The sequence below is a fragment of the Aulonocara stuartgranti genome, assembly GCF_965226115.1.
Source record: "Aulonocara stuartgranti genome assembly, chromosome: 12".
NCBI lineage: Eukaryota > Metazoa > Chordata > Actinopteri > Cichliformes > Cichlidae > Aulonocara > Aulonocara stuartgranti.
In genome coordinates this window covers 217,183-352,500 of record NC_138948.1, presented here as the reverse complement: position 1 = coordinate 352,500, position 135,318 = coordinate 217,183, and the positions used below count along the sequence as shown (strand labels likewise).

The window sequence follows — 135,318 nt, the reverse complement described above, 5'->3', positions numbered from 1 at the left end:
TCAGAGTAGCCCAGTAAAAAGTCAGACTAAGTGTGGACGACGGGTGGATAAGCAGAGACTCAGACTTACAGTGTTTGATCAGCTAAAAACAAAGATGGCTGCCTCTCCTACTCTTTGAGGTTCTCTGACAGATTCACATGCAGAGTTTATGTTTATGGAAATAAATATTATCCTGTAATAAATCAGGCGTTCTGCTGTCGGGCTGAACTGTAACTGCGCTGCTGTCGGCACATTGTGGAAGTGACTTCCTGTCCTGGAGCTCAGTGTTCCAGTGATCAATCGTTCATCCGTCTTCGTTTGGTCAGCCTGTTCTCTTCTGTCTGCAGTCCATGAGGCCAGAGGGCTGATGGGACAATCCCAGAGATCATGTGACTCCTATGTGAAGGTGAGGATGTGATGTCAGTAAGTTGATCAGCTGCTACTGCGACAGTCGAATATCAAAGACCTGTTTGTGCATGTGTTCACAGCTGGCCCTGACCTATGACCTGCAACGCAGCATCAGGATTAAAACTGACACGGTCTACAACAACAAGAACCCAAAATACGAGCGCCGCTTTAAGCTGTGAGTCACACAAAGGTTTCTAATTGCACACTTATAGAGACGGCGCTGGGACTCAGGACACCTTCGACTGTGCTATGAGAGTTTGCTGCAGGAGTTCCAGTCTGGGGTCAGACTGGAAATGAACTTTCACTGAAAGATCCTGGATCACGCCATTTCCTGTCCTGAGTTCTTACCTACAGTCTGATCCAGTGTGGAGGTTTCAAAGAAGGCTTCCCGCAGCCAGCAGCTTCAGCTGTACGAACATCACCGTTACCTGCACCAGAGCATGAGCTGTCAGGCAGGCTGGCTCACAGCTCGCGAGCCTCGCCCCCGTACAGTCAGCGCTCCAATATAATAGTTTTAGCTCTTCACAGCTGCAACCATCCAATGAAATTCTTAATAAAAAAGAGTAAAATCAATGAATACAGATATTAAAAATACTGTAGCAACTGTAGTGCAGAGGTAGTGCCACATACATGTACAGTGTGTAATATAAACTGTCCAATATTCCAGCAGCTCAATGTCCTGATGGCTTGTGGGTAGAAACTGTCCCTGCTGCTGTGGGTGTGGACGCTCCTCATGAAGAGCGTGAGGCTGTGGTGGCTGGGACCAGAGAAGATCCTCTGGGCCGTCCTCCTGTAGATGTCCTGGATGGCTGGCAGCTCAGACCTGCTGATGCGCTGTGCTGGTCACAGAGCGTCATAGCTGCTGGTCCTCACTGATGTGATGCCCAGGAGCCCGAAGCATCCGACTCTCTCCACTTGTATTCCCCTCGATGTAAATGCCTCCGCCCCACGAGCTCCTTGGTGTTGCTGATGTTGAGCAGCAGGTTCTTGTCCTGACAACTGATGATGATGCTGTTGGAGCTGGGTGGGGCTGCACAGCCGTGGCCTGCACACACATCCCTGGGGGGCACCGGTGCTGAGCGTCAGTGCAGATCATGTGACACTGCCGATCCTAGTTTACACAATATACTCCTCATGGTGGCGCACAGGTGTCAGTACCTAATAATCATGCACAGCGCTGTGCTCACCCACCTGAGGCTCCCAACATGTCAGCACTGCCAGATGCATTTACGTGTTGCGTCTGAGAGGGGGCGACATTGAGCCTGGTGCACATGTGCATCGTCTGCACATGCATGGATACTACATTGTGGTTATCATGGATTAAGTGGAATCACATACAGCATCAACACTTGTCTGCACTCCTGAATGAAGGAAAATATAACTACTAACCAAGCAGCCAGTTCTAAAACACCCTCCACCCACCTCCATCAGCACCACCATTGAGACAGCAGAATGTGGCTGTGCTCCTGAGGACAGCCGTGGCAGTCGAGGGTCTGTACATGGCAGCTTTGCAGGCTCGAGCTTAGTTTTTCTGAGGGAGATGAGGAGACGGTCAGACGTGCTTTCATCTCCTCGCGTTTGGATGTTTGCGTCCGTGAGTGAGCAGAGTTCAAAGTGCAGACAGAGAGCATGTCCTCCGGCTGCTCTTCATCGCTTACCTGTTCCTTTGTTGCTTAAAGTCGATTCAAACGTTTCGGACTGAAGTCTGGACTCACACTGAAGTGCATCGCTGACCTCTGACCCCAAGCTGCATGGGCACTGTAGCGTGTATCAGAATTGCACACCCTGTTTCTTCTTCCTGTGGAGGGCCGGCTTAAATGAGTGATGCACCTGATTCAAGCCGCGTGCCTCAGGTTGGACACATGTGGTTTACACTGTTTGCATTTCCATTGTGTTTACAGTGTGTGTGTGTGTGTGTCTCAGGTGGATCAGAGGAGAGTTCATGCCGAGCAGGTTGCTGGTTTCAGTGTTCAGACGACCTGCTGACAACAGGTGAGTGATGACATCACTCTGACTCTCACCTGTTGAGCTGCTGATGATTGCAGTTCTCTTCAGGCTGGACATCCACACATGTTGCAGTTCACACTCTGGCCTGATGGTGGCAGTGGGGCTCACGTGGTACACTTTTTTAAACACTTTGAGGTCACATGATGAAAAGTTCAGACTCAGCTTGAATTTGAGGTTTCAACATCCAGACTGGAGGAAGAGTTCAGCTTCAAGGCTGCAGGTACCTGCACAGGTGTGGGTCTTTCCTTTCCATGGTCACAACATCCAGCCAGAGAAGAAGAATCTCCAGGAGGAAGACACCTCATTACCTGAGCATGAAGAGAAGAACCACAAACGCAGGAGGTTCAGAAAGCTTCCAGAAACAGGCCGAGCTGCTCCGTCCTCTGATCCAGAATGATGCGGTCGCTCCAAGACGATCAGAACAAGAACCGACTGAACTTAAATAATACAAAATATAAGAAACAGCTCTAGTACATGCAGAACACCACAGAGATGAAATCTGTATGACTGACTGAGAAAGCTGAGGCTCTGAAGCATGCAAACACAGAGCGCTGATGGGCACGCTCAGTGTGTTTGGCGAGAACATGCCGACCATCCTGAGCTCGGTTATTCAGCGTCACAGGGTTTCAAACCAGAAGCTTCACTTGAACCTGGACAGCGAGGACACAAACCAGCCAAAGGATCCTCGTCCCTGTGACCTTCTTCTGCCGCCGAGCTCTTGAAAACAGGAAATCAAATGTTTTACTTTAAACATTCCAATTAAAGTTCACGGCCTGAATTATCTAAGGTTATGCAGACTATCTGGCCTGAAGGCGGTGCTTTGTCTTACTCATCAGGTGTGTCCATCTCCTCAGGCGCAGTCAGCTGATTGGCTGTATGAGCTTCAGGATTGGCTCTCTCGTCTCATCCTGTGAGGTGAGTTAAAGTAATCGCAGCAGAGAATCTCGCACTGACTGTTTATACACTTTGTAACCTGCTGGCTCCGCCTCCTCTGGAATGACAGCCCCTCAATGGTTGGTTCTACCTCTTGGCGGAGGAGTATGGGTGGAGCAAACACCTGAGAGTGACATCACACAGAAGCAAACCAACAAGAAGCTCTGAAGAGGCGTGTGTGGACATCAGAGGTAAGGATTGGCTCCTCCGTGGTCATGTGACCCCGGTGATTGTGAAGCAACTTTCCGAAAGTCAGTGGAGGAGCTTCACAGTGACCTGTCTGATGATGTCATTCTGTTACAGGTAAGTCAGCTGACAGGTGTTGTGAATCCCATAATTTATTTATATAGCACTAAAAAAACAACATCTAGTGTGAACACTCAAAGCGGCCACAAAAGAAGACGTCACACACGACGTTTAGACCCAGAGCAAACAGTGTTTGACTGTTTCTGACTTTACGTTTCCCAGTTTTCCTTTAAGTTATAAAGTTACTGTGTTATCTACATTTGGCCTAATAATGATCCTTGTTGCTGTTTTAGAGGAGCGGAGCTTCTAGCTGCAGATTTCTGTCAGAATCTGCAGATTATACAGAACAAATGAAATGTTCACGTTTCTCCAACACTGTCTTCCCAGCAGTTGTACTGGACGGACAGGAAGCGTTCGCGATGTCTTCTCCGGCGCTGATAATCGGCGTCTGTCTTGTGTCAGGGACGTAAAAGACGGATTTAATGCGACATGACCATCAAACAGCAGTCGCTTTCTAAAACATCAGATATGTATCGGATTCAGGACCACATATGGAAGTGACCCAGGTCGGATTTGTAAATATTGGATTTGTGCCGTTCACACCGTCACACCATGATCGGATATGAGTTGCAGAGGGTCAGAAAAGTCGGATTTGATGTGCTTTCACCTGCAGTGTCAACGTAGCCTTAGTTTCAGTCGAGATTTGGAGACTGAGTGATCCATGAAGCACCTGGAGAGGAAATAATACTCCAACAGGAAAGGTGTGATGGCCTGCCTGATTGGAGAGGTCAAAGGTCAGCTCAACTGTGGCCGGTCTGCTGTTAAAGTCTGATCTGCGTGTTTGATGTTTGGCGATTGTGGCAGCGTGAAGTCTTCATCTACCGTTATGCTTTAGTTTTATTTATGCAGCGCCAAATCACAGCAGCCATCGCCTCAGGGCGCTTTCTGCTGTGAGGTCGATCCAACAATGACACAGAGTCAGTGAAGACTGTCAGCTACGCTCCACCAGGCGTAGCTAAGGGAGGGTGCAGGGCCACCTGATCCAGCACCAACTGCTTTATCAAGAAGGAACGCTTGAATCCTAAAAGTCGGGCTTCGTGGTGACGGCGCCGTAAGCAGCTGCTTGCCCGTGTGTGGATCCATACATTCGTCTATTTATAGAGGCTGGGGGGTAGGGGGCTGATATAGATTAAAAGTGACTCCTGCTCTCTCACTCATCCCCAGGGGTCCACATGGTTACCATGGTAATGACAAGCAGCCCACTAACCATGTGACCCTCACAATACCTCTGTGCTCATGTCCCTCTCTCTCTCTCTCTCTGACATCATACTGAGGGCTGACTGTGGTTCGCCGGGCTGCACAGAGCGAGCGCGGGACCACAGAAGAAGCAGCTTCGGTCTGCCTGCAGCAGCTGTTTGTTGTTCAGCCCCGTTCTGTGTCACATGATACGTTTTGTTGGTCTCGAGGTCAAATCCTACAGTGTGGCAGCAGCTCTGTGAGCCCGGGCATACCCCTTTACCTGTAGCATACCTGGGTCTCTGCTGGTGTCCTGGGTGTGCTCAGTCTGCTCCGAGGACAGCCGAGATGTTCTGGAAGAATGCGGCGTGGTCGTGGGATGATGCAGCAGGTGATGATGATGATGATGGTGGTTATCTGCTTGCAGCAGACCTTCGGAGGACTCCGGACTCCACCCCTGATTCTGACCTGAACCACATCGTTGATGCGGCTTCCTCCACCGGTGCGTCCACGGCCAGCCTGACAAAGTCCACCTCCACCAGTGCCACCAGCACCAGCGGGCCAAAAGACCTGATCTCCAGCCTCCACTCTGAGGTCACCAGCTACAGCAGCCACGCCTCCACACTGTACACCAACACCAGCCAGCAGTACGCTGGCCGAGACGGCAGCGCTATGCAGCGAATGGAGGTGAGTCAGCGTACACGCACACACGCCGTTAAACATGCACCAGGAGGAGGTGGAGGTGCGATGTTCACAGCGACCATATCTCCTTCTGTTCCTGAACGTAACGCAACAGACAACTAAGAAGTTGGTTGGTCACCAGAGAGTAACTGTAACTTTAGTTTGGTTTATCTGATCGACAGTGTGTGAAGATTGCAGTTCCTCTACCGTCCAGCAGAAGCAGCACTAGTCCCAATCAGTGTTGGTCAAGTTACTTGAGAAAAGTAATTAGTAACTAATTAGTTACTTATTTTCAAAACTAATTAGTTACTTAGTTACATAGTTACTTTTCAAAAACATGATACACAACCTGAATACGTAATAAAGCAACAGACCTTTCAGCCCAATTCTACTTTTTCTCCATAATCATCATATAAATCTGAATCAAATGAAAAACTTTTTATTAGTTTTATTAGTTTTAATCATTTAACTTTATGCATCATGCTTTTTAATGACATCATGTGACCGATAATATGGCTGCTGTCACTGTACTGAGCGCCCCAAGAAGGCGGAGCTTCAGTTTTGGTGAATGAAATTCAAGGATTTCGATACTAATTAACAGTAAGATGCTCTCCACAGTCTAGTACAGTTAGGATTAGCTGATAACAAAGCACTCTGCCCTCTTGTCCAAATATGGTCACTTCCTGAAAGAAGACCTGACATGTCTCTGTTGGGTCTTCAGATGTGACTTCACTAACCGGTGGGTGAAGCGTTACTTACAGTGTAACCAGCTGCTGATGGAGCGCGTCCTGCTCAGAGAGGATGAATAATGCTGATGGAGGTTATTCTGAGCATCGTGGTCCTGTTTGCTCCGATTGCTCGCAGGCTCCTCGTGTTTTACTGTTTTTCTGAGAGGCTCATCAAACATTCATGTGATGAATTATGGAGTGAAGCTGCTTCTGTAACCGTCACAAGCTGCTCTCTGACCCCAGCCTCAGAAACATCCGAAACATGAGGTCCAACACAGTGTGTCCTCTGTTCCTGTGCAGAGCAACCAGAGCTCCAGCTCTCAGGTGTTTGTGGGTGTTTCAGGCAGATTTCAGAGGACTCGCATTCAGATTCAGGAGCTTGGGAAAACATTAATGGTAAATGGCCTGTATTTGTATAGCGCATTTCTAGTCCCTAAGGACCCCAAAGCGCTTTACACAACCTGTCATCCACCCATCCACACACACATTCACACACTGGTGATGGCAGCTACGTTGTAGCCACAGCCACCCTGGGGCGCACTGACAGAGGCGAGGCTGCCGGACACTGGCGCCACCGGGCCCTCTGACCACCACCAGTAGGCAACGGGTGAAGTGTCTCGCCCAAGGACACAACGACCGAGACTGTCCGAGCCGGGGCTCGAACCGGCAACCTTCCGATTACAAGACGAACTCCCAACTCTTGAGCCACGATCGCCCCGGTATGTTTTAATTTTTATGGTTTGGGGAGGAGGGAGGGAAGGAAAATAACGAGGGTGGGATTAGGTGGATTATGTTTTAAGAAGATTGCTAATTCATTCATTCATTTATTTATTCATTTTCAGGCACAACAAATACCTATATTGAACATAAAATACACAAAACAAAAAACAAAACTTGCCTGAAAAAGGAGTGGGACGATGAGTCAAAGCCCTCACAAACACACGTCAGCCCGAGTGTGTGTGCTCAGGAAGTGTGTGCGTGTTATCACAGGGACACATCCACTGTTTTTGTGTGCCTGAGTGTGTGAGTTTCCTGCTATTATTCTGTGTGCTGGTTCCCACACACATACATCCAGTTCACCTCTGAGCCTCTGCTACGCGCTCACACGGGTTTACCTCGATCGGCACGCTGGACTCGGACCTGGTCTGGATCTTCATCCTGGTTTGGTTCAGCTCTGCTGAGGACCACTTGGTGGATCCACAGGATTCGAACTCTGACCTGCTGCCATGCACACCATCCACCGTCTGTGTCGCGTCTGCATCGGACAGAACCTGCCTCAGGTCTAAAGCTATGATTATTGATTCCATCGATCAGTCTTGACCTCTGTGCTTATTGATGATGTTGACTGGGACGTTTCATGCATCACAGCAGCTCTGAGACTAAAAGCTGTTTCAGGTTCTTGGATCCAGGTCAGCACAGTTTTCTTTGTTTCTGTCTGTTTAAAAGAGTGTGACAGATAATCGGTATTCAATACCGCCAATCGCAGGAAGCTCAGTTCGCCACAAAAATGGCAGAAAGCAAACTGCTTTCCTGATTGGCTGTGCAGTTTGATGTCACGCCTGGATGTGTGTCATGTTCCTGGGAAAAGCTCCACAGTGTCCTGTGTTGTGTGTGTGCTGTGTAACCGGAGCGTCTCACGTGCTGGTTTCGGGTCTTACTGAATGAAACAGGAAGTTCGTTCTGTTAGAGCAGGGCGGAGGGCGGAGCTACCAGTGATGGAGAGCTGGACCTCAGACGGTTTGGTCCAAAAGCATCAGATGACATCAGAGAACAAGCAGAGCAGAACCACTAAAGTATAAACTGAAACGATGAGCCCAGACTCAAATTCTTTGTGCTAGTTACTAACTTTACTAGCAATTCCTTTATTTTTGTGACCTCTGACCCCAGAGAATAACTTAGACAAAACAGAATTTTATCTCGGTTCAGTTTCAGCTCGTTGAGAGCAGAATAAATCAGTCGGCTAATACGGAGCAGAGCTGTTACTATAATGTTGGAGACAAAGTGTGATGGTGTGGTTCGGGACTCAGCTGCACGGGAGGGGTGGAGCAGAGGGTTCAGGGGCGTGCATGGCAGCTCCCCCGTGACTGGGAGCAGGTGCACGTGGAACAGGAGTTCTGTGTGATGTGTGCAAAGTCGTGGTGGGTCTGTGAATGCTGGCTTTCCGTGCACCTAAAAAGTGAAGACTGTGAACAAACAGACAAAGAGACGATTCCCCGACCGACACTTTTACTGTTTGCCTGTCCTCGGCCCACATATGGAAAATATCATTGAGAACCAGAGCCGCACAGATCAGGTGAGACAGTTGACCTTTGACACCATCCTCATCCTGGTCCTGAGTTGTAATTAAAGAAATGGTCTGACTGGCTCCAGTTTACAAATCCTTCAGTGGACAGGTAAGGGAGGTCCAACGTGTTGGGGTTTAACTCCGTCCCACGATTTCTCAGGACAGCTCTGAGCACCGGCCCTGCATCCTCAGCCAATTAGAAGTCAGAAAACAATCCCTCTCCTGAGGTCCACCTTTCACAGTTTGAAGGTTTCTCGGTTCTTTGTCACGAGTTCAAACCAGATTGACGTGCGCTTCTGTTGATTCGAGAGCGCCACAGCAGTGGGACGTCTAAAAAGGCCGCTTCACTGCCTCAGAGCATGAATCTAAATGATTATTTGGTATTTAAATGTTCAAACAGCTTCTCTAACCTCCTCTGATCTCCTTTTCCCACTTGGCTCAGCCTGAGGAGGCCGGGGGAAATTGTTGATTTAGACAAATGCAAAGCTGTGTTAAAGGCACGCTCAGCTTCCTATTCCTGGTCATTCCACTTCCTGTTTGGCCTGAAAGCTCTGCAGAGGCAGGAAGATGGCGCAGGAGCGGGATCGTGAGAGCAGGACTGAACCTGCAGACAAATGCTGTTTGCATACCTTCACCCCGACGCTGTTCTTGGTTCCCCTGCAGCAGTTTTAATATCAGCCTGTCAGTCTGAAGTCGGGGACATTAAACTTCTATTGTGGCGAGGAAACTCTCAGGACGAGGCGACCTTTCCTTGCGCCGTCTCTGTTTACACAGCCATGGAAACCACTTGGAGACCCCCACCAAACATGGCCCAATGGGCCTCGGTCAACAGGGCCGTGGAGTAACACACGGTGCGCCCTGCAGGCTGAGAGCATCACAGCAGGAACAAACCTGACCTGACAGCAGCCTTCTGTCCTACACGACAGCTTCTCAGTCATCCTGAGAAGAAACTTTAAGGTGATGAGTCATCAATAACAGAGTGACCACGCCGGTAACTCAGCACAGGACAGCATACATGAGTCAAACGAACAGGTTCACTGCAGGCTCATTTACCCTCACAGTTTATGTTTACATGACACGACCGAACAAACGTTTTAGAACAGCAAGGTGATAATTTGATCCAAAATACTGAAACCAACAGAAGGCTCCATAATCGACTCCTCAGCGGCTCTCTGAGAATAAACGTGTCATTTTAAGAAATCAGCCTTCAAAGAGGCGGGCTGTAAGATTTCAACTGCTTTTATTGGAAAATAAAATCTCCTGGAAAGGAGTAACCCTAACCCTGCGTATCATCACCAAAGCTCCCTGCTGATCTCTCATAAAGAGAAAAATCCTTCGGTGGTTGGCTTTTCCAAATGACCCCAAATCTCTAAACTGACCAGTGCACCAAAGTGTTGTCACCTGTAGGGTCTCACCTTCAGGTGAAACATCGTCAGAGTTTGCTCAGATGTGTGGAGAACAAAAGGAGTTCCTCCAGACTTAATCTGGGCTCTGTGACAGGAAAGCAGACCTGCTACGCCTCGCTGAGAAGGTGGAGTTTTAAACTGACTTCAGGTGTGTTCTGACTGTCCTGCAGGTGAGCATCGCTCGAGGAAAAGATGGATTCGGTTTCACCATCTGCTCTGACTGCCCGGTCAGAGTGCAGGCGGTAGATCCAGGTGAGAAAGACAATTCCACGACCGCTGTACGACATCCCGTTCACTCACAGGTAATAAACACCTGGCTGTCCTCACTGCTCATAGGCGGTCCGGCTCATCAATCTGGACTCCGTCAGGGAGACTCGGTCCTGCAGCTCAATGGGCTTCCTGTAGAGACCTGGAAGTGCGTCGACCTTGCCCATGCCATCAGGTAACCCTGCCCCCTGTCAGAGTGACCCCACCTGTTCAGGTAAATCACAGGGCACATCTGGCCTTTTGTGAATACTAACAGTGGCGCGTCTCCTCAGGAGCTGTCAGTCTCAGATTGTGTTGGTGGTGTGGAGAAGTTTACCTGAGGTCCGGTCAGCATGTGACGCTATGCTCCGCCCACACACACACAGCGCGGTGAGTTTCATGCGTGAGGACCATTTGAACTGCACCTGTGGTCATAATCACAGCTGCAGATAATCAAAGGAGCTCTCATTCAGCTCATTTTAGTTTTACTTATACAACACCAAATCAGCTCGAGGTTTATAGCGTAAGACCTACGATAATACCCCGACAGTCAGACCTGCTAAAGCTAGCACTTGGTAACAGGAAGGAAAAACTCCCTTCTGACAGGAAGAAACCTCTGGCACAACCACCAGTGAGGGCTGGAAGACACCGTGTGGGAGCTTCAGTGCTTCCTTTATTCCTTCCTTTAGCCAAGGAGACACTGTAGCACCATTTGTAAAAGAAGAGGAGATGATGCCATCCCATAATTCATAGCAACACATCACCTGACAATCCAAGAAAACAAGTGCTGAACATTACATGCTAGTTAAGCTCACAGCTGAACATCAGAAGAACATGGGTTGATATAAACTCTGTGTTTTCAGGTTGTGTCTCTGATGTCTGCTCTCATGTTTACTTCACTGTGCTTCTCCTTTTCTGTATCATTGACCTCACAACAGCTCGCCAGACAAATGAGCGCTTATTAACTGATCTTACACTAAGCTAATGTTCCTCTGTCTCCTAGACGACAGGCAGGAAGTTGCTGTCTAACCCCACCCAAAGCAAACAAGACCGCAAATGGGGTCAGGGGTCAGGGGTCCGGGCCAGTTTGGGAGCTCTAGGTTCTCTATGGAGGGATAGAAAGGAGGACAGGGAGGAAGAGGAAGAGGAGGAAGACCAGGAGATGTACACACCTCACACCACCACCCTGAAGGGCACACGTGTGACATCATCAAATGGAGACAATTACATCATCCTGTCACCTGTCAGCACAGAAGGGCAGGTGAGTGTCAGGAGGCGGGGCCTGTATTCAGAAGGAGTAGAACACAGTTTGTCAGTGTTTGGTTCCAGCACTGAGGGTCCTGTGCAGAGACGTCAGAATAATCAGAACTGAAGTTTAGAACATCGACTTACTGCAGCCGTTGAATCTGTGACCGGGACCGACAGCCCCGTGACAACCTGACAGGCCAACGTAAAACGGTCTGAGTGTGAAGCACGAAGAAGACAATGTCTAAAAATGTCAGATGGTTTGAACACGCAGTGAGTTTAATCGATTCACCAAAGAAAGGAAAACCCCAAAGAAGAAGAAAAAACAAGTCGTAATCTGAAAAGCTGCCGTTTCATGAAAAACATTGTAAATACAGTAAGTTGCTGTTTTTATGGGAAATACCCTGACGCTGTACAGTCATCATTCCAGTTAGAGAGTCTCGCTAAACTCAGATATTTGTGTTAAAAGAGCATATTTTAGTCAGTTTGACAGTTTCAGGTGAAACACTTTGACCTTTGGGACTGAGTAAACGCCACATCAAAACCATCATTATTCTGTAAAGCTCTCTTTATGTCTTTGTTTGCATTCATATATTTACCTGCACATCATTTTGTAGTTTGGTTTGCTGATGTTCGTGCACCATCAGAACGATGCTGAAATCAACAGTTTCCAAATAAATGTTCTCTTCCTCTCCAGCTGCTGCAACCAGTTTATCACGACAGGACTGGGTCGATCGGTACGACTTCCACTCTGAATATTATTCATCCATATGCAAAGTGCTCGTAAATATTATGATTATTTAATCGTGTCATTTGTGGTTATCCAGGACATCTGTACCAGACTCGCCCCAGAGGTCCGAACGTCCTCCACGACTCGTGTTTGGGGTCGTTACAGAGACCTTTTACCAGGCAAATCTCCACCCTGCCTCCACCTCTTTCCTCCACATCTTCGGCCCCGCCCAGAAACTATGGCAACTACCAGAATTGCACCATCGTTCAGTCACATGTGCCCTGCTCAGGATATGGAACCTACGTCACCATGGCGCCCAAAACCGTCATCTTCCCTATTTTCGTCCAGGTCAGAACCAATCCAGGTCCGGAGTCTTTAAACTGAACCAAAACAAATCCAGTGCCCAGAGCTCCAGGGTCCTGAACAAACCCAGAAACTCTTAGAGCATCTATCTATCTATCTATCTATCTATCTATCTATCTATCTATCTATCTATCTATCTATCTATCTATCTATCTACTTAGCACTTTTATTTTTATTTTTTTATGTTTATTTAAGTGTTGTCTGACAGTATGTTTGCACTAAGTACCGCAGCAATTTCCTAATGTTGTAAACCTGCTCAACATTTGGCAATAAAACCCCTTCTGATTCTGATCTTTATCCGCCCCATTAAGCTCTAACCCAGAACAGAGTTACAGCCTTTTTTTTATTTTATTTTGTTCATTATAACAGTCATTACAGATCTCTTTATGGAGACTCTACAATGATGAAGAGAAAACCTCTCTCACACAGCATGGCCCAGATGGACCTGTCCTCCCGTGCATACAGGACCCCCTTACTTGATCCAAGCTGAATTCAGGAATGTTTAGAAACAGGAGGAGATGCGGTGACGATAGTATGAAAGGCAGAATAAAGTGTGGCAGAGAGGGCCGGGGAACTTAATTGAAATGGTCTGAAATAAGGAGAACAGGTCTGTCCTGTAACGGGACATTGAGTCTCCATGGGGATTACTTGCATAAACAAAGGTAAATAACAGTAATGAGGAGGGCGACTGACAGTGGGCAACCGTCAGCTACAGAGGAGCAAAACGGTGTTTGTGTTTGTGTGGTGTGCTTTTGTTTACATGTGTGTTGTTGTTGTTTCAGCCTCTCGATCTCTGCAGTCCAGACAGAGCGCTGCTGATGTCTGAAGAGATGATCCTGCACCAAGCCGACCTGCTGCCTGCAAAGGTAACACCCCTGTAAACAGTGTTGGGGAGTAACGGAATACATGTACCGCCGTTACGTATTTAAAATACAAAATATGAGTAACTGTATTCCGTTACAGTTACCGTTTAAAAAGGTGGTATTCAGAATACAGTTACTTTGTTGAAATAAATGGATTACACGGCGGTACTTCCCTGTTTCATGTTGTGGCGGGTCAGGACTGTTTGGGTTTGTTTGACAGCTACGTTCTGTTGTTCCAGGCGGCAGCGTTACAGTTGCCATGGTTACAGGGTGAAGCTCTCTCTCTGCGTGTTTCCTGGGTGAGAGAGCGCCTTTTTGTTGTTGTTGTGCTAAGCTAACAGGCAGAATGCAGCCTGATGAGCAGTGTAGTCCGTGCTGCAGGGAGAATGGACTGCTGTACCCGTTATGTGTCTGTGAGCGAGGAGGGAGAAAAAGGAAAAGTACGAGCTGTCACCGAGCAGAAACGGGAGCTGGAAGCATGTAAATATAATAATAACCACTGCAGCCAAACAGAGAGCCTGATGAGCCCAGCTGTAAGTAAGCTGTTAAGACTCGACTGTACGCTGTGTTCGTGTTTCCTCTGAAACAATAAGCTCCGTTGGAGCAGCCTTTCAACGCCTCTCTCTGTCTCTGGCAAGCAGAGTTGATCCAGACAACAAAGTAAAGCTCGTTTTCAGCTACCAGCCCGACACGAACCCGTATTAGTCCCTTCAGTAATAGTAATAAATCACATTCACGTAGTTGTAAACAGCGTGATAATATCTTAAGTAATCCAAAGTATTCCGAATACGTTACTCTCATTGAGTAACGTATTCGGAATACGTTACAGAATACATTTTAGGGCATGTAATCTGTAATCTGTAATGGAATACATTTTAAAAGTAACCTTCCCAACACTGCCTGTAAATATACTGCACGTATGCAGCCCTGAGTACCACCAACAGTCCTGGAACTCTAACTAAACAGACACCTTTAGAGGCGGTCCTGGGGCGGCTGACACACTATTGATCGAGTAGCCTGCACCCCTACCCACTCGAACTCTGCGTTCCTCCAGTAAGATGCTTTTACTGGTCCCACACTCCCAGTTAAAATCCATAGGTGATGAAGGCTTTCTCCACCGCCGCTCTGAGACTCTGCAACAGTCTTCCCTCCCTCTTATATATATACACATGTATAGACAAGTGTGTCTGTATGTGGATGTTTAATCACGAGATAAATAATTTACCTCATTCATCTTCATTCTTTCTTGTATTTGATTAGATTGTCCCTCTGTTCAGCACTTTGGCCGACACTTGATGTCTTTAAACATGCTATACAAATAAAGCTGACTTGACAGTGGACACGGTGAGTTTGTGTTTGGGAGGCTGAGGCTGAGGTGCACTGGGATGTCGTGCTTGGAGTTTCAGTTCTCAGGTCTCCAAAGGTTTAAACCTGTTACCCACAGCCTGTCACACAATCACCCTGTTTCCATTTCTTTAGCTGAAATGATGAAAAATGCAAAGATAACACAGTTTGACATAAAATAGTATTTTTACTCCAACAAGGTGTTTCCCAAAGAGCTGTTAGCGGTAAACTCTCTGGGCTGTGTGTCCTCGGATATCTGAGGAGACAAATGGAGGACATCTCCTGTTTGCTGAGGACTGATGGGTTTGCTGATGGGAATTGATAAGAATTTAGCGATTAAGCTTCCATTATGGATATCACTTATCGATCCTCACTGGCTGCGCTTCTGGAGCCATTCTAACCTTACGGCTGATAATGCAGTGCTGGTCGTTGTGTTCCCATCGATGTTTCTGAGAAACGTCTGGTTCTGCAGACTGAACCTGATCCTGAAGGACACACCGACCTCAGAGCTGAACCAGGATCAGTTTCCTCCTCCCATCCATTTACACACATCTGGGAATTTGCTGTGTTTTAGTTTCATACTTTCAGTAAAGGTGGAGGTCAGACGTCGCTCTGCCTCCGACTCTCAGTTACATGTGTTAGTGCAGGAAGAGCGTGGCGAAGCCGGCGGTCCATAAACACGACCTGATGATGAGGAAAAGGAAGATGGTTTATAAGCATTTAAACATTGTTACTGAGCAGAATGAACACGGCGGTGATGGTCTGTGAACTCTGAGGACATACCTCAGGGTCAAAGTAGGGCTGTGCGATATATCGAGTTTTTTAAAAATATCGATATATTTTTATACGAGATATAAGATGTGACAATATCGTTTATATCGATATAGTCTATGCTACGTTATAATTATAGTTGTGGAACCACAAGTTTGCCTCTCTTTCGTCCACTTTTGTCTCTACGCAACGTTACTCGGCCTCGCCTCTCCTTCACTGAACACAACTCCCCCTCCTCCCCCATCGCTTCACCTGCAGGCAGCGACAAGATGGACACGGCAAATAAGATAAGATAACCTTTATTAGTCCCACACGTGGGAAATTTGTTAATCTCCATTAACGAGTTACTGCGGATCGCCCCGTGCGTGGGGCTGGACGGCGTCAACATGTTAACGAGCTAACCACGCTAACGCCATGCACGGCCTGAAATCCTTTCATTTTCTCAAAAATCGACTGCACGCCTTATGTATGAATTCTGGTTGTGCTTGATGACCGCGAACCAATTTTCTGTGGAGCACGGCGCTCAGCAATCTGTTAAAAAATGTTTTAGTTCGACTTTGCTACGGAGCTGCAGCAGCTTGATGGATTGTCGGAGCATTACGGCTGCCGAGGAGCCTCGCGGAGTGATACGTACTGTGCTTCAACATAATATTACCGTATTGTTTGTGTATAAGGACCATAAATGGCACCTGTTAAGAGACACGGTTATGAAGCGGATTTCAAACTCCAGGCTGTCAGTCACGAATTGTGAAATCTTTGTTATTATGCTCAGCGTCTTTTCGTTTACATTTTGACTGCACAATTGTGAGCTCTTTGTTATGCACAAAAACAACATCGTTTTCTTTTATTTATGGAGCATTATTATTTAATAAATGCTCATAATTTATGTTTGAGTAGTTTTTTCATGTACATCTGTGCTGTATGTTAATAAAACAGCTTTGACTAAGAACTCTCTTTTTGTTCTTACTTTATGGCTTTAAAAAAATATCGAGATATGAATTTTGGGTCATATCGCCCAGCCCTAGGTCAAAGGTCACAGTGTTGTGTGCAAATGAAGAAACAGGTCGATGAGAAGAAGAACTACAAGTACACATTTTATTGTGCTGACAGTGGTGTGTGTGTGTTTCAGGTGACCGTGTTGATCTACACTGACCTGCTGCTACTTACCAGAGAGGATGAAGCTGGACGCTGTAACGTCCTGCAGAGTCCGGTGTTCCTGAACACATTGAAGCTCAGAGAGGGTAATGCTGCGTTCACTGTCATCTCTGAGCATCGGTTTTTCTCTGTAACCTACAGCTGGCAGGTTTCTGTTTAATGTCAGAACACATTGTTGTAATCCACATTTGATTTTCATTTCCTGGTTCGTTGTCAGCTGATTGACCAAGTAAAGTATCAACAGCACTATAACCTGTTCAATTTAACTTTATTTATACAGCACCAAATCACAACAACAGTCGCCTGAAGGCGCTTTATATTGTAAGGTAGACACTACAATAATACATACAGAGAAAAACCCAACAATCATGAGCAAGCACTGTGGCAACAGTGGGAAGGAAAAACTCCCTTTTAACCAGTGTTGGGTAAGTTACTTTAAATTAGTAACTTAGTTACATTACTAGTTACTTCTATCAAAAAGTAACTCAGTTACTTCAAGTTACTCGTTACTTTCAGAGTAACTAGTTACTAGGGAAAGTAACTTTGGTTTTACTCAGAATTCTCTTGTTAATGTGTTGCTTCCGTAACTGGATACCCAGCCAGTCTTCTAGCTTGCTTACTTGCCACAAGTGCACTGTGCCACCAATAGAAAGGAAAAAATAATGTGCGCATTTCCATGAGAGAAATCCCACACCTGATTCTATCCTAGCCTGCTTTTTACATCCAACACAAAAACTGCAGTCGTGGTGCTTTGATTGCACTCAGAACTCGGAAATTCTGCTTCTGAATAGGAAGATGTAGGTAACAGCAGACTGCAGATGAGCTGCATACAGGGCTGGACTGGGACAGAAAAATTGGCCCGGGCATTTTGACTAGAGACTGGCCGCCATTATAGGAAAAATCATAAAGCCTTTGAATGAAAACAAACACTGTTGTGACAGTGATGTGCACTGTTCTGATGGTATATATGCATCAATCTATCAATCGTTTGTTGTAAGATTCAGATAATTATTTATTAAAAGTGAGATATTTTAAATGAGAATAAGAAAGAAAAGTATTTCTTTGTGCCCCCCTCTCCCTGTTAATGCCCTACCTGCCCCCCTGGCAACACTTTGCTAGATCCGCCCCTGCACAGTTACCAGCTGTCAGCTGCTTAGAAAAGGATCCTGGTGTTATTTGTCTCTCAGAAACAGTTCATAACTTCAACTCATTCATGTCACCTAAAAGGTAAACCTGTTTCTCCATCACAGCTCTGATGATTCAGTAAGGACATCTCCTGGTTTCATCTTCATGTTTCCCTCTCACCACATATCCAAACCATCCTGACCAGCAGCTTTACAGCTGTGGCTCCAGCAAACATCAGCTGATACTAGAAATTAATATTAAATAAATTCTAACAACAGCTGATCAAGCTTAAACGTGCTGCTGTTGTTTAGCGCAACATCCGCTGGTTTCCTCTTTCTGGCGCAAAGTGAGCGATAAACAAACAAGAGAGCCGATCAGCTGATCATTGATCAGTTTCATGATTGAAGTAGAAACAGGAGAGAGAGGGGGAGAACGAGAGAAGAAGAGGCAGCTGTGCAGCGTAAACACAGAATAACTCCAGCTTTGTGACTTTTTCATTGTAGCTGAAGTCCGGGACAAACTGTTCCTTTTCACCTCAATAAGATATTTTCTCTGAATACAAGATGATTCCGTTTTTTACGGGACGGTTGGAAACTCTATTTTGTTCATAAGGTTAATTATTAAAGTTCAACATCAGTAACATAGCACCACCCAGCTGTATAGAAACCCCGTCATGCTAGCTAGCACGCAGTACGAAAAACTCAGCACAACGAAAATAAACTCCACCTAAACCTGGTTCATATCTGACCCAGACAGACTGCAGGTCATAACTTCTTACCTGAACTTCAGTTCACCTGACACTCGGACCAGCAGCCGCTTCGGGTCTCTCCTCCTGCCTCCCTTTTCCTTCATCCACCTGCTGGCCTCCACCACTTAATGTTATTGAATCTGTGGAAGCTCCGCGATAGCCTCCACACGAAGTAACGAATAACGAGCTTATCTAAATCCCAGTAACGAGTAACGCGTTCCCGGTTTTGGCATAATAACTAGTTACCGTGCTCGTTACCACAATAATAACGTAGTTACTCTAACGCGTTACTTAATAACGCGTTAGTCCCAACCCTGCTTTTAACAGGAAGAAACCTCAGGGAGGGGCGGGGCCATCTGCTGCGACCGGTTGGGGTGAGAGAAGGAAGACAGGATAAAGACATGCTGTGGAAGACAGAGAGATTAATAACAGATATGATTCAGTGAAGAGGACTCTCCATTTGACGTTTCTCTGTGTGTGTGTGTGTGGCAGCTCTGTCGGAGCCGCTCCACCTGTACTTCCTGCAGAGCGCTCCGAGCCGCCGCCGCCTCTTCAGCCTGGAGGCGTTCAGCATCGAGCAGAAGGTCCGAGTCAGCCTGTGTCTCCACGATAACATCCAGCTGCAGCTCGTCACCACGGAGGCCACACACACCCAGCAGGTACAACACCTGTCCAGGTAGTCACAGAAAGCAGGAAGAGGGCCAGTTCACACGTGTGTCCAGCAGAGGTCGCCAAACACATGAAATACTCAAAGCTTTTCCCACACAATTTAAGTCCTCTCCTCCTCCTCCTCCTCCTCCCCCCAGCTGTCAGACCTCCCCTCAGACTTTGGCTTCCTCTCTCTCGGGCAGTCTGACCCCCTCTATTGTCCTTCATCTCCTTACTCTTCGCTCTGTGACTCCCTTAGACCTCCCTCCCCATCTTCTTACTCCCCCAGTGCTCCCTTCTCCTCCTCCACTCTTCCTCCTGCTCCCGTCTCCCTTCTCTCTCCCTACTCCTCCTCACCACCTTCCAGGAACATCATCTCCTCAGCTCAGCTCCTCCCTTCACCTCACCGTCCCTCCTCCACTCTAAGGAGTCCTATCTGGAAGGAGAGAGCAGGAGCAGAAGAGGAAGAGGAGAGGAGGAAGAGGAGACGGGAGGAAGAGGAGGTGGAGGAGCGGCAACAGGGGGAGGGGGAGAGTGCCTCAGAGACTTCAGAGAACGCGGGTGGTGTCGGGGGGCGGGGCTTCCTGCTCAGCCCTCACCACTTCAACATGAACCAGGAGAGTGACCGTGACGAGGAGGAAGAGAAGTTTATCTTCAGACCACCAGGTGAGTTCAAGTGCTCTGAAAGAAAGTCAAAAGTCTTGAGTTGGGGGAGTGGAGGATGTGAGGTAAGCAGGATGAAGCTGGTTTAGAGCCGCTGCAGGTGGAAACGTTCCCAGTTTGATGGATTTTCTCCTGTTTCAGTCCTACGTCGCTCGCTCTCCGAGGGTTCTCTGCTGCGAGAACCTCAATCGCCCCACTTCCTGTCCGACAGCACCATCCACCGCCTCACCCGTCCTGTGAACTTTGACCTCAGCCCCAACTCGAGCCCCGCCTCCCGAGCCCCCTCCCCCCACACTCTGAGGAAGCAGCTGACTGGAGAGGGGGGGTCTCTGCACCAAATGCTGATGCTGCTCAACGGGACCAAGGTAGGGACCAGAACCGGCTTTGACCACAGAACTGCGAACCAGCGTCATGTGACTACACAACGCATAGCAGCAGGTTGATCATTGTGCTGCATGTCAGAGTTAGCCCCAGGCAAACGGGGCGACTGCACCAGGACGGCATCTGGTGTCAAATCAGACGTGCAAATCGTTAATAAGACAATCTACAAGCTGATTGGTTGAGGCCCAGGTTAATGACGAGTGTAAAAGGGAGATTTACTGTGGGAGTGGTTTGAACACGTGCAGAGGAAGATCCTGGGGTTAGAGACCGGTACAGCTCGGGTTCTTCGGTTCTAACAAAGTGTTTTTGTTTGTTTTTCAGGCTGGAGAACCCAGAAACCGACAGCTGAAGAAGAAAACTCTGTACGTAAACAAGCACACTGTTGTTTTGTCTGGTGTTGTTTCCTCTCGCTCTGATTGGTCCTCGTTGTCTCCTCAGAGCAGCTGATGTTCGAAGCCGCCTGGCGTTTCTGCGAATGTGGAAAAATGGCGCTGGTGTCCATGGAAGCAGTTTGGAGAAAGCGCTGAAAAATAACAGGTAACTCGGACCTGAACCCGAACTAGACTCACCTGCAGGTCAGGAAAGGCAGCAGATTATCACAGGTCATAACTAATCAGAGTAAAATCTCCAGGTGATCACGGCCAAGCATGTCGGTGTTTCTGCCCTAACAGCAGTGGTGTGGAGGTGACATCACAGTCTGAATGAAGCTCGACTTCAGAGCCTCTGGTGGATGTTAGAGGAAATGCAGGTTTTCCTGAGATGCGTTTGTTTTGTTTTCCAGACCGTCTGCAAAGGAGGTGCTGAGGTGGGCGGAGAGTCTGGAGTCCCTGCTGTCCAATCAGTGTAAGACTTCCTGTTTGTGTTTAACCAATTTAACCAATAAGGGGAGGAGCCAGCATGAGAAACGCCTCTCCACTAGATTAATGTCTTGATGCATGCTCAATCATCCAGGTAAGTAGATTGAGGTTGATTGTGTTCACCTGGACGTTTCAGTGGGAGAAACGTTTCATCGCTCATCAAGTGACGAACCAACAACTATTGATCAAAGACCACTGATCAGTGATTGATCAGTGGTCTCTGATCAATAGTCATGACACTTTGCATATTAATGATCACAAGCTGACCTCCCAGCCCATTGTTCATTCAGTGCTGCTTTTTTCAGTCATTGTGCAAATGTCAAATTTGTATTTGTCACACACACAGCCATACACAGTATGACATGAGGTGAAATGCTTGTAGCTGTGCAATGCCCGACCATTAGATGACAGTGGTTTTACAGTATTTACAATTTACAGGTTATTACAAAATTTACAGATTTAACTTAGAAATTTACAGTAAAAATGTGCAAATAGCAGAAAGAGATTATAAATTATAGGAAGTGTGCATGAAGAAAAACCAGAGTGCGTGTGGTGATGTGATGTGTGGGAGAGTCCAGTCCTACACCTGGTTCAGGGCCGAATAGCCTGGGGGAAGAAGCTCCTCCTCATTCTCTCTGTTTTGGCCTTAAGGGAGCGGAAGCGCTTCCCAGACCTCAACAGTGAGAAGAGTCCTTTGTTGGGATGGTCCATCATGATCTTCCTAGCTTTGGTCTTGCAAATGTCCTGTTTATAAGGTTGAGACCTGCAGTCAGCTGAGACTGAAGACATCCCCTGATGATGATGATGATGATGATGATGATGAAATATTTCTCCCATTGAAACGTCCAGATGGACAGAATAAACCTTTTGGCACCAGATTAATGGCGTGCTTCTCTTTTCTAATTGGTCAGATGGTCTGACGGTGTTCCGTCACTTCCTGAGGTCAGAGTTCAGTGAAGAGAACCTGGACTTCTGGTTGGCTGTGGAGAGGTTTAAAAAGACACGTCCCTCCAACAAGATGGCTGCCAGAGCTGCAAAAATCTACGACCACTTTATTTCTACGACTGCATCGAGACAGGTACCATGTGTCTGAGCTCCGATTGATGTGTGTTTTTTGGTTGTTTTTTTCCTAATATGGTGATGAAGCATTCCTCCAACGATGATGTCGTTACAGTCCAGAGGCTCGGTTAAATTCATACCTGAAACCATCAGGTTGTTTACTTTCATCATCATCATCATCATCATTTATTTATTTATATAGCACTTTAAAAACACACCTGGTAGACCAAAGTGCTGTACAATACTAATATGCACATAGTAATAAAACCAGACATAGCAATAAAGTTAAAAAACAATAAAAAATAAAAATGTCAGTTACCTACAGAGTTAAAAGCCAGGGAATAAAAATAGGTTTTTAATAAAGACTTAAAAACTGGCACTGATGCAGCCTGTCTAATATGGAGAGGAAGGTTATTCCAAAGCATCGGCGCTGCAACAGAGAACGCTCGGTCTCCTCTAAGTTTCAGCCGTGACTTTGGGACCGAAAGCAGCAACTGCTCAGCTGACCGAAGGGAACGAGTGGGGACGTGGGGCTTCAACAAGTCAGACAAATAAGCAGGTGCCAGACCATTTAGAGATTTAAAAGCCAATAAAAGGACTTTAAAACTGATCCTGAATTCAATTGGAAGCCAGTGTAAAGAGGCCAAAATCGGAGTGATGTGATCAAATTTTCTTCTACCAGTTAAAAATCGTGCCGCAGCATTTTGCACTAATTGCAAGCGTGACAAAGTGCCCTGCCCAACCCCTGTTAAAAGAGAATTACAATAATCTAAACGTGAGGTAATAAAGGCATGAATAACGCTTTCCAAGTCACGCTTGGAAAGAAAGGGCTTAACCTTTGATAAACGTCTGAGGTGATAAAATGCTGATTTTACCACCCCGTTTACATGGTCATCAAAGGTGAGTGCAGAATCAATTTTAACTCCGAGATTTGTGATCGAACTCTTTAGTTGGGAAGTCAAAGCTGCAAGATCAACATCCAGAGTATGAGAAGAACGATTTGGGCCAAAGAAAATTGCTTCTGTCTTCCGATCATTAAAATTTAAAACGTTTTTTGCCATCCATGCTTTGACATCAGTAAGGCAGTCAAGCAGAGGTCCAGTTGGGAGACTATCAGAATGACTAAAAGGTAAGTAGAGCTGGCAGTCATCTGCATATAGATGTAATGGCACTTTATGCTTTCGGAAAATCGAAAGCTTTATTGATCGTTGTATTAAAGTAAAGACTTGTAATCAAACATGTTGGTCCACCTGCTCATTTGACACAGCTGCTTTTTTTCAAGGTCAATGTGGACTCTGCCATCAGAGAGGCAACCAATCAGAGCCTGCGCCTTGGCATTAGCTCCGCCTCCTTCCAACTGGCGCAGGAGCAGATTTTCAACCTGATGGAGACGGACAGTTACCCACGATTCCTCAAGTCCCGCCTCTACACCCAGCTGGCCAGTCACAACACAGAGCAGCGGATCCGACCAACCAGAGACGAGGGGTTGATCTGAGCTTCCGACTGGTTGAACAAATCTCTCAGTAGCATTCTGGGAGATGTAGTATTGAGTGTTTTGGGACATTTACCCTTTTCATGTTAAACAACTTGATTCTTACGCTAATCTTCTTTTTTTGCTGATCTTTGTTTATCTAAAAACATTTAACCCGTCCGTGTGAGAAAAACATGGCCTCTGACCTTGAGCTTGAAATGAGATGCCATCTTTAGACTGTTAGGTGTTATCCTTTATGCCTTCTCGTGACCCAGGTGAAGCCTTGCTCACAGGTTAAACATCGGCAGGACTTTCAGCCTCGGCTGCATGTCGTTGATTCCAGAGCAGACTCTGATTCATGTTTTTAGCTAACGGCTAACTGATGTATCTCTGATTAAAGCTGACTGATGTCACATCAGGTGTCAGACCTCCTGTTTCCTCTTCTGTGACTCCCCTCCATCCAGCAGGAAGTCTGACACCGGCAGGCTGCACAGGTGAAGCAGGTTGAGTGACGGATTCATCTGCTGCTGTTTGATTATCACACTGAACAGTTTTAACTGATTCAACAATAACCTGAAAATCTAATAAAACAGACCGAATGACCTTGAAGTTCATTATTTAGTCTTTAAGTCGTGATAACAGAGCGCAGACTTCAGCTGGTGCTTCCTACGGTTCAGGTTCTCAGTGATGGAGACCAGGTGTGTGCAGGTGGAGCAGCACCTGCTGGTATCTGGCTGTCAGAGGTGTTTGAAATCACTTTTTTGTAATGAGTGCTGAGAGTACTGAAGATAATTCCACCAGTCGAGGTGTTGAATCTTCACAGTCCACAGGAAATGAAATGAAGGTGGTGTCTTTACAAACGTGAACTCCACCTTTAATGGATGCAAAGAGTCTGAAAGAGATGCAGCAAACATGCCAAACCATAATTCATGTATATAGCACTTTAAAAACAGCACATGGCTGTACAGCAGAAATATAAAAAGTACAGTAAATACATAACAGTAAAATAACAGTGTTAGTTACCAGAGGTGGGACCAAGTCATTGTTTTGCAAGTCTCAAGTAAGTCTCAAGTCTTTATCCTCAAGTCTCAAGTCAAGTCTCAAGTAATGTCAGGCCAGTCAGAGTCGAGTCTCAAGTCACTGGTGTAAAAGTCCGAGTCAAGTCACAAGTCTGAAACTTTGAATTTCAAGTCCTTTCGAGTCTTTAAAAAAAAAACAATGAAAAAATAATGTTGCAGTTATGCTAAATGTAAATATTAGACCATGTAATTTTTAAATCTGTGTTTTTCTCAACACATACAAAATAGTGAACTTAGAAAATATACACAAATTGTGAAATTGCACCTCTTTAAAATGCAGCTCAATTAAACCTAGCTCCAAGAATAATTTTCACCGACAGTTCTGAGATAAGCTGCATGTTATTCTTGGATGCGGTTGTAGGACCAGCTTTAAAATCGCATGACAAAAATATCATACACATTAAAAAAAACTGTATCACCAACGTAGCCTGGACAACATTTGCTAGTTAGATGAAGTCAGCTATCTCATCTTAGCATATTTATATGCATATTTATAATCATACGGTTCTTGGAGTGAGTGCATACACTCATGAAGTTTAGTAACTTCAGGTCACTGCAACAAGCCCAGGTACAGTTTACCGACGGATGGGTGCAGGACCTTGAAATGCACCGTGTAGAACGAAAGACCATCGTACGTATCATAAGTTTACCAGTCTCACAAATCGTCTTCATAAATACACATTCGTTAACCGTTTATTAATATAACCTTTGAGCTCAACGGTAATTAATTAGTAGTGGAAATAATTTCTGGTAGCATCACAGAAATGTAGCAGTGACAATAATACTGTATGCTGTAATCGTACTGGACAATTAGTGATACAAAAAACCTGTTTTACCCTGTGAATAAAAGTATATGTTTTTGTCAATGTACCATAATAACAGAAGCGAAACACAATATTGTGTCAGGACAATTCACTATTTATGCACAATAAACAAAGGAGCATAGCGCGACAATTTCTGTTCAGCGCCAGACTTGCTTGTAACCTATATCACCAATTATGTTAAGAAAATGACGTATTAACTACAACAGCAGACTGACCTTTGTGTAAATGCTTGGAGCAGACTAACCTGTGAGCTGGAGGGTTCTGGGACGTTATATTTGCTCTTTGAATGGCTGCAATCCAGGCCATCCGTCGTCTTTGTTACTTCGGAAACATGGCTCGAACAATTTCTCTTCAACGACGTAATCCGATAACAACCGATCTCTTTACCCGTCGGCTTCCCGTGGCTGTCATGCGACCGGCTATTGCAGTTAATAATACAACAGCTTCTTGACATTTTTGTGTTTCTTTTTATCGCTGTATAACTGATTTTAATTGAAAGCCTGCGTGCGCTAGTACCACTTGCCACGAGTTCCCAGAATCCTTTGCGGTTCTACCCGTGAATGACGTCACATTTTCAATCTCTATATAATATGCATGTTAAATTTTATATTTGGGGTGAAATATCAAGTCTTTTCAAGTAAACCGGTTCAAGTCCAATTCAAGTCCCAGGTCATTGGTGTAAAAGTCCAAGTCAAGTCACAAGTCTTAGAACATTTTTTCAAGTTAAGTCTAAAGTCATAAAATTAATGACTCGAGTCTGACTCGAGTCCAAGTCATGTGACTCGAGTCCACACCTCTGTTAGTTACACACTGAGTCAAAGGCCAGCCAATAAAAAGGCCTGATCTGAAGAGGAAGATCACCCCAAAGCTTCAGGGCCACAGTAGAGGACGCTCGTCTCTAAGTTTCAGCCACGATTTAGTGACTGAGAGCAACAGCTGCTCAGCTGAGCAACTGAGGGGGACGTGGGGCTAATATACAGGCGCTGGACCATTTCAGGTTTTAAAAACCAGTAAAAGCATTTCAAATGGATCCTAAATTCAATTGGAGGCCAGTGTGGGGAGGCCAGAACCTTTGTCATGATACACCGACACAGATCATCGTAACTACACCTCGTGAACAAACCTTTGAGTCGGTTACTTGTAGTTTTACGTCTTCATTTCTTCCCTTTGTTTGATTTCCTTTTTTGTTTTTGCGTGAAATATTTTAAATGCCCATTTTTGTATTTGTTTGTCTTAATGAGGGTGTTTCTGTGTGTGCGTGGTTGGGTACCTCCCCGTCCAGGTGTTGGTGGCATCCTTCCTCGCTGCTCACTGAGAGAGGAGCTCTGAGGAGGTGATGAGAGGCTCACATCCAGCTGCAACAGGAACACAATCATTGGCGTTTCTGTTGAAGCACCTGTGTGGACACGCCCATCAAGTTTGTGTTTTCATCATTCCCAATAATTAGACGCAGAGCACCATAAAGAGGAGGCCTGAGCAAGTTTTATTTTGGAGGAGCAAAGTGAATCGTAATATCACTGATGACTCAATAAACACATTAATGCAGGACATGGAGAAATGAATGCAGGCAGTGATTTATTCATTTATTGATGATCCTCCATCGATTCATTTATTCACATTGATTCTTACTCTGCTGATCACATCAAACAGAGACACACTGAGAAGACGTTTTATTAGAGACGACAAACTCGCATACATCAGACGCTCCGTCCACCACAGAAGAAGAGGAAGACAAAGTCGCTGTCTGTTTCTACCCGGCCAGAATGTGTTTGACAAACTCGGTGTAGTTGATGTGCCCATTGGCGTCCTCCTGTCCCGCCATCAGACGATCCACCTCGTCCTCAGTCATCCTCTCTCCCAGCGTGGCGAGGACGTGGCGGAGCTCCGCCCCCATCACCGTGCCGTTTCCCTCCTTGTCAAAGACCCTCAGCCCCTCCACAAAGTCCTCGAAGTTGCCCTGCTCTTTGGAGCGGGCCACATGCTGCTGCATGGGCAGGAAGCTGTCAAAGTCCAGCAGCTTGACGTTCAGCTCCTCCGCCTTCGGCCTCCCCAGCAGTTTCAGCACTTCCTCGTTGGTGGGGTTGTGTCCCAGCGCCCGCATAACATCGCCGCACTGAGCGTAGGTGATCTTCATCTCGCCGGCTGGCGTCTCGTCGAACAGAGCGAAGGCGTCTTTGAACTCCTCGATCTGGTCGGGGGTGAACTCCACCACGATGCTCTTCAGGTCCACCTCGGGGGGTTTTGGCTCCGGCTCCGCGGGCTTTGCTGGAGGAGGAGGCTCTTCCTTCTTTGCCTCCACCTTCTTCACCTCTGTCTTTTTCGGTTCCACTTTCTTTGGCGGCATGTTGCTGCAGAGCACTGGCGGTGGAGATGGAAAGTGACTGTCTGGTGTTTTATAGGAGCCAGCGGTGGGCTGAGCGAGCCAGGAGCAAATGGCAGGGAGGAGAGAGGAGGCGACCAAAGATGGAAGAAACCTGGAATGGAAACACTGAGAGGAGATAAGAGCCTGCAGATAAGAAGCTTCCAGAAGCAGCAGAGCCGGTCTGAACCGGAGCCTCTGACCTCTCCTCAGGCCTCCATCAGTGAAAACCACCTCCTCCTTCACATACTCTGGGATCTTTTCTGTTTCCTGCTAATCAATAGTTTTTAGCGCAGTTTCACAGCGCAGCTATCCTCTGCATCAATCTGTGAAGTAATCTCTGCATACCAGGCCCTTAATTTTGAATTACATTCTGGATTTATCTGCAAAGAGAAGCCAATCTAGGAGAAATCTGCTCTCTCTGTCTGCCTTGGATTAACTGCAAATGGAAGAAAGCACATATTTGTTTAATATGTGCATTGAAGGACATGTCCTGGTCAAAAATGACTCCAAGGTTCCTCACAGCGTTACTGGAGGCCAAGGTAATGCCATCCAGAGGAAGAATCTGCTTAGATACCATATTTCTAAGCTTTTCAGGGCCGAGTACAATAACCTCCGTTTGATCTGAATGAAGAAGCAGAAAGTTAGCGGCCATCCAGGTCTTTATGTCTTTAAGACATTCCTGCAGTTTAACTCATTGGTGTGTGTTATCTGGCTTCATGGACAGATAGAGCTGGGTGTCATCTGCATAGCAGTGTAAATGTATGCTATGTCTTCTAATGATGCTGCCTAAATCAGGGGCATCAAACATGAACGAGCTGAGAGCCGCTGCTGTCGTCTCATTGGAGCTACTTTAGTGTTCAAGTACAAAACAAGAAAACAGACACAAATAATTCTGAAAATGTTTTGTTTGTTTTTTTACATTTCAAATCTTGTATAAGACGACTGTGCCTGTTCAACTTACCTCCATCATTAACCTCAGTGCGCAGTACCTGTGATACCTGCAGCTGCTTTAATCGCTCTAATAAGATTTTATGGTCGACAGTATCGAACGCTGCACTGAGGTCTAGCAGGATTACCTGTGACAGGTATAATTTCAGGTGAATCAGCTACACAAACATCACTGTGCTTCATAACAGGAGCAGGGAGTGCTGCAATACTGAGTGAGCACCATCACCACGTGAGAGCGCCACCTAGACAGACACTGAGGAGGAACCAGTTCTCTACATCAGGTTAAACACAGGCTGTAACACCACCTCCCCTCCGTTTTTATCTGCGGCCCTTTCAGTTCAGGTTATTTGTGTCTCGTTATCTCTGAGGTGATGTGGCCTCATGTGTCATTAACATTCCAGCTGTGATAAGAGGCGATGTCCCATGATGCTCTCTGTGTCCTTCAGTCTGGAAATAACTGCGCAGCTGCAGCTTGGCTTCATCTTTCACGCTAAGCTGATCACAGAGGTTTAAAATCCATGAATGAAGCAGATGTTTGATCACAGCAGCACAAACAACGTTGTGTTTTCAAACTATAACTTTAATCTCCAAACACTTTAATGAAACATCCACCAATAATAATAATGGATTGGATTTATATAGCGCTTTTCAAGGCACCCAAAGCGCTTTACAATGCCACTATTCATTCACTCTCACATTCATACACTGGTGGAGGCAAGCTACAGTTGTAGCCACAGCTGCCCTGGGGCAGACTGGCAGAAGCCAGGCTGCCATATCGCACCATCGGCCCCTCTGGCCATCACCAGTAGGGTAAAGTGTCTTGCCCAAGGACACAACGACCAGGACAGAGAGCCCAGGGATCGAACCGGCGACCTTCCGGTTACAGATGCGATTCCCAACCCCCTGAGCCACGGTCATCCTACCAATGAGACATGTAGGATACAGTCATGTGACACACAGCAGGAACCCAGAAGTTCAATGTGATTCACGATCCATGAACATATTGATTCACAGATGAGACATTAAAGAGGGTGGAGTCAGCGCTGCTTCAGTCTGCGACACCATCAGCATCTGACACAGATATCAATCAATCAATGAATTACTGATCAATACCGTCCTCACAGAGATTATTATCAATAAGTATCATTAACCACCTGGTGGATCTTTGAGAAGCCATCTCTCTCTGATGGCTGAGCTCAATAAAAACCCTAAAAATCATACATTTCACAGCGGAGCTTCTCATTGGAGCAAAGCAGCAGCATCACCAGGTCAGGTGAGCAGACCTGTCAGGACGAGAGGGCAGTCTTAACCTTTATTTCTTCAGGTTTGTTCACATTTTTCTGTGAGCTCACCTGAAGATAGAATCACTAAAATGAAACTTTAATGGTTTTACTTTAAAGTTTTGGTCGAGTCCAGTCGAGGAAGATGGCTCCGGTTCAGTAAGAACACCAGTTTCTCTGGCAGCCATCTTCACTGTTGTCCTGCTTTACGATTGGTCTGTACCTGCTCCTGGAAGCTCATAGCCTGATGGACATCTCGGGGGAATCCATCCACAACAAAGCCTCGGACATCCTGCTGACCAATCAGCTGCTGCCTCAGCTCAGAGACGGTGTCCTCCTGCAAGCAGAGACACAGGTGACTTACCTGAAGTAGGCTCAGGGATCAGGTGTGATGGATGCTGGCTCTGACCTGTGGTCCTAGCTCTTCGTGACTCATCACCTCCCACCTCCTGCTGGGAGAGGCATTGCATCGCAGCTGCTGCTTGAGCAGCTCGTCCAATGAGATACCTCAGAATCCAAAGCGGTCGGTTAGCCTCGCCGTCTGACTTCCCTTCCCACTCCCCTGATTTCTAGAATCGATTCGATTCCAATTCACCAGGTCCCGAATCGATTCGATTTGAATCGATTTGAATCGATTTGAATCGGGGAAATTTTGCCTCTATCAAAAATATTATGATTCTGTTCACGTATCAGTACATTTCCATATTTTTATATCTATAAAAAGAAAGCTGACACGTGCGAGACTTTATAAAAGGTGTGAGCATCACAGCAGAGGCCGTTGTGTCAAAGTCACTGAGGATCAAACACAGAAAAACATGAAGGCGACTTTCCTGGCCTGGATTTTACAGCAGATAACCTTAAAATATTCTGCAGTAGAACAAAAACATAAGAAAACCATGAATCAACACATGAACATTACCTGATGCTGCTGAAGTGAAGCAGAGCAAAGTCACAGAGGTTTGATTACAGACACAGCTGAGCGTTTTGCAATTTTGCATAATTTTAAAAAGTATAAATTTGTTCAGTATTGAAGAGCAGAAATGAGGCTTTGTTTTTGGAAGGAAGTACAAGGAAAGAAAACGTCGGCCGACAGCCTGTAAACAACGGTAGACTGGTGCGTAACAAGCAAGCGAATAATGCAGGAAACAGACACAGAGAGAGACAGACAGAGAGAGAGAGAGAGACAGAGAGAGAGACAGAGAGACAGAGAGAGAGACAGAGAGAGAGAGAGAGACAGAGAGAGAGACAGACACAGAGAGAGAGACAGAGAGAGAGAGAGACAGACACAGAGAGAGACAGACAGAGAGAGAGAGAGAGACAGAGAGAGAGACAGAGAGAGAGACAGAGAGACAGAGAGAGAGACAGAGAGAGAGAGAGAGAGAGAGACAGAGAGAGAGACAGAGAGAGAGAGAGACAGAGAGACAGAGAGAGAGAGAGAGAGAGAGAGAGAGACAGAGAGACAGAGACAGAGAGAGAGAGAGAGAGAGAGACAGAGAGAGAGAGACAGAGAGAGAGAGAGACAGAGAGAGAGAGAGAGACAGAGAGAGAGAGAGAGACAGAGAGACAGAGAGAGAGAGAGACAGAGAGAGAGAGAGACAGAGAGAGAGAGAGACAGACAGAGAGAGAGAGAGACAGAGAGAGAGAGAGAGAGAGAGACACAGAGAGAGAGAGACAGAGAGAGAGAGAGACAGAGAAAGAGAGAGACAGAGAGACAGAGACAGAGAGAGAGAGACAGAGAGAGACAGAGAGAGAGACAGAGACAGAGAGATAGAGAGAGAGACAGAGAGACAGAGAGACACAGAGAGCTGTGCATGAAGTGAAATTTTATCCTGGTGGAAGCCAAACAGTAAAAGTCAGAGTGAATTCATGATGATGTTTATGTGAAGCGTAGTTTGAATCTTCTGTTGCTGCTGGGTCGGTCAGTATTGTTTGGAGAGAGATAAACTAACAGCTTTAGACTCGGCGCAAAAAGGGCGTGAACACAAAGCGCTGACCCGCCGACGGATCAGAATCAGCGAGCTGTCGGCTTTCAGCCCCGACCGTGTCCGTGCTGTCGGTGAGAAAGTCACATTTGCATCTGTTTTAGCTGTTTGGTGGTTGTTGAAATTTTGTGAGGTTTAACCTGAGATTCTGGCTTTTTGGGCAAAATAAATTAATATTAAAAAATCAATTCAGGATTTTAATGAATCGGCATCATGTTATCCAAGCCAGAATCGATTTTAATCGATGAATTGATAATCAAAACCCAGCCCTAAATGTTAGCTGCAGCTCTCAAACGCAAACTCTCAGAAAAGTAAAAGTACTTTGATTACTTTGATTGGCTGTACTCTGCAGGTCCCGTTTCAGTAATCCAATCCAATCCAATCCAATTTTATTTATAAAGCACTTTAAAATACCCAGCACAGGAACAAAGTGCTGTACAGAAAATAAGTTAAAACAATAGAATAACAAAAAACAGCAAATTAAATAAATAAAACACATAAGACATAAAATTAAAACAGCCCTATGTTAAAGCAAAAACAAGATAAAACAGCATCGAATCACCTAAAAACAACTAAAATAAAAATAAAAAACCAACATCTCACGTGGTGTCAAAGGCCAAGGTAAAGAGGTGGGTTTTCAAGAGTGACTTAAAAACAGATAAAGAAGTGGCCTGTCTAATCTCTAAAGGAAGCTCGTTCCACCGTTTGGGAGCTGCTACAGCAAAAGCACGATCTCCTCTAAGTTTACGCCCAGTCCTGGGTATCTTCAGGAGCAGCTGATCAGCTGACCTGAGAGAGCGGGTGGGTGTATAAGGCTGTAGCAGCTCAGAGAGATAAGATGGAGCTAGGCCATGGAGAGCTTTAAAAGTAAATAAAAGAATTTTAAAATGAATCCTAAAAGAAATGGGCAGCCAGTGAAGTGAAGCTAAAACAGGGGAAATGTGCTCAAACTTTCGAGTGCCAGTTAAAAGACGAGTTGCGGCATTTTGCACCCTCTGTAGATGACTAATATATAATGCACTGACCCCTATATAAAGTGCATTACAGTAATCCAGCCGAGTGCTAACAAAGGCGTGGATCACTGTCTCAAAGTGCTGCCGTGAAAGAATTGGCTTTATTTTTGCCAGCTGCCTGAGGTGAAAGAAGCTAGATTTTACCACGGCCTTAATTTGATTATCAAACTTTAGATCACAGTCCACTTTGACCCCCAGGTTTGTGACAGTTGGCTTAACATACTGTGCCAGGGAATCTACATACACATTGGGGGTCTCAGTGGGGCTACCAAAAACCATCACCTCTGTCTTTTTATCATTGAATTTTAAAAAGTTAACAGACATCCAAGCCTTAATGTCATCGAGACACTGAAGTAATGGCTGTGTAAGGTATCTGCCTTTTTTCTTTAGAGGGACATAGATCTGACAGTCATCAGCATAAAAGTGGAAAGCAATGCTTTCTCAGTACAGAACCAAGAGGAAGCAGATATAAAGAGAAGAGGAGGGGGGCCTAGAACTGAGCCCTGTGGGACACCACACAAGAGGGGAGCGGAGGACGACGCATAGTCACCAAGGCTGACACAAAAAGTTCGCCCCGTCAAGTAGGACCTGAACCACTCCAGTGCTGTGCCCCTAATGCCCACCCAGTGCTCCAAACGAGAGAATAAAATGGCATGATCCACGGTATCAAACGCAGCTGTCAAATCTAAAAGCACAAGAACAACACAGTCCCCAGCATCAGTCGCTAAAAATATGTCATTAAAAACTTTTAAAAGGGCTGATTCAGTGCTATGAAAGGGTTTAAAACCAGATTGGAAAACCTCTAAAACATTTTGCTTTTCCAGGAAGGCCATTATTTGGCTGTAAACTACCTTTTCAAGAATTTTGGAAAGAAAAGGTAGTTTGGAGATAGGCCTGTAATTTGCAAGAACCATAGGATCAAGAGCAGGTTTTTTAATCAGGGGTTTGACTACTGCATGTTTAAAATCTTTAGGGACAACACCTGACATCAGACTATGGTTTACCAGCTCAAGCACCAAAGGACCAACTGTAGGTAACACCTCTTTTAAAAGTCGAGGAGGGACAGCATCATTTGGAGACCCTGCAGGCTTAAGATGACCAACAGTCTCCTTTAAAAAGGATAGAGTCACAGGCTCAAACCTGTCAAAGACAGCAGAGCAGGAAACAGAGACTGAGAGGTCGTGAGCATGAGGAGAGATTTGAGCCCTTGTGGAGGAGACCTTCTCGATAAAAAAGTGTAAAAAATTTTCACAGGCTTTTGATGAGGGCTCAATACAGTCAGTATATGGTGCATTAAGAACAGAGTTAATAGTTTTAAATAAAACACGTGGGTTGTGGCAGTTTGACAAAATAATGTCAGATAAGTGTTTTCTTTTGGCATCTTTTACAGTTCTTTGATATCGACGCCAACAGTCCTTCAGCATCTGGAATGACACTTGTAGTTTGTCCTTTTTCCACTTGCGCTCAGCTCGACGGCAGTCGCGTCTGACAGCTCGGGTCAAGTCGTTCAGCCAGGGCTCAGATTTAGTTTTAGGCAGTCTGGATTTTAATGGAGCCACAGTGTCCAAAGCAGTCCGACAGGTAGAATAAAACCATGAGCTCAGTTCCTCAGTCTGGCTGCATAAAAAATCCGGGATCTTACAGATCTGGTCAAAGACTGTTGAAAAGTGTTCAGCAGTGGAGGAGTTAAAAACACGACAGCGCTGAGCAGCAGCGCGAGTTTTAACTGAGGCACAGGCAAGAGGAACTTCAAACATCACAGGACTGTGGTCAGAAAACACAGCATCACAAATCTCTATGTTAAAAACAGAAAAACCATGAGATAAAACAAGATCAAGCGTGTGTCCACGTTCATGTGTGGGACCTGTCACACATTGCACCAGATTAAACGAATCAATAAGGTTTAAAAAGCCCTTCGCCATGGGCATGTCAGGACAACACACGTGAATATTAAAATCCCCAGCAATAAGAACACGATCATATTTTGGCATGAATTCAGCCAAGAAGTCAGCAAAGTCACTCACAAAGTCCTTATTGTATTTTGGAGGCCGGTAAACCACCGCACACAACACTGTGTGAGAGCAGCCCAGCTCAAACACAGACAGTTCAAAGCTGGTGAATGACGGGGTTGATAGCTGCTTACATTTAAAATGACTTTTAAAGATCGTAGCTATTCCTCCTCCTCGGCCCAACATACGTGGGGAATTAAAATAGCAGCAATCGCCGGGTAGAAGATCCGAGAAGATGCTGCACTCACCGGCGCTCAGCCACGTCTCGCACACACAAAGAAAATCCAGTCCTCGGGATGTGAAAAAATCCTTCAGGATAAACGTTTTGTTCGCTAGGGACCTAGCATTCACCAGGCCAATCCTGGCGGTAAGCAGCGGATCCCCGTCGCTAGCCGTCCTAGAAGCCCGACACAGAGGCCGCAGGTTCCGCAGATTCACACCACGTCGGCGGGGGCGAGGAGAGCAGGGTTTTCAGGACATCCCATCTAGGCCGATGACAGGTACCAGCCAGGCACAGACAGGTTCCAACGATCGCCGAGAGAAACAGAAGTTTGGCACCACTCCTTGTTTTCTGGACAAGGGCTTAAGAGAATACCTTAAAGAAGCTTTCAGCTTCACCAGGAAGCCAGCCCTTCGACCCCGGCGACGGCACTTTTGCCGGAGTGGTGGATCTGGAACATGGCACAGGTGAGCCGGGATCTCCGATATTAGCGGGGGCAAAGTTTTATGTTCAGCTTGGTTCCACTTTGCCCAGCCTTTGACAGAAGGTCGGAGATCCAGTAGGGTTAGGCGATCATACACCAAGAGAGAGTTGGCATTTATTACAATAGTCAATAAAATCAAAACAAACAAACATAACACTGGCAGTGATAGACGGCAAGCCACACGCACCGGCGCCATCTTGGCTACCTGGATTAGTAAGATGAATATGAAAGTGTCTCACCTCCAGCAGCCTGCTGAGGTGATGCTCAGACAGGACCTTCACCTCTCCTCCACTCATCTTCTTTTCTTGTTCTCACCTTAAGCTTGCTCTTGTCTGTCGTTGCAGCAGGGACGATGCTGTGGACAAAACAGCAGCATCAGGTGGCTGCGTCGGTTACCATGGTAGCGACCTGCTGAGCAATGACAGACTGAGGACAGTGACATCACAGTGACACCTGATGGCAAAACAGAGAATTACACACCTCTCACTGTCTCCTTATGTGGACGCCTCTCAGACATACACGCATCCTCATTTTAGTTCAGTAGAGAAAAAACCTCTAAAGCTGATTTTTCCTGATGTTTCACACATTTTATGAAACATCCTGAAGTTCTCAAATTTTCATACCCACCAAAATCAAAACAATGGAAAAGTCGTGAATTGCAAATGAAAAGTTTGTGGAGATGAGAGTGGACTCCTTCAACCTTCTAAATGATAACTCTTCATCAGATGATAGTTGATGGTTTCCAGCTTTAAGGAAAGGTGAACACGTGCAGCGATGTGGGTCCGTGTTCTTAGCCCGGCTACGGGAAGAGACGAGCTGAGACTCGGGGAGCAGGACATGTGGGGGTGGATCCTCACTTTTAACCCTTTCTGAACTTTGAGATCAGTGATTGTATCGCCTTCTAACAGGAGTCAGTTATACTGCTGATACTGTGTACTAAGTACTGGGCAAAAGGCTTAACCTTAAACTCATTCCTTTATATTTTGCCAGACTTCCTGTATTTTTTGAAGTGCTCTTGAGCAATCGTTTTCTACATAAAAGAAAAACAAAATTTCTAACAGATAAACAGTATCTGAAAATCTGTTCCTTTAGAGACGGGAACAAATCCTCAAAGACGCGACACATGGATTTTTATTAGAGCGGTTAGAACATGCTGTAGGTATTACAGGTACTGTGCTGCAGTGGTTTGTATCATATCTATCTAATAGACTCCAGTTTGTGCATGTAAATGGAGAGTCCTCTTCACACACTGAGGTTAATTATGGAGTTCCACAGGGTTCAGTGCTAGGACCAATTCTGTTTACATTATACATGCTTCCCTTAGGCAGCATCATTAGAAGACATAGCATACATTTACACTGCTATGCAGATGACACCCAGCTCTATCTGTCCATGAAGCCAGATAACACACACCAATGAGTTAAACTGCAGGAATGTCTTAAAGACATAAAGACCTGGATGGCTGCTAACTTCCATCCATCCCTTCTCTTCCTCTTATCCAGTTCAGGGTTTCTGTGGGACTGGGGCTTATCCCAGCTGCCATAGGGTGACAGCGATACCATGGACAGGTTGGGGCTGCTAATTTCCTGCTTCTAATTTCCAGTCTCAGATAAAAGTGAGACTGGAAATGGCCACCCCTTCCTGATCCTCTGCCACAGGTTTTTTTCCTGGGAAGTTTTGAATTGAAGTGAAGTAAACTCAGTTGAATGGATGGATGGATTTTGTACTGGTATCCTCTTTTGATCTTCACAGGAGCTCACTGAGGTGTTTTTGATGTGCGGTTGCCCACCTTCACTGTCTGCTTTTCAGGAAGCCAGTTGCAGGTTGCAGTGTCCACGCCTAGAAACATCAGCTTTTCCACACTCTGCTATGGGATGATTGTGTTAAAAGCTCAGCTCAAGCCTTTCTCTCCAGCTGTTGACAGCTGGAGAGCCCCGCCCGGTGGCAGTGGAACTGTTTGTGCCTGGGTGGTGTTGTAACCTCAAACCGTAGAAAGAAGTTGTTCAGCTCATCTGGTAGAGAGCTGTTGTCCCGGCTCATCATCGGGGGAGGGGGCTTGTAGTCAGCGATGTGTTGAAAGCCCTGCCACAGACACTGTGGATCCTTGCTACACATGAAGTGAGTGTTCAGTTTCAGTCTCTTCGCTTCTCTGATCCCCTGTGACGGGTTCTTCCTTCCTATAAGCTGCAGGATCCACAGATTTAATAGCTTTGCTTCGAGCTCTCAGAAACGCTCGCTGGAGTCTGTCCCAGCTACCATCGGACGAGAGGGGGGCCCGGGAGGAGCTGGGGGACATCCTGGACAGGTCGGGTCTGGACAGGCTAACACACAGAGACCGACAACCATTCGCACTCACACCGTTCATTAACCCAACCCCACTACTTCCATTTGAGAGGAAGCCCAAGTACCTGGAGCGAACCCACACATGAGCAAGCAGGTGACAGTGGGAAGGAAAAACTTTCTGCTGTCTGCTGCCTCAGCTCGCAGCTGCTGCCTGGTGGGGTTCAGGGGAGGAAGACGGGACAAAGACAGACTGTGGAAGAGAGCCAGATAATGATTCAGTGCAGAGAGGTGCATAAACACATAGTGAGTGAAGAAGAAACACCCAGTGCATCATGGGAATCCCCAGCAGCCTTGGATCAGGATTCTGATCTCCTGAGCTGAGGAATCACAGACTTTTGTTTTTAACAGGACATGATGACTGACTGAAGAATGCTGCACACTGATTGGCTAAAGATGTGTCAGTCACATGATGACAGCACTGTCTTTGGGTTCTTTTTACAATTATACTCGTGCATTTTTAATGATGTTTGAGTCTGGGCACAGGTACAGAAGCTTTATCCTGAAACTGTTGGTTCAACTGTGCAAAAGTCTATGCCAACAGTGTTAGATTGTGTGTGTGTGTGTGTGTGTGTGTGTGTGTGTGTGTGTGTGTGTGTGTGTGTGTGTGTGTGTGTGTGTGTGTGTGAGGCCCACTGATGAAGAGCGTCCTCTGAGTTCAGCTGAATGGAGTTTAACAATGCAGGAATGTGTGTGTATGTGTGTGAGGCGGGGGATTTGGACGACTCTCTTTGGTTTCCATAGAAACATGATGTAAGGGCGAGGGGGCGGGGTTCTTCTCCTTTCATTGTGTGAGTATGTGTATGTCCTTTTGTGCTTGCTTTAAAGTTTGTGTGGACTGGCTGGTAGAGAGACCTCACTCGATGGAGGAGTAAGACGAAGAACCCAGCAGCAGAGCGGCGTGAGGACTGACGGGGTCGAAGACAGGAAGCTGGAAGTTGGAGGAAGTCTGTAATGTAGAGGTGAGGGAACAGGAGCTTTTGTTCTTCGGGGAGTGTGTGTGTGTGTGTGTGGCCCCTTCGTGACGTTTTCAGAGTCCAGATTGAACCACCTCTGACTTCTCTGATTTTCTCTGCCGCTTTATTGTGGGCTGCCGCAGTTCCCCCGACAGCCTCTGGGTGGAGCTGCAGCCTGGGGCAGATGAACGCAGTGACACTGCTCATTAATGCATTCGTGTGTGTGGCTGTCTTTGTGTTGTAAATGCGATTAGACACTGGCAGCTCTGCTCCTGTTGTTGTTGACCTACTTCTGTAGCTTCACTTTAACCTGAAATCGTCTCCGAGGGCGCACTCGGCTAACTTTACTGTTTCTGCTTCATGTGGAGCGCACACAACCCAACTGCTCAGCTTCATTCTCATTTGCAGGCAACATTTTAAAGATAAATCAGAGTTTAAACACTGCTGCAAACAACACACACACACAAACCTTCATATATACAAATCTACATTTGCTTAAACTATTCTGATTCTGATCTCACGAAGGGGGCCTGTTTTAAACCAAGACATACTATTGCTGAAAGCTGGGGTATAAAAATCACACCGGAAGTGGACTGAAGATCAGAGGAACTGTCCACGTCATGGTCAGCATGTACGAGGAGGTCAGAAGAGGTGCAACAGTGAGAGTCTGCAGCCTTGTGTGAAACATGGCGGAGTCTCCATCGTGGTTCCAGATGCATGTCAGCCAAAGGTGATGGAGATCTTCAAACACACTGCCAGTGCAGTGAAAGCATCCTGAATAGAAACATACGATGGATCAGCCTCCGCAGAGCCCGGACCTCAACATTGCTGAAGCATCGATTCGCTTCTGCCAAGAGGAGTGGTCAAACATCCAAAGCATCGGGTCAGGCTGAAGCTTGCTGAGGGACGTTGAACCAAATGTTAGTGGGGTGTGTTCTTCACTCTGTGTGGATTGCAGAGAAAGTACAATTTTTAAAAAATTAGTATTTCTGTACAATCACTCCACCCTGGTAAAAACAAACATTTCAAAGGAGTGATTAAAAGCCCCAAATCACCCTGAGCATCACCTTCATGTCATTAGAGAACCTGTGCTGCCTTCCAGGTGTTTGGGTTGTTAACTGTTAGTGTCCGAAAACATGAGGGTGATGGTATATGTTTCACACTGTTTGATGCGAGGGGTGGAGGGGTAGGTGGAGATGGAGGTAAGGATTAATTCACACAGTAAAAAAGGCTGCAGGCCAACTCTGACCTCGTGGGGCTCAAACGGACGTTTTAGCCTTTAAGTCTGAAAAAATGAAATGCAGTATACAGAATACTACAGAGTACTATCTGTCACTTCCTCTGTGTCCAGGTTCACCGCGACAGCCTGAGGAGAACTCCTCCCTCAGCACCTCCCACACCTCCATCATGACGGACAGCCAACACCCAGGCGTGCCTTCCCCCTCGCTCTCTTCAAATGTTCACCACAACGGCAGGATTGGGGGGGCGGTGTCAAAAAGTCCCATGACCCCTGATCAAAATGGTAGTCTGGATCCAGGACCAGAATCCCACAATCCCAGTAAAGTCAGCAGCAGGACGCTGACCTCCACCTCACCCCTGAGGACCCTCAGGACTCTCCGAGGCCTTGTGAGTCCAGCCGGTCCCAGTCCTGAAGGCGGCACCGCCAGACCTCGGGGACAGAGCCTTAGCTCTGCACTCAGCTCCAGAATGAGAATCACGACCCCCAGAAGTAAGGTAACTCTCACCTGCAGTGAAAGACACACCTGAGCTGGTCCCACAAGTCCAGGAGAGACAGGAGCTCCCAGGTGGAGCCAAATCTGAAGGGAGGTGTTGATCAGTCTTTGGGTAGCTTTGATCAGACAGAGGTCTGATGAGACGAGTTAGAACCTAAAAATCTGGATGGACCACATGTGTGGTCAGAGTTACCTCATGTGATTTTTAATAACAGCCTGAATAATTAAAGAGAGGTCACAGATTCAGGGGAGACCCCGATGAATGGATCAAACAGCCTTTTAGCTGTAGCTTATAAAGAATCATCACCTGTCTGAGGTGAAGCTCTGCACCTGGATGAACTCCAATCAAAGACATCTACAGACAGTCAGAAGCAATAGGCTGACATAAGCTGCCTCAGACTCTGTTCTCAGTGTGGTGCAGACTCTTCTGGTCTGTAGTATTTGACAAACATTGGTGTGAAACTGCAGATCAAAGTGAAAACTCAACATGCAGTAAAGAGTTTTGGTGATTTTGGAAAGAGCGGAGAGGACAGATGGTGACATCGTGGTGTTCAGATGCTGTCACATTAAGTGTGTTGGAACTCAAATCTTTAACTCAGACTCCTGTTAACCACTTGTAACACCTGTGTTGTTGGTGCAGCGTAGGAGCAGCCAGCAGGGGGAGCCAGAGGCCCTGTTGGACCTGATCCTGGAGTCTCAGTGTCAGAGGCTGGACGACCAGAGAGCCAGCGTCAGCCTGCTGCCCGATCCGGGACCAGCTGCTCTTTGTGGGGCCTGCAGTCCAGATCAACCCCCTGTGCCCAGCCTGGACTTTTACTACATGCTCATACACTACCAGGTCTGTATCTTTACTGGGTTAACTGTTAGCTAAAGATTGGACACACTGGTGTGGTTGGTTGGTGTGGTTTTTACAACACCGGGAGTATCAATGCTCCTGACCAATCAGATTCTTGTGATGTCAGACAGAAATATTAGAAATGCTTTCTTACCTCTAATTTTGAAAACAGAGACCTCCCTAAGTTAGTATTGTTCTTGACTAAAGCAAAGAGAAAAGGTAAATAATAAAGCCTTTGGTTACTTTTGGTTTAGGGTTAGCAGCAACATGTTAGCAACAGATCCTTTGAGTCCTGTAAGCTGCGAGCTGAGGCCTCCTAGACTGGATTTGCTTAGTCTGGGAGATCACACAGATCCCTGATTGAAGGCCAAGTCCGCCCTCAAACTTCATGTGCTCTAAAACATTTCTGAACCTGTTTAGCAGCGTGGCTTATCTTGTTGAAGGGCCACAACCATCAGGGAGCACCATTTCTCTGAAAGGGTGGACACGGCCTGTAACAGTGCTTAGGTAGGCCTGTCACAGTAACATCCACGTGGATGCAGGACACAACTTTTCCCAGCTGAACATCACCCAAAACATCGTGCCGCCTCCTCGGCTCATCTTCTTCCAATCTGGCCTTGTGCTTCCAGGTGTTCCCCAGGTAAGCAGTACACATGCATCTGGGCATCCACATGATGTGTATGCTGACACCTTTCTATCAGAATGGGCCACCCGGTCCAGCCGTCAGTGAACCTGGTTGGTTCTTTGATAGGTTACTGAGCCCTGCAGACCAACCAAAGGGCTGCAGCTTTGGAGACACTCTGACCCAAACTGTCAGACACATTCAAATCCTCTTGTGCATTTTTCTTGCTTTTAACATCACGTCTGAGGACAAAATGTACACCTGCTCCCTGATATATACCACCCACTAACAGGTGGTATGACTGTATTCACTTCACCTGTCAGTGGTCAGAATGGCCCTGTTTGAAGTATCCGACCATTTTCACTCCAGTTCACTCTGATCTATGAGCAATATGATAGTGCAGCTCCTGCATGTGTACGAATGAACAACAAGAAAAATTCGTTTGTACCTTACTATCTGTACACATTGTTTTAACATTAATCAGTAAAGGTGCTGTGGGCAGGACTTGATTTTAGCATTTTCAGTCAAATCTACACTTTACCTGAAGGATGAAAGAGAAGCTCATCAGAACAGATGATGATGCTATGGGGATAAAAAGATTTTATCCATGTTTGTTGTGTTACATTAGCTACCAGACGGGTTATGACCCACGTGAGCTTCTGTCTGTGTCTGCATTTGGGTCCACTCCCACTTACTGACCTCCAGACCCCATGACAAGATGGCTCTCTGTAAGGTGCAAACAAGTACTTTCTGTCAATATGTCACAACAGTGCGGCTGCTCAGGGATGGTCCTGGATCAACACTGATCTCGTCATCAGGAACAGGATAGTGTAGAACAGCCCTCACCTGTCTCTCTGTCTGCAGTCTGACAGGATGGAGGACCAGAGGTGTTCCCTCCCAGACCTGGATGACGTGCTCACTCCGGTTCCTGACGGTCAGGAGAACTTCTTCTCTTTGGTCCAGAGAGTCCAGTCCAGGAGGATGAATGAGCAGCGAGCTTCACTGCTGCTGAGGAACAGTGAGGAGGACCCGGACGCACAATCTGCTAGCTCCTCCCTCCATCATCATCATCATCATCATCATCATCACTGATGAAGCCCCAAGTCTGATCGGGTGGAGCGACTGAATTCTAGTTCCCTTTAAGGAGTAGCATTTGTTGTTGAGTGTGGCTCTGGCTCCTCAGACTGAAACCAGGACCGCAGTGATCCTGGACTTGGGGCCATGAGGGTTTTCGTCTGCATGTAGGACAAACTGCTGTCAGAAATAATCTTAATTTTTACTAACACACCTGTAACACATGTCACATGATCAGGAATCACAGGTTGGTTTCTGTACGGAAGAAGAAAAAAATGCTTGGATGGACTCTGAGGTTTGATTTGATGTTTGGAAGTTTGTTTTAATCAAACTTAGGGCTGCAAGCACTTCTGTGTGGATGGGTAAGTGGGGCTATGTGGGTGGGGCAAACCCATATTTATCTCACACAGCGCCCGCAGCATATTTGCCCTTCAAGGCTAGTGGGGATGCCGGTGTGGGCTTTCCCACAGGAAACCCACGTTAGTGGCCAAGAGAGGCATGTTTGGTGGGGCAAGCTGAGGTTTGACTGCATTAGAAGGTGAACGTGGGCATCCCTGTGATGCTGGGGTAGGGAAGGTGTAGTAGGGCGTGAGGCGTGGGTGTGAGGTGTGAGGCGTGAGGCGTAGGTGTGGGTGTAAGGTCCTTGGTCTGAGGGGTGGGTGTGGGTCTGAGGTGTGAAGCACGCGTGTCAGTGTGAGGGGCAAATGTAGTGATGGTTAACAAGTTAACGAGAAGTGGTCGAGGTTGAAGAGACTGCTGAAACCCTTGGGGGCGCAGGACACGACTCATTAAGTCACATGACTGGGGGGGGGATGCAAAGCATTCTGGTAGATGTAGTGAAGTTTAGTAACCCATACTTTCAGCTTTAAAAGGACACAGCCTTAATGAGGTCATCATATCCATCAGCTGTTGCTCCTCCCACCACAATGCCGTACAGGAAACAGCTGTTTACTTCCTGTTTGTTCTGTGGTCCCTAACCCAAACTAACGAGGTGACTGAATGCAGACCAACTGACGATGCACTCACTGACCGCATGATAAACACTCTGCATGTAAACGTCACCCTGGACCTGTGAACCTGTGACCTGATCTGTGTCCTGTTTCACCTGTACTCACCTGATTCTGTAGTAACTGCAGAAATGTGACCTTTAACCTCGTGGTGCTGATTTAAATAATCTCTCTAACAAACATCTCAGCTTGTATTTCACTGTCAAACTTTATTCAAACATGCAGCTCACAGACGTGATGTCAGGCTCTCCCACCTGACATGTTTACCAATCACAGGTGTCCGTCTGGAGCTGAAGCCTCTCTGTGACCTCTGACCTCTGTAAGCTGGAAAAGTCTGATCGTAAAGAGAAATGTCACTTCCTGTGTTGGAGGCTTGAATAAAGTTTCATCAGGCTTGATCCTATTTGTCCTCCTCCTTGTTGCCTGGTAACACCTTTCTCACCCTCCCAGTCCCAAAAGCGACGATGGTTCAAATCTGACCAGAGATTTCACATTTCAGTCAGCTGACTGCAGACAAACGAAGCCGCCTCCTGTTGCTGTCTGCAGGCGACCTTTGATCAGGACCACACATGTCCCGATCCAGAATAATTGGATTTGTTCGGAGTGGTGTGACAGCGACGTAGATTTCAATTCAATTGTATTTACACAGCGCCAAATCCCCTTAAGGTGCTTTATATTGTACAGTAGATCGTACAATAATACACACAGAGAAAAACCCAACAATCATATGACCCCCTATGAGCAGCACTTTGGCAACAGTGGGAAGGAAAAACTCCCTTTTAACAGGAAGAAACCTCCAACAGAACCAGGCTCAGGGAGGGGCGGGGCCATCTGCTGTGATTGGTTGGGGTGAGAGAAGGAAGACGGGATAAAGACATGCTGTGGAAGAGAGACAGAGGTTAATAACAGATATGATTCAGTGCAGAGAGGTCTGTTAACACATAGTGAGTGAGAAAGGTGACTGGAAAGGAAACACCCAATGCATCATGGGAATCCCCCAGCAGCCTACACCTATTGCAGCATAACTAAGGGAGGATTCAGGGTCACCTGGTCCAGCCCTAACTATATGCTTTAGCAAAAAGGAAAGTTTGAAGCCTAATCTTGAAAGTAGAGATAGTGTCTGTCTCCTGAATCCAAACTGGAAGCTGGTTCCACAGAAGAGGGGCCTGAAAACTGAAGGCTCTGCCTCCCATTCTACTTTTAAATACTCTAGGAACAACAAGTAGGCCTGCAGAGCGAGAGCGAAGTGCTCTAATAGGGTGATATGGTACTACAAGGTCATTAAGATAAGATGGGGCCTGATTATTTAGTATTATTTAGGCCTTAGTTTTCACCAGAGCTACAGTATCCAGAGTCGTACGTAGTGAAGAGGTAAAATTATTAACAAGATGTAGATCTGGACACCGTGATCATGAAACTCGCAGCTGCTGACAGCCTGAGACAGCCGACGCTATCGTCAAAGACTAATAATATAAAAATAATAATACTAAAACAAACACACTGTTGTGTCCTTTGAGCTTTTTAAAAGACGTTTTGATAAATGCGTTGTTTTAGTAACTCTGAAATAAACTGGTTGTTCCAGCACAGCTTCATCACAACATAAGTGCATTGGTTGTTGTTTTTTTCTCTGCAGCTTATTTTAAGACTTTGATCAGCTCCAAGAGTTGAAACAACAAATGTGTTTCATGCTGAAATAAACTTACTCACAGCCTGCTGCAAACTCAATATTCCAGCCTGGATGAATATCGGATCGGTCCATCTCTACCTCATACATTGGAAACTGCTGTGTAATCATAATTTTACTCGCTGTATCACAGTATAACAAGGAGTGGATGGACAGAGGTCAGTGTTACTCCTAGGGGATATTACTGGATGTATTTCATCAGATGAAAAATTCACATTTGGCGCTTTTGACACTTTTAATCTCTGACTAAATCAGTCTCCAGCTCTGTTTCACATGTATTCAAAGGAACTTGATCACACCCACACTGCTAAACCACTGGTTTAGTTAGTAAACTCTAATGTGCCCTTTGCTTTTGTTTGATTTTAGTTTTTATATATTTTTATTTTTATGGAAGCGCACATGTATTTTACGGAGCGCCTGCTCCTATCAGCTCTTCTTCGTGCACCAATAGAAAAAATTAACCCTCAAACGAATCCGGAAACTCAGAGGGACCGCTTCACTTCCTCCACTGAGCATGTCCATCACTGCGCATGCGCGGCTGCAACACAGGACGTAAACAAGTAGCGCGAGTTCCGCCGTCCGCGTGCATCCGCCAAAGAGCGCGAGTCGGCGAGAATCAAAGTTTAACGGCTGTAAGAGCGCGAGAAAGATCGATCACACCAGATCAGGTAGGAGCACTTCCGTTTTCTTTCTTTAAGGTTAGCGTTAAATTGAACTCGCCCTGACCCCTAACCCTCAGTGTGACCGGTTCGGTTTTTACAGAGTAAGAGCTCTTTAGTGACGTCACATATGAGCGCCAGGTTGGTTTCAGCGGCGAATTCGCGATGCAGCTCGAGCTCGTCTTTTGTCTGAGGCGGGTTGACCCCTGACCCCGCTGCCGTAGTCTCCTCTCAGGTAGACGGCAGCTGATCAGCTGATCGTGTTCCACGCGCTGCTGGGGTCGTCACACCTGAGCGACCCCGGACACGGAGTTTAGGAAGAACGCTAGCTACCGGCCGATACCGTGGCTTCTTAGCTGTAACAGAGTTTGACCCGTGAGCCGATTACACGCAACCACGACAGCCACAGCGCAGCAGTTTGTGTGACTGTTGTAAACATGTACACGCGTGTCACAGCTGTGAGCACAGGACAGATCACGTGTTTGTGCTCTGTGACGTCATCTGACCCTACCTGCTCCTCCTCCTTTGAACAGAAGGCCACTCTTCTCTTTTTCTCACTGGGCTCGAGGAAAAGAGGTTAGGGAGAGCAGATGGTTTTGGAAGATGCCCGAGGAGGAAGAGGAGGAATGCTGAGGGGCTCCTGGTTGTGGGAGGAGTTACCTACAGGTTGGGTGCTGAGGGAACCAGCTGAGAAGTTGTTTCCTCTGCACAGTGAACAGGAGACAAGGAGGCTTGATGGAGAAATGAGGAAGTATAGGAAAGCATTCAGAGGAAGAATAGAGGGAGTTGCAGAGGTGAAGGAGTACAGTGAGGAGTATAGAGAGCTGTGTGGTTAATCTCAGAGGACGTGATGTCACAGCTGAATAAAAGCACCCTGAATCCTGGTGTGAATCGACGACACACGTCACAGATTGAACCGCTCACACTGAGCTGCACTTTGGTGTGGACGACGTGCCAAAGGCTGTAACTGCTGCAGTGTGCACGCTGTGTCGTTCTGTGGTGCATTATGGGCAGTCTCCGTCTCTCACTGAGCACGTTCCTCTGACTGGCCAGCTCGGACAACATCCGCCTGTCTGACGCCACTTTAAACCAGCTGAAGGGGGTCTAGATGTGTCCTGACTGTCGGTTGGAGCTGATTGAGTCTTGCCGGGTGGAAGCCACAGGTGGGGGCCGTCCTTGGGGGCTCCGTGGTGGTGATACGTGAAGCTCTGACTCGTTATCGGGTTTTCTGCTGATTGATAATGTTTCTGATCGCTGTTACGGCCTGACGACGTGCGCACACCCTCTCTAATGAAGTCACGTGATCTGAAGCCAGACAGACGAGCGTCTCTTCCTGCGGTGAGGAGATCATATCACAGGTGAAGCACACCTGGTCGCTGTCACATGTGAGCTTGGACACTTTGATAATGAATGTTGGCTGGGGCGCTCCGAGACACACAGGTGATGTTAGAGCCGTTTCAAAATGTGTTGTCTGAGCGGCAATACCCGTTGTTCAGGAGAATCCTGCAGCGGCTTCCTGCGCCCTGGCAGCGGGCGTAAAGTGAAGTGGCCGGGTACACCTCCCCCACTGAAGCCTCGCCTGTGCCAGGCGGTCAGCTCACACCTGTGTCCTGTTTATTTGTCCTGATTGGCCACACCTGACCTGACCTTCCTCTTCTTCTTCTGCAGCTTCTGTCACAAACTGACCTGCAGCATCGAGCCATCGCCTCCTCCTGTTGCTCCTCCCATCATGACACCTCCATCATCCTGTGAGAAGAAGAAGAGGAGGCGCGCAGAGGGCGAGGAGTTGCCTGCTCCCATCGACATCGACACTCCTGAGAGAGGAGAGGAGGAGGAGGAGGAACTGTTCAGTCCTCCCGCTGAAGAGGAACGGGTGAGCAGGAAGGAGAAGAAAAAGAAGAGACGAGAGGAGGAGAAGGTGTTCAGCTCGCCTGCTGAAGATGGACAGGTGAACGGGGAGGAGGAGGAAACCAGCGAGGGGAAGAAGAAGAAGAAGAAGAAGAAGAAGAAGAAGAAGAAAAATAAGAGAAGAGCGGAGGAAGAGGAGGTGTTCAGTTCTCCTTTTTCTTCTGCTGAAGATGCACATGTGAATGGGGAGAAGGAGGAGAAAGAGCAGAGGGGGGACAAACAGGAGGAAACCAGCGAGGCAGAGAGGAAGAAAGAGGAGGAACCGGGTCCCTCGTCTCCTGGTCTGGGTGAACAGCTGAGCAGGAAGGAGAAGAAGAAAAAGAGAAAAAAGAGGAGAGAAGAGGAGGAGGAAGAACTGTTGGCTCCTCCCTCACCTCCTACTGGGGATGAAAAGGTGAGCAGGGAGAAGAAAAGGAAGAAAAAACAGGAGGACAAAGAGCCAGAAAAGAGAAAGGAGGAGAAGGAGGTGTTCTGTTCTCCTCATGGACAGGTGAGCAGAAAAGAGGAGAAGAGCAGCGAGGGAGGAAAGAAGAAAAAGAAAGAGGAAGTGACATCACAGGAAAGGGAGCCTTACAGCGAGACTAAACAAAAGAAGAAGGCGGCGCGCATGGCGAGTGTAGCCACAGCAACAGCAAATGCACATGTGTCGGTTCAAACAGTCAAGAACAGGTTGAAGGAGGAGAGGGGAAGTGAAAGTGTGCAGGAAGTGACATCATGTAATGGAGAGAAGGCAACGAAGAATGTAAATCCTGCAAAGAGGCAGAGAGGTGCAGCGGGGGGTCACGAGGAGGAGGAGAAGAAGAAGAGGAGAACGGAGGCGGCAGCTGATCCTGAAGAGTGAGTTCATAAAGTTCATGTTAACGAGACGTCAGTGAACACAACACAGAAAGATCAGAGACTGAACAAAGCTGGGGAGCCGTGACACCTTACCACCTGCGGCTCCGCACGCTCAGACAGGAAGCAGCGTGGACGCAAAGCTCCTCATGCGGCGTCCATCTTTGTTGTCTCTGCTTTTATGATGATGTCAGCTGATGATGATGATGATGTCATGTGCTTCAGGTTTGACCATAAGTTGTTGGAGGAACTTCAGGAATTTGTTCCTCATGTGAAGAAGAAATCTGCCGATCAGATCAACAAGCTGCTGCGGTACGACTTGGCACGCTTCAAGGCCTTCAAAAAGAAAGGTAACGCTGCTGCAGACGCCACCAGCAGGAAGGTACGAGCACTGCGCATTAACCCTGTGAATGCCTGTCTTCCTCCAGGTGTGTCTCTGCGCTGGGGGCGGTACTCTCAGCTTGAGAACCAGCAAATCGAACAGAACGTGGCCGACTTCTTGGCTCTGACGGGAATCAGCTCAGCGGAGCAGCTTCTGTTTCCTCACAGGTTCAAAGAGCAGGAGCTGGAGATCAGGAGGCTGAAAGCACAGCATCACTTCCTGGAGAACATCGGTACGTAACCAATGCAGAACGACGTTGGGTTCACTTTTATTTATACAGTGCCTAATTGCAACAACAGTCACCTCAGGGCGCGTTTCATATAAACTTCATATATATATATATATATATTAGGGGTGCAACGATACACAAAATTCACGGTTCGGTTCGGTTCGATACTTTGGTGTCACGGTTCGATATTTTTTCGATACAAAAAAAATGTTCATGCCTTTTTAATTTGTCATTTATTAAAATTATAAATATATATTTTAACTCAAAAGTACAGTTTTTAAATTTAACCCTAACCCTTGTGGGTGTTTTTTATTTTGACAGCGAATGCGCACCTGCGGACCACTTATGTGCAGCCCTGGTTATTTAGCTCGTCATATTGCAGCCACAGAAATTCTTTTGTCCATGAAACCATAAAGCTGCACTTTCTTTTTGCCTTATAGTCTGATTTGTCATAACTTTTCCGTTTTGTGGTAAGCTTTTCTTTGGCTGTCACTTCTTCACCCTGACCTGTCTTATTTGGCTCAGCAGAACTAAAATATATATCTGTCTGTGAAGGTTCTCAGTCATCCAGGTTAGAGCTGGGCGATAGAACGATAACGATATGTATCGCGATATAACTTTTACTCGATAGAGAAATTAAACTATCGCGATAGACTTCGCCGCTCTTGTCCTCTTAAAAAAAAAAAAAAAAAAAAAAGGTCAGCCAATCCAAATTAAGTAGCGCAGAGCCGAACCAATCACAGCCGCAGCGTCACGTCACGTGACTTGTTACGTACAGCACAAGTGCCAAGCCGCACGTGTGTTTGTTTGGGAAGCAGCCAGCGGGTAATGGAGGAAATGAGTGTGCCGACTAGAAAAATCAACCGAGCGTGACCGAAGAGAAAACAGGTGATGGTTCCAACGCCGGAGAGATTGTCGAACGGAAGAGCCATAGAAGTTCCGTAGTGTGAAGGTATTTCGGCTATTTCAAGTCTGACAAAAAACAGAGTAGCGTGCACTGTAAATTGTGCCGAAAGCAAGTCTGGAAATACAATAAACTGGTGCATGCGTCACAGTGTGCGCCGCGTTATTGTTTCGGTGAAATGAATTTCTACAATACTGTTAATTCTACTCTCTGCAGTGTTTAAATGCTTACATATACACACAGTTACTGTCCCTCCACACATACGACTCGGTTCTGCTTCTATGCCCCAGCTTTGTTTACTTTTTCCCACCGAGGCTTCTAGACTTCTGATTGGCCAACATTTCTGCACGGTTAGGAATCTAGCGCCACCTGCTGCTTTGGCATGTTCATAGCAGCGTTTTCCTTCATTTCTGCCTTTATGTGTGGACGGGATTATTTTTTAAAACGAAAACGGAAAATCTCCGTTTTCAAAAATACCCGTGTACGTGTGGACGTAGCCTCAGTCTCTGACTGGAAGCGCTAATTCGTCATTCGGCTTTTGTCAGACTAAAGTAACTGTTAAAACTGTTTGAAAAGCTCAGCTATACAACAAGGAGAGATTGAGAATTTCCTTTTAGTTCTCAGTTTATTTGATATTGACAAAAGTTAGTCAGTTTTGTCTGTTCTTCTGTAAAACAAACTAAGATTTATTTTTAGAAGTAATATTTTGTTTCAGAATCAGAATCAGAATCAGAATACTTTATTGATCCCTGGGGGAAATTATTTTTTGTTACAGTGCTCCATTTTAAACCAACATTAAGACAAGACAGACAATACGCTAACTAAGAATAGTACAATATATACATATATATACATACATACATACATAAGTCACTTATAAATAAATATTTGGAAAAGAAACATGTGTAGCTGTAGCAGCAAACAGTGTGTTAAGTGGATGCGTTGTACAGGGAGATGGCCACAGGCAGGAATGATTTCCTGTGTCGTTCAGTGGTGCTTTTCGGTAATCTCAGTCTCTCACTGAACGAGCTCCTGTGACTGACCAGCATGTCATGGAGTGGGTGGGAGGTGTTATCCAACATTGTCTTTATCTTGGACAGCATCCGCCTCTCCGACACCACCTTGAGGGAGTCCAGCTCCATCCCCACAACATTGCTGGCCTTACGGATCAGTTTATTAAGTCTGTTGGCATCTGCGACCCTCAGCCTGCTCCCCCAGCATGCAACAGCATAGAGGATCGCACTGGCCACAACAGACTCATAGAAAATCCTCAGCATTTTCTGGCAGATGTTGAAGGACCTCAGTCGCCTCAAAAAATAGAGACGACTCTGGCCCTTCCTGTAAAGTGCTGTGGTGTTTTTAGCCCAGTCCAGTTTATTGTCAATGTGTACTCCAAGGTATTTATAGTCCTCCACAATGTCAACACTGACCCCCTGGATTGAAACAGGGGTCAAGTGTTTCCTGGTCTTCCTGAAGTCCACGATCAGTTCCTTGGTCTTTGCCACGTTGAGCTGCAGATGATTCTGCTCACACCACGTGACAAAGGAGTCGACCACAGCCCGGTACTCTGTCTCATCATCCCTGCTGATGCATCCAACCACCGCAGAGTCATCAGAAAACTTCTGAAGATGGCAGGTCTCTGTGCAGTGGCTGAAGTCTGTGGTGTAGAGGGTGAAGAGGAAGGGGGAGAGGACAGTCCCCTGTGGTGCCCCTGTGTTGCTGATCACCTTGTCAGACACACACTGTGGGAGACGTACATATTGTGGTCTTCCTGTCAGGTAATCAACAATCCAGGACACCAGAGAAGCATCCACCTGTATCGCTGCTAACTTATCACCCAGGAGGGTCGGCCTGATGGTGTTGAAAGCACTGGAAAAGTCAAAAAACATGACCCTCACAGTGCTCGCCGGCTGGTCCAGATGGGTGTAGACACGATTGAGCAGGTAGATGATGGCGTCCTCTGTTCCGAGACGAGGCTGATAAGCGAACTGAAGGGGATCCAGATGTGGTCTTACTATGGGTCGCAGCTGGTCCAGGATGAGCCTTTCCAGGGTCTTCATGATGTGGGAGGTCAGTGCCACGGGCCTGTAATCCTGGGGGCCACTGGGACGAGGCGTCTTTGGTACAGGGACGAGGCATGATGTCTTCCACATCACCGGGACCCTCTGCAGACTCAGACTCAGCATAAACAGTTTATTTCTAAGTGGAATTGACAATTTAGTCTGTTTTGTTTGTTCTATTTTGAAACTTAAACGCTTTAGCGGCTGCCTTTTGTGTAGTTTGCAATATTTGCCTTTATTTATCTGAAAAAGTCTCATGTTCCTTAAGTACATCTACCCTGTTGAACTTATTATGGGAAATAAATATTTAAATGAAAACAAGCTGCTGATTATTTCACATTTTACTTGTGAGCAACGGCACATTTAAATCTTACAAATATAGTTATTTGGCTTATATCGTGATAGATATCGTTATCGCCTGAAATTAAAAAACATATCGTGATATGAAAAAATCTCATATCGCCCAGCTCTAATCCAGGTCATCGTAGTCAAATATATATCCTGCTGCTTTTACACACGCACTCACATAAGCTCAGTGATTCTCTGCGTGATCAACCTCTCACATGTTTAAGTTTGCTGCAGGAGATTTCACTTGTCATGTTTGCATAGTAAGCTAACGATTAATAAGACGATGTCAGAGGAATTGGTGCACAAATTATCATCACTCACAGATCAGTGCTGTCGCTCTCTATACACAGTTCGCACGATTGCAAAGTGAAAGCAAAAAACAAGCGCAAATTCAAACGCGACTTCAATATGTCACATATTGACAGTGGCTCACCGATGCCAGTGACATAATTACCCAGCTACATTTCTGAAAGAATGCAAAAGCATTGACATATATTTTTCCTACAATAGCCCGACGGGCAGGGAAGAGATAGATTTTGGTAGCCCGACTGAAAAAATCGCTAGCTCCGGGACGTCGGGCTAGCGATATTGCAAGCCCTGTATCTGATTGAGGAATCATGCATCTTTGGAAAAGAGAGTTTATTACAGAGAAATGTCTCTTTCCAAAATAAAAGCTATACTATCCGCTTCTTCTGGGCTATATTCTCAGCAGCATAAGGAGAATCATGTGCTAACAGCTGTCTAAATGACTCGGCTAAAGTTAGTAGCATGCTTGTTGTTTTTGTCTTTGCACTAGGATGATGTCTGCGTAAATGTGCAGTCATATTCGTTGTGTTCCCACTAGTGCTTTCAGGTTAATCTCGTTGAAATGACCTTAACACCACAACACGGCAAATCTCCGTTAACGAGCTACCGCCGATCGCCCCGTGCATGGGGCTAGACGGCCAACACGTTAACGAGCTAACTGCGCTAGCACACTAGCTCCCACCCATGTAATTGAGCATTGCATGGCACATCCAACATACTGTCCATGACTCGCTTACCTTCAGGGTCATACGTCACATGAAAACCAAAATAGTTCCAAACGCCAGATCTGAATGAGGGTGGGGGAGGTGCCCTGCGCTCTTCCTTCTGACGATGCTGTCTGTGTTGAGTGCTCAGTGGATCTGCGCTGGACAGTGCAGCCTAGGCGGAGTAGTCGAACGCAGATTCACTGAGCGCTCAACACAGACAGCATCGTCAGAAGGAAAGTTGATAAAATAAATTACAAATGTTGTATTGTTCGATACATATGCGTACCGAACCGAAAGCACTGTATCGAACGGTTCAATATCAATACGAATATCGTTGCACCCCTAATAAATATATATATATATATATATATATATATATATATATATATATATATTAATGATCTCACTGGAGAAGTGTAGTCGGATGGTAACAAAGAGAGGGAAGGTAGTCAGAACTGAGGGGATTGAACTACCAGAAGGCAACATTGCAGACATAGAGGACAGTTACAAGTACTTGGGGATCCCACAGGCGAATGGGAACCATGAAGAGGCCGCTAGAAAAGCTGCAACCACCAAGTACCTGCAGAGGGTCAGGCAAGTCCTGAGGAGTCAGCTGAATGGTAAGAACAAGATCCGGGCCATCAACACGTACGCCCTGCCCGTGATCAGGTACCCTGCTGGGGTAATAGGCTGGCCAAAGGAGGAGATAGAAGCCACTGACATAAAGACAAGAAAGCTCCTTACCATGCATGGAGGGTTTCACCCCAAATCCAGCACCCTGAGGCTGTACGCTAAGCGGAAGGAAGGGGGCCGGGGACTGGTGAGTGTCAGCACCACAGTCCAGGATGAGACAACGAACATCCAAGAATACATTAGGAAGATGGCCCCAACTGACCGAGTGCTCAGTGAATACCTCAGGCAGCAGAAACCCAAGAAAGAGGAGGGAGACGAGGAACCATCATGGAAGGACAGGCCCCTGCACGGTATGTACCACCGGCAGATAGAGGAGGTGGCTGATATCAAGAAATCCTACCAGTGGCTGGACAAAGCTGGACTGAAAGACAGCACAGAGGCACTAATCATGGCAGCACAAGAACAAGCTCTGAGCACAAGATCCATAGAGGCTGGGGTCTATCACACCAGGCAAGACCCCAGGTGCAGGCTGTGTAAAGATGCCCCAGAGACAATCCAGCACATAACAGCAGGGTGCAAGATGCTAGCAGGCAAGGCATACATGGAACGCCATAACCAAGTGGCCGGCATAGTGTACAGGAACATCTGTGCCGAGTATAACCTGGAAGTCCCGAGGTCAAAATGGGAGATGCCCCCAAGGGTGGTGGAGAATGACCGAGCTAAGATCCTGTGGGACTTCCAGATACAGACGGACAAAATGGTGGTGGCTAACCAACCGGACATAGTGGTGGTAGACAAACAGAAGAAGACGGCCGTAGTGATCGATGTAGCGGTTCCGAATGACAGCAATATCAGGAAGAAGGAACACGAGAAGCTGGAGAAATACCAAGGGCCCAGAGAAGAGCTCGAGAGGATGTGGAGGGTGAAGGTAACGGTGGTCCCCGTGGTAATCGGAGCACTAGGTGCGGTGACTCCCAAGCTAGGCGAGTGGCTCCAGCAGATCCCAGGAACAACATCGGAGATCTCTGTCCAGAAGAGCGCAGTCCTGGGAACAGCTAAGATACTGCGCAGGACCCTCAAGCTCCCAGGCCTCTGGTAGAGGACCCGAGCTTGAAGGATAAACCGCCCGCAGGTTTATCCTATATATATATATATATATATACACACACATATATATATATATATACATATACACACACATATATATATACATATACACACACATATATATATACATACATATACACACACAAATACACTGGAGTTCCTCCAGTGTCCTGTTATATTTTAGACAGCAAGGAGCAGACGGCCGAGTTTATTAAACTCCACGAGACAGCGGTGACGCTAATCTGAAGGCTGGACCGTCCCATTTCACAGCCGTTTACTTCCAGCCTGCCCGACCTTCTGAGGACCCGGCCCACGTAGACCGCGAAGGCCGGGTCCTCAGGAGGATGCAGCCCATGAATTTGAACACAACTAGAGGTTAATAACAGATATGATTCAATGCAGAGAGGTCTATTAACACATAGTGAGTGAGAAAGGTGACTGGAAAGGAATCACCCAGTGCATCATGGGAATCCCCGGCAGCCTACGTCTATTGCAGCATAACTGTCAATAGAAAATTGTATTTAGTAGTCAGTATAATCTTTTAATAATATAAGTTTACATATGGTAGTGATAGGATGTGCGATCCTTAATAGTCTGCAAAAGCTTTGCGTGCATTCCAGAGTGCTCTGGCATTCACATCCACATCCTGGGAGCATGGGAGAGGTCGTACCTTCTCTTATTGTTTTACGGTAGGATTAACGTAGCTATGTCAGTCTTAGTCTAAGTGCCCTTTTTTACATATAGATGAACTGTTTCCAGATTTTCCAGACCAGCAGGTTAAGGGAAGTCGTTTGTGGGGTCACACTCTGACACACAAACATACATACACACCTCCACATTCCAATGTAAGGAACAAACGCCCACTAAAGTATAAATAAAGACCAGGGCAGTCTCAGAGCTGCGAGTCTCTGATCCTCACTCTTGTGCGTGCACTCTGGTGACTGCCCTTCCTAGCAAGAAAACTGTGTGTTTCTCCTCTCTGATTCTCAGCTGAAGAAGTGTTTTAGAATATATCTCTTAACAATAACTAAGGGAGGATTCAGGGTCACCTGGTCCAGCCCTAACTATATGCTTTAGCAAAAAGGAAAGTTTGAAGCCTAATCTTGAAAGTAGAGATAGTGTCTGTCTCCTGAATCCAAACTGGAAGCTGGTTCCACAGAAGAGGGGCCTGAAAACTGAAGGCTCTGCCTCCCATTCTACTTTTAAATACTCTAGGAACAACAAGTAGGCCTGCAGAGCGAGAGCGAAGTGCTCTAATAGGGTGATATGGTACTACAAGGTCATTAAGATAAGATGGGGCCTGATTATTTAAGACCTTGTATGTGAGGAGCAGGATTTTGAATTCTGGATTTAACAGGAAGCCAAAACAGGAGAAATCTGCTCTCTCTTTCTAGTCCCTGTCAGGACTCTTGCTGCAGCATTTTGGATTAGCTGAAGGCTTTTCAGGGAGTTTTTAGGACTTCCTGATAATAATGAATTACAGTCGTCCAGCCTGGAAGTAATAAATGCATGAACTAGTTTTTCAGCGTCACTCTGAGACAGGATATTTCTAACTTTAGAGATGTTGCACAAATGGAAGAACGCAGTCTTACATATTTGTTTAATATGTGCGTTGAAGGACATGTCCTGGTCAAAAATGACTCCAAGGTTCCTCACAGAGTTACTGGAGGCCAAGGTAATGCCATCCAGAGTAAGAATCTGCTTAGATACCATATTTCTAAGCTTTTCAGGGCCGAGTACAATAACCTCAGTTTGATCTGAATGAAGAAGCAGAAAGTTAGCGGCCATCCAGGTCTTTATGTCTTTAAGACATTCCTGCAGTTTAACTCATTGGTGTGTGTTATCTGGCTTCATGGACAGATAGAGCTGGGTGTCATCTGCATAGCAGTGTAAATGTATGCTATGTCTTCTAATGATGCTGCCTAAGGGAAGCATGTATAATGTAAACAGAATTGGTCCTAGCACTGAACCCTGTGGAACTCCATAATTAAGTCTTGCTGTGATTTTAAAATCAGTGATCCCAGTATGACCTTTGATCTTCTTGTCTGTCTGCAGCTGAGGGGATTCCTCGGACATGTGATCAGGTTTACGTCAGAGCCAAGAAGATTTTTGATGAGAGGAATAACATGGGAAGGTCAGAGGTCACGTTGCATGTTCATGGGTTTATGTTTGACTCGTTAACCTGACGGTCACCTGACACAATTTGGGTGTGTTCATTCAGGTTTTCTGAGGATGAGCTATGCTCTCTCACAAAGTTGCAGAAGCTCCACGGCAACGACTGGAAGAGAATCTCAGAGAAGATGGACCGCAGCATCTACTCGCTGGAGAAACGCTTCAACACCATCGGTGAGCTTCCCTGTGACCCCTAACCTCTGAACTCCACTGTGGTCAATCACAGACTGTACTTAGACGACTTGGTCAGATATCTTTAGTGACTTGTTTTAATTTTTTAAAGTAAACGACCCCCATGCTTATTTTGAAAGTTCATTTGTTGGGCTGATCTGGTTGCTGTCGTGGCGCCGAGTCAGAATTCTGCAGATTTGTTCCAGCTGCTCATTGTGACCTGAGACGGAGCAGGTTATTGATCGGTTATTGATCTGTAGAACAGATTTCTCTGCTCAGCCGTGAAAATGCTCTCCTGTCTGTGCGCTCACACCCAGCTCAGGGTCGCGGTACCTGGACTGCAGAGGAAGAGTTGCGCCTTTGGCAGGCTGTCAGGGCTCACCTGGAGATGCTGGTCCAGCAGAGCCCTGCAGGTCTGAGCCGAAACCAGCTGTGCAACAACCTGCCCTGGAAGAGGATCAGCGAGCAGGTGGAGACCCGGTCCTGGATCCAGTGTCGTCTCAAGTGGTCGGTGCTCCTCTGCTCACGTGAACCAGACCGGTACATTCCACGCCAGCAGCGGATCCTCGGGTATAACTCAGGTGTTGGTGTTTTCCAGGTTCTACCTGCTGAAGTCTAAGCTGTCCTCAAAGGGAGTGTTCAACCGAGGTGCCGAGGGGTACGCCGCAAAAATCCACCTCATCAACACGTGAGTGACGCGAACCCATCAGAGCATTCGCTGAGCAGCCAATGAGAATGCAGGACAAACCTCCGGTCATGATGGACATCACTGTGTGTGTGTGTGTGTGTGTGTGTGTGTGTGTGTGTGTGTGTGTGTGTGTGTGTTCAGGCTCTATAACATGCATGTGGACGACGCAGCGGACATCGACTGGGACGAGGTGGCTGGACTCATCGGGTGAGGTCAAACTAGTATTAAGTACACAATAGACTGTACTACAGGCAGTATTGTGGTGTCACACCTGTGTGTGTGTTTCAGGACTGTGACGCCGATGTGTGTGCAGAAGATGTTTTACAGGTTGAAGGTTTCCAGAGTTCCAAACTGGACGAGTTTGTCGTACGCAGGTGAGCAGCTCGAGCTTGGTGTGTGTTCCACTTCCTGTTTGTGTCGCACTGTCAGATTAAACCAGAGTTTAGCTTTGATCATGTGACCCGAGTGTCGGGTCACGTGACCTCAGCTGTTTGTGTGCAGTGTGTTTCCGACCACACAAACACGAGGACACGCCGAATCTGTTCTCCAAAACCAAACCACACAAACAAGTCGTGTCATGTCGAGCATCGAAGAAACCTCCAACCGGAGCACACCTGAGACAGCCCGACCCCTCTGAAGTCTTCTTACCTGTTCGATCACAATGGTAACTAAACTGCTCACCTGGTCAGGAGCAGCTGCGCTGTAGTGCAGCTCAAACTGAGCGGACAGACAGGCGATGAGCACCCCGGGCGTTACTCAGACTGGGGCTCAAACAAAGCCTGGATGTGTGGTCCTTGCATTTAGTACACCCCTCAGATTTCCCAGTTTTCATTGAGCACCTGGATGCAGCATGCAAGCTCTCAGGTTCAGTTGTTCAGAGTAATTCAGGTTTAAGTGTCGTGTTCAGGTGAGCCTGCAGTAATCTGTAATCGCCTGTCTCTCAGAGATCATCGACTTCCTACAGAGCAGAGCCGTCCCTGTCTTGGAGGAGAGACTGAAGAAGTGTGAGCCCCAGGAGGCGCAGGAAGAGGAGGAGAAGGAGAGACTTTATCAGCTCTCTGACATCTTCTCAGAGCTCAGTGACGACGTGGAGCTGGACAACAGCTGACCTGCAGCCAATCAACATGTGGTGTCCCAGTGGACAGACTTTATAAAAACACTTTGAAATCGGGACAGGGAGTGGGTTAAAAAAAGACTTTTATTTTGAAGGTGCAGATGCTTTGTAACATTAAATAAAATTGTTTTGGTATGTTGTGTGTTTGTTCGATCAGAAGCAATGCTCACACTGATAGTTCACAAATAATTAAGTTCATAAACGTTCGAACGTTATTGATCTGTGATTAAAGGAAGTCTGAAGCAGAGGATTGTGGGTAATGCAGCTCATCTGTCAGCGATGGCCCGTACGCCGCCGGCGGTCCTCTTCATGATGTTTGGCACAAACAGGAGTCCTGACATGCGCTCGATGGTTTCTATGGGAACCAGGAAACGCTCCAGAGGAACCTGCTCGCTGATAGGTTCGTTTGGTAACACGTACGAACGGAGCTCCACCCCCTTGCCGTCCGCTTGCTCCAGGATCAGCACCTGAGGGCACATGGGACAGGAGAACTTATCGCCAGCTGACGGGCAGGAGTGCTGACACCATCCGGCGGGTCGCCCTCACCTTAAAGAAGTGTGTCGGCACGGCGACGTGGTTTCGTCCTATCACTTGATATCGAACGTAGAGTTTCCCGTCAGCCTCTTGCCTGAAACACGCACCTGACAATGTCATTCCCAAGCCCCTCCCCTCAGTCATCACAGAAGGATGGGCAGCAGGTTACCTGGGCAGGTAGAGCGGGCCAGTGCAGACGTAGACGTTGAGGTAGCGTTTGGTGAGGGAGCGGCAGAGTTTCTCCAGGTTGTTCCAGGTGTTCTGGTTCAGGTGAGGGTTCTGCTCACAAACACCAGAGATCCATAGAATCAATCAGGTAATCAATACTCTGGATGAGCCTGTCCAGGTAAAAAGTCTCACCTGTGGAGCCACGTTGCTCAGGTAGAACGTGTCGTCCATGGCTTTCTGGCTCCACTTGTGGTTGGCTGCTGCGGCCAGGTGGCCCCTGTCGAACCCGCTCCCCTTGTAGTCGGCATTGGTCGCTCGGTGGAAAACATGAACGCTGCCAATGAATGAAAACAGATGTTACACGTTAAGAATTCAAACAACTTCACAGGTAGAGAAGAACGTCCTTCACCTGTCGCCTCGTTAACCTGCACGGACCACAATTTTCAAGCAAGGAAAGTTGGGGTCACGGTGTTTATCTGCAGCTCTGCTCGCACAGTTGGATTTTTACAGCATCTCAATAAGAGCTGCAGAAAGGCGAGTCCAGCTCGCACCTCATGAGGGCCGGTTCTGGCCCACGTGCCCTGTGTTTGACAGCCCGGTGGGAGAACACTGATGTGAACATGAACTTTACCTGCCCTGTTCCTGTCGCACCTGTCATCCTCTTTGAACTCGCAGTACTTCCTGTCTGACAGTCCGCTCAGGGAGGCGGGGTTTAGCCGCTCTATTACCCAGGATGCAGTACGCGTGCGGGGGTCGTAGGAGGTGACGTAGGATTCTCTGGTCTTGATGTTGCCCAGTGAGGGGAAGCCATACTTCATCACAGCTCCTGAGCTACCTGGACTCACCTAGACACAGAGACACACTCAATCAGCCAATCGGGAACACAGAGACTCCTCCCACTAATTGATCAATAATCCAGAGTATATGGAAGTCTTCTTCCTCAGTGTTTTTATGGACTCACACACCTGAAGGAGCTGCTGCAGCATCGACATGAACAGCGTGCAGCAGATGGTGTAAGTGTTCCTTCTAACTGCATTTTGATACATTCCTAGTTTTATGAGCAGCTGTTAAAGTCACAGCTGGAGCCTGAGTGAATAAAAACTACTTCCTGTTGAGTTGCTGCATGAAGCATGCCGTATGAGCCCAGTGATCATTGATGTCCTTTGTTATGTTACAGCTTCATGTTTGCTTCAGGTCAGCTAGGATCAGTGATGATGGAGGAAATGCAGTCGCAGGGCGGAGGAAACGAGTTCCACAGCAGCCAGATAGAAGAACATACCATGGATTTCATTTTTTTTACCCAGTGAGCCAAATGATTGTGACGTGACAGTCACAGGAGGATGTGCTGTCAGCAGTAGCGGTTTTTGATATGGGCGGTTGCCCGCGGCGGCATCACGGGCATCGGCAAAAAAGAAAAAATAAAGTTGCTCGTACTCATGCTGCCCCGACATCAGCCAGCGCATATTGGGAATGGTACAGGCACCGATCGGTTTTCTATCACCTATTTGCTGGGAGTAAGAGCGCCCTCCGTTTGCGAGGTGCGCCTGCTGCTTGCGGCGGAGTCTCTGGCTGGCTGGAGCAGCGTCTAATAACCAACTCGCAAAATAAAACAAAGCAACAAACACAAAAACACCAGACATCATGATACAAACTTATAATTTGCACCGATGTTTCTTCATAATTCTATACACGAAAAGTGAGCGCGAGAGCCCTCGGTGCGCCTGCGCGGTGCTGAAGTCAAAGTAAACTTTATTGTCATCTCCGCTACAGACAGTCCAGCATATAGAGACGAGACGACGAGGCTGCAGTTACAGCAGTGCAAGTAAACAAACAATAAATATAAGAAGAGTTAGAAAATAAATTTACACTTTAGGACTCGGGGTAAAGGATCAATAACAAATTTATAATTAAGCTTGACGATTTAAAGTCTCACACACGACCCTTTGAAAGGGGAGGGGCCGGCTGCTTCCAAATAGAGCACATTTCATTCAGCATGTTGTAAATCCAAGCCCATCATGTATTCATGATTTGAATCCTGGGTTGTGTGAAATCCCAGAAATAAACCCTCGACAAAGTAAATCTGTGAACTAAGGTGTAGGTCTAGGTTATGTTGTGGTGACCCTTGAGTTGGGGGATTTGTGTTCATACTGAAGAGCAAAATTAAAACCAATGTAAGATGGACAAGAAAAGTTCAAAGCCATCGGGTGCTCAGTTTAGAAAATAGAGAAAAGAAGAGAAACAAGCAACAGATCCAGGTAAGCAGATGTGTGATTGGATAATGGCAGGTCATCCTGAAACAATCAGAATCAGAATACTTTATTAATCCCTAAGGAAATTATGTGGGTTACAGTTGCTCCAAGAAGAAATGGTAAAAATATTAACAGTAACAGACTAAACTCCAAACAATACATTATGTTACAGATTTTACACGTTTAAGAAACAGCACTAATATATACAGATCACTCAATTCTAAATATCAAGGATTAACAGAGGTGATGATAAATAAATATCAAGAAAATTGACAAGAATATTCCAGAGTAGAAAAGAGCGTGTGTAAAAAGGCTGTAGCTGTTGCAGTGTTCACAGTGTGTTAGGTGGAGGAGTTGTACAGGGAGATGGCCACAGGCAGGAATGATTACTGTGTCGTTCAGTGGTGCATTGTGGGTAATCTCAGTCTCTGAGTGTGCTCCTGTCACTAGCCAGCATGTCATGGAGTAGGTGGGAGGTATTATCCATGATTGTCCTTAGCTTGGACAACATCTGCCTCTCAGACACCACCCTAACGGAGTTCAGCTCCATCCTCCTCACAACATTACTGGGCTTGTGGTTCAGTGGTTCACTCAACCTGCTGCCTCTGTATACAACAACAGCATAGAGGATAGTACTGTCCAAAACAGAGATGCCAGAGGGAGTGTTCGCCCAGGCCGCAATACAGGCTAGAAGCGCCACTGGCTGTTACCGACATACAGCAGCAGGGTCTGTCAGTGAGAACCAGCAGAGAGACTCAGCGGCTCCAGTGTGAGCTCAGGCTCGAGTGTTCGCTGTGAAAACAGCAGCTCCGATAAATGAGAGGAGGCTGAAGGAGAGCCGGTCTGCTGTGGGTCTCACAAACAGCTAAAGTGAGATGCGCGCTTTGTAGTCAGTCTCCTGCAAGTTGTAGTTTTTAACACTTCGGAGATCCGGCGTCACGTCGTTAAGCAGAGACGTTAAGCGTCTCCTAACTTGTTTTCCTCATCGGGTCAAGGAAACAATGTTAGGAAAACTAGATAGAAGACACTTTTGGAGCACACACAAGCAAATGCCGGAAGTCTATGACCTCACGCACACTCACCTGCAGCTCTGATGCCTGCACCGTCGGGACTCCCGGTACCGGGATGACCGGAACCCGGCTCATCAGGCCGGCTCCCCCCTCCTCACGCCAGCCTCCGGCGCTCAACAGACGGCTCGCCGCCGCTCCGAGTCCCGCTCCGAACACCAAGGTCGCCCCGGTCCGCCACATGCTGCCGGGTCAGCTGCTGGTGACGCGCTGTGATGACGTCACAGGAATGTATTTAATAAGCGTCTACCTGTCTGTGTGTGTGCAGCAACATTTCGTGTCCACATATTTCACTTTCAGTGATTTTTGTGCCAAATATGTACAACAAAGTCCTAAATTATGTGATTGTTTGCCATTCTTTAAACATAAATCAAATGCAAATTAAATATTATTTATTACACACCTTTTTGTTGACACACCCTCAATTTTAATTTCATTGCGTCCCACAGTCAGTGTTGGAAAGTAACAGAGTACATGAACCACCGTTACCTATTTAAAATACAAAATATGAGTAACTGTATTCCGTTACAGTTACAGTTTAAAAAGGTGGTATTCAGAATACAGTTACTTTGTTGAAATAAAGGATTACACGGCGGTCTTTTCCCGTTTCATATGTTCGGCTATGCCCTCTCTGTTTTTGGTTTCCATGCCGGTGGAAACCCAAACAAAACACGCATTAAGAGGCTCCAATGTCTGTGTCTCAATCTCACGGCCCACGTCACCTCTACATGTGGCCGCATACTGACATGAAGAAATATTTTTAAAAATTACTGTTCAAAAAATGACTTAATAAGAAGGCAACAGGCAGAGTGTTACAGGCATCGCCCTGAAGAATGTAGCCTCGTGGGCAGTGTAGTCCAGCTGTAAGTAAGCTATTAAGACTCGACTGTACGCTGTGTTCGTGTTTCCTCTGAAACAATAAGCTCCGTTGGAGTCTTTCAACGCCTCTCTCTGTCTCTCGCTAGCAAAGTCGACCCAGACAACAAAGTAAAGCTAGTTTTCAGCTACGAGCCCGACACGAACCCGACGTATTAGCCAGAGGTCCCTTTACTACGGTTCAGAGCCGCGGACCTGTTTTATATGGTGAGTGACAGGAGAACGGCGGCTAAGCTGTCATCCCTGTTGGACAACATCTCCCACCCCATGCAGCAGACTGTGACAGCACTGAGCAGCTCCTTCAGTGTGAGACTGCGGCACCCACGGTGTGGGACGGAGAGATTTCGCAGGTCTTTCCTCCCCACTGCTGTCAGACTCCATAATAAAGACTTTAACTGATCAAGCACACACATCCATACATATGCAATAATACTAAGTGCAATAATCCTTTCTGTCATCGTTGTATTTTTACTCAGTTGTATATAGTATTTGTATTTGTATTCTATTTTTTATCTTATTGTATATTTATTGTATTTTATTCTACTGTATATAGTATTTTATTCTATTCTGTACAGTTGTGTACTGTATTTATTCTTATTGTATTCTAATTTTTGCCTCATAACTTTTGCACTGTCCACTTCCTGCTGTGACAAAACAAATTTCCCACGTGTGGGACTAATAAAGGTTATCTTATCTTATCTTATACGCGCCGAATAGTTTTCTATACGAGATCACTGCAAAAAGTGCAGCCTTACCTAATGTCCACCTACTGTTACTCATTATATTAAGATTTAAACATCTAGCTGGTATTGGTGTGGAGAGTAACCTTCAGTAATAGTAATAAATCACACAGCAATAGGACATTCATGTAGTTGTAAAAAACAAGGTAATATATTAAGTAATCCAAAGTATTCAGAATACGTTACTCTCATTGAGTAATGCAGGGGCGTTTTTAGCCCATTTTTTATGAATCAAAGTACCCCCAAAGATTTCTTACTTTTTTTGACAATATTTGCTGTTTGTGTGTCACACTACTAAAAGTATAAAAAGCATACAGTACTTGGTTGAGACGTAACACTTTAACAACAAAAGTATAGAGCCTCCCAAAATGGTTTGTTCCAGCTCTGCCCTGCTCTGGCTCTAGCATCCTTTCTGCCAGAGCGATGGCGGCTGAGACGCAGCGGAGCGGATGTGTGAGTGCCTGGCTTAAAACAGGACATGCTAGCTGCATTTAGCCTTCAGTTACTCTTATATCGTTAGGTAGGAGTCAGGCCATGTTTCTTTTTAGCTGAAAAACATTACACCCAGCTAACCTGCAGTATTGAAAACGTGTTTTCTGACAATGTTTGCTGACCTACAATCCGTCCTGCTCTGTAGTAAAATCAGCAACATTTGACCGTCCTGTTGCTCCCATTGAAATTTATACAGCCTTTTTAAAAGCTAAAACTTAACATTGTCAGTAGCCTGCTGTTGTTACTACTGTCCTGTTTGGAATGGAAGGAGAGAAGCTTGTCCTATTTGCATGTGCCGGTATTAAGCCCAAGGTACTAACTAGCTAACTGACTGGATGCTAATTAGCCTTATAACTCCTGTTGTCTCTCTCTATAATTTATATTAATATTAATATTTTGTACATTTGTATATCATAAGGACTCCTCTATTTTTGGAGTGTATTTTTATGTGTCTGTATTATATTACACATACACATTAAAAGTGAATCCCTGTCCAAAAATGCACTCAGTTTACTTTTTACTCACTATGAGCATCATTCATTATTCTTCCCCACTTATTAAGGTTAGGACATGTATTTTTGTTTTTATTCCAATCCGTTCTTCTTTTGCAGCATTTAAATAACCTTTATCAGATTTGATGGTTTTGTTACAAACTTTTCAAAAAGTGTTTTGCTTTTCTTTCACAAATGTGGGATTAAATAGTGTTAAAATGTACAAAACAGTGATGTCGTGTTTTGTGACGAGGACCCAGGCACAGAGAGACTTGATGAATTTAAGAATCTTTTGATTTAATAAAGACGTTTGAAGACTTGTACAGAGATGGTAAAATTATGACTGATAACGGAGACAAAGACAACAGGCGACGAGGACAGGGAGGAACAGGGCTTTAAATGCACCAAGGAGACAGTCAGAGAGAACTCGGGACAACTGGAGACATTTAAGGATGCAGGGACTGACAGAAGGAAGAAGTTTATCTTGACTGGCTGGGCAGCTGTCTGGGTGCTCAGCACCCCCAAAGCTCTGAGTGCATCAATGAAGGACAGGCCCCTGCACCGTATGTACCACCGGCAGATAGAGGAGGTGGCTGATATCCAGAAGTCCTACCAGTGGCTGGACAAAGCTGGACTGAAAGACAGCACAGAGGCACTAATCATGGCAGCACAGGAACAAGCTCTGAGTACAAGCAGTGGCGTGTCTAGAAAATTTTTGTTGGGGGGGCCAGGTAGGGGCACAGATTTGGAGAAGGGTGGCAGATGTAATTGGCAGATAATGTTTAAAAAAAATTCTACCAACCATTAACCATAATCCAATAACCCTGTAAACCTAATAACCGAATGCGCTTTTAACTCTTATTAGAATGAGATTTTAACCACTACGGTGCAAAGATTTTAGATACTGCGTTGATAAAGTACAAGAGATACAATCAGTCAGTGTTTACTCAGCATTCAAGGACAGCAATATTTGCATAGTATTTTTACGGACATATAGTGCACATATGTTTTGGGCAAAAACATTTTTTAATATTAAAATACGAACATTTCAAATTCAAATTCAAATTTTATTTGTCACACACACACAACCATACACAGTATGACATGGGGGTGAAATGCTTGTAGCTGTACAATGCCCGACCATTAAATGACAGAAGAAAAGTTTTACAATATTTACAATTTACTACAAAAATTTACAAATTAACTTAGGAATTTACAGTAAAGAATGTGCAAATAGCAGAAGAGATTATAAAGATAAGGATTATAAATTACAGGAATTATAGGATTATAGGAAATGTGTGGTGGTGCATGTGGTGACGTGTGTGAGAGTCCAGTCTTATAGTGACGTGTTTGGGAGAGTCCAGTCCTACACCTGGTTCAGGGCCCGAATAGCCTGGGGGAAGAAGCTCCTCTTCATTCTCTCTGTTTTGGCCTTAAGGGAGCGGAAGCGCTTTCCAGACCTCAACAGTGAAAAGAGTCCATTGTTGGGATGGGAGAGGTCCATCATAATCTTCCTAGCTTTGGACTTGCACCGCTTAGTGTAGATGGACAGCAGGTCAGGGAGCTCTGATTGAATGATGCGTTCGGCTGAGCGCACCACTCTTTGCAGATCTCGTCTGTCCTGCTTGGTGCTGTTCCCAAACCAGGTGCAGATGTTTGACGTCAGGACGCTCTCGATGGTGCAGGAGTAGAAGTTCTTGAGCACCTTCAGTGGCAGATGGAAGTCTCTAAGTCTTCTGAGGAAGAAGAGACGCTGACGGGCTTTCTTAACCAGGGTGTTGATGTGACAGGACCATGACAGGTCCTGAGTGATGTGGACACCCAGGTATCGGAAACTGTCCACTCTCTCCACTGGCGTGCCACTGATGATGAGGGGTTTGTAATTCCTCGCCTGCTTTGTAGTGAAGTCCACGATCAGCTCCTTAGTCTTGCTGATGTTTAGGAGGAGGTTATTCTCCTGGCACCAGGTCTCCAGGTTCCTAATCTCCTCCAGGTAGGCCGTCTCGATGTTGTCGGAGATCAGGCCCACAACAGCAGTGTCGTCAGCAAACTTGACAATGGAGGTGGTGTCGGATGTGGCTACACAGTCATAAGTGTACAGTGAGTACAGCGGGGGGCTTAAAACACAGCCCTGAGGCACTCCAGTGCTGAGTGAGATGGAGGGGGAGACTTGTTTTCCTACCCTCACTGATTGGGGTCTGTCTGTGAGGAAGTTGAGGATCCACTGACACAGTGATGAGCTGAGTCCTAGATCCGTCAACTTGGTGAAAAGCTTAAAGGGAATTATTGTGTTGAATGCTGAACTGTAGTCCACGAACAGCATCCTAACATAATTCCCTCTGCCAGTGTCCAGGTGACTCAGGGATGTGTGGAGCAGGTGAGATATGGCATCGTCTGTGGAACGATTAGTCCGGTAAGCAAACTGAAGTGAGTCGATGGTGGCAGGAAGGGAAGAAGTGATGTGATCTCTCATCAGTCTTTCAAAACACTTCATCACAATTGAAGTCAGTGCTACTGGACAGTAGTCATTGTGGCAAGTGGGCTGTTGTTTCTTTGGAACAGGGACAATAATGGACCGTTTGAAGCACGTGGGAACCACAGCTTGGGCCAGGGAGAGGTTGAAGATCTCCGTGAACACCGGTGCTAGTTGATCATTTGTAACAAACAATTGACAAATTAGCCAATGACAATGCAAAACTTTATCTGCCTGTTAAAAAAAGAAGATAATCTTCTCACAAACTGGTGTTTGATTTTGAAACAGGAAAAAAGTGGGGAAACAAATGAAAAGACTAACATTTGAATAAAACCTGAAAGCAAGTAAATACTTTCTCTGCTGCCTTATGGTAAACTTTGGTAATATTGATAAAGAACAACACTGGCTGATGATGAAGTACAGACAGCTGGCATGGTGACACTGCCAGTATTAACCTGCAGGGATGGACTGGGACAGAAAATCGGGCATTTTGACTACAGACCGGCCCACCAGGTATTAGAGCCATAAAGACTTTGAATGAAAACAAATGCTGTTGTGACAGTGATGTACAGTCTTGTTGGTATATGTATGATTTCTTTACATTTTACGTCAGATAAAAACTTTGGTTGTAAGATTCAGATAATTATTTAATAAAAGCTAGATATTTTAAATGAGAATAAGAAAGAAAAGTATTTCTTTGTGCCCCCCTCTCCCTGTTAATGCCCTACCTGGCCCCCTGGCAACACTTTGCTAGACCCGCCCCTGCACAGTTACCAGCTGTCAGCTGCTTAGAAAAGGATCCTGGTGTTATTTGTCTCTCAGAAACAGTTCATAACTTCAACTCATTCATGTCACCTAAAAGGTAAACCTGTTTCTCCATCACCTGTTCAGCTCTGATGGTTCAGTAAGGACATCTCCTGGTTTCATCTTCATGTTTCCCTCTCACCACATATCCAAACCGACATCATGACCAGCAGCTTTACAGCTGTGGCTCCAGCAAACATCAGCTGATACTAGAAATTAATATTAAATAAATTCTGACAACAGCTGATCAAGCTTAAACGTGCTGCTGTTGTTTAGCGCGACATCTGCTGGTTTCCTCTTTCTGGCGCAAAGTGAGCGATAAACAAACAAGAGAGCCGATCAGCTGATCATTGATCAGTTTCATGATTGAAGTAGCAACAGGAGAGGGAGGGGGAGAGAACGAGAGAAGAAGAGGCAGCTGTGCAGCGTAACGACAGAATAAATCCAGCTTTGTGCCTTTTTCCATCCTAGCTAAAGTCCGGGACAAACTGCGTCTCTTCTCAGCTCAATACGAAACGCGTAATATTTTGTCTGAATGAGGGACCATTCCATTTTTTTAAGGAGTCGTTGGCAACTCTACTAACTAACCTTATGAATAAAATAAAGTTCACTATCAGTAACATCATAGCACCACCCAGCTGTATAAAAACTCCGTCAAGCTGGCTAGAACGCAGTACGAGTTATTGTAACTGACTGTAAAAAGTCAGCACAGCTAAAATAAACTCCACCTAAACTTGGTTTGTATCTGACCCAGATAGACTGCAGGTCATAACTTCTTACCTGAAGTTCAGTTCACCTGACACTCGGACTGGTGGCCGCTTCGGGGCTCTCCTCCTGCCTCCCCTTCCCTCATCCACCTGCTGGCCTCTGTGGAAGCCCCGCCATAGCCACCACCAAACAACTGAGTTATTTTTACACATCGACCTGCATCTGGCCAATCCACCACCTCTCATTGTTCATGCCGTTACAAAAAAAATAAAAAATAAGTCACTGGGGATATGCCCGGTATGCCCGATGGCCAGTCCAGCTATGTTAACCTGCAACCAAATCTGCAGCTCCATACAGCAATGTTACGACTTAGATTATATCTTATAACTCATAACTCTTATGTTAGCTCCCCTCAGTAGCATACTGTCTGAAATATTCGACGGCTGCAATAATTCTTTAAGTGTTATTTTTTCCTTGGGATTCTAATTTCACCGAAATTTACTAAACTCAACAAACTTAATATTACTTACCGGGACATTTATTCTGTCCTCATTTTCTTTCACTGAAAAATTGTTTCCTGCAGTGCGTCTTTCGTGCTTGGCTCTCCTACCTTTGCTAACGTGATGCACATAGCGCAGAAAGAAGCCGGTGCTGCATTCACTTACACTCGGATATCTGAGCTTCACCGTGAAAACATAATCGGACATTTGATATTTGATTGAATTTTATTGTTTTACCTTTGGGGTGGCACCTGGGGTGGCCAGTCTGGTTGGGGGGGGGGTGGCCTGTGCCCCCCCAGGCCACCCCGCTGGACACGCCATTGAGTACAAGATCCATAGAGGCTGGGGCCTATCACAGCAGGCAAGACCCCAGGTGCAGGCTGTGTAAAGAAGAAACAATCCAGCACATAACAGCAGGGTGCAAGATGCTAGCAGGCAGGGCATACATGGAACGCCATAACCAAGTGGCCGGCATAGTGTACAGGAACATCTGTGCCGAGTATAACCTGGAAGTCCCGAGGTCAAAATGGGAGATGCCCCCAAGGGTGGTGGAGAATGACCGAGCTAAGATCCTGTGGGACTTCCAGATACAGACGGACAAAATGATGGTGGCTAACCAACCGGACATAGTGGTGGTAGACAAACAGAAGAAGACGGCCGTAGTGATCGATGTAGCGGTTCCCAATGACAGCAATATCAGGAAGAAGGAACACGAGAAGCTGGAGAAATACCAAGGGCTCAGAGAAGAGCTCGAGAGGATGTGGAGGGTGAAGGTAACGGTGGTCCCCGTGGTAATCGGAGCACTAGGTGCGGTGACTCCCAAGCTAGGCGAGTGGCTCCAGCAGATCCCAGGAACAACATCGGAAATCTCTGTCCAGAAGAGCGCAGTCCTGGGAACAGCTAAGATACTGCGCAGGACCCTCAAGCTCCCAGGCCTCTGGTAGAGGACCCGAGCTTGAAGGATAAACCGCCCGCAGGGGCGAGAGGATAATTTATTCTCTCTCTCTCTCTCTCTCTCTCTCTCTCTCTCTCTCACTATTTTATATATATATATATATACACACACATTTGATGACTATACTAAACTTTATTTTGCTATGCAATTGAATCTGGTAAAATTTCTTTACTTCTTTCTTCATACTGTACTTGTCCCAGTAGTAATTTTACACCCTGTTAGAATGTGCTTTATTGCCTTAAAAAACTACAGCCCCTGTGGGAGAACACAGGAAGTGACATCATTTGTTTTTGGAGGGAATTCAACTGTGGGAAATGAGGTAAGATTCAACGGTCACTCTCACTTTCCTTTTTTTATTCAGGATATTTTTGGTTCACTTTTGCAAACAACTTGCTAACTGTGCTAAGCTAATGGTATGGACCTGTTCCTAAATGGTTTGTTCCACTTTTCAACTTGTGCTTTTATGAAAAGGTGGCGTATTCCTTGAATTATGTTACTGGTCCTTGTTCATGTTTGATGTTGTGTGCTCCATTCTGGTATTTTACAGCTGCTTGCATGTTTTTTTTTTTTGTTAATGATTTTTTGTTTCTTGTTTCTGACGTACTTTTTAATGAACAAACATATAAGAAGCAAAGATGAACCGTAGATGTTTACTGTCAGTTTTGGCTGGCGGTCATAGGTTCTGTCTGTTAGGATGCCTGGGTCGTTGACCCAGGGTTTTTGAGTTTAATATTTATTATTTCTAGTCTTTGGTTTCTTTGAGTTCTGTCTTATGGTTTATGTCTCTGTCTTCTCTAGTTGCTCTGTCTCCCCTGTCAGCTGTATCCCCTTGTCTAGTTCGCGTCTCTGTGTATCCTTAGTTGCTATATCCCCGTGTCCGGTCAGTGTCTGTCTGCCCTGGTCCCACGTCTCTGTTCCCTCTGTTGTAGTGCCTGCATGTGAGTCTGTGTCTTTTGTTCAGTCTGTGTTATGGGTTTCCTGTTTTACTTTGAAAGCCCATGTCTGATGTTAATGTGTCTTGTTTTGCTTCCTTTGTCTCGTTAGGCCTGATTTGCCCCAGCTGTGTTTCCCTCCTGTTACCCATTCCCTGATTGCTCCCTCTGTGTATTTGAGCCCTGTGTTTCTCTGTGTCGCGATCTACCGTTTACCTAGCTGTGTGTTCTGTCAGTCCTCCGGTGTAAGTTTATTTTGATTTTTTTCTAGTTATGTTATATTTGAGTTTAACATTAAAGCTGTTTTGAGTTCACATCTGGCTCCGGAGTCTGCACCTTGGGTCCTATTCTTGTCTGCACACAGCCTACACATTACACTGTCCAATAATATGATGCGAGACTGGAGTAAAATACATCCATGGATTGGCACTTTATTAAAGAAGGAGCATGATAAGAGCACAAACACTAACTACAACTAAACAAAATGCCTTCCTTTTATACTCTACCTTTTCAGGTGAGCATCCGGAATAGCCCAAGTATGGGGTTAACTAATCAACATGAAAACAATAGCCCTCCACACAAACAAACATACAATAACATTAAAGCACATAACAAACATATACATATTTCCAACACGTACTATAAACAAACCAATAACATAAGCTTCATCCGTTACTTTATAAATTAAAACCCTCTTTAACCACACTCCCTAACCTGGCACACTGGTCTGCTCCAGGAGCTCTTAAACAGGTGATTGAGCCGCTTTCACTCTTTTGCTCCACATCCTGCAAGAAGCAACCAGGACAGGTGAGTACCTTTACAAGTTCTAATTTCACATATATTTAGGTTATTGACATATGATTAACTGTAAACAGCTCTACCTTTGGCTCTTCTCTGACACAGGTAGGCCAGTCCCCCTGTCTCTTCACCTTCACAAGCTGTCAATTTAATCGTATGTCAAAATAAACCTAATAAAAGACTACATAAGAACGAATGTGTTTTCTTTATTACCCTATTTTAAATTCCCAATCCACCCATTTATCATTAACAATGCCACCAAGGTAATGGAACCCCTGGTCTCCATTACATTTACTCAGATGTTAAAATTGAAAACACTGATGTTCCATCCTGTTTGGAAAAATGTTTTTTTGAAATGAAATGAAATGAAAAAGATTACTGAACAGTACCAATAAGCGTTGTGAAAATTTTTGTGCCAAGTTGAGAAGACAGGAACATTAAATGCACACATATGTATATGTTTTTAAAACTGCAAGTATTTTCCATGCCGTCGGAAAACATGGGTTAAAATAAACTGGTTTTTGTATAATACAGACCTGTGGTATATGTTATTAAATAACTTGTTACAGTTTCAAGAATAAAACATTATATTACCAAAAGGGACATAATTTGTCTAAAGTCACTATTGATCAACATTTACATGTTTAACTATTTATGGTCTATATGTAAACGTCCCTAACAGGGTGGAACACAATCAGAGGCCATGTTTAAGAAAACTACCTGTAATTACTATCTTATCTATCCCTGAGCTTCACCATAATGGATTACATATAGTTAAACGTGTCAGTATTAAAACAAATAATAAAATATAACACAATATAAAACATATTAATGCATGCTCAATCATCCAGGTATGTCTGTGAAGGTTCTCAGTCATCCAGGTCATCGTAGTCTAAGGAGCTTGGAAAGAAAAGCGTCTGGACTTCTTGAGTTGCTTGAAGACGTTTCACCTCTCATCCGAGAAGCTTCTTCAGTTCTAAGGTCAAATGGTGGGGAGTCCCAGATTTAAAACTCCCACTGGGTTTAAATCTGGCTGCAATGGCTGCAATCACAGCATTGTAGATGGTGACAGATGTACCCTTAGGCACCCTCCTCGATTCAGAGATGGTCTTTCCCTTTTCATGTAAATGAAAGGGAAAGACTCCGCCCTCAAACCAGCGTTCCTCCCTGTCCAGGATGTTACATCCTCATAATTGAAAGAGTGTCCACTGGCCTGTAGGTGTAAACAGACTGCAGAGTCCTGGCCTGATGAGGTGGCTCTTCTGTGTTGTAGCCAGAGGTTGTTTGGTTTCCCCGATTTATAAATCCTGCCAATCCTCCTGCACTTAACAGCGTGCACCATGATCCTTGGGGTCGACCAATTTTTGGTATTAGTTTAGTTTTTTAGTTTCAGTCATTATGCAAATGTACTGTTTATAAGGTTTGGGGAAAACTGCAGTCAGCTGAGACTGAAGAAGTCACCTGGATGATGATGAAATGTTTCTCCCACTGATGAACAGATGAACAGAATCAACCTTTGGGAATATAAAACATAAATATATATTTTTAAAAAAGGTATGAAGCTAAAATGTTGCCACAAAAAGAATCACCATTTATCAATGCTGCAGCTGGGCGAGCGATCAGCGGCTTTGTCAATAAACTTCATCACATTTCTGCATGAAATAGAGAGGACACGTAACGTATTGATCAGCTGATTTCACTCAGTTTGACCTTCAGACGTATGCACCAGTCAGAGCTCCAAGTGCAGTATGGGTGACAATGTTTTTGCAGAGCTTCATCCATACAAATTAAAGAGTCCTTGAACCGCACAGGAGGAGGGGGAGAAGGAGATAAGATAAACCTTTATTATTCAGAGGACGGGGTGGAGAGGACGATGTGGAGAAGACGATGTGGAGAAGACGGGCTGGAGGGAGAGTAGGGTTGAGGCAGCTCTCTTCCTGCAGAGTTCGGCTGTCTCTGATTTGTCAGGTTAAAGTGACCTGTTGTTGATCTCCTAAAATTATAATGTGATGATCGTCTTAGTGTGCAGGGCCTTATGTGATGTCATAAGATTGTGATGTAATATCCTGTACGACAATGTAAAAAAACATGAAGTTCAGTGAAAAACATTTGGTTGCAATCACATCGTCCCAGGTAATGTCATTATGGGACATTGTGCCTGGGGGCGGGGTCAGCAGAAAGTGGCGGTGATCAGACCGAAGGTCAGCAGGTAAAGGTGTGATGCCAGAGAGGAGGCGGAGTCCTCAGCGTTCTCCAGGCAGCCGTTCTTCTTCAGACACACCCTCTGCTCGCAGAATAAACCTGAAGGGGCACGTGGCATCATCAAGTTGTTCTGTGACATCATTGCATCTCCCAACCCACCTACACCACCTGAGCTGTGTTTACCTGTGAAGTTTTCAGGACAGATGCAGCGCAGGAAGTCGACGCAGGTTCCTCCATTCCGACAGACCAAACGCTCACTGTCGCACACGTTTGCTGATGGTGAAAGATCATCGATCACCAATTAGCTCATCGATAACATGAGGCGCATCATATTCAGCCCCTCTGTGTACCTGTGCAGCTGGCCCTGCCTCCTCTCCAGGTGTATCCAGGTAAACAGGAGTCACAGCGCCTCCCCGTGGCTCCATCTTTACACTGACAAAGACCCGAGTCCAAGCATCTAGGAGACACGCTGCCGTCTGCGTGGCACTCGCACTCTGAGGACACAACATCCCAAACACGTCTGTGTTACACCTTACATGTACAGTGTAAACAGGACTTATTCATGCAGTTTGCACAATGTCAGTCTGACTCTTACTGTTTCCGACTTCATTCTTACTTTTGTTTGTGTCGCTGTTGTAAATATAAAAATATATAAATTCCTGTGCTGTGTCATAGTAGAAGGCCCTCACCTGTGGCACTCCAACTGTGTTATTTGTTGTTTATTGTGGAGTGGACCATTTTTCCTCTTTGTCATGCTGCTGTAACACGACAATTTCCCCTGTGGGATCAATAGACTATCTATCTATTCACTAGCTGGGACCACATCCTCAGGTTGGACAGTGTTACGGCCCCGCCCATATTTTGGATCACGGTGTTTGGATTTTGTTCCGAGTGTCCTGTGCCAAGTGCCTGTTTTAAAAAGCCTTCTCCAGCAGCAGACCATCCTTGGCTTCCAAACCATCTTTGATAAACGTCCGTGTGTGACTTTAGAGAATCATTAAGTTTTGTATGTCGGTTGTAGACACTGAACCTTATTATTTTCTGTACTTTTTGCTCTTGTTTATTAAATCAGGGAGTTGGTTTTTGTTTTTCCCAGGGTTTAGGTAGCACCTCCCTTTTTGGAATAGCTTGCTTTGTTTGTTATTTTGGCCTGTGTTCACCCCAGAGTTAAAGTTTTCAGTTTTTCGTAGCAATGAAAGCACCTTAACCTGTAAACTGGCTTCTGGATATGGCTCTGGGGAGCGAGGCGGGGTCACTTTCCTTTTAACCCTCATGTTGCGCACCTGTATTCCTAGACTGGGACGTAACAGATTGTGTTTTTAGTAGATAAGTGGATGACGTGAGCATGAATTGAGCTGTGGTTTGGGAACTGGCAGTGGCTCCTGGGCAGATCCCCACATACTGACAAAAATGCGTATGAATAGCTTGTAGTGCCACAGTGCGGCAGTGGGGTTGGTCATTTATAGACAGAGAACTGGACGGGGCGTGTACAGAGGTGTGGTCCTGCTCCTGAAAGATATATGATCTCCATTCTACCTTTTAGGTCTGGCTCAGATGGGTTACTCACTGTGAGATATTAACATAAACTAATGTGATAAGACAACCTCTGACCTGTGGAACATTGTGCTGCCGTTTGATGAGAATACACTTTGGTATCTTATAAAGTCAGAGCTGTGTGAAGACATCTGAGGAGATTTTTACATGTTCGACCTGGTTGTCATAGAAGAGCTCAAGACCAGAGCTACGGTTCAACCTTTAGATGTTTTACAGGTTTCTAACTTCACATTGAGCTCTATCTCTGCATTTGTGTGCATGTTACAGACCAACACAGACGTTCTCGTCAGTCAGCGGCAGCGAGGCATTTCGGTAGTATCCAAGGCGACAGTACTGACAATTCTGCCCCCGCGTGTTGTGTTTACAGCTCACACATGTGACCACGTTGATGAAGTCGATGTAGCTGCAGCGGTTGGAGTGACCATTACACTCACAGTCTGAAGGAAACACACACACACACACACACACACACACACACACACACACACACACCTGTGTTCAAAGAAGGACCACCCACAGCCCCACCCACACCCCCCGGACATCAAACATAGATTGATGACACAACATGAACTTTGATGGGGAGACATTGTTTTATTAGTGCTCATCATGGTACATAGTGAAATAAAGGGGGAGGAGTTAGAGCAATGAGGGGCGGGACCAGTGCTGATAGGAAGGAGTCAGTGTCTACTTAAGTTTGTGAAAAAAAATTTCTGGACACGATCAGTGTATCTGGAGGTGGTTGGGGGGGGGGGGAGTCTATTTCACTGCGAGGTCTGTTTGGTGGGTGGGGTCAGGTATAGGGTGGGACCAATGACTGTAGAAAACATGGACGACGTGACAGCGCCTCCTCGCATTGTGTGTCACTACCCGATCCGTACCGGAAACCCGATCGGTACCCCGCATGCGCAAATCTTACGTCACTTCCTCTCTTTGCGACATTCAATATATTTGAATGATGCGGTTAGCGCCCAGTTAGCTCCTAGCATTTCTCAACAGCTCTGCCTCCTTTTCGACTGCCCGGGACATTTAAACAATGGATAATCCGTATGCAAAGAAATTCATGCTTTTCTCCTCAACAGAGAGCGTCCCCCGATTGAGCAACAGCGCCGTAAAATAAGAAGAATGGCGCCTAATTACAGAGTTAATAATGCAGACTTTGTAATATCTCACGTGTAGATTCATCAGCCAGATTAAGTGTTTACTGACAATTGACAGTGATAGCGGACATCATCATCACTATTCCAACAATCCTCTCCTCACAGACAAGCATAAACACACTCGACTATCGCTAAATCAGATTTAACACACGTTTGTAATGACGATAATTCAGTTTATAATAGGGTTTATTCGCTCGGTCAGCAGGTGGCGGTATCCTCGTACACTGGGGAGTAAACTGCCATTAAACGAACAGAAGAAGAAGAAAACATCTGCACATGCGCGTTACGGATCAGGTAGACCCGATTTGTACGGTCAGACTTTACACATGCGCAGTAAGGATCGGAGAGTCCTGATCCGTAACTTTCTTTTTATTTTTCGTTTTTGTCTACATTGTACTGAAACGCTTCATTATTGCAAACATTTTAAGATATACTTGTTATTCTTAACATCTTAACAGATACTCTGACCCATAACTATCGTAAAACGCTACGACCGGAAGTAGAAACCTTTCGCGCATGCGGGGTACCGATCGGGTTTCCGGTACGGATCGGGTAGTGACAGTGACATTGTAAACAATTTAATAATAAGTTCATCTCTAATACCTTTAAGCAAATAGTATTCTGCAACTACAATGTCAATGTCAGACATGACCTTGATAGCATATTGAAAGACAAGTCATTTTCTTTTTACTTAAAATACCCACTTGCGCCTAAAATGAAAGAAACACACTTCAGAATCATATCAGGCATTTATCCAGTTGGAGAATTCCTGCATAAAAGGTTTAATTTTGAGGCCGACTCTTGTGCTTTCTGTTCTTCCGATCCAGAAACACTAGAGCATCTATTTTTCACTTGTCAGTATGTTAATGCTTTCTGGTTTGAAATACACTGTTGGGTTTCACTCAGAATTTCCAATGTACCTGTCTTCACATCTAAGGATATTCTTTACTTTATGGACAATCTGGATTCTGAAATCTCAGATGTTGTCAATTTTGTAATAGTGCTATGTAAGTTTTTCATTCATTTATGTAAGTGGAAGAATGCCTCTCCTATGTTTACCGTCTTCTTGAATTACTTTTGTCAATACTTTAAGTCACTTAAGCTTATTTCAAATATGAACAAAAAAACTGCTGTACTATACTGTAAAATCAAAAAATACTTGCTCTTCTAATTTTCTTGCCTGTGTCAAAAGGTCTATGTTCCTTATTTCTTTACTCTAGAAACTTTTATTTTCTCCCTGTAAAGTTATGATGACTTGCTTCACCATCTTTATAATGTAAATTGTTACAATTCTGGTCTGTTTCCTTGACTTGTTTTGTATATGGAAATTTGTTTCAAAAAAAAAAAAAAAAAAAAAGACTGACATTGTGCAAAAATGAAGCCAAAATATCCCACTTGTGGAGGCTGCCATCTTGCATTTTTGGAGCCAGAGTCTGCGCAGTGGTGACTTGAGGTGGAGCGACTGCGTCACGCTCCCGCCCACACACCCGCTGGACATGGCCGGAAACACGCCCCCTACACTTTTTACGTAGCCCGGCTGCTCCAGTTTTTAGCTGGTTTACCGCGACTGACGACTCGTTAAATTAAGGTAAATACAACCACGTCACTGTTATGAGAAAGAAACACAGCTTATCATCTTATAGTTCTACAACATCTAAAATCACTCTGTTGTTAATTAGTTTGCTAGATTAGCCGCTAGCATACGCACTGTGTTGGAGGCTTGTTGCTAGCTAGCTAGCGATGTTACACACCTGTTACTCTAATAGTCTGTTATTGAATGATTCAGGACTCCTTAGGTTTTGTTTCCATTTTTAGACAGTGATGAGATCAGCTGCACACTCCACAGAGGCCCAGAGTTACTGTTAATATCAAAAATATAACGCTGTCCTTTGAGATTTTAACATAAGACTGTGAGTGTAATGGATCTAAAACTGTTTAAATCTCTATAGCCTGGTAACATGGAAACTTTAAAAACATCAGCAGGAGGTTTCAGTAGTGTAGTCTAATTTGTTCTTTTCATTTAATAATAGAGTCCATATTATATCAACAGCTACATTCACCCTGGAGAGAAACTAGTGAGGCAGACCATCAGGACCAAGCTGGGTTTCTGGGTCCAAAGGTTTGGAGAAACTTCTTGCCTTTCTTTCATCACAGCTGTCCTGTGCCAGCTGTTCTGTTGACCCACTGAAAGAGGTTTCATTTAAGAAACACCAGGGGTCCGTTCTTCGTACCTCGCTTACTACATCCAAGATTGAATGACACATCCAAGATCAAATCATCGCGCTAACTTTGAGCTCGCTATTCCGGTTCTCCGAACACACCTGCTGTTGACGATCAGTACAGCTGGATGAAGTAATGTGAGATCACTGGGTGGCTTAACAGGGGCTACGCATCGATAGTAGAAACATTGATCGGCAACCCTTTGATTGGTCGGCAAAAATGTCGAAGGAGCGCACTCGGTATTTTTCGGCAGCAGAGCAAGAACTCTTGATTGAGGGATTTCAGGAGTTTCAGAGTTTAATTAAAACGCAAGGGAACACTGCAAAGGCTGCAAAAGCAAGGAGAGAGGGCTGGCAGAAAGTTGCTGACAAATTAAACTCGTAAGTAATTTAATAATAATAATAATAATGGATTGGATTTATATAGCGCTTTTCAAGGCACCCAAAGTGCTTTACAATGCCACTATTCATTCACTCTCACATTCACACACTGGTGGAGGCAGCTACGGTTGTAGCCACAGCTGCCCTGGGGCAGACTGACAGAAGCCAGGCTGCCATATCGCACCATCGGCCCCTCTGGCCAACACCAGTAGGCGGTAGGGTAAATTTATTATATTATATTACATTATATCATATTATATTATATTACATTATATCATATTATATTATATTACATTATATCCTCTTTCACATTAGAGCCACGACAGGACCCACTAGAACATGGGAACAAGTAAAAGTGAAATATAAGAACATTCTACAGAATGGTAATATTTATCACTTATGTTGCTTTACGTCTCTTGGAAAGAGACCCTGAAATAATCTGTTTGTTTGTTTATAACAGCAACCAAGAAAAGGGCAGAGCAAAAAAAGACAGGTGGTGGTCCTGCACCCCCTCGTCAACAAGTTGGTTAAGTAAATAATACCCTCACGGGAATATCGATATCTCTCTATGAGCACACTGTCGCGCTGAGCTAAAGGATCCTGTCTATCCCGCAATATACGCTGGATTCTGAGGACTCTCCTTATCAATCTTGCACCTTCCGCAATGGGTTGGTCGCGTATACGGACAGGACATGGCTGCAACAGGCTTCCCAAATCCACCTTCGCTTTTATAGCCGTGGTCTCTCATCTTGATTACATGAAGTAATTTACTATTACTACTCTAAAATATGAATTACATCTGAAATAATCAAATACATGTAATAGAATGATTAATAGTACATTTCCCTTTTTTTACGAAATGACCTGTATGTATCTGTGTGACATCAATAAAAGGATCAAGTGCTGCATTATCTTTAGTTACATTGATAATATTTATTTATGGTAAAACAGTGGTAAAATATCGCTGTTGTTTTCGTATAAATGAAGCGGACATACCTGAGTGGCCGCGATCTAATCTTGTTTACATAAAGTAAGCCTGCTCCCGAGCAGGTTTACGCTTACGGCTCTGTTGCTATGACAGCAAGTCCCGGATGAGCTTCGGAGAACCGAACGATCCAAGATCACGCGAAATCGTCAACAATCAAATCCAGCTAACTTACTTAGCGAGGTACGAAGAACAGGCCCCTGGAAGACTGAAGCTCATCGCATTGATCAAGCAGGACTCATGATCTTCACCAGCAGCTCCCTCACAGGGAAATCTTCAGCACTCCTCCGTAGGCCCGCCCCAGAAGATGGATAAACCCAGCATTTCATGAACACTGTGATGGAGACCTTTGGGTTGTGTAATGTTATAAATACTCGGATACTCCCCAGAGGCTCCAGGCTTTTACATAAAGATATTATATTCAGTCCTGTAGAAACTTGTATATTTAAAAATATATGATCCTCTCTGGTTACTCTGGTATGAATAACTCTGAATCACTTTATGGTAAATAACCCACCATCTGCAAAAAACTGAAAGAATTCCAGATGACAAATTTGTAGTTAAACATACAAGTGACGACCTTTGACCTTCATCAGGTTTTATTTAATTGTGTCAGAGAAACTCAAACGTGCTCTTCATGCAGCTGAGTACATCAAGTGTTTAAAACGGAAGCTGTGCAGGTCTGAGATCAGCAGCTAGGGATGGTTATCGTTTAGGTTTTATCCGATACCGGTGCCAAATCGGTACTTTTGAAACGGTGCCGGTGCTCAAACGGTGCTCGAACCGGTGCTTAAAGAATAATAATAATAATGGATTTATATAGCGCTTTTCTAGGCACCCAAAGCGCTTTACAATACCACTATTCATTCACTCTCACATTCATACACTGGTGGAGGCAGCTACAGTTGTAGCTACAGCTGCCCTGGGGCAGACTGACAGAAGCCAGGCTGCCATATCGCGCCATCGGCCCCTCTGGCCAACACCAGTAGGCAAGTAGGGTAAAGTGTCTTGCCCAAGGACACAACGACCAGGACAGAGAGCCGAGGGATCGAACCGGCGACCTTCCGGTTACAGATGCGATTCCCAACCCCCTGAGCCACGGTCGCCCTAGGAACAAAAAGAATGGAGAACACAAACTTGGTCCAAAAACCTCTCATGTTTAGCTGTTTTTTGTAAAAAGATAACAATGTTAGCCTTTTCTGCAGCTATGGGGCATATATGGTATCACTCTTGGCTGGAAGCAGTGCTTAAACAATGGAAAAAATAAACTTTGTCCAAAACCTCTCATATTTAACTGTTTCCCACTTTTTCTTTGGTCATTTTAGCCTTTTTGGCCAGGGTGAAGGGAGTATCTGCCATCAAACAAGAGGACAGCCGCATGTAGCTATGATGATGTTTGCTAGTTCACCTTACATGCATTAATGTAATAACGTGGTTAGCCTACTCAACGTAAATTACACACGAACAACATGAAGCTACTCACGCAGAGAAGAACGGCTGCTGCTGCATCATCATCCTCATCATTTCTGCTACACTGGCAGGGCTAGGGGCCAGGACTCTCCTCTCTGAGTTTTTGGGGGATGTTGCATAACAGGCAACCCACCCGCAGTAGATGTGCTCGGTGTGAGGTCTCGCAGCAAGCTATCAAATACGGCGCATTTCTGGGCTTTTAAAAAAAACGCTATGCGTCGCCAGGTGTTTCATCGGATTTGAGGTGTTACCTCCTTTGACAGTATCACAGTATCAGCTTAAAGCACTTGTTGCTGCTGAGTTTGCATATTTTGCTGTGAAGTACAGCCCGACTTTGACCGCTTCGCCCTGGGCGTTTTTAATCTGTAGCTCTGCTCTAAAAGAACGTACGTACCTGGGCCCGCCTACTATCCTCGGAAACGTAAAATGATTGGCTAGAAGTGTATCACAGCTCAGGAAGAAAAAGCACCGAAATAAAGCACCAAAATGTGCGCTGCTTTTCGGTCTGGTTACTACCGTTTATGTCAGAACCGGTGCGACACCGGTACCCATCCCTATCAGCAGCTTTGTGAAACACCAAACTGAGGTCCTGTTAATGCTGATATACAGTGACACAGTTACATGAGTGATTAATCGTTTTGTTTTTTTGTCTTTAACTTTATCAATAAAACAGCTGCAGCTTTCACTACAGCACATGTGGCACTTTAACCTTTGTACTGTTTTCATCAGTTCATTTTGCAGTTAACATGTGAACATGTTGGATGATCTGTCTGCTGTCACTGGGTGGTGCTGAGGTCTGAATCTGAGGGCAGCTCCTGTAATCACAAACAGAACAGAACCATCACAAACTGAAATATAAAGTTTATCTCTTAAATCTAAAATAAAGCTGATCCTTCTGTCCTCACACACTCAGGATCTGAAGCTCTTCTCTTACATTTTTTCAGTTCTACAGTTTAATCCATAGTTACAGATTAATGAGGAGTTACTGAAGTACAAGCTTAAAAAAATGGTGTTACTGTCTTTACACATGTGGAGACTGAAAACATGCTGCTGTTTTAAGATATTTAATAATCAGCTCTGCACAGGAGCTGAAGCAGGATGCAGCCTGTTGCTTTTACAGTATAACACTTGTAATAAAAGTACAGTAACAGTAATTAGTGACTGAGCAGCGCAGAGCGTTTCTCTTGATTTCTTCAGTCAGGGTAAATTCATTCACCTGCACAGATTAGCTAAACGAACCCTGACAGCCGAGTGCTCATCTTAGCTAGCTAGGTCTCAGGAGCTAGCTAAGGACGGTAGTTACGGATTAGCTTACAAACACGTTTAACTTACCGAAAAAGTGCAGCGGGGCCTCGGGTCCTTCTGTCGGGTAGTCCAGTTTACTGAAGAATACCTCAGGCTGTCAGGTTAAAACACTCGGTCGTGTTTTCGTAACGTAAACGCTGGTCCTCCTCTCAGAGCCTACGCTCTATCTGCTATTCCCGAACAGAGATACGCAAGTTTCTCCGTGACTGCAGCTGCCAGTCAAAGCTGCTATGATGACGTTTCACCCCAATTTAACATCACCGCAGTAGGAATTAGAATCAAACTTATGGGAAAGGAGACCCCTTGGACATAAATCAGCAACTATTGATAACAAAAGAAAGAATCTATGGAAAAAGATTATCTGAGGAGAATTAATTAATTTTAGTCTGACCCCCGTCCCATCCGCTAACAAGGAGGAGGCGGGGTTTATGACCTATACTGCAGCCAGACACCAGGGGGCGATAGAGACGTTTTGGCTTCATTTTTGGGGACCTGACGCGTCGTCCATGTTTTCTACAGTCAATGGGTGGGACACAGAGGTCTTACCCTGGAAGCTCACATAGGCAATTTTGGACAGCTGACTGAACTTTGGTCCTCCTGGAATCAGGATCTTCTGGGTTGCTTTAGACACAAAACCAGGTGCGTAACCAGTAAGCATGGCAATATGAAGTCAGGGTCACCACTGCATGATCTACCAATCAGGGATCAGCACAACGTTTACTGGATCTATTCATCCTGTTAGGATTTTTACCATGAGGGTTACATTACTACTACCTGCCAGTAGGTGGCAGTATGGCAGTACAGTGACTGCATTCTGTACCTTTCTTCTCATAGCCTTTGTCCTCTTTCTCCTTCTCTCCTTCGGCTTTAGATTTTTCTTTAGTTTCCTCTTTGGCTTCAGGCACTGCTTGGTTCAAAAAGGAAATGAAATACTTAATTTGTATGAGGATTTTGATGTTTTCTGTTTACATTTCTTCTAAAAAACACTAAAAACCTGCCATTAATGCTTCAATAGAAAATGGTTTCAAATTTGCATAAACCTACAATCCGCCCAGTGTCAGTAATCTGACCAATCATGCCATGATGGAGAAATCTCCAAAGGTTCCACTTAACACTGAAACTTTCAGCCATGGAAACAGTACCCAACCCTTGGGCAAGATACTAACCCTAAGTTGCTCCATCAGAATATGAATTTGTGTGCATGTACTTAGAAAGCACTAAGTTTAGAGTCAGTGCTTGTGAGAATGGGTGTGATTGGGTGAATGTGACATGTTGTATAGAGCGCTTTGAGTACTCCGGGAAAGTAGAAAAGCGCTATATAAGAATCAGTCCATTTACCATGGATGGATGGGTTGATGGGTGGAGTAATCTATTAACAACAAGGATACTTTCTACACTAATATCTGTTGACTGTGAATCCTAATCTGTTGTTTTTGTACCTTTTTCCTTTGTTGCCTCTCTTGTCATTTCTTGTTTCGAGTCTTTCTTTTCCTCAAACTTCAACCCTCCTGATGGTTCAACAGATTCCTCTCCAGAAGACGTTCTTTCCTTTTTGTTTGCTGTAGAATCTACTGCAGGATTCTCACTGCCTGGATCCACTCCTGGATCCACATTAGGAATGTTTCTGTATGGCACAGAAGAATCTGGACCACTTGATTCAGATTTTTCATTTCCTGTCTCTCCTCTGCCTTGCTTTACTGGAAAAGATTCCTGTCCAGCATTGATAGAATTAGATCCAGGCGTTTCAATATTGTCACTTGAAACATTGCCAGGTTCAACCACAGGCATGGGCTGAGAATCAGATCCTGAATCTTGTCCAGGGCCAACTGACTTTGGGTTTTCTGGAACTGGGAAGGTAAAGTCAACAGGTGCTAAATCACCAGCAGGGTCAGACTGATCTATAGTAGCAGACTTTGTGTCTGATACAGGACCACCTCCATAGGGAGGCAACACGGAGTCCACAGGAATATCTGGAGCTGGAGGGGTAGCATCAGGAGGACGTATTTCTGGAGATGCCCCATCAGGAGAAGGTACATCAGGAGGAGGAAAATCTACTGAAGTATCTGGAGTCTTAATGGATGGCCCATCTGGAAGTACATCTGGAGAAGGCGGATCAGGAAAAGGTAGGTCAGGAGGAGGTGTATCGGGAGGAAATACATTACGAGAAGGCGGGTCGGGAAGAGGTACATCAGGAGCAGGTTTGTCAGGAGGTGGTCCTTCCAGAGGGAGATCAGGACGAGGAAGTTCTTGAGTAGGTACCTCAAGGAAAGATATATCAGTAGGAGCTCCATCAGGAGCTGGAACATTGAGGGAAGATAAAGCAGGAGGAGATGGTGCACCTGGAAACAGTACATTGGGGGTTGGAACAAAAGGAACTATTTCATCAGGAGTGAGTGTATCTGGAGATGATAGATCAAGAGGGGGCATTTCTGGTAGCTGTACATTATTAGTAAGTGTAACTGGAGATGATGCATCAGGAGAAAGTGTATCCGGAGATAGTATATCCAGTAAAACATCAGGAGAAATTACATCAGGAAGGGCTTCATTAAGAGCAGAAGGTATATCCACAGAGGGAGCTTCCAGTGGTAGATCTGGAGGAGGTACAGCCAGAGGAGGTATATCAGGACGAAGAGAAATTCCATCACGTTTTGTTGTAAAGAGAGTATCTCCAGCCTGACTGATACGGACAGATCCAGTGGGGAGAAAGTTTTCAGATTGAGACCCGTCACCTGGGGAAAACGTTTCTGGGATGGTTGTTAGAGGCAGAATTCCAGCTGATGGTGTTGGGACAGTAGGTGACACAGCACTGGTCACCACCTTCGATATATCAGTCCCAAGCACACCAACGTCTGAAGTGGAGTTATAGGGTGGACCCAGTGGGTCAGAGATAGACCCTCCAGTGTCAGTACTGCTGCCTTGGACAGTGGGGGTGGTACTGGTAGGACGGCTGGTGGTACTGTCTAGTACTCTGGGAGGTGGTTTTTCTCCAGTCTTCAGACGTGGATTGTTGGGTGGAGCTGTGTCTGTGGTAGGTCCAGCTGTACTGAATGAGTCTGTAAAGGCAACAGAACCTGTAGTACTAATAGTACCACGGACAGCAGTAAGAACTACTGTACCAGTTGTGAGTGTTGAGGTAGAGTCAATAGCAGTTAAAGGAAGGTCAGCTGAATCATTACTACTAGTAAAGTAAGTCACAGTACTAGAGTCAGTCATGTATGTACTGGTACTTGAATTGCCTCCAGTATTAGTAGAAATATCAGCTGAAACCATAAGAGGACCCTCTGTGCTGTTATCAGACATTAATGTGTACATGAATGTAGTCAAAGGAATGTCTTTAGGAGAAGTTGGGTCATTCAAAGTCTTATCAGTCATGCGGTTAGTAGTACTCAAAGCTGTATTAGTATCAGTTTTAGTAGTACTGTCAGTTACAGTATAAGTGGCTGTAGTACTGTCACTGGTAGTTGTAGTAGTAGTACTGTCAGCTGGGGTACCAAAGTCAGTTTTAGTAGGAACAGTAGCTGTAGTAGTTCTGTCAGTTGTGGCTGTAGTAATGCCAACAGCAGTATTTGTGTCGGTTGGCGTCCTGCTCTCAGGTACAGTAGTAATAGTAGCAGTAGTAGTACTGTCAGTCACTCCATCTGATGTGGCAGGTCTATCAGATGCTTCAGAGTTAGAGTCACCACCTGCTGTCAGAGAAGAAGAGTTACGTCTCTTTAGTAATCTTTTCTCTACAGTCTGCAGAACAGGGTACTGGGGCTTTCCAGTCTAATTCTCTGGCTGTAAAAATAAACTGGTGAGCTGGGTGTGTCCCACCATGAAGCCAGACCAGAAAAAGAATGAAAACAAGATCTTTTTACAGCTAAGAGACTCCAGGGAGGTTTTAATGAAAGGGAGTGCAATAAATGAACATTCTCATAACAGCCACGCAGATGGTCAGGCTGACAGACTCCAGAGTAAACCACCTGCTCTCAAAGGCCTCCCTGGAACCAAAACCTGGTCTTAGTGGAACTGCAATCAACCCCATCCCTCATGCAATCCCTAACCAACAACAGAAACCATTTGAGCCATTAATCTTCTAGTCTTGATGCTTATTTTCTTCAAGTCCTGTCTTTAAATCTGAGACCAAACCTCCTTCTCAGCACCCCAAATATCAACATGTTTATACCTGTCCCCTAACAGTCTGAACAGCAGCGCTATTTTAGAAATTATACAGATGTGTTCACACCATCAACAGGTCAACATTGTACAATGAACCACAGCGCAGAGGCTCCTTTTGCAACTGAACCTGGATCTCAAGGTTCGTACAGTTTGGGTTTCTTTTATGCATCTAGCTCATCCTCAGTCACCTGATCTCTGCCATGGCTCATCAGCCTCTGCTCTGCTTGGGTGGGGTTATTATCTCTGGTCCTTCCTGCATAGGGTGCTGAGGCCATAACATTGGGTTTAGTTTGGAGTCTGTTGCAGCCCATCCAGCCACATCTCATCTCCTGTGATTGTAAGAAACACCCGGTCTGTGTCCTGCAGAGGCTTTATGGACACTAACAATTTCTAATGCAGCTAAATCCACAGACTGCTGGACAAATCCTCTCTTTAGCCGAGACTGTTTCCACCCTGTGCTTTAGTCTCAGAAACTTTGAATCGCGTTTGTCCAGAAATTTGAGAATTCAGCTGCTGACTCCTCAGATCTAAAAAAGTCAGTCACTAGCTGATCTACTGATCTATATAGCTTATCTGTTGATCTCTATTCAGTCAGGGTTGCATCTCTTAGGATGAGTGTGTGTGTGTGACAACTAGCAACTTAAAACAACTTACACAGACTAAGAGCATGAGCGGCTCATCTGTTAACTACATAATTAACATCCAAATTTTCCTTGTAGACTGCTATCGTGTGACTGACGGGGATGATGTAACGTGAAGTGAATTCAGCTGCTAAAAGCTCACCTTAGACAAGCTGCACAGAAACGCACAGTTGCTTACAAGTGTAAAGTGCCATGATGCAACACAGACAGGTGAGCAGACAGACAGTTAAGACAGCTAATCAGCTGAGCTGTACTTACTGGCTGCAGGTTCTGTTGCTTCACCTGAGAAGGACATGAATGGAAACAGGTGTAGAGTTTATATTGCTGTTTGCAGGTGCGTGTCTGTGTGCATGTGTAGCTACATACAGGCATTGGCAGTGCCTTTGGGCAGGGGCAGGTATGATCCTGGTCTCCAGGTGCGAGATGTGAACTCTCGGCTGCAGCTCTGACAGTCCTGTCCAGCCGTATTGTGGTCGCATTCACACTGCAGTGTCGCATCGCGCAGCGCACACTGAGATGCATGTAGGTTGCACTTACACCTGAGAAACACACACAAAGAAGGGCTTAGCTTCACCTGAACTTTTACCAACTCATATGAAACTCCTGAAACTAGACCACTAAGATGGACGCTGCTCCTTAAACCTGCATTCTTTCTAATGTCCAGCAGGGAGTGACTCCTCTTGGCTGTGAAGGAGTCTGACTGGACAGAAGTGTACGAGCCTTCAGATCGCTCAGGCGATCTGAGCAGTGAGTACTTTCAGGTCTGACTGAATACAACAGTTTGTCCTGCTCGAAGCAGGCCAGGATTTAGGGCGGGGCTACAGTGGGACTGGTTGAGTTGCTTGTCATGTCAAGATGGTGACAGTGTTCAGCTTGACCATGGATCATCTATCCTCTGTGTATGTCAAAAGTTGCTGAAAACCCCCTGATGTCAGGTAAGCTTTAAAAGAAAATTCTTCTGAATGTAGTCCAATTTCTTTCCAAAATCTCAAATCCTAATCCTCTTAAACTGGCCTCCCTCTCTGTTCTGCCCCCCTACATGACTTTTTGTGATTAGCTGTAATGTTGGGGAACGCCTGATGATGATGGCTGGCTTTTGGCTCGTCTTGGTTGTGATATAGAGGTTGGTTAACTGGTTTTGGCATTGAAATGGTACATTAGTGTTTGTTTGTGGTTGTTTAGTTTGTTACCCAGTAGGGATGTTGGTCTTTTCAGGGCAAGGACTTGTTTGTCTCATTTGTGAATGTAGCCAGTTGTTGCTGAGTTATAGTTAGATTATGGTAGGTCTTTGTTGGTTACCTGGCAAAAACATCAATGTTGGAAATAGCATAGAAGTATTTCAGCAGGTTGTCTCTCTGGACGTAGGTTCCTCCCAGTGCCGGGCGGAGGAGCCTCAGTCGGAGGTTGGTGAAAGTGAAGAAATCTCTGAGTCCCTTTGTGGTCTCCATCCGAGTGTACAGAGCGTCCATGTTGATCAGCTTTGGACCAGCAAACACCCCGAACCGAGCTCTCACCTCAAACACCACAGATTTCTCTTCCTGTTGGTGAGGAGAAGTTTCAGATAACCACAAATAAATATAAGCTGTACAAATGTGTTCTGCATACTGTGCGGGACCAGCATCAGGGTCCAGTTACAGACCTTAGCGCCGACCCAGCGGGAGTACTGCTCGGTGCAGATGACCCGGGTAATGTTACTTGGTGCTAAATCAGAGACTCGTTTGGGCGACATGCCGAACGCCTCGAGACAGTCGTCGGCATAATACTGATACGGCTGCCAAGTGACACCTGAAACACAAACGCTGATTATTTGACAGTTCACGGTGTTTGTGACTTCCTGTTTCCTGGTTTCAGAATCATCTCCAGACAAAATCCATCTGTAAAAGCTTCATAAATGACTTTGTTTCACCCACATCCATGGATCAGAGGAGACAAGGGTTTCTGAATGATACCCCTCAGACTCTGCACTCAGCTAATTACTCTTCAGTGAAGTTGATCAGCTGAATGTTTCAGAAAATCTCTCAAACATTAGTCAGAACAGGTGTTTAACAGGTTTCCAGTCACCTTTGTCGATGGATTTCTCCAGCACCATGCTGGTTGGACGGCCATATTCGAAGGTAACAACAATGTCATCGACCACCTCCAGACTCTTGTTCCAGGTAAGGGTGATGTTGGCCAATAGGGGCTCAGGAAACCTGGACCATGTGATTGTCTGCCAGTAAGTGATGAGCCCACCCCTCTCCCTGTCTCCCATGAGCTGAGGAGGGTGAGACAGGTCTGGGCTAGAGGCGTCGCACTCATCGCTGCACAGGTACGGGTTCTCCTGAGGAAAGACCACATTGAGCACCAATATTTGATAAAGCACGAACACGGGCTGTAAGTTTATAAACAATCAAGAATGTCATTGTCACATTAACATCTGTAGCTCCCGTAACTCCTGAAAAATTGAAAGAATTCCAACGCCTCTTCAAAGCAGCGACTCTGCACATTTCAGAGACAGTCATTATAATCCCAGGCATGGTGTTGCAGGAGCCCCTCGAAGACAAAGGTTGATTGAGAGAAAAGAGGGTGAGTGTGATGGAAGTCCACAGAAAACAGATGTTTTATCAGGAATTTGTTCTTTTTACTTTTACCTCATACATTATACATGCTTCCCTTAGGCAGCATCATTAGAAGACATAGCATACATTTACACTGCTATGCTGATGACACCCAGCTCTATCTGTCCATGAAGCCAGATAACACACACCAATGAGTTAAACTGCAGGAATGTCTTAAAGACATAAAGACCTGGATGGCCGCTAACTTTCTGCTTCTTAATTCAGATCAAACTGAGGTTATTGTACTCGGCCCTGAAAAGCTTAGAAATATGGTATCTAAGCAGATTCTTCCTCTGGATGGCATTACCTTGGCCTCCAGTAACACTGTGAAAGTAATGGAGAGTAATGAGAGCAACTTTAGTGATAGTTTGCAGGATTTGTATGTTATGTAAATTGCCAAAGAAATAGTGTTAAGACTGGATTTATGTTACCCGTAGACGGTGTGTGGCCAAAAATAGAAATTAGAAGTGGGTTTAGAGCTTGATTTGTGGGCATGATTTGTTTCGTTACATTCTAGTTATTATTTTCACCTGCAAGTAAATTTAAAGGGATAAATAAGGAATTAGTTCATTTCTCAGGAGAGAAATGAAGAGGGGGACTTTTGAGGTTTAAATTCATAGGGGGTCATATGATTGTTGGGTTTTTCTCTGTATCTATGAAGCGCCTTGAGGCGACCTTTGTTGTGATTTAGCGCTATATAAATAAAATTTAATTTAATTTAAAAATGTGTTGTTCGAGGTAGTCAGAGTGGACTGAGATGAGGAAAGACCATAACTTCAGCGCAGAAGTGCTAGTATTAATGGTGAACATGGACCAGCACCAGTGTGGCTTTTCATGGCCAGTGTTTGTAGTTTTATTGTTGCGGGTGCTTCCTGATTTGGTCTGACATGCTGTTTGTAGGCGGTTAATACCGATGACGTTTGCAAACACAAACTGTGCGGTATTCTCACAGCTTCTGTTTGCCTGTGTTTAATTAATGTTGACCTTTAACCTAGGCCTCCGTTATACTTACACATACTTTGTGTAGTCATTAAAGGTCAGTATGCTGTACCTTTACAGAGACTCTAACATGTGCAGAGAGGGATTAACACTGATGCTAATCTGATTAGGGTTTGAGGTTTATCCTTTAACTTCAGCTGCCGTGTGCAGGAGATGTGGCTTTAACTAACCAGCACTAACTAATCACACGAAGAGGGCCGAAAACCTGAAATACATGCTGAAGGAGACGTGTTAGACTCATTCCTGTCAGATGATCATGAAAGTGTTTAAATTTTCATGCAGTTTCCACCAAAATATCCAAACTCAGAGTCCAACATCAGATAACTAGGAAACATTCGGAAGGACCCTGGTCTTGTTAGAAGAGACGGCATCTATCCTGCTTTGGATGGAGCAGCTCCCGCCAGATTTATTAAACCCCCCAAAACGTGACCCGAGTTGGGACCAGGAAGCAGAGGTGCAGTCTTACAGGCCTCTCTGGAGTTTTAAGGAATTGGGTAAACTCATGAAATCTGTTCGATCTGTCGCTAACTTTCTTGGTCACCTGACTAGATGTAGTTTCGACATCAGCACCAGTGACAACGACAGAAGTAAACTCACTACTACGTCTCAGTAATATCACCTAATTTGTTCCAAATAAAAAGGTTTTTAAAAATGAATCCTTGTGTATTTAGTTGTCAGCGTGACCACAATGCAATATAAGCCAATTAGACTCCAAAGTTACCTGACAGTTATTCCAAATGTAATGAATAACTTTAACGAAGTTACAAACAATACTGAGTTCAACTAAGAATGTCAAAAACATCAAATCTACATTCAAATTGACCAGTTTATAGAAAACCCCGACAAAGCATGCCAGAGCTCCTCGGGCCGCTCACTCCAGAGCTGAGTGTGAAAAACAGCCAACACTCGATCACCTTTAGCATGAGGTGGGAACAGGAAACAGGTTTGTGTTGAGGATCTGAGGGTTCGCAGCGGTTGGTACAGGAAGAGCAGGTCGATACTCTGAAATGGGATTTAACTTTACTGAGTCAAATCTGAAGAGCAGCAAGCTGGAGTAACATGTTCAGGGTTCCTGGAAAGTTTGGATAGCAAAGCTTATTAATTCCCGTTAAAAGACTGTTACAGTAGTCTGACTCAAAGCATGTGTGGTGGTCTGAATGTAAACTCATTATTGATCCTGTGTGATAAGAAATGTCATTGAATGTTGGGGGGTGTAGATACCTGCACAGATAGCAGGTATCTACGCCCACTCTTCACTTTCAAAAACTGTAAACAGCTCCGTCGACACTTTGAACTGTGAGCATGTCAACTAAACGCTAACATGAGTTGTTCCCACACTTCATAGCTGATTTCAGATCAGTTAGTCACGCAAGTCTCAGGAGGAAGCTGGCGAAAAGCCGTGCAGGTACAGGTGGGATTCAAACCAGGAACCTTCTTGCTTGGAGGCATAACCACTGTTCCACCCAATGTGATTACAGCTGAGTCTGTTTTTCAGTGGAGCCAGTGGCTCCAGAGTCCATCTGCTGCACAGTCTGAACGTCCTTGTTCATGTTCTGATCACGTTACTGCGCCTGTCTAACCCACTGAACTTTAGCGTGTTTCACGTATGTTGTGAGACGCTTCCTGTCCGACTCTCGGGGTCTTTTCACTGACACAAATGAAATCAATTAGCATTTAGTCTTTGCTTCATTACAGCTGTTACATTTATCAATAATTCAGGCAGGACTTCAGCTTCCCAAAGGAACAATTAGAGAGCCAGCGGGATCACCGTGTCCTCTGTCTGTTTGCAGAGGGGTCCAAACTGTGGCTCGGGGCGCCTGCAGGAGGTCATACAATGACTGACAGGTGATCGTCTACTCTTCCTTGTTTTGGTGAAAGATAACGAGCTGCTCACGTTTAAAATGAGTGAAACACCAACAATTTAAATGTAGTCGGAAAACTTTAAAATAATTTCATCAGCAAACAGTTCAGATGCTGCAGCACCAATCACAAGCTCTCTGTGAAGTGAAACCCTCACCTGTGGACAGAGTTCATCTGACAAACTGAAGTTTGTGGAGTGAAAATGATGAAGAGAGCAGAGGTATAATGTCTTTCTGTGACACAGGCAACAGGAAGTCGGCTCAGAGGTCACCTGTGTGTTCAGGTTTGTGATCAGGTGTGTGTGTTCAGGTGCGTCAGACTGACCAGTGTACAGAATCTCTCAGGTGGGTTTCCGCAGGTGATCCCAGGGGGGTCAACTCTGATCTGCATCACCTCCTTCATGTTGGTTGGGGGCGGCTGACAGGCGTAAAACTCAGGCCCCGCCTTTGAGCCACGCAGAGATCGACAGACATCAAACTGACACCGTCCACGCGGCAGCAGGAGGGCGAGGAGGGCGAGGGCGTGTGAGAGGGACATGATGAACTGTCAGGCAAACAGGAAGTTCAGCTGAAGGTCATGCCATAGTTACAGCTTTGCCAGGCCTACTTCAAACAGGTGGCTACCATGGCAACCATCTGCTTTCTGTGTGGTTGTCATGGTGTGCTAAAGGTTTTGCTCGCCGCCCACAGGCCTGCAGTAGAAGAACAGAAACAGAGCATCAAACGTTGAGTATGCCGTGAACTTGAACCAAACATGTTCACAGACAGGAAACAATCTGCTCAAAATGACCTCACTTCCTGTTTGCAGCTGCCACCTTTGGGCACAGGCTTGTGTTGTCTCTGGAAGCTCGCCTGTGCATTCAAACCAATTATTCATGAATATTTTCTACATTGTTGCCTTCAGCCGAGAGCTTTCACGTGTTTTTGTTCAGCCTGGAAACGTAAGGAGCAACGCACCTTACAGGAGGCTACTCAGTCTGCACGAACCGGTCACTAAGCTGAGTTGGAACCAGGCGCCCCTTCATTATGGACAAACTGTGAAGAAGTCAGAGACCGGGCAGGCCATTTCTCCCAGTCACATCTCACTGTTACTGCTCATGTGACCGTTGAAGACTCCCAGCAGGACAACCGAACCCTACAGGACCTGAGTACTCTGAGCTGTGATTGGACAAGTCCGCACAAGCCCCAGTCGAGACCTGTTCTCCCACCCAAACACGCAGGGAAGCAAGGCTCACATCCACCAGAGAAACGCTGTGAACCTTGGGGATAGAAGAAGACCCGCTGCCCCTCGCCCACCACCTGTCACTGCGGACAGCTGCAAACTGGGGCCGTATCCAGCCCCGCCTTCCTGGGGTCCAGTTCCACAGCTGGAGCCGAGCATCGTGCCATCTCTCAGCCTCAGGCAGGGAAGTACCACAACCCGACACCCCCCCCAAAGTGACAATCGCCAAGTTTTTCCTACCAGTATAAACACCCTAACCAGCGGCGACCCTGAAGCACTGACCAGCTACTGAAAGCATCCAGATGTTTGTGACCTGCCGGTTTACCTGAAGTCTTTTAATCAGCCGTCATCATGCAGGAGCAGGTGTGTAGATGTTGCTCAGCGTCCTGCAGCCTCTGGAGAAATAAAGCGAGACGGTCCGAGCTCGGCTCAGAGTCTGTGTTTGTTTGTGAGATGGCAGAGATGATTAAACTGAGACGCTCGGTCCTCCGACTCTTCCTCTTTATTAAAATCTTCCTGCTGATGAAACCGGAGCGGGATCAGTACCATGCCTGACACACACTCAGCGTCCACTTCATTAGGAACACCTCCTCACTAATGTCTCGTTTACTTTCAGAAAATCATAATTTTATCACCTGAAGCTTTCAGATCAGTTTTCACCTGAGACACCTTCGTACACACCTGCTCAGGTTATTTCATCCGTGTGTCTGTCTGTCTGCAAGCACACCTGTCTGTGTGACAGCCACTCACCTGTCTGTCTTCAAGTTGATTCTTGATGAGCTGATTAAACGGGCGATCAAACATTCCTCCTCCTCAGCTCCTCTCTTCTTACTGTATTTCCTTTTGTTCCCTTCCTCTTCTCGTTAATCCTCCTCTTCCTCAGCGAGCCTCCTTCTGTTTCTCCTCTAATCCCTCTCCTCATCCCCTTTTCTTTTCTCTCTCAAAGATCTGTCGCTCTGATGGCTCAGCCCTCCCTCTCACTCTCTCTCTCTGGATCAGGTGGTAAAACGGTTCATCTGACGGTTGATAGCGAGGGGTGAATAACCCCGCTAGTCACATGACTGGCATCTGATCCTGACAGGAAACAAACTTTTTTCCTCTGAGATTTAATATTGATATTCTGCACCTGCTCAGGTAAACAAAGGTGTCAGTCACAAATAAACGAAATGGCCAGGAATGGGTTGATGGGCGGAGACCACGTCCCCCGGTCTGACAGGAGGTGGAGTCTTTGAGCTATGAGCTGATGATGTGGTGGTTCTAGTTCAGGTCCACCTGCAGCTCTGTGAGAGCCTTTTAGCCAAACGTTACATCGCTGCTCAGTAAAAAGATCCCTGATGATTAAATTATAAAATATATGCAACAAATTTATGAAATCATTGGAGCATTACAGCAAAAACGACCATCAGGGTCAGTGTTGGGTTTAGATTTTATTATTGTCATTTGTATTAGGAAATATTTAACCATATATTCTTAGAGGTGTATAATCAATTGTGTAGTGATAGGTTGTGTGATCTTTAACAGGCTGCAAAGGCTTGGTGTGTATTCCACACTAGAATGCACACCCACATCCTGGGAGCACGGGAGAGGTCGTACCTTGTCTTCATTGTTTTATGGTAGGATTAACGTAGCTACGTCTGTTCTAGTCTAAGTGCTTTTCTGTTTAGATGAACTGCTGGACTTCCTCACCGGGGGGGTCTACCCTCTTCCTGACCAAGGATGTTTGCCTTCATGTTATATGACCCTTTGATCAGCAGTACCACACACACACACACACACACACACACACACACACACACACACACACACACACACACACACACACACAGTATTCTTTGTTTACATGTATACCTATGTAAGATGCTATATGTTAATGACCCTATGCATATTCATGTAGCCACAATAAAAGGAGTGCTGTGGGGAAACCTGGCTGAGAGTCTGACAGAGGTCAAGTGGTGGAACGACGCTTGGCTCCAGCCAGGTCTCCCTCATGCATGAGTAAACCAGAGAACTTTGGTGCCTTGAGTCTTGCTTTTTGCTGCGTAGCAGATTGTCCTTAACGTTCCAGCGAATAGGTTCGAGCTACAAACCTATCAGTCAGATCCTGATGGAAACTTCCTATAATCTCAGGAATCTTTCTGCTTTTACTGGCTAGTTTGAAGAGAATTTTTAGAGCTACGCTTCTTTTGCATCACTGCTGTGCTGTCGGCTCCTTAGGACTGCCACATGTTTTAGTTTATGGCAAATATCTGAGACCTCTGAGGCTTCGCCCCAGCAGGAACGCATCCCAAGCCCATCCTGTGCTTCCAGGACACCTGGATCAAGGCCACTGTCCTGCAGCGAGGCTCCACATATGAGCGCACGGCCTCCTGCAGCACCTCGGCTCCATCCAGTCCATCCTGACTCTAAACCCACCCTGCTCCTCACACAGCTGTTGAGTCCCAGAGTCCCAGATTGTAGTCAATGTGGGAACACCTGGGAGTCCAGTTCCTGCTCTCAGCCACGGGTTGTTTCACTCACCTGCTGAGCTTGCACACGTGGTTGGCATCACTGGGCAGCAACTGATGGCACCTTTCTTGGCTGCTAACCCAAAGCACATTGTGCGCTGTCAGCCCTGCGTGCTGCACAATAACATTTACTGTTATTTACACTTAGCTAGATTATTGCAATGGTGTTGTGTTTATTATGTTGCTCTCTTTTTTGCTTGTTTTCTCTTCTTTTTTTCACCTGTTGAGGTCATGTCTGTCCCGTCTCTAACTACTGAAAATAAAATAAAATAAATAACAAAGGTTAATCCAATGGACCGATATGGCAAGGCCGTGATGATGCACTTGGTAAAGTAAATCTGTTGGGCATCTTGGCCTTCAGACAATAATTCTAATGGCTAAAGAACCAAATCAAATAGGCAAAAGAAAACAAACAAACTAAAAACTGATGGCAGAAGATTGGTTTGGCCTACCCCTGACCAACTGCCACTCCCTCAGCCTGGGCCTGTTGGAGGTGACTTCCTGTTAAAAGGGGGTTCCCCGGACCTTCAGTGCTCATTAAGAATCTCAGAGGTCAGGTGATTTTTGTCTCCGGGGAAGCAGAATTAACAAAGGTCACGGTTACATGTAAACATAGCTGGACTGGCCATCGGGCATACCGGGCAAACGCCCGGTATGCCTTGTTTTTATGGGCCGATGGGTTTTTTTTTCCCGTTTTTAACCGTAACGGTATAAACAATGAAAGGTGGTGGATTGGCCAGATGCTGGGAGATGTGTAAAGATAACTCAGTTGTTTGGTGGTGGCTATCGCGGAGCTGCCACAGATTCAGTAACATTAGCAAGTGGTGGAGGCCAGCAGGTGGATGACGGAAAGGCAGGAGGAGCAGAGACCCGAAGCAGCCGCCGGTCCGAGTGTCAGGAGAACTGAACTTCAGGTTCAGCAGCACGTTTAAGCTTGATCAGCTGTTGCTAAAATTTATTTAATATTAATTTCTAGTATCAGCTGATGTTTGCTGGAGCCACAGCTGTAAAGCTGCTGGTCATGATGTCGGTTTGGATATGTGGTGAGAGGGAAACATGCAGATGAAACCAGGAGATGTCCTTACTGAACCATCAGAGCTGAACAGGTGATGGAGAAACAGGTTTACCTTTTAGGTGACATGGATGAGTTGAAGTTATGAACTGTTTCTGAGAGACAAATGACACCAGGATCCTTTTCTAAGCAGCTGACAGCTGGTAACTGTGCAGGGGCGGATCTAGCAAAGTGTTGCCAGGGGGGCACAAGGAAATACTTTTCTCTCTTATTCTCATTTAAAATGTCTCGCTTTTAACAAATAATTATCTGAATCTTACAACAAACGTTTTGATCTGCTGTAAAATGCATAGAAATCCATTATTGTACATAGTAATTTTTTTCAAATTCAAATTCAAATTTTATTTGTCACACACACACAACCATACACAGTATGACATGGGGATGAAATGCTTGTAGCTGTACAATGCCCAACCATTAAATGACAGAAAAAAGTTTTACAGTATCTACAATTTACAGGTTACTACAAAATTTAAAAATTAACTTAGAAATTTACAGTAAAAAATGTGCAAAAAATGTGCAAATAGCAGAAAGGGTCCAATCATAATTTCTTCAGAAGTAAGTACTGTATATGATGCCAGTATTTTCCCACATTTTCTAGATTCTGTACCAGTACTGTGTAAAATTCTTTCTCACCTGTCTTTCTGTCTCCTTTCACTTTGTAAAGGTTGCCATGTTAGAAAACATATTTTGCCCTGCCATGCTGTTTATTGATGTGGCAAATGAATAGTTTATGAAAATATATCTAAATCTGTCATCAGTAATCAGTAATGATCATGTCTCACCTCTAGTCTCCTCTGTCTTAATTTCAGGTTTTCACCATGTGCTGTAGATAGTTCAGGAGGTTAACTCGACCAAGCAGTCTGCTTCCAGGTACTGTTTAAATTCAAATTCAAATTTTATTTGTCACGTACACAGTCATACACAGTACGATATGTAGTGAAATGCTTTGACAACTGCTCGTGACCTAAAGAAAACAAAAAAGGGAAAAGGCTATGAATAAGATAGGAAATAAATATGAAAAATTAAAAAGGGTAAATTTAACTAGGAAGGAATAAAATATAAATTAAGATTAAAAATGAAATAACTGTACAACACAAATTAGAATGAAGGGTAAATTTAACTGGGAGAATAAGATAAAATATATAAATTAAAGTTGAAAATAAAATAACTGTACAACAAAATACACAATATAGAACTATATAAGAATGTATGAAGAAATATAAATAAATATATACACAATAACAGCAGCTGTACAAGTATTAACCAGAAATGAAGAATATAGTGACCAGTGTTGTGCAATCCACATTATGTCTTGTAGAATACCAGAATATGCAGGATGGTGTAGGTTTAAGTTTATTAGACTGATACATATATACCAACAACACAGTGTACATCACTGTGACAACAGCGTTTGTTTCCATTCAAAGGCTTTATGGTTTTTCCTATAATACCTGGTGGTCTCTAGTCAAAATGCCCGGGCCGATTTTTTGTTCCAGTCCAGCCCTGCATGTAAACACCTGTGACCTTTAACCTTCTATCTTTACATTTATTTACATCATCATCCAATGACTGTAAGATTGCCTTTCCAGTCAGGGTCACGTTTTTTTGTTTTTTTTAACGACTTCCTAAACGTCATCAACGCGCGCCAGCAGCCGGGGGGGGGGAAAGCAGAGAAGATGGCGGACGTGGTGAATGTCGGAGTGAACCTGGATGCGTTTTCTCACGCCATCAGCGGCATCCAGGCGCTGCGCTCCAGCGTGAGCCGCGTGTTCGAGTTCCTGAAGGACGGCATGAAGAATCGCGAGACGCTGGAGGGTCGAGAGAAGCAGTTTATATCCGAATTCCAGCAAAACCTAGAGGCGGTCAACAGAGACCTCAAGTGAGTCCAAACACTGTCCGTCAGGATCCAGCCTACAGAAAAACACACTAACCCCCAGACCAGGGTCCATTCATATTTCTGCCGATTTAAGAGTTAATACACAAAGACACGCTGACAGACCAGGGTCCATTCATATTTCTGCTGATTTAAGAGTTAATACACAAAGACATGCTGACGGACCAGGGTCCGTTCATATTTCTGCTGATTTAAGAGTTAATACACAAAGACATGCTGACAGACTCATAACAGACCAGGGTCCATTCATATTTCTGCTGATTTAAGAGTTAATACACAAAGACATGCTGACAGAAGAGGGTCCATTCAGATACATAATTTTCTTAGGGATTGATAAAGCATTCTGATTCCTGATTCTAACAGCTGCCAAGCACCTACTGTCGCTGTGTCGTTGGTGTGGAAACTTGAAATACTGTCCAAAGGGAATTCTGGATCCTCAGAGCAGATATACATCTTCCTCACGGGAATTATTAAAATATAAAGTTCATTTTCTGAATACATCCTAAACTGAAGGCGACTTTCCGTGCCACAGAGCAACACTTGGAGTGTATTTTGAGACAAGACAGCAGCTGATGGTCAGGATGATTTTAGGTCCATGTTTACTGAGAGTCTAAGTGTAATCAGCCATGCTCGAGCAGGCTGAAGTGAGCCTGACCTCTGACTGTTATTTTATGACTTTTTAATCCTAAACACGTTTTTACGGTTTGACTTTCTCTGGCGACTGAAAATCCGTCTCTCTGTCTGTCTGTCAGTGAGCTGGAGCGTCTCAGCGGATTGGTTGGTCGCCCCTCAGAGTCCCACCCCCTCCATAACAGCGGTCTGCTGAGTCTGGACCCGGTGCAGGATAAAACTCCTCTGTACTCTCAGCTGCTGCAGGCATACAAGTGGTCCAACAAGGTAACCGCTAACGTGCACTTCCTGTTCACTGATGATCAACGTTCCCTCTAATGTTTCATGAACACACAAACTCCGTGAGCGTCCCTTGGACCACTGTGAGCAACATCAGACGTGTGCAGTGTGGTCACGCCAGCATCCAAGTCACATAGGTTTATTAAAGTAATCAAATTACAGCATTTATGTTAGACTACTTTAAATTAACTGCTTCAGCCTACTTACAATGACAATTAAAAACAATCTTGTTCATGACCTGTAGCATGTTAACACTATTGGAAGGAAAAATAACTTGAACTCCAAGTTTGAAAACAAAGCTTTCTTTCTTTATTTTTCATAAAGCTCTGACTGTATTATGAGTCTGTGGTCTGTTAGAGAGTCTGTAACTCTGTCTGCAAATACAGTAAACAATGACCAATGTTGGGCAGTTAATTATATAGTTACTTCTTCAAAAAAGTAACTGAGTTATGCAAACAAAGCTTTTTGCAGCTGTTTACCTAAAAATGCAGCCAAAGCGTTTTTAAATAAACATTTCAAACTATTTACAGAACAATCAGCTGTTCTGCATCAAATCTGATGCCACACAGATTATTTGTGCCGCTCCAAAAAATAATTTCTGTCCACTATGAGATGAAGGAGAACAACAGCCTGATACCTGCAGGCCTGACAGCAGCAGATGTGTCACTGCTGTAACACCTGTAACACTCAGCAGGCGCCTCATTGTTCTGACACACAACAACAAAACTACACTACACACTAACTACACACTGACTACACACTGACTACACACTGACTACACACTGACTACACAATAACTACACACTGACTACACACTGACTACACACTGACTACACACTAACTACACACTGACTACACACTGACTACACACTGACTACACACTAACTACACACTGACTACACAATAACTACACACTGACTACACACTGACTACACACTGACTACACACTAACTACACACTGACTACACAATAACTACACACTGACTACACACTGACTACACACTGACTACACACTGACTGCACACTCACTACACACTGACTACACACTGACTACACACTGACTACACAATAACTACACACTAACTACACACTGACTACACAATAACTACACAATAACTACACACTGACTACACACTGACTACACACTCACTACACACTGACTACACACTGACTACACAATAACTACACACTGACTGCACACTCACTACACACTGACTACACACTGACTACACACTGACTACACAATAACTACACACTAACTACACACTGACTACACACTGACTACACACTGACTACACACTAACTACACACTGACTACACAATAACTACACACTAACTACACACTGACTACACAATAACTACACAATAACTACACACTGACTACACACTGACTACACACTGACTACACACTGACTACACACTAACTACACAATAACTACACACTGACTACACACTGACTGCACACTCACTACACACTGACTACACACTGACTACACACTGACTACACAATAACTACACACTAACTACACACTGACTACACAATAACTACACAATAACTACACACTGACTACACACTGACTACACACTCACTACACACTGACTACACACTGACTACACACTGACTACACAATAACTACACACTGACTACACACTGACTACACACTGACTACACAATAACTACACACTCACTACACACTGACTACACACTGACTACACACTGACTACACACTGACGACACAAGATTAGTGCTAAACATTGCAAATCTCTCACATCTCAAACACGCCATCACTCCTAAAACTTCCCCCTCCCTAAACAATAAATGCCATGTTGCCATATCATTTTGTGATTGGTCCACATGGTACATTTTTCCACCAATAGGAGAGGCTGGGGGAGGGGTGTTGTTTTTGCTCAGGGGGTTTTCCTTATAAAACGCCGTTTTTACCGTTTCTTCCTGCAGTAAATATAAACAACGACAGTATTCAGGAAGAAAAACAAACATTGCAGATATTTTATCATAACTCTGGTTTTACGTGGCCGATCAACACAATTTAAAAACTGGTATAAAGTCCACACTTTGTCCGTCAGTTGTTCGTCTGTGCTGCTCACATCTCCAGTGGTTGTACACGTTGTCATTAACGTGGCTTCACTCCACATCAGCCGCTTTGCTAGCTAAACACCGGTGTCGGCACATAAGGACGCTGTCAGAGCCTGTCAGCGACGTTGATTAGCTGCGTATCTATACGAATGTGAATCGCATCATTGGCTGGACTGTGGGATAAGGTGGCATCGTTCTGATCCCATACGGGAGCAGCCAGTCACTGACTAACACTGCAGAACAGGATTGTTAAAGTTTTCATTTTAATTTCAATTCAGGTTAGATTTTTTTTTCTGTGCGCAGAGACGTGCCAGCAGTGCGCAATTGCGCACGCACGCAGCTTAGAGGGAACATTGCTGATGAGGACCTCAGAGCAACCGCCCTGTTCACAGCGAGATCAAAGTGGACCTGAACCTGGACATTTCCCCACGGAGCCCTGCTGTGACACACCGTCACAGATTTAACAATTCAAGAAAGGCATGTTTAGCACCATCATAGCTAACTGAGCGGAGGAGACGACAGCTGAGCGTCAGTGTAGCGGGGTCGCTGTCTCCTGCCGTTCATGAGCGGTCCGTGCCTTTAGCAGAGAGTAGCTCTGTTGGCTGGCTGGTCTGAAGCAGGACGTGCCTCTTGTTCGCTGTAATGTTCGGGTTTGCAGACACGTCATGATGAGGACTGTTTGAGTCAGGTGACCCGGTGCCATCAGCACTGTGCATCTCATATTTCATGACTTTGGGCGTATTCATCAAATACTGGCTTTTGGGGCGTGTTGGATCAAAAGAAATAAATATAACCACTTTTACCTCGAACCGGAGAAGCCACAGAAATTAAAGTAGCTACGACACACTGGATCGCCTAGCAACACAATTGTTTTTACACATGTTGGCGTGAAGGCTGCTGTAATGTGAGCCAGCTGGGTGAGTGATAGATAAATGTGTAGGGACTGTAACTGGAATTAAAGACTTGTGGTTACTGCGGGGTCGAAGATGGATGTTGAGCTGGAGTGAGGGCTGGGCCATGTATCGAATATACTTAACGAGTTTGTCCACATACGATGGTTAAAATGGCGTTATCGTAACCATCGAGTATGGGTTGCCATGGAAATATTATGGTGTCTGCACGTTTTTTTTTTTCTCCCACACACTGCGAATGCATCATTAATCCCCCCGCCAAACCTCAAAACCTTCTACCTAACACACCGTGCTGAGCGTGCGTGTTTCAGTCATACCAGATAGGGAAATATGGCGACGGTGGGAGTTTCCACACGCCATGGGACACAAACCTGCTGTGTCGGTTTTATCATCGCTGTTTGGACTTCAGCTTCTGTCGTGTGAGGTTTTTTATTTGACTGTTTCACATGTTATAAGCACAAAGGACGACCTTTGTAACCTCAGTTGTTTGTTTTGTTTCGGTTTGTTAAAGTCGAGTGTTGACCGCAGACAGACGGTTGTGACAAGCCTCTGTGTGCAGCTGATGGTTCGTAGCGTTTTCAGACCAACAGAATCAGCCCCCGCCTCTGATACCCACTGTGTCAGCTGTGTCTCATTAATCAGCGAGTTCTTGATCGCGACTCTTCAGCTGCTCTGAGCGTGTCAGGTGCTTTGATGTTGGTCCACAGCTGGAGCTCATGGAGCTGCCACCACAGACCAAGCCAGCGGCGGCCCTCGTTTACGAAGGCTGAAGATGAGTCCTTCCACCGTCGCCGTCGTGTTTGCAAAAACATGGACGTGATAAAACCACTCCCTGTAAACTGGTCAGGGACCACCCACCCGGACGCTGCCTCCATGTTTTTACTGCCTGACAGTCAGACAGACAGAGGACACTGGGATTGTCCTCGTGTGGACACTTGTGAGGTCGGATGCAGGCTGAGCGTCTTTGAGTGTGAGGAAAACGTTTAATCCATGTTTAGAGGCCCCGCCTACCGTCAAATCCTCACGCTGTGTTTGTGTGTATGTGTAGTTGCAGTATCACGCTAGCTTGGCCTCCAGTTTGTTGAACCAGCAGTCGCTGAAGCGATCAGCCAATCAGATGGGAGCATCAGCCAAGAGACGGCCCAAAGTCCAACCCAGTACTCTGGTACTGCCTCCACAGTGAGTACTATTGCACAAAATACTACAACAGTGCTACAGTAAACTATTTCACACCTTTATGCTGCGGTTCCCCTGGTTTATCCTTTCACACTAACACACGGGCACCTGTCACACCTGTCACAGGTACGTGGATGATGTCATCTCTCGCATCGGCAGGCTGTTTCCTGATATGACCATTGAGCTGTTTAGACCCAACGGGACGTCGGCTGTGCTGCTGGTAGTAGAATACACATTTAAACACACTTTGTGCCCACAGGTGTTTTCAGATCAGGTAACATGTGTCTGTCTCACCTGTCTCCGTCCCAGGTGACTCTGGGGAAGGTGCTGAAGGCCATCGTTGTGATGCGGTCGCTGTTTATCGACAGAACCATCGTTCGAGGATTCAACGAAAACGTTTACAACGAGGAAGGAAAGGTGAGTGTTCGCCTGACAGGTAACAGCTGATTATGTGTCCCAGGTAACCACGGTAACCTGTTCTTTTGTCCTCGTCAGCTGGATATCTGGACCAAGTCCCAGTACCAGGTGTTTCAGAAGGTAAGAGATCTCAGATGCATAGAAGTTGATATGTGGGCCTAGCATTCGGAGCCCTGATTAGCCAGGTGCTTGCAGGTAACAGACCACGCCACCACCGCCCTGCTGCACTACCAGCTGCCTCAGATGCCAGACGTCGTTGTGCGGTCTTTCATGGTGAGAGTAATCGGGCACCAGAGTAATCTGATTACCCTCTGTCGTTGCCTGTCTGTGTCTGACCCCTCTGTGTCGCCCTCTCAGACCTGGCTGCGGAGCTACATAAAGCTCTTCCAGTCGTCATGTCAGCGTTGTGGCCGTTTCCTGCAGGACGGACTTCCTCCCACGTGGAGGGACTTTAGGACCCTGGAGGCGTTTCATGACACCTGTCGCATGTAACAGGACACTTCCTGTTTATCTGTAAAGTTTTTCTTTATGTAAAGGTGTTTCAATAAAGTTTGTTTTGTACAGATGTGTGAGTGAAGCTGTTATTGATGTCTGCTGAGCCGTGAGCCTGTTCATGGCTTAAATTTATTTATTTATATATTTTTACAAAGTTTGCTTTCTGTATGCAAAAACCCCCAAAGTTGAGTCAAATTGATTTCTGTGCACAAACTTGGCCAAATAAAGGTGATTCTGATAATATTGCCCAGGGAAACATGACTGCCAGTATGGGCAAGACTCCAGGTGCAGGCTGTGTAAAGATGCCCCTGAGACAATCCAGCACGTAGCAGCAGGGTGCAAGATGCTGGCAGGCGGGGCATACGTGGAACGCCATAACCGAGTGCATAGTGGCATAGTGTACAGCAGAGGTGTCAAACTCAATTGCATAGGGGGCCAAAACTCAAGGCACACTTTAGGTCGTGGACCAAACAAGATAAACATTTTTTAAACACACTAAATCGATGTTTTTTAAACATAAATATGAATAAAAACAGGCAGAAATATTATTCCAGAATAAATAACTTAAAAAAATTAACTTTAACTTTAAATATTTTGCTCTCCATAAAAATATATCCTGTCACAATTATGCAAGTTAGAAATATGAACATGCAGCAAAAACCCCAGAAAAAATAAATGAAAGCAAACACAAGGTTCCAGCCGCATGTAGACGGAGCAAAGTGCGCCGACTTGGCTCAACATTACTTGGCAACAGGGAAAGTGAGGCAGGTTGCACTGGTGCATTTGTGACAGCTTCACTTGAAACGCTTTCACCACATCATACATGTCCATGAACTGACAGGTTTCCTTGCTGAGCTCAAAAACTACTGAGAACTTTTCCCCAACTCAGCCAGCGGACCTCTGTGTGATGAGGAATGTCGGCAAACTCTGAATCTATTTCCCACATAAAAGACTGAAACTGACGGTGATTTAATCCTTTAGCTCAGATAAAATGTACGGTCTGCGTCACGGTGAGCATTACATGCTCCATTTTAAGGACTTTACTACACAGCCTTTCCAGGGGCCCGTTCTTCGTACCTCGCTAAGTAGGTTAGCCGGATTAGATTGTTGACGATTTCGCGTGATCCTGGATCAGTCGGTTCCCCGAAGCTCATCCGGGACTTGCTGTCATAGCAACAGAGCCGTAAGCGTAAACCTGCTCGGGAGCAGGTTTACTTTATGTAAACAGGATTAGATCGCGGCCACGCAGGTATGTCCGCTCCATTTATACGAAAGCAACAGCGATAAATAAATAACATCAATGTAACTGAAGATAATGCAGCACTTGATCCTTTTATTGATGTCACACAGATACATACAGGTCATTTCCTAAAAAAGGGAAATGAACTATTAACATTCTATTACATGTATGTGATTATTACAGATGTAATTCATATTTCAGAGTAGTAATTGTAAATTACTTCGTGTAATCAAGATGAGAGACCACGGCTATAAAAGCCAAGGTGGATTTGGGAAGCCTGTCGCAGCCATGTCCTGTCCGTTTACGCGAGCAACCCATTGCGGAAGGTGCAAGATTGATAAGGAGAGTCCTCAGAATCCAGCGTATATTGCGGGACAGACAGGATCCTTTAGCTCAGCGCGACAGTGTGCTCATTGAGAGATATCGATTTTCCCGTGAGGGTATTATTTACTTAACCAACTTGTTGACGAGGGGGTGCAGGACCACCACCTGTCTTTTTTTGCTCTGCCCTTTTCTTGGTTGCTGTTATAAACAAACAAACAGATTATTTCAGGGTCTCTTTCCAAGAGACGTAAAGCAATATAAGTGATAAATATTACCATTCTATAGAATATTCTTATATTTCACTTTTACTTGTTCCCATGTTCTAGTGGGTCCTGTTGTGGCTCTAATGTGAAAGAGGATATAATATAACAATATAATATAATGTAATATAATATTGGATAATATAGTGTGATATGATAAATCTACCCTACCGCCTACTGGTGTTGGCCAGAGGGGCCGATGGCGCGATATGGCAGCCTCGCTTCTGTCAGTCTGTCCCAGGGCAGCTGTGGCTACAACCGTAGCTGCCTCCACCAGTGTGTGAATGTGAGAGTGACTGAATAGTGGCATTGTAAAGCACTTTGGGTGCCTTGAAAAGCGCTATATAAATCCAATATATTATTATTATTATTATTAAATTACTTACGAGTTTAATTTGTCAGCAACTTTCTGCCAGCCCTCTCTCCTTGCTTTTGCAGCCTTTGCAGTGTTCCCTTGCGTTCTGATTAAACTCTGAAACTCCTGAAATCCCTCACTCAGGAGTTCTTGCTCTGCTGCCGAAAAATACCGAGCCGAGCGCTCTCCTTCGACATTTTCGCCGACCAATCAGAGGGTTGCCGATCAATGTTTCTACTATCGATGCGTAGCCCCTTTTACGACACCCAGTGATGTCACATTACTGCGTCCAGCTGTAGTAATCGTCAACAGCAGGTGTGTTCGGGGAACCGGATTAGCGAGCTCACGGTTAGCGCGATGATTTGATCTTGGATGTGTCATTTGATCTTGGATGTAGTAAGCGACGTACGAAGAACGGGCCCCTGGTGTGTGATGCAGTGATATGCTGTTAACTCACCAGTACAGTTCTCCTGCATCCTTACTAGATCTTACATCCTGCACAACACCAGCGCTCCATCTGTTATCCCAGCGCAGTTTCATGTCAGTTACACTTTGAAATACTTTTAAAAAATGTCTTTTCCTGTCGTTGTCCCGTGCATCGATTCAATTTCCAATATTCACTCCCCTTACGGATGAAGATGGTCAGCTGTGCAATGTCCATCATGTCTGTACTTTCATCCACAGCAAGAGAGTATGCAAGAAAGTTTTTGCTTCTTTCACACAACTGTGTTCTTAAATCAGTGGCCATCTCACAAACCCGATCAGCAATCGTATTTCTGCTCAGGCTCACATTTGCCAAAATCTGCATTTTGTCTGGACACAAGACGTCGCACACCTTCATCATGCAGCTCTTCAGAGTGGTACCGGGCTGATTTGGCTCCTCTGCTACAATAAAACTTGCTTTCACAACAGCTTCACTTTGTGATTTTGCACTGGTGAAAGTCATCTGCTGAAATGCAGAGGTGGGTAGTAACGAGTTACATTTACTCCGTTACATTTACTTGAGTAAGTTTTTGAAAAAAATGTACTTTTAAAGTACCTTTTTTGCAAGATACTTTTTACTTTTACTTGAGTACATTTATGAAGAAGAAACGTATGGGCTCAAAATGTGGTCATTACAAAGCTTTCTTTGTTATGAATTAGCATACATGTTTTTATTGAAGATTTGAAGAACTAGCAAAAAAAACAGAAACTCTTGTAGAGGAGTGCAGGTGCATCTACTACAGGTAGAGCTGCTGCAAAAACCCACAGAGCCCAGCAGCCAGCGCAACAAATTCTGGATCCTTGGCTTTTAGTTAGCAGTTAGCATTAGCAGCACATGCTGCGTCCGATGTGAAAGGACCTTTATGCTGCGCACTGTGACTCACAGCAATGGTCCCGGGTCAGCCCTGACTTTGTGTTAAACTAATCCTAAAGTAATGATGGTGTTTCTAACCACTGATATACCACAACTTTATCCTTTCAACAGCTGCTGAAAGTTAGGGGACCTAGCTGCTATCGGATATTTATATAGAGATCCTCCAGCTTCAAACTGTATTACCCTTCAAGGGCCTGCAGTTCAAAAAAAGCGCCCCTCCGACAGCCAAACCCATCTGTTCTCTGATTGGATTGTTTAATTTGTGATTGACATGACATTGACCAATCAGATGAAAGGAAGAAAAATAGGGTCAAAATTCGTACTTGTAACTTGCAGGGATTTTTTTACGGAAGCGTAGAGCTGCCACCCAGGCAAAAGAAAAATACAAGTGTATCACGTTATAACGTGAAAGGTTTATTGTTCTAACAAGATACTTTTCCTGTTTGTACAATATACTATCATGTTTGTACAATATACTTTTCACGTTTGAACAACATAATATCACGTTATTACAATATACATAATTATCACGTTCGTACAATATAATTATCACGTTCGTACAATATAAATATTATATTGTACGAACGTGATAATTATATTGTTTGAACAATAAAATTTTCACGTTATAACATATATTTTATTGTTCAAGCATGATATATTGCCGTAAAGATACGGAAGTGTAAAACATAGTGAAGTGGGTGACAGTGCAGATCAGAGTGCGAGAAAATGGCTCGTTTATTGGAATTAATTAAGTTCTATTTTATGCTTGGATTGAGGCATGGGGAGATTTTGCTGTTATTGAGCAGTTTGGACAGTATTGTGATAAGCATGCGGACACTTAGAAGAAACCTAAAACGCATGGGACTGTACAGGAGAAAGAATGAGTCCGATCCGATTGAGGTGGCACGATTTCTTATTGATCAACTGGAGGGACATGGGAGGCTCCATGGATACAAACTACATCACCTGAACTGCATTCAGGCAGGTTATGTTGTCACGCAGAGTACTGTGAGACATTTACTGAAATATCTTGACCCTTACGGTGTTGAGCAACGACGCAGAAATCGCCTAATGCGACGCACGTATGTAAATCCTGGACCAAATTTCATGTGGCATGTTGACTCCTATGACAAACTGAAGCCTTTTGGAATCTGTATAAATGGAGCTATTGATGGGTTTTCGAGAGTTATGATTTGGCTTCATGCCTATTCAACAAACAATGATCCCAAAGTCATTGCTGGATATTTCATAGCAGAAGTTGAAAAGAGGACGGGAACACCTGCTAGGATTCGCTCTGATTTGGGAACAGAAAATGTCATAATGGCCGAGATGCAACGATTCTTGCGCTGGACTATGGATCCGAACGTCAGAAACTGTTTTATTACTGGATCCAGCAATCACAATCAGCGTATTGAAGGCTGGTGGGCCTTTCTGAGACGACATCATGCTCAGCACTGGATAAATCGTCTTCAGGAACTAAAAGACCATGATTGCTTTTCTGGATGTTTTTTGGACAAGCAGCTCATATTGTTTACGTGCCTGAACGTCATCGAGGTATGTAACCATGTTTATATTCTTTTAATGAGTCATTGTGTGTGTGTGTGTGTGTGTGTGTGTGTGTGTGTGTGTGTGTGTGTGTGTGTTAGAGAGAAAGAGAGACACGGAGAGAGAATAAAAAGTTTGCTTTAACACCTACCATGCACCATCCCTATTATCACTCCGTTGAGGATATGAAAAAAAAATGCATATTTCACTGGCCAGAAACATATTGTCTAAAACAATTCACGTTTAATAATTACTTAAAATTTTCCAAAGTATCACGTGTCTACCACTGTTATTCTTGTTGTTGAGTATTTTTGATAAACTCTGTTTTTCCGACTGTCATTGTGTGGTGCTTTTGATTGATTGATTGATTGATTGATTGATTGATTGATTGATTGATTGATCGTACTTTATTCATCCCTGTTATTGTTAGTGTACTGTTATTAGACTCAATTGGTTTCTCTCAAAATGTAAAAGAACCCACCCACCACTTTAATCACTTTAATCACACTCTAGATCTTGTTTTAACATATGGCATCGAACCTGAACATTTAACAGTGTTTCCTGAAAACCCTCTCCTGTCTGATCATTTCCTGATAACATTTACTTTTACAATAATTGATTACACAGCGGTGAAGAGTAGACTTTATCAAAGTAGATGTCTTTCTGAAAGCACTGTAACTAAGTTTAAGAATATAATCCACCCACTGTTATCATCTTCAATGCCCTGTACCAACACAGAGCAAAGCAGCTATCTGAACGCTACCCCAACAGAGGTCGATTATCTTGTTAATAATTTCACCTCCTCACTACGTACGACTCTGGATACTGTAGCTCCTGTGAAAACTAAGGCCTCAAATCAGAAGTACCTGACTCCGTGGTATAATTCTGAAACACGTACCCTAAAGCAGATGACTCGTAATCTGGAGAGGAAATGGCGTGTCACAAATCTAGAGGATCATCATTTAGCCTGGAGAAATAGTTTGCTGCTTTATAAGAAAGCCCTCCGCAAAGCCAGAACATCTTACTATTCATCACTGATTGAAGAAAATAAGAACAACCCTAGGTTTCTCTTCAGCACTGTAGCCAGGCTGACAAAAAGTCAGAGCTCTTTTGAGCCAACCATCCCTTTAACGTTAACTAGTAATGACTTCATGAACTTCTTCACAAATAAAATTTTTATCATTAGAGAAAAAATTACCAATAATCATCCCACAGATGTAATATTATCTACAGCTACTCTTAGTACCATTGATATTAAGTTAGACTCTTTTTCTCCAATTGATCTTTCTGAGTTAACTTCAATAATTACTTCCTCCAAACCATCAACGTGTCTTTTAGACCCCATTCCTACAAAACTGCTCAAAGAAGTCCTGCCATTAATTAATTCTTCGATCTTAAATATGATCAACCTATCTCTAATAATCGGCTATGTACCACAGGCCTTCAAGCTGGCTGTAGTTAAACCTTTACTCAAAAAGCCATCTCTAGACCCAGCAGTCTTAGCTAATTATAGGCCAATCTCCAACCTTCCTTTCATATCAAAAATCCTTGAAAGAGTAGTTGTCAAACAGCTAACAGATCATCTGCAGAGGAATGGTTTATTTGAAGAGTTTCAGTCAGGTTTCAGAGCTCAGCACAGCACAGAAACAGCTTTAGTGAAGGTTACAAATGATCTTCTTATGGCCTCTGACAGTGGACTCATCTCTGTGCTTGTCCTGCTAGACCTCAGTGCAGCGTTCGATACTGTTGATCATAATATCCTATTAGAGCGATTAGAACATGCTGTAGGTATTACAAGTACTGCGCTGCAGTGGTTTGTATCATATCTATCTAATAGACTCCAATTCGTGCATGTAAATGGAGAGTCCTCTTCACACACTGAGGTTAATTATGGAGTTCCACAGGGTTCAGTGCTAGGACCAATTCTGTTTACATTATACATGCTTCCCTTAGGCAGTATCATTAGAAGACATAGCATACATTTTCACTGCTATGCAGATGACACCCAGCTCTATCTGTCCATGAAGCCAGATAACACACACCAATTAGTTAAACTGCAGGAATGTCTTAAAGACATAAAGACCTGGATGGCCGCTAACTTTCTGCTTCTTAATTCAGATAAAACTGAGGTTATTGTACTCGGCCCTGAAAATCTTAGAAATATGATATCTAATCAGATTCTTACTCTGGATGGCATTACCTTGGCCTCCAGTAACGCGGTGAGGAACCTTGGAGTCATTTTTGACCAGGACATGTCCTTCAACGCACATATTAAACAAATATGTAAGACTGCTTTCTTCCATTTGCGCAACATCTCTAAAATTAGAAATATCCTGTCTCAGAGTGACGCTGAAAAACTAGTTCATGCATTTATTACTTCCAGGCTGGACTACTGTAATTCATTATTATCAGGATGTCCAAAAAACTCACTGAAAAGCCTTCAGCTAATCCAAAATGCTGCAGCAAGAGTCCTGACAGGGACTAGAAAGAGAGAGCATATTTCTCCTGTTTTGGCTTCCCTTCATTGGCTTCCTGTTAAATCCAGAATTGAATTCAAAATCCTGCTCCTCACATACAAGGTCTTAAATAATCAGGCCCCATCTTATCTTAATGACCTTGTAGTACCATATCACCCTATTAGAGCGCTCCGCTCTCACTCTGCAGGCCTACTTGTTGTTCCTAGAGTATTTAAAAGTAGAATGGGAGGGAGAGCCTTCAGTTTTCAGGCCCCTCTTCTGTGGAACCAGCTTCCAGTTTGGATTCGGGAGACAGACACTATCTCTACTTTTAAGATTAGGCTTAAAACTTTCCTTTTTTCTAAAGCATATAGTTAGGGCTGGACCAGGTGACCCTGAATCCTCCCTTTGTTATGCTGCAATAGATGTAGGCTGCCGGGGGATTCCCATGATGCATTGAGTTTTTCCTTTCCAGTCACCTTTCTCACTCACTATGTATTAATAGACCTCTCTGCATTGAATCATATCTGTTATTAACCTCTGTCTCTCTTCCACAGCATGTCTTTATCCTGTCTTCCTTCTCTCACCCCAACCGGTCGCAGCAGATGGCCGCCCCTCCCTGAGCCTGGTTCTGCCGGAGGTTTCTTCCTGTTAAAAGGGAGTTTTTCCTTCCCACTGTCGCCAAAGTGCTTGCTCATAGGGGGTCATATGATTGTTGGGTTTTTCTCTGTATCTATGAAGCGCCTTGAGGCGACTTTTGTTGTGATTTGGCGCTATATAAATAAAATTGAATTGAATTGAATTGAATCCCGAGGGAAATTGGGTTAAGGTTGCCAGCCGTGCCAGCGCCGTTTTGGGTAACATGTTGAGCCAAGAGAAATGTGTTCTTTTACTGATATGAGATTTTTTAATTTTTAATATTTAATAGGAAGAGCTGCAGCAAGTTGCACATATGTGGAACACCCACATAATACGCAGAAGCAGAAATGCAGTTGCTCCAAGTGGACGTCCGATTCTCATGTACACCATCCCTCATCTCTTTGGAGGACAGGATCATCTGAAAGAGGTTTCTTGGGAGGCAGTGGATGCTTGTAAGCAAGAATGTCAACAGAGAGGACCTTATACCTGTGATGAAACCGTTTTCAGCTTGTGTTGCCTTATAATGTCAGAGAACTTCTTACTTCCACCAAGCACAGCAGATGAATCCATTGAACTGTATCTCTTCCTGAGAGCCTATATACTGAAGGACTTATAAACCTAAATATAATTGGGCTTTGGGAATTTTTACGCATATATTTTTGGGTACAATGTTTTATTTGTGCAATAAACAATAGAAAAGACATTCATTATTATTTTGTTTGGATTTTCGGTTCAAGATAGTAGCAAGCAAGCATGTCTAAATATATTTAACCAAATCTGCGTACTCCAACCTTTTGGCATTTCCAATTATTTTTTAACGGAATTTCTATTATATCTGATTTCTGTTTTAAGACTGTCAAAAAAACATTTTTTAAACTGCTGATCCTATACATTATCATTCATGAAATATTGTTTTCAATTTTACTGAACACATTGTGCAACTGCTATTCATCCACGAACAGTTTCTTGTAAACTGGTAAATGTACAAATTCTGCATTATTTAATAATTAACAAATAGTGTTAGATGTTAACCTCCCTTTTATTTGTGTTCAAGGAGAAGAAAACACGGACTCTTGATAAACACTACAAAACTTAACTTATGTGCCAATTTTCTGTCTTTTATTCCAGTCAACTATTGCATCAAACACATTGCCTTCCAAAGTTATTCCCTTAAAATATGTTCTAAACAAATGACTGGTGGAAAGGTAAAAAAAATATACTTGAAAATAATTAATATTAAGTCTTTTGAATTATTACTAAACAAAACATCCCCTCTAGCAGACATCTTGTATCCTACAAAACTGCACCACAGACCTGTGGAAAAGGACCTTGACACATGATAAGAACTAATAATAAGCATAGTTCACCACTTGCTGCTAACCATATGAACTTATTAAACATAATTAGTTAACATTTAAACTAGTAAAACTTTTAAGTATGAAAATTTAAACTGAAATTTACATTTTTCATGGTGGAAACAAATTGATGTTATCCACAATTTTTGAAAATAAATTCAAATATGAAATAAAACACTTCCCTGAAATTTAAGCTCTTTCTTTTTTTATACAATGATGTGTTCCCTGTTTGTGGGTTTAACAAACTTTAGAGCTTCATAGCCAGTCATTGTTAGTGCAAACCTTTCATTCTTTGGTTTAAACATGATGGACTTTAATCAAGCTATGCTGAACTCATAAGAGCTTTTAGCAGCCAAAACATTGTCCAGTTCATTTCGTAGTTCTGGGTAGGACGTGTATGTCCATGGTAGTTCCAGAAGAGGGCCGCATGTGTGTGCCACAGGTCGTCGTGCCAGTCCATCCACAGGCGTGAACAGTACCTCAACCTTGTCAACACAGATGACATCTGACCCAGTAAGAAACCTGAACATCCTTCTGAGCCCTGTATCGTCAAGTCCTCTGATGTACTGGTGCAGAAATCTGAAGCTCTGCTTCTCTGCTTGAGTGGTGGGAGAGGCAGTAAGCAACTTCAAAAGCCTTCTCGTTGTTGGCTTTTTATCCTCATACATTTGTAGGACATCTTGTGGGCTTTGAAAAGCTTCTTTTAGGAAGTAGCTTGCAACTAAGGACATTTTCTCTGCGGCATATGCTGGTTTTTGGATTAATTGTTTGTGTGCGACTTTCAGAAGAAGGCCTTTTAAGTTCTCTTTGGTTGGAAGCACTGATACATCCAGGCGATCCATGAGATCCAGCACTTCATCCCTGTCTTCATCTGAAAGATCTTCTTTTAGTGCCCTTGTTATCAGATCCCTATCTGATTGACTTAGGTAAAAGAGAAGACTTTCAAACAGCAGATCATCTGATACTTGATTCTCACCGAAGATGAGTGCCACTGTGAAAACAGGAGCAAGGCGACAAGGGAAATATCCATGGTCTTGAAATCCCTTCAGTAAAATTCTACCCATGGATTTCCACTCTTCTTCCTGCCATTTAGGAGACAGTGATGGCACTCTGAACTCCTCTCCTTCAGCTGTGTTGTCCACAAACTCTGACCAAAATGCAGCATACACATCTCTTGATACGCCATCTGCATCAGCTCCTTTTTCATCAATGTAGGTGTATTTTAGAGGGTGTATGAGGAGTGTTGGATCTTTGAACTGGCTGATCATCTCCTCCAGAATAGTAACCCTGTGAAGTTTGATGGTAACACAGACAACATCATATGATCCTGCAGAGCTTATTGCTTCATTGCTTATAGATGTATCTGGACTACTGACTGCTGTGTTTGTTGGAGGAAGTGTAATGGATGTGATGACCAGATCATCTTCCTCAAACTGCAGGAATGGTTCATCTATTACAGTGTCATCAAGTTGACAAGGCAGAGGCTCTCCAAGGTAGGGTCCAATCATTACCTCAGATGTGTCTAATAATACATCTTCATCAGCATTCCTAGATTCTGATGATGAGATCACAACAGTGTGAGAAGCTTCTTCATCTCCTTGATGTGAGTCAGTCAGTTGTGTAACATTGTTTACATGTGTTTTCCCTCTATCATAAACTTCTTCATCATCTTCATCATTGGAAAATCTTCTTGTGCACAAGTAAAATCTCAACATTCCCATTTTAAGTGCTGAATAGAGTTCTCCAACTGTGACATCTTCATCAAATACGGCCTCTTCCTGATAGTCTAATATGTCATGACTGAACACTTCCCATCTTCCAAATTTGCTTTTTCCACTTGGAAAGAAAAGATCTTTAGCATACTGTAATATGTCAGCTTTTCTGGAGTCTTTGGGCACATCAAAGGTCCTTGTTCCTCCTCCTCTGCGCTTTCTCACTTGCTTACCTTCATGGATCCACCCTAACTCAATTTTTCGTGTCTTTTTCTCAGCCCATTTGTTGTTTTTTGCATATGTTCTTTTTCTCTTAGAAACAAATGCCTCCTCATGATCAGGTTTCTTCTCATTTTCATTGATTCCCATCTTTTCCTTCAATTTTTCGAGCAATGAGTTTTTTCTTGATTCCTTAGTACTTGCACCACTGTTTTCCAAGCAGAACCGTCTGGCAGCTATCCGGTCACCATATGTTGGGATGTAATCAGACAGGGTCTTGTCATCCATGAAATCAATCACTGTGGCATCAATCTGTAATAACAGGGATATTTATTACTATACAGAAGTACAAGGTATACCTGCTGCCACACCACATGAGGTACCTCACTAAAAAAATGTATGTAAATTTCACATGTGTTTTGATAATTGTCTGTTATTATTTTAGTGGCAGCCATCAATATTTAGCATTTATTCTTTTCCTCTCTCTATGGCAGCAACATTAATGAGATTCTCTAACATGTTATTAATAGAAATATTACAGTATATACAACGCCCACCTTTGAAAAAGTAAATTAGTATTCACGTATCTTTCAGTTGCACAGAGCACAAAGGGTTGAACTCACTGTTTTTTTTTTAATTGAAGACAAATATCAATATAAACACAGTTTAATTCATTTGTTTTTAGATAAACAAGGAAACATTGTGCATCACATAATATAGCGATATATTTAAGAAACCTGGAATCTGCATACGGGTTAAGTAGTAACATGTGGTCATACAACGACCCAGTTTTATACAGCGGGTTAATTTGTTTTACATTTTCCATTCCATATTAAAGATCCACACCAATGCAGCCTACCATTACGTCCTTACGCAGTCAAAGCGAGAGAAGCGAAAACCGCTGTGGTTGCTAACTTAGCAATATGTCACATTTTTAGACGCTGTAACTTCGTAAAAAGCGAGTTTTACAAGTTTCCCCCTCAAGAGTGCACTTACGTGTTCTTGTAGCATTCGTAAGAGACAGTCCTCAGGTACACCACGATTCCGAAGAAATCTCAGAAGTGGGCTATCAGTGTTTGTGTCCATGTTGAAAGCAGGGCATTCAAAGTTAAGTGCCAGTTCTGACGAGCGTGCACTCTCCACAACTACCATGGATTTGGGTTTCCGAATGCAACACGTTTTACGTTCTTACAATAAAAAATGTTATTGTAATGGTATTTTTTTTTACGTTTGTACAATATATGATCACGTTCGTACAATATAATATTTATATTGTACGAACGTGATAATTATATTGTACGAACGTGATAATTATGTATATTGTAATAACGTGATATTATGTTGTTCAAACGTGAAAAGTATATTGTACAAACATGATAGTATATTGTACAAACAGGAAAAGTATCTTGTTAGAACAATAAACCTTTCACGTTATAACGTGATACACTTGTATTTTTCTTTTGCCTGGGTGGCAGCTCTACGCTTCCGTATTTTTTGGCTAAGTCCACAACACTAATCTTTTTTACACACACACAAATTCTTTTTACACATACAAATCCTGATTTACAAGTACAAAACTGATTTACAAGTACAAAATATTTATGACCACATTTTGAGCCCATAGGAAACTGTACTTTTACTCCGCTACATTTGCAAAATTCGACTCGTTATTTTTTCGTTCTTTTTTTTTAAATTAGTTTAACACATTAGATAACATGCCGCCAGTGGAGTTTCCGGTAACTTTTTTACCAATGAGATGTGGCCATGCAGTCACATGACCAGTTTGAAACTGTGGCGGGCAGAGCGGCCCAAGCGTTTCAAAGTAGCGGACACACAGAAAGAAGAAACCCATGAAAACATGGCAGAGTCTACGCTAGAGCTGAAGAGGATGAACACCCTTGGCCTCACATACAAAGAATGTTTCGCTTAAAAGCAGCACAAATGAACAGCTATATCTGCAGTGTTGGTGTCTTCAGTGAGAGCCAAAACAACAACTTTTCAGCGTGAAACAACTCAACTCGTGTAACCTGAGGAAACGGTAAGTTTTCTCTAAATATCTTTTTAGCTGTGGTTAGCTGGATGTCAGTCTTATGTTACAGCAGCTGTGTCGAGCTCGAGCTGCGAGTCATATTTTCGGCGCTACATTGTAGTGAGATAAGTTTGTGGGTGTTTTGTGCAGCTTCAGCTGTCCTTTTAACTGCTCGCTGGTTAGCTAGCGTGAGCTATAAGCTAACAGCTAGCCTGGTTAATGACGCTAGAGTTCAACGCACATGCAAACAGCTCGTCTCTACTCCTTTAAGGTTCTTCTGTATTGGCTTCATGATAGCATTTATTTATAAAATAAATCTGACATTTCAAACAGTTACTGGCTACTTGAGTAGTCTTTTTGCCAAGTACTTTTTTTACTCTTAGTTGAGCAACTTTTTTGACGACTACTTTTACTTGAGTAATAATATTTTAAAGTAATGCTACTCTTACTTGAGTACAATTTTTGGATACTCGACCCACCTCTGCTGAAATGTCAGATTCTTCTTTAGCTCTTCTACTTTCTGTAGTTTCTGCTCTGCATTTCGGTTTTTCAGCTTGTCCTGATGTTTTGACTCGTAGTGCTGTCTTAAATTAACAGCAGCTATCTTTTTTTCATTAAAAGTAATCAAAAGTACTTTGGGGACCTTCAGCCCTCAGAACTAATACTTAGTAAAGCAACATCCACCTAATTTAAATGTATAATTGAGCACAGGGAGAGGAGCTACAGTCCATGCAACTCTGGCTGGGAACCACCACAATTCAATTCAATTCAATTCAATTTTATTTATATAGCGCCAAATCACAACATAAGTCGCCTCAAGGCGCTTCAAAGATACAGAGAAAAACCCAACAATCATATGACCCCCTATGAGCAAGCACTTTGGCAACAGTGGGAAGGAAAAACTCCCTTTTAACAGGAAGAAACCTCCGGCAGAACCAGGCTCAGGGAGGGGCGGGGCCATCTGCTGCGACCGGTTGGGGTGAGAGAAGGAAGACAGGATAAAGACATGCTGTGGAAGAGAGACAGAGATTAATAACAGATATGATTCAATGCAGAGAGGTCTGTTAACACATAGTGAGTGAGAAAGGTGACTGGAAAGGAAAAACTCAATGCATCATGGGAATCCCCCGGCAGCCTACGTCTATTGCAGCATAACTAAGGGAGGATTCAGGGTCACCTGGTCCAGCCCTAACTATATGCTTTACCAAAAAGGAAAGTTTGAAGCCTAATCTTGAAAGTAGAGATAGTGTCTGTCTCCTGAATCCAAACTGGAAGCTGGTTCCACAGAAGAGGGGCCTGAAAACTGAAGGCTCTGCCTCCCATTCTACTTTTAAATACTCTAGGAACAACAAGTAGGCCTGCAGAGCGAGAGCGAAGTGCTCTAATAGGGTGATATGGTACTACAAGGTCATTAAGATAAGATGGGGTCTGATTATTTAAGACCTTGTATGTGAGCAACAGGATTTTGAATTCTGGATTTAACAGGAAGCCAAAACAGGAGAAATCTGCTCTCTCTTTCTAGTCCCTGTCAGGACTCTTGCTGCAGCATTTTGGATTAGCTGAAGGCTTTTCAGTGAGTTTTTTGGACATCCAGATAATAATGAATTACAGTAGTCCAGCCTGGAAGTAATAAATGCATGAACTAGTTTTTCAGCGTCACTCTGAGACAGGATATTTCTAATTTTAGAGATGTTGCGCAAATGGAAGAACGCAGTCTTACATATTTGTTTAATATGTGCATTGAAGGACATGTCCTGGTCAAAAATGACTCCAAGGTTCCTCACAGTGTTACTGGAGGCCAAGGTAATGCCATCCAGAGTAAGAATCTGGTTAGATACCATATTTCTAGGCTTTTCAGGGCCGAGTACAATAACCTCAGTTTTATCTGAATTAAGAAGCAGAAAGTTAGCGGCCATCCAGGTCTTTATGTCTTTAAGACATTCCTGCAGTTTAACTAATTGGTGTGTGTTATCTGGCTTCATGGACAGATAGAGCTGGGTGTCATCTGCATAGCAGTGAAAATGTATGCTATGTCTTCTAATGATGCTGCCTAAGGGAAGCATGTATAATGTAAACAGAATTGGTCCTAGCACTGAACCCTGTGGAACTCCATAATTAACCTCAGTGTGTGAAGAGGACTCTCCATTTACATGCACAAACTGGAGTCTATTAGATAGATATGATACAAACCACTGCAGCACAGTACCTGTAATACCTACAGCATGTTCTAATCGCTCTAATAGGATATTATGGTCGACAGTATCGAACGCTGCACTGAGGTCTAGCAGGACAAGCACAGAGATGAGTCCACTGTCAGAGGCCATAAGAAGATCATTTGTAACCTTCACTAAAGCTGTTTCTGTGCTGTGATGACCTCTGAAACCTGACTGAAACTCTTCAAATAAACCTCTGCAGATGATCTGTTAGCTGTTTGACAACTACTCTTTCAAGGATGTTTGATATTAAAGGAAGGTTGGAGATTGGCCTATAATTAGCTAAGACTGCTGGGTCTAGAGATGCTTTTTGAGTAAAGGTTTAACTACAGCCAGCTTGAAGGCCTGTGGTACATAGCCGATCATTAGAAAGGTGGCTATATTGGTCGCTGATTTGTTTTTGTTTTGTTTTTGAATGTCAGAAATGTATATTTGTGAATGTGGAGATGTTATATTGGTTTCACTGGTAAAAATAAATAATTGAAATGGGTATATATTTGTTTTTTGTTAAGTTGCCTAATAATTATGCACAGTAATAGTCACCTGCACACACAGATATCCCCCTAAAATAGCTAAAACTAAAAACAAACTAAAAACTACTTCCAAAAACATTCAGCTTTAATATTAATGAGTTTTTTGGGTTCATTGAGAACATGGTTGTTGTTCAATAATAACATTATTCCTCAAAAATACAACTTGCCTAATAATTCTGCATTCCCTGTATTTAATACATTCTGATCTTTGCCCTTTAACAGGTGACCTGCTGATATGTGATTGAACAGCTGAGCATTTTCAATACAGCTTTCATATTTTTCCATGTTTAATTCCTACAGACTGGAAATCAGCAGATCAATACTCGATATTCTATGGATTCTCCTCATTGATCTAAGGCTTGTTTCCATTTACTTCATATTAATCGCAGCTGTATTACCGATCACCCAATCAATCGATCAATAATCAGATCCAGTTTATTTATACAGCACATTTAAAAACAAAGTACAAAAACAAAACAAGATTGTAAACAAAAGACAAAACCACTCACGTTAAAACAAAGCACATCAACTCACACCGATCAAACGCTACTGGAAAAAAAGTGTTCTCAAAAGAGACTTGAAAACAGTGAAGATGCCTGTCTATTACTCAAAGGCAACGCATTCCAAAGTTTGGGAGCCACAGCTGAAAAAGCTCATCCTCCTCTAAGTTTCAGACAATTTTTGGGACAAAGCAGCTGGTCAGCTGATCTAAGGGCCGCGAGGGAGCATGAGGCTGAAGTAGATCAGAAAGGGACGGAGGAGAAAGACTGTTCATGAGCCAAAGTTAGGACTGCTGTGATAAACAGGAAGTCGAGGAAGAGAGGACAGGATCGGTGAGATATGTTCATGCCTGTGTGTGAGAGACGAGCAGCAACATTTTGAACAAGCTGAAAACGTGAGAGGGACGCTTGGTGCACGCTTCGTGGTCCCATATATCCCACAATTCATAGCGCGGCGGTAGGTGTGGATAATTTTGCCGCAAAATACGGCAGAAGGGAGCGGCCAAGAGTGAACTGTCAAAAGTAAGTACTGAATATGACGTCACTTATTTATGTGCGAATGTTTAATAACGAAGAACATTAAAACATTGCTGTTGGCCACATGTCGGCACAGTTATGTGACATTAGTGATGTTTGTGCTTTCAGCGTTAACTTGGTTTTAAAGCCTCTACATATATATATCTCATAATAATCGGACAATACATATAATATTGTCCATATTATATTTACATTACCACAGTGGGATGATTTTAGTCTCATGACCGACATCAGCTAATTGTTATTTACTAGCTAATCTTGAAATGACTGTTGAGGAATGAAGCCCAACAATCATGTTTTACAGTCCCGTGGTCTCAGCCTCAGATACTCATCAAAGTGACGTCATGACAAAAATGAATGACCAACAAAACATTTTTCTCCTTCATTTCTGTCACACAAAGCTGTATGTAACATTTCTTGCGGTTAGTATCATGGTTGCTAGGCAACCTGAACAAAAATGACATCACTTCCGGTTTAGGGCAGGTCATGGCGGACCTGTGATAGTTCGTGCTGACATCTATTCCAGTGTAGGAAGTGTTTTGAACAGGTGATCGGCAAAAAAAAAAAAAAAAAAAAGAACAGCTGATCGGCAAAGCCTGTTTCTGGAATATTATCAGAATCAGAATCAGAATCAGAATACTTTATTGATCCCTGGGGGAAATTATTTTTTGTTATGTTATGTTATGTTTTTGTTGCTGCAAGCGCTTTTTATGCAGTTTTGCAAAGCTATATGTGGAAGGCAACTGTGACCTAGGACAAGCTGATGCCATAAGATGTAAGTACAACTTCTCCGGTTTCATATGCAAAAAAAATTATTGCGCTAGCTCACGTGGTTGCAGTGCTAACAGGATTTAAAAGTAGTTGCACAAAACGGAGCGTGCCCGCTCTGATCGGTTTTACAGGGTTAATCATACGCCCAAACAGGTGAGTCACCCGAGGGTGTTTTTTGTTATCCAGCTTCACTGAACCAGCCAGCATGCTCAGGTCATAGGACAGCGGTCATCAGCTCTGTAAGTCAGTAAGTTCAGGTAAGCATCAGTCCAGAATTTACCTGCTGCTTACCTGGATATTAAACATGAAGGACACAGGTTGATGACATAATCTGGGTGGTGTTTATGTGAGTCTAAAACTAAAAGGTCCTGAAGAAGGACTCCAAACAGATCACCTGATGTAAGTCATCAGGCTGTGATTTGAACAAAGAGGAACAAAAACCTGTGAAGGTGATGTGTTTGTTTCTGCTGCACAGGTGTCCCACAGTAACTCCTCCCTCATTCAGGTGGACTAATTCGTGGTTATCCTAAACACAGTGGCGGACTTGATGTAATTTGATCACTCTGACCACCGTCCCAGAGGAAATCCTCAACACTTTCATGCTGTTTGCATCACATCATTAATTAATTAATGTCATTTAATGGTCGGGCATTGCATTGCACAGCTACAAGCATTTCACCTCATGTCATACTGTGTATGGTTTTGTGTGTGACAAATAAAATTTGAATTTGAATTTGATCAACAATCCAAATTGTTTTATGGCTCTCTTCTCCCCTCTGGTGGATTATATGTGCACTGCAGGCAGCTCAAAAAATGAGTGACATCTTTCAGTTAAAAACTTTAAATATAACAACAAATCCAAAGGTTTTCTGCTGAAACTGTGTGAAAATCAGTTTTATTCCATGAATCCCTGTCGTGGTCAGTAATACGATTTAAAAAGATTTAAATCCTAGGAATTAAAATAATAATAAAGAAACATGAAATCTGCTCTCGTGGCAATCATTGTGCTACAGGTTTAAATAAAGTTTCTAAAATGTTTGAAACTCAGCAACATTTTAAAATCTATGATTTGAGTTTTATGCTTCAGAAAATGTTTGATTGTTATAACCAGACAGTGTTGAAAAAAAGTAATCAGTAACTAATTACTGATTACTTCCCCCCAAAATTAATCCCGTTACTTTACTGATTACTTATTTTCAAAGGTAATTAGATACTTAGTTACCTTTTCAAAACATGATTTACAACCTGAATAGGTAAAAAGCGATAGATCTTTCAGGCCAATTCGACCTTTTCTACATATTCCAGCATATAAAATGTGTTTACACTCAGTCTTTCACATAGATGCAAGTAAAACACAGCAGAAAATAAATAAACTCAGACACAGCAGTCCTGTTGCTCTATTTTCACCTGTTTAGCAGGAGTGGGGCAGGCGGAGGTTTGCCCTGGTGCAGGTATGACACAGCCGTCAGTAATGCAGCATGCTTATGGGAAAGTAACAGTAACCTAATTACCTTTTTTGCAATAATAAACTTACTTTACTTGTTACTTGAAAAAAGTAATCGAATTACAGTAACGTGTTGCTGCCCATCTCTGCCAGCGAAGTAGGCCAGGTGTGCAGCAGGTGATGTGTTTGGCGGTGTTTGTTTTATGATTACATTTTTAAAAATGTAATTACAATTTTTTTTTTTTTTTTTTGTAAAGAGAAAGTCCAAATGAAGTTTGTTAAACCTAGTTTGGACGTTCTGACCAACATCTGCTTCACAGGCGATGGAGGCTGGAATGGGGCAGGGCCAAGCCTGTCTCCTCCTAATTCTAAACCTGATCTTGATCCCTGTTCTGGTCCTCAATCAGAGCCATATGATGGGCTCTGTGCTCCTGTGCCCGGACGGTCTGATGAGGCTCTGGTCACCATTGACTCAGATGCTCTGATGGCCTCGCCTAAAGGAGAGGCTGCAGGTCGGAAAGGTCCAGACCCACAGCTGAGGGACAGCAGCTATCTTGAAAGACACCGCAGGTACTGACAATTATTGTGAAGGCCACTTCCTGTGTTGTGATGTCACTTCTACTTCCTTTCAAGGTTCATGGTTCAAGGTTCCTTATTTGTCACATGCATAGTTATACAAGTATAACACACAGTGAAATGTAGCCTGACACGCTCCTCGACATGTGCAAAAAAATTGGGGGGGGGGGGGGGGGGGGGTGTAGAGGAAGAACATTATATATATATATATATATATATATACATACTATATATATATATATATATACATACTATATATATATATATATATATACATACTATATATATATATATATATACATACTATATATATATATATATATATATATATATATATATATATAGTATTATATATATATATATATAATACTATATATATATTGTGATCAGGAGATATTTTATTTTGTATTCTCACAATCAGTTATCATTGATTAATCGAACCTTAACAATATATATATATATATATATATATATATATATATATATATATATATATATACATACTATATATACATACTATATATATATATATACATACTATATATATATATATATACATACTATATATATATATATATATATACATACTATATATATATATATACATACTATATATATATATATATATATATATATATACATACTATATATATATATATATATATATATATACATACTATATATATCAGGCTGTGAGGCTCCTGAACTCTCTGCCCCCCTCTCACGGACAATAACCATATCCAACTTCTTAATAGCAATGAACTGGTCTGCATTGGTGCATCATATCTTTATTCTCTTCCCCCTCCTGCCCCCCCCCCCCCCCCCCTCTTTCTTAAATAGATAACTATCATATCTGATATCATATCTCACAGTACAATAATATTGAATGGGTTGCATTGTTGTATTTTGTCATGTTTCTCAGGTCTTTGTCTGAATTTCTACGAACATTATTGCTAAGGATTGTCTTATTGCATTGGAGTCACACTGGGTTAAATATGTACACTTGGGTTTTAAGGGGTATTTATTATTTTCTTCTTTTTTTTGGGTTGTATGGAAGCCCCAAACGCAATTTCATTGTTCTTGACAATGACAATAAATAAATAAATACTAAATACTAAATAAATATATATATATACATTGGGTGAATGTGCAGTAGTAGCAGCAAGCAGGTGAATTCGGTACATTAATATGAATAGACATCTGACTATTTTACAGGATAGACAATATAAACATATTTAAAATTAAAGGAATTGAAATGTACATTGTGCCTAACCCTAACCCTTTGAAAGGTAATGCGAATAAAGGTTTTTGAATCATGGTTAGAGGACAAAAGTTAAGGGGTAGAGCTTCTGTCCTCAGGTGACAAATGTGGATGATGTCATGTCTCTGACAGGAAACGCATCACATAGAGCTGCAGCATGCTGTGTTGCCTGCTACCCATAATCCAAGGCAGCCATGTTGACATGGTAACAGTGCTAGAGATGACGGTGACGCTCTTAGAGACAGTTCATGAAGTAGTCCCAGCCGAGGACCCAAATGTACAGGTAAAGCAGAGGGGCTGATCGCGCGATATGGCAGTCTCGCTTCTGTTAGTCTGCCCCAGGGCAGCTGTGGCTACAACTGTGGTTTGCCTGCACCAGTGTGTGAATGTGAGAGGGAATGAATAGTGGAATTGTAAAGCGCTTTGGGTGCCTAGAAAAGCGCTATATAAATGCAATTCATTATTATAAACACCAGGAAATAGACCCAGCCCAAGATGCACAGAACGAAAACGAGCTGTGATGGTTGGGATGTCATCAGATGATTCAGTCTGAAGGATGATGACTATAATGATGAAGGTGCTGTGATGTGATTGTCAGCTGTGTCCTCCTGCCGCCCTTCATGCTCATTGGCTGTCGCAGAGTCAGAAGATCCGGGATGCCGGACACAAGATGGCGGCTGACCAGTAGCAGAGGAAGGTGAACAGGTGAGACGGAGGTCAGGTGATGTCCTTATGGTACTGGTCACTGTTATCAGTACAAAATGAACACATAACTACAGGGTATCGAACACATCTGGCAGGCAAGGAGGTGCCTCACTGATGGAGACGAAGAAGAGGAGCAGGAGACGGACAGATGGACACTGAAAGTAGAGTGATGACATCATCCTACTGTCGCCGTGGCAGCTGTCCACTTGGTTTAGTTCAAGACTTTTACTTTGAAAGGAGTAATTTCCTGTATCCTTGCTTAGAGGATGATGATGATGAAGAAGATTGGTTTTTGGTTTGAAATTAGGTTGTGCTTCCTGTTTGCGAGCTGCATGAATTCAAAATAAAAGTTTCGTGAGGTTTTCACATAGGGTCAGAGGCAATGCCTAAGCTTTGGTCTGAACACCTGAAAGATGTCCTCAGACTCGCTTTACGTTCATGAAATGATCGTCAGGTCCTCTACATAAGCAGCATTACCTCTGGAGCAGCAAATTCCATACCATAATTCACACACTGTCCATAGCAACATCAGCGTGACTGGGGAAAAGCTTCAGATCAGATGTTCATGAGGAGTGTGACGGGTTTAAACTTGAGGTGAGAACTCTAAATCACACCCTGATCTTTATGAACCGAGATCAGGTTCTATGCTGCTGCTTCATGATGGTTGTGGAGGAGGAGAATGTCAGCTGTGTGCTCCTTCTGAAAACCTTTTAAAGTGAAAGGACCAATCAGTTCCTTTATAATGAACTGATGGGTTTTTTCACTGAGGAAGGACAAAGCGGAAGGACTATTCAACTACAGACACAAACAGTCATGGGCACTCTGACCCCGCCCCCCCCTGTCTGTGGTCAACTGCAGTGGTTTATCTGGGTGTTACTTTGTGTTTGTGTGTGTGCTAATTGAGCTTTCTACAGGAACTGGTACACGCTAACCATGTTCACATGTTTAGTTTCTTTAGATCTGTCAGATGATCGCAGCTCACTAACCTCCTTATCTTCATGTCTGTACGGCCCAGCCACCACGTCCAGCTTATCCACAGGACACCAAAGCGTTCCGAGGCCAGCCAGTGTAATCTCTCCGGCTTGTCCTGGGTCTACCCCAGGAGCCTCATTTCCTTGGGACATGCTTGAAACACCTCAGTCAGGAGGGACCCTGAAAACATCCTTGCCAGCAGAGATGGGTAATCTGATTACTTTTTTCAAGTAATAAGTAATTGATTACAATTGCAAAAAAGTAATTAGATTACTGTTGTTTTCCCATAAGAAAACTGCGGGGGGGTTTTTCTCTTTTTCTTTTTATTGTGTCCTGTCTGGCACTGTAGCAATCAGAATTATTGTCTAAGGCCAAGAAAAATGCCCAACAGAATTAGTTTCCCAAGTGGGCCTTTTGCTATACTGGTCCAGTTGATTGTCATAGTTTATTTGATCTTTATTAGTTATTTTTATTCTAAGTTATTGTAATCAGGCCAGACTGGATGGAAAAGAAAAACAAGAATAAAAGTTCAGAAGAAAGTTAACCGAAGGAAAGGGAAAGAAAAAGGAGAAAAGAGATGGAGAGAAACGATAATGAAAATCTGCTTCATCACCTTTGTCTTTGTGTCTTTTTTGTTTTTCCTCTTTTTCTTTTCCTGGATCACCTTTTGAGAAAGAAAAAAGAAAACAAGCAGAAGAGAACAAGAGTAATAGAATAAACAACATCACAATGATATATGGGAATATGACAGTAAATACTAAATATTAAACATTATTGTGCAGCACATAAGATCGACAGCACATAGTGTGCTTTGAGGTAGGAGCCAAAAAGGGTGTAGTTTGTGGGTGTGATCACCCGTGTGTACACCTGTGAGCATGGATGCGCTTGTTTTTAAAAGGTTCCTTCATGTAATGATCTGCTAGAGGGTGTGGGGGGGCCACAGCCCCGTCCTCCAGGGCATGAAGCAGGTATGGAGGAGATCAAAACTCCAGACATCCAGAGGCCCCCAGAACACAAGAGACCAAGGAAGACTAACAGAGGGGCAGCCGTGTTACTAAACGGTGATGTTGTTTGTGAGTGTCTCATGATGATGACGTCCAAACGTGCGACGTCCATGGTAACAGACGCGTGCAGATCAACAATGGATAATATGGAGTGATGGAGAGAGTATGACCATGCAGCGTTTAAAGTGTGGAAGTAATCACATTACTTTGAGTTTGATTGTATAAAAAGTGACACAAACATTAGCGTCCGCTGTTCACTCTGCGTGGGAAGAAAAGTTCTTTGTACAGCGAAAAAAAAATTAAACTTCAAAACTGAGCGAGCAGCGAGCACGCTGCCAGGGGAATGTGACACTCACAGAGAAACTGTCACAACGGGACTGAACGGACTCACGCGCAGGCTCTAGGTCGTGAAAGCACAAGAGTCTTTATTATGATACACCAGGTGATTATTTACAAAAGTGAGGGGAAAGCCGGGCTCCGGGGGTCCACACACGAACGGGAAAGACGGCGATAGTCACACACACACACACACTCCGTCCACTCCTCACGCTCCTCTTCACACTCCAATCACTCGGGTAACACAGGGGTTGGTCCAGGGAATCTGTACACAGAGACACGAAGGGATTGTAAGGCAAATCGCTGTGAAAACACTCTAGAAGTAATTGAGCTGGGGTTACACTGACGAGGGTCGGCAACGGTCCAGCAACGAGAAACACAGAGCTGCCATCTTATAAAGGAGCTGGAACACTCGTGATGAGCCACAGGTGCGTGGGCCAAGAGCAGGAGCCCACAGGTGAGCTCCGCCCAGGCAGAGGGAGGAGGGAAAGAGGGGAAGGGAGAGAGCAGGAACAAAAAAAGAATACAAAAACATATGTAGCCATATGTCTGTGAAGGTTCTCAGTCATCCAGGTCATCGTAGTCGAAGGAGCTTGCAAAGAAAAGCGTCTGGACTTCTTTAAGTTGCTTGAAGACGTTTCACCTCTCATCCGAGAAGCTTCTTCAGTTCTAAGGTCAAATGGTGGAGAGTCCCAGATATAAACCTAGTGGGAGTTTCCCCCCACAGAGGGACAAAAGGACCCCCTGATGATCCTCTAATCGCCTGAGCCAAGGTGTGAAACTGGGCGTGGGTCCCAATCAGCCAGAGTTTCAGGTGAGCTCATTGTGAAACCTGGCCCCACCTTATCATGCGAATTCCTGAGGTCAGATGGCCCAGGATGTGAGTGGGCGTTAAGGCGTCTGGGGAGGTAACTCAAAACTGGATTATAGATGGCAGAGAGTTGGTGTCGTAAACCCCGCCTCTGTTCAAAGATGGTCGCTCACAGTGGACATAGATGCTTCTTTCACTCCTCTTTCAAACCATCTGTCCTCTCTGTCCAAAATGTGAACATTGGCATCCTCGAAAGAGTGTCCTTTATCCTTAAGATGCAGATGGACTGCTGAGTCTTGTCCTGTGGAGGTGGCTCTTCTGTGTTGTGCCATGCGCTTGTGAAGTGGCTGTTTGGTCTCTCCAATGTAGAGGTCTGGGCATTCCTCGCTGTACTGTACAGCATACACCTGCATCATCAGCAGTTTTGGCTTGCGTAAAAATTACCGTATCATCCGCATACATAATCGTGTCCACATTTTTGCACACATTAGGCAAGTCATTTACATAAAGTGAAAATAACAGGGGGCCTAGAATTGAACCCTGGGGGACACCTTGCGTACAGTAAAGGGTGACTTGCTATTCTTTATTTGCACGCATTGTTTTCTCTCTGATAGATAAGACTGTATCCATTTAACAATGTGATTACTAAAGTTAAATGTCGACAGTCTAGACAAGAGCTTAAGATGATTCACAGTGTCGTACGCACGCTTGAAATCAAGAAAAACAGCCGCAACATAACTGCTCTTGTCTAAGTAAGACTTCACTCTCCGCAATCCGAATTGCATAGGGTGCAAACCCGGATTGGAGTCATTAAGATGTTTGATGATAGAGTTAGGAACCCACTTTTCTGCTATCTTTGAAAAGATTGCTAATAGGTCAATAATTAGCAGGGTCTGTTTTATCACCCGATTTATAAATTGGTGTAACTTTTGCCACCTTCCAACTCAGAGGAACGACTGCCTGCGTGATTGATAAATTAATAAGATGGGTCACAGGCACCAAAAAACAAGATTTATAATGCTTCAAGAAATTGGTATCAAATCCAAACTCATCCCTTGCGTTAGAACTTCTTTTGGAGTTTGTACGTGCTGCTTTGTCTGTAGGGGCCACCGTAAATATACTTTTATTTATTCACTCCACATAAAATGTAATAAATAAATCATATAATACAAAAAACAACTAATCACAGTTCAACTTTTAACTATTTAAATTTTCAGCTTTTTCCTTTTAAGCAAATTTAAAGTGAAACAACACAAAACACCACAAACCACAACACAATTAAATATAAATTAAAATATGAAAACAAAAAGAAGATGCACATTCTCTGTCATATGGACCTGCATGAATAAACTTTCTGAATCCTTTATCATCTGCAACTGAAAATAGTTGTGGATGATTACTATACCTTTCTAATGTGACGTTGTTGTCCCTGGCTCTCTTTCTCTCTCTCTCCCTCCCGCTCTGTTCCTGTGCTACTGCGAGGGTAACTACTGCCCCGCCCCCCTCTACCCAGCACAAAGCACAAGGCTTGCGTGCAGAGTGAAGCGGGAAAAAAGGAGCGAGAGAGAGAGAGAGAGAGAAAGGGGAGGGGGGGGGGAGAGACAAAAACCACGGCTCCCAGTAAGGAGCCGGCTCGCGTCGTTCACTTCAACGAGCCGGCTCTAAGAGCCCTTTCGTTCGCGACCGACACATCACTACAAGACAGCGAGACCAAGACGAGACTAAGACCAAGACCACGTAAAAGTGGTCTCGAGACATCCAACTCTAAGTAATAGTAATAAATTACACAGCAAAAGTACATTCATGTAGTTGTAAAAAGCATGATAATATATCAAGTAATCCAAAGTATTCAGAATACATTACTCTTATTGAGTAACGTAATGGAATATGTTACAAAATAC

General features: G+C 44.4%; 7 protein-coding genes, 1 long non-coding RNA gene and 1 pseudogene across 18 annotated transcripts in view; 5 read left to right on the top strand and 4 right to left on the bottom strand.

Annotated features, from left to right (window-relative positions):
* LOC309718649 (fibrinogen C domain-containing protein 1-like) overlaps positions 1-13,335 on the bottom strand; it is a 37,291-nt gene extending 23,956 nt beyond the window's left edge. The window contains exon 1 of one of the 2 annotated variants that reach the window (XM_082554102.1): positions 13,253-13,335. In XM_082554102.1, the coding sequence (XP_082410228.1) occupies positions 13,253-13,254 (2 nt within the window). In that variant the 5' untranslated portion in view covers positions 13,255-13,335. Of the gene's footprint in view, positions 1-2,618; positions 2,663-13,252 lie in introns of those variants that run through there. The other variant, XM_082554100.1, reaches the window with a different exon arrangement.
* Positions 1-24,180, top strand: part of LOC309718645 (regulator of G-protein signaling 3-like) — a 33,687-nt pseudogene extending 9,507 nt beyond the window's left edge. Inside the window, exons 6-27 of the transcript XR_014280717.1 lie at positions 327-385; positions 468-562; positions 2,311-2,379; positions 3,231-3,309; positions 3,398-3,518; positions 5,237-5,496; positions 10,079-10,160; positions 10,245-10,350; positions 10,448-10,544; positions 11,158-11,415; positions 12,097-12,136; positions 12,227-12,477; positions 13,275-13,358; positions 16,600-16,711; positions 18,991-19,157; positions 19,305-19,812; positions 19,951-20,174; positions 20,512-20,552; positions 20,629-20,727; positions 20,972-21,033; positions 21,959-22,125; positions 23,389-24,180. The product of XR_014280717.1 is annotated as a regulator of G-protein signaling 3-like (transcript). The remainder of the gene's footprint in view (positions 1-326; positions 386-467; positions 563-2,310; positions 2,380-3,230; positions 3,310-3,397; positions 3,519-5,236; positions 5,497-10,078; positions 10,161-10,244; positions 10,351-10,447; positions 10,545-11,157; positions 11,416-12,096; positions 12,137-12,226; positions 12,478-13,274; positions 13,359-16,599; positions 16,712-18,990; positions 19,158-19,304; positions 19,813-19,950; positions 20,175-20,511; positions 20,553-20,628; positions 20,728-20,971; positions 21,034-21,958; positions 22,126-23,388) is intronic.
* Positions 24,181-27,230: 3,050 nt separating this feature from the next.
* Positions 27,231-27,824, bottom strand: LOC309719687 (myosin light polypeptide 6-like; the record flags this gene model as incomplete). The annotated part of the gene is made up of 1 exon (XM_082555980.1): positions 27,231-27,824. One exon carries the CDS (start codon positions 27,822-27,824, stop codon positions 27,231-27,233), a length of 594 nt encoding a protein of 197 aa, XP_082412106.1.
* Positions 27,825-38,691: 10,867 nt separating this feature from the next.
* Positions 38,692-46,694, top strand: LOC309718652 (uncharacterized protein). The gene is made up of 4 exons (XM_082554105.1): positions 38,692-39,080; positions 40,426-40,808; positions 41,448-41,645; positions 43,129-46,694. Exons 2-4 carry the CDS (start codon positions 40,482-40,484, stop codon positions 43,354-43,356), a joined length of 753 nt encoding a protein of 250 aa, XP_082410231.1. The 5' UTR covers positions 38,692-39,080; positions 40,426-40,481; the 3' UTR covers positions 43,357-46,694.
* Positions 46,695-46,816: 122 nt separating this feature from the next.
* On the top strand, positions 46,817-60,386 carry LOC309718646 (uncharacterized protein). Its single transcript, XM_082554092.1, is given in 11 exon segments — positions 46,817-48,046; positions 48,357-49,433; positions 49,656-49,780; positions 49,859-50,044; positions 58,162-58,240; positions 58,328-58,452; positions 58,767-58,956; positions 59,048-59,137; positions 59,279-59,344; positions 59,426-59,511; positions 60,082-60,386. Coding segments are annotated over 11 exon segments (2,256 nt in total). The 5' UTR covers positions 46,817-47,978; the 3' UTR covers positions 60,246-60,386.
* endog (endonuclease G) lies at positions 60,318-64,479 on the bottom strand. Its single transcript, XM_082554104.1, has 6 exons — positions 64,285-64,479; positions 61,605-61,798; positions 61,146-61,287; positions 60,955-61,064; positions 60,798-60,879; positions 60,318-60,718 (listed from the first exon to the last, which is right to left on the bottom strand). Exons 1-6 carry the CDS (start codon positions 64,450-64,452, stop codon positions 60,518-60,520), a joined length of 897 nt encoding a protein of 298 aa, XP_082410230.1. The 5' UTR covers positions 64,453-64,479; the 3' UTR covers positions 60,318-60,517.
* LOC309718653 lies at positions 61,805-62,975 on the top strand. Its single transcript, XR_014280048.1, has 2 exons — positions 61,805-61,966; positions 62,131-62,975. It is a non-coding gene; the product is annotated as an uncharacterized lncRNA (long non-coding RNA).
* A 9,183-nt stretch (positions 64,480-73,662) lies between the features above and the next one.
* ntng2a (netrin g2a) lies at positions 73,663-97,683 on the bottom strand. Of its 9 annotated transcripts, XR_014280046.1 has the most exons (15): positions 97,538-97,683; positions 95,891-96,257; positions 92,172-92,430; positions 91,750-91,895; positions 91,410-91,648; positions 90,477-90,649; positions 90,369-90,392; positions 86,751-88,997; positions 86,132-86,218; positions 85,858-85,932; positions 78,064-78,231; positions 76,591-76,734; positions 76,424-76,513; positions 75,628-76,339; positions 73,663-75,526 (listed from the first exon to the last, which is right to left on the bottom strand). XR_014280046.1 is itself a non-coding variant. In XM_082554085.1 (14 exons), exons 2-14 carry the CDS (start codon positions 96,101-96,103, stop codon positions 76,209-76,211), a joined length of 3,996 nt encoding a protein of 1,331 aa, XP_082410211.1. In that variant the 5' UTR covers positions 96,104-96,257; positions 97,538-97,683; the 3' UTR covers positions 73,663-76,208. The 9 variants fall into 9 exon arrangements, 7 of the variants coding, with proteins under 7 accessions (XP_082410211.1, XP_082410214.1, XP_082410213.1 ...); XM_082554085.1 differs by having other exon boundaries at positions 73,663-76,339; XM_082554088.1 differs by lacking the exon at positions 75,628-76,339 and having other exon boundaries at positions 73,663-75,552.
* Positions 97,684-102,002: 4,319 nt separating this feature from the next.
* On the top strand, positions 102,003-108,333 carry med27 (mediator complex subunit 27). The gene is made up of 8 exons (XM_082554103.1): positions 102,003-102,245; positions 103,013-103,157; positions 107,224-107,354; positions 107,478-107,571; positions 107,661-107,768; positions 107,847-107,888; positions 107,964-108,041; positions 108,126-108,333. The coding sequence occupies exons 1-8, from the start codon at positions 102,043-102,045 to the stop codon at positions 108,258-108,260; spliced, it is 936 nt and encodes a 311-aa protein (XP_082410229.1). The 5' UTR covers positions 102,003-102,042; the 3' UTR covers positions 108,261-108,333.
* The last annotated feature ends 26,985 nt before the right edge of the window (positions 108,334-135,318 follow it).

What these genes read in the sequence shown, in the direction of transcription:
- ntng2a (XM_082554085.1), bottom strand. Translation starts at nt 96,103, where the DNA reads ATGTCCCTCTCACACGCCCTCGCCCTCCTCGCCCTCCTGCTGCCGCGT. An exon ending in CTGAGAGATTCTGTACACTG is followed by an intron (nt 92,431 to 95,890) that starts GTCAGTCTGACG and finishes GTCTTTCCTCAG; the next exon opens with GAGAACCCGTACCTGTGCAG. An exon ending in CAAAGGCACTGCCAATGCCT is followed by an intron (nt 90,393 to 90,476) that starts GTATGTAGCTAC and finishes TGTCCTTCTCAG; the next exon opens with GTGAAGCAACAGAACCTGCA.
- LOC309718652 (XM_082554105.1), top strand. Translation starts at nt 40,482, where the DNA reads ATGACGGACAGCCAACACCCAGGCGTGCCTTCCCCCTCGCTCTCTTCA. An exon ending in TCACGACCCCCAGAAGTAAG is followed by an intron (nt 40,809 to 41,447) that starts GTAACTCTCACC and finishes TTGTTGGTGCAG; the next exon opens with CGTAGGAGCAGCCAGCAGGG. An exon ending in ACATGCTCATACACTACCAG is followed by an intron (nt 41,646 to 43,128) that starts GTCTGTATCTTT and finishes CTCTGTCTGCAG; the next exon opens with TCTGACAGGATGGAGGACCA.
- endog (XM_082554104.1), bottom strand. Translation starts at nt 64,452, where the DNA reads ATGTGGCGGACCGGGGCGACCTTGGTGTTCGGAGCGGGACTCGGAGCG. An exon ending in TGAGCAACGTGGCTCCACAG is followed by an intron (nt 61,065 to 61,145) that starts GTGAGACTTTTT and finishes GTTTGTGAGCAG; the next exon opens with AACCCTCACCTGAACCAGAA. An exon ending in GGCCCGCTCTACCTGCCCAG is followed by an intron (nt 60,880 to 60,954) that starts GTAACCTGCTGC and finishes TGCGTGTTTCAG; the next exon opens with GCAAGAGGCTGACGGGAAAC.
- med27 (XM_082554103.1), top strand. Translation starts at nt 102,043, where the DNA reads ATGGCGGACGTGGTGAATGTCGGAGTGAACCTGGATGCGTTTTCTCAC. An exon ending in GCGGTCAACAGAGACCTCAA is followed by an intron (nt 102,246 to 103,012) that starts GTGAGTCCAAAC and finishes TCTGTCTGTCAG; the next exon opens with TGAGCTGGAGCGTCTCAGCG. An exon ending in TCGTTGTGCGGTCTTTCATG is followed by an intron (nt 108,042 to 108,125) that starts GTGAGAGTAATC and finishes TCGCCCTCTCAG; the next exon opens with ACCTGGCTGCGGAGCTACAT.